Source organism: Macrotis lagotis, chromosome 2, assembly GCF_037893015.1.
Source record: "Macrotis lagotis isolate mMagLag1 chromosome 2, bilby.v1.9.chrom.fasta, whole genome shotgun sequence".
Lineage (NCBI taxonomy): Eukaryota > Metazoa > Chordata > Mammalia > Peramelemorphia > Peramelidae > Macrotis > Macrotis lagotis.
Genome location: NC_133659.1, coordinates 330,062,774 through 330,188,236, shown reverse-complemented (window position 1 = coordinate 330,188,236; position 125,463 = coordinate 330,062,774). Strand labels below are relative to the sequence as shown.

General features: G+C 44.0%; 2 protein-coding genes across 3 annotated transcripts; both read left to right on the top strand.

Annotated features, from left to right (window-relative positions):
- The first annotated feature begins 26,903 nt into the window (after positions 1-26,903).
- Positions 26,904-78,817, top strand: CARD10 (caspase recruitment domain family member 10). 2 transcript variants are annotated; one of them, XM_074226873.1, is made up of 21 exons: positions 26,904-27,004; positions 29,121-29,351; positions 30,091-30,228; positions 31,869-32,194; positions 39,273-39,467; positions 41,394-41,531; positions 44,619-44,744; positions 52,634-52,825; positions 55,276-55,410; positions 56,046-56,161; positions 56,387-56,415; positions 57,064-57,187; positions 64,578-64,734; positions 66,034-66,115; positions 71,136-71,382; positions 71,532-71,601; positions 72,004-72,103; positions 72,917-73,075; positions 73,157-73,272; positions 74,933-75,048; positions 75,969-78,816. In XM_074226873.1, the coding sequence occupies exons 1-21, from the start codon at positions 26,998-27,000 to the stop codon at positions 76,174-76,176; spliced, it is 3,012 nt and encodes a 1,003-aa protein (XP_074082974.1). In that variant the 5' UTR covers positions 26,904-26,997; the 3' UTR covers positions 76,177-78,816. The 2 variants fall into 2 exon arrangements, with proteins under 2 accessions (XP_074082974.1, XP_074082973.1); XM_074226872.1 differs by lacking the exon at positions 26,904-27,004 and having other exon boundaries at positions 27,426-29,351; positions 75,969-78,817.
- A 7,885-nt stretch (positions 78,818-86,702) lies between these two features.
- Positions 86,703-111,525, top strand: MFNG (MFNG O-fucosylpeptide 3-beta-N-acetylglucosaminyltransferase). Its single transcript, XM_074226871.1, has 9 exons — positions 86,703-86,739; positions 86,927-87,308; positions 94,889-94,937; positions 96,622-96,724; positions 100,618-100,771; positions 106,102-106,187; positions 107,121-107,286; positions 108,644-108,729; positions 109,586-111,525. The coding sequence occupies exons 2-9, from the start codon at positions 87,069-87,071 to the stop codon at positions 109,650-109,652; spliced, it is 951 nt and encodes a 316-aa protein (XP_074082972.1). The 5' UTR covers positions 86,703-86,739; positions 86,927-87,068; the 3' UTR covers positions 109,653-111,525.
- Positions 111,526-125,463: the final 13,938 nt, after the last annotated feature.

Here is a 125,463-nt window from a genome sequence, read left to right as displayed (position 1 = left end):
GAAAGAGATGGATTTGGAGTCTGGAGATCTGATAAATATAACTTGAGCTCAACTTCCTCCTTTTTTCCATCTATTCCTTTGTTTTTTCCTTCTTTTCCATCCTTCCTTTATTTCCCTCTAATTTCTTCCTTCTAGCTATTTTTGTTCCTTCCATTCCTTTGTTCTTTCCTTCTTTTCCGTGCTTCTTTCCATCATTTCCTTCCAGCTATTTCTTTGATCCTTTTTTCTTCTTTTCTTCCTTCACTTCCTCCCTATCATCCTTTCCTTCCTTTTCCCAGTCATAAGGGATTGTTATGGTGAAAAGGATGCCGAAGACACAAACCCGGAAAAGAATGACTTAAAAACATCCACATACCAAAGTATCCAACATAACCTGGGCACCAATTCATTTAGAATTTCTACAGGAAGTGTTCAGAAGTTTAAAAAATGATTTTACAAATGAAAGGAGAGCACTAGAAGAAATAAGTGGAGTCAAAATGAGAATTATAGAGGGAAGATTTGGAAAGAGGATGAATAGCTTAGCACAAGAGTTATAAAACCACACCCAAGCAACAGAATGAACCAAAGGAGACAAGAAGTGGTAAAACATGACTAATAAAAAAGAAGAAATTCAGTTTGTAATAACAGATGAAAAGATCATTCAAGAATTACTGAATTACCTGAAACTTGTGACAAAAATCGAGGTGAGTAGAAATATTTTAAGATATCATTAAAGAAAACTGTCCCATCTCTTGGTACCAGAGGGTAAAGTGAAAGAACTGACCATCTATTGAAAGAAACCTCCAAATGAAAACTCTAAGGATCATTGTAGACAAAATTCAGTACTTTGGCCATAGTAATTACTTAATAAATGCTCATTCATTCATTTCTGTGGTCTGAGTGGTCCCTTTGTCATCTACCTGCCTGCAGACAGTAGTAGTGCTGGGTGAGTTAAAAGGAGACTATATGAGGTCTCTGCTCTCTTGGCTGAAACTCTATTGTGGGGGAGAAAGAATGGATCTCTCTCTCCCCAAACCACTTTTAAGAGTAGAGTAGTACATAGATTGGGGAAGGGAGACAGGAGGCAGAGAGACTAATTAGGAGATTGCTGCAATAGTCCAGAAGAAAAGAGATAAGGGCCTGGATGACAGTAACAGTCATATTGGGGTAGAGAAGTTGACAGATTCAAGAAGCTGAGGACCTATTCTTGGCAATGGATTAGATATGGTGGAGAGATGAGAAAAGTTTGTCTTTAAGCTTTTGCATTTGGATACCTGGAAGGGTGGAAGAAATGGAAGATGGGACAGACATCATGGCTTAGGACTTTGTTGGATATGTTGAGTGAAGACAATGGAAATGGACTAAACAGACGATGAGGGTCCTTAGAAGCCATCTATAAGTAACTGATAACTTACAATTACAAAGGACAAAAGACAAATTAGACTGTCTGGTGACTCCCTGGTGATGCTACCATATGTTGACCTAGCACAACAATAGTAAGTGATTCTATCACCCTGGGGTGTGACCAAGAACCACCTAATTCTAGTTAAACCAGATGACCTCTATTTGCTCTTGGTGATTCATGAAATGAAAAAATGACACCACTAGCAGGAATCTAGGAAACATCGAGAGGGGTTATATAGTTTTGGTAAGAAATAGAACCCTTAAAGGGCACAGCATTTGTCCGATATTACTGAATAAAGAACTGAGACTTCAGAAGAGAAAGGCAGATTTGGGAAGCTAACAGCTTCCCAATGGCATCAATTTAGAACTTGGAAAGATTTCGAGATCATATCCAGTAGAAGAAAATGAGATCCAGAGAAGGGAGAGGGCATGTGGAGGAGAGTAAGCAGCAGAGTCATGGATGGAATTCACATCTTCCAGTTCCAAATCCAGGCTTCTTTTCATGATAGCATGGCACGCATCTGCTGCTAAGTGCTTTGGTAGATCTCCATGATCCACTTTCAAAGTCACCTTGATCATTGTTCCAGGTGAATAGATCTTCTGGTTGCTCCAAAAGTTTTTGTGCAATTTTAAATTGTTAAATTTAATGATAGCTTAATAATAGTTTAAAAAGCTTTTGGGGACATAAACACACACACACATGCTCGTCCATCACTGATCACTTCTAGATCTTATTCTGAAGTCCATAAATGCAAATTTTGTCCTCCACCACAAGCCTTAAACTGCACAAAGACTTTTGGGACAAGCTGAAAAATCTATTTATTGGTACATACACAAATTTTACCTAGAGCCATGATCAAGATGACTTTGAAAACTGTTCATGGAGATCCTTCAAAGCATTTAGCAGCAGATGGGCACCATGCTAACATGAAAAGAATTCTGGATTTGGAACTGGAAGATGTGGATTCCAACCATGACTCTGCTGCTTACTCTCTTACACAAACCCCTTCCCTTCTCTGGATCTTATTTTCTCCTATGAAGAATGAAGGGCTTAGGGGATATGATCTCTAAAATCCTTCCAAGCTCTAAATTGATGCCATTTTGACCTTTCAGAAATCACATAGGAAGAACACCTTTGACCACCATATCACAACTCCCTATGGGAAGACATAATTCCTTAGAGATAATATCTCTAAGATATTCCAAGATATCCAAGAGAGGGCACAGATATCTATACCCAAATGCACAAATGATTAGTGGTCTAAAAGGTAAACCTGAGAACAAAATGCAGGGAGGGAAAATCACCTGGGTAGGCACCGCAGTGGTTTAGTGGAAGGTGACTCATGGCTAGAATATGGCTGGAACACACTTGATAAAAAGGGCAATAAATTTCAGTGTGTCTATCCTTTCAGCTTACCAGTCTGGTTTTTTCCCTTCTTAAATTGCACCGGAAAATACAGATGCATGCACATTTCTGCATAGTGTATGTGTGTGCTTGTGATGAGTGGACATTCACTATTCCCATCACAAACAAGAAATTCTTTGTCAAAGTTTAAGTTGTGGACTTTTGACCCAATGAGTAAATAAATGTTTCCTAATGTTTTACAGGTTTCAGGCAAAGGCACAATGTTAATAGATATAACAAGATTGGCTATGAAAGAACATATCTATTGAAAACAGCTAGGTGACATAGCTCATAGAGGGCTGGATTTGAGGATCTGAAGATCTGAATTACAATCTTGCTGCAGACACTGTGAGACCCTGGGAAAGTCACTTAGCCTCTCTCAGTCCAAGTTTCTTCATATGTAAAATGGGGATTATAAGGACACCACCTTGTGAGGTTGTCACAATGATCTAACCACATAAATCTCTAAGACTGGACTATAGCCAAATTATAGATATGTATTTATGGAGAGAGTTTTCGCCTCTCTAGTTCCTTGCACTGGACTGAACTAAAACAAAGCAAAAACCCTATATCAGACTGCATAAACAGAAGGGGAAAAGCACAGCAAAAGAGAATTAGGTGAGAAAGAAAAATTGCTTCAGACACTGCCATGATTTAGCAGTCACAGCACACAGCCTATTCACTTGGAAACAGAATAGTTAAATTGAAGCTTCCCCTGGTAGAGAATTAACTCTGAAAGCAGATCATAAGATTGGGTTTAGGTCTTGCTCCTCCATCATTTCTCCTGATTCTAAGCTTGGGTTGAGACGCTCAACCAGAGGGAAGAAATGGTTGATTGTTAGGAAGTAGATTGGGCACCTGGCAAGAAAGCAAATTAGAACAATGAAGGGAAACTTCCAATGCCTGAACATCTGCTAGCTTTGCCTCTATTTATTTTATTTTTTTTAAGGCAATGGTGTTAAGTGACGTGTCCAAAGTCACACAGCTAGGAAATTATTAAGTGTCTGAGACAGGATTTGAACTCAGGTCCTCCTGATTCCAGGTCTGCTGCTCCAAAGAGGGAGAATGATACAAAGAGACAGATTTTTGAAAAAAGCCAGGATCATAGAGATGGCAGAATGAAAAGATCATAGATTGAGAGCCGGGAGGGGCTTCTGAAGCCATTTAGTCCAAGCCCTTCATTTTACGGAAGTGGAAACTGAGACCCAGTGAGATAAAGTTTGCCTAGAGCATCTATTCCCAAGGTCACACCATTAGTAAGCGTGAAGGCAGAATCATCCATTCATAGATCTAGCACCGGAAAGGAGCTCAGAAGTCATCTAGTCCAATCCTCTCTTTTTTTTCAGATCAGGAAACAGGTGTAGAGATATTAAGTGATCGGGTTTTACAAAGTGAGAAGAGACTGTGTTCTTCAACCTATGAGTCTGATGAGCTTAATTTCGATTCTTGGCCAAATCCAACAATTCACTCGTGTTTGTGAGCAGTTAGAAAGGGAAGTGGTGACCTCTAAGAACCAGTCATACCAGACCGACTTCATTTCCTTTTCTGGTAGGATTACTGGATGGGTGGATCAGAGGAAAGCCACAGATAGCATTTACCTTGAATTCAACCTCTCACATCAGGTGGGATAAATGTGGGAGTAAAGAAAATGAGAAGCTGACTTAGAAATCAGCTTGTCCAATTTCCTCAGGTTAGGCATCCAGGGAGCACTGTACCCTCTTGATTTGGAGGCAGTGAGGCTGGAGTCAGGAAGACCAAAGTTTGAAATCTGTTTTTACTTGGTCTCATCTCAACCTTAGTTTCCTCAACTGAAAAATGGGGATAATAAAAATTCTGCCTCTCAGGATTATTGTAAAGATAATAGAAATTAGCATATCTAAAGTATTTATTTTAAAACATTATAATGTTATAAGAAAAATGTTATGAAATATATAGAAGTACAATGTTCTGATATAATATATCATAATTATAAATAGCTATAACTTAATAATATGAAAGAATAACTACAATTATAATGTAATTATATATTATTATTATTATTATTATAACTGAGGCCAGAGAGGCAACGGGAGTAGTCATAGAATAAAGTCATAGAAGAAGGGGAACATCAGAGGTGTTCTTGAGGCGAGATGAACCCAAGTCTCAAAGTCAGTTGGGAGAAGTGTAAATTTAGAGAATCCACTCCAAAGGATCACCTGGATTATTTGTGTCCTACCTGTGATAGAACATTCCGAGCTCATATTGGACTGATCGGCCACAGTCAGACCCCCTGTAACCTGGTTCTAACGTATGTTATTTTGGTCCTCTTTTATTACAAAGGGCAACAACCACCAACCAAACGATAGCCTTGATCTCAAGGTCACTTAGCAGTTGAACTGGGGATTGAAGTCTTCTGACTCCACCCTCCCATGCACAGTTTTCGAATCAAACTTGTTTTTAAACTTGGAGTCATTTAAAAAAAACCAACACCTGGGAGTCATCTTGGAGAACCCCATCAAAAGACAAAGAGGTTGAGGGACTTGCCCAAGGTTACATAGCACCTTGATGGCTGAGATAGCAGCTTTCTGGACTTTTCTCCTTCTCCCAGCTCTCTAAATGAAGCATGGGAGCATTCTGTCTATCCTTTAGACTTCTTTTTGTAGCCCGGGGCAGGACAGTCATCACTACTCATTACACAAATATTTATAGCTTATAAAGGGAGGTATGGAAAAACAACCTAATTTGCCTGGTGTTTTACCTCTGGTCTCTCAGTTGACCTCACTTCTGAGCTCAAGACTCTTATCTCCAACCTTCTGCAGGACATGCACACCTGCCTGGGCCCAAGGCTTCAAACTCAACATGTTCAAAACTATATTGATTCTTTTTTCTCCTACATATGTTCTCCTTCTTGACTTCCCTCCTTCCTCCTCTCCTCTTCAAAACGCTAAGGCTATTTTGCCTATTCGCCTTTCCTCTCTTCTCCCATCTACGTTGTTCTCAATTTTTGTCCTATCTTTGTTTTTTTTTTTTGTTTTTGTTTTTGCAAGGCAATGGGGTTAGGTGGCTTGCTCAAGGCCACACAGTGTCTGAGGCTGGATTTGAACTCAGGCCCTCCTGACTCCAGGGTTGGTGCTCTATCCACTGTGCCATCTAGATGCCCCTTAATCCTATCTTTGTGTCCATTTCTCTATCCATCCTCTCCTCTCCCACTGTTTGCCACCTCCAGTTAGTCTCTCCTTACCAGTTACCTGACCTATTGCTACAGCCATTCCTGGTTTCTCATGTCTATCCATCCCTTCATCCTTAGATCTGAATCCACACATTTACATGTCTCCTCTCCTCAGAAATGTTCAGTGGTTCTCAGTTGTGGACTGAACAAAATTCAAATTCCCCTAACTGGATTTCAATGCCCTCCAAAATCTGGCAGCAACCTACCTTTCCAACCTTACCCAATTTTTCTTTTTTATTCCAGACCTGTAAAATCCCCCCTACCAAAGCAGCCTGTCTGAAGTGGATTATCTTGGAAAATTGCTATGTGCTCCAAGAATATGTGACAAGGGTCGTTCAGCTAGAAAATAGAATCATAACTTTAGAGCAGAGGGGAATGAATATAGAGCCATTTAATTTAACCCACTCATTTTACAGATTAAAAAAATACCACTGTGTGTTCTGAAAATCCCTTTGAATGTTCTCATTACAAATCCCTCCCAGCTCTCCCATTCTAAGACCCAGGCCCTGCTCTTGGCCTAGGAGAGAGAGTAAGAGACACAAAGTGGTTCTATCCCAAGGCAGAGTCTGCTGAATGAGAGAGGGAAGTATGAAAGCTCCAACACCAGAGGGCTGAGAATTCAGAGGAATGACTCAGAGCAGAGATTAATCCTCCCCTTTGTTTCCTAGTCCTTTACTATACAGCTCCAATTGCCTAGACAGACTCCCCTCCCCTTCCTCCCTGCTTGGCTGACTCAGCTTGGTAATGGAAGGCAGGGCACTACCTAGGGCTTCCTGTCCCCCCTCCTCCCTCTCCCCTTTTTTGTCCCCCTCACCCAGTTTTCTTTGTCTTACTCTGTTTCACAAAGTACCTTTCTCCTTCATATGTCTGCCCCAGATTCTCTTCCATGTACTCTGTATGTATCTTATATGTTGTTCATCTTTTGTTCTTAAAGAGGACCATGACATCGGGAAGGTGATGCCATGACTTGCAAGTGAATTGGATTTGAGTGAGGGGGAGCTATGCAAAGTCACCAAAGTCCTGTTTAAGCTAAGGTCTTTCCCAGGTCTTAGTTTATTTGAGACAAAACCATTCAGTCATTAAGGCTAGGTAAAAAATGAAGCAAAGAATGGTCTCTTTTACCCAGTCCAAAAAAATTTCATTTTCAAATAAACTTCTCTTCTCACTCCAGAGAGTGAAATCATTTAAAGAGAAAGGGGGACAAAAATCAGCCTGTGAAAGCTTAACCGCACATCAGCTGATGATATCCCCTTTTCTTTGTGTTCCACATCTACCTTTGCAAGGAAGGAAGGGAGAGGACTCAGGAAGTTTCACTCCTTCAGCAAATTTATTATTTATGAAGTTCTTGTACTGGGAAAGAACAGAACCTAGATGACAGACTAAAATAACCATTGCTCCTGAGACCTGGGTTCAAATCCCAGAGATGTTGGCTGATTGTGTCACCTTGGCTGGGCCCTTTAAACTCTCTGGACTTCATCTATGAGGATATGTGCTGAGCCCCCTCATAGAGCTCCTCATCTAATATGGGAATAGTAAGGCAGAGGGACCAGACCTGTGATTTAATTGATGTAGAGAACTCCTGGAGGAGGAAATACTTTCCCCCTATGCAGATCAACACTTCATCTTATAATTTAGATAGTTATCCTTCCCACATCATTGTGGGGTTAGGGGTGCAGTGCTCCCCGGAGCTGGAAAATCCTCATAAAACTTTTGGCCCTCAGAGAAGAAACCTAAATTATTATGGTATTATAGGGCAGCTAGGTGATGCAGTGGATAGAGTACTGGGCCTGGAGTCAGGAGGACCTGAGTTCAAATTTAGTCTCAGACACAGAATAATTACCTAGCTGTGTGACCCTGGGCAAGTCACTTTAGCCCACTGCCTTGTGAAAAAAAATTATTATGGTATTAAAAGATAAAATGGTCTGATATTATACTATCCATATATTTTATGCATTTCTGAGTTTCTAAACTTGTTTTGTGTGACAACAGTAGCTTATCCAAAAGTCCCCCCCAAAGTATCATTTCTTATCCTATGTTGAAGCCATCATGGGGAAAACTGAGGTGTAGTAGGAATAATTGTAGACTTAGAGAAGTGTTCAGGGTTCTCAGGGGTTAAATGATTTGCCCAGCCTCTCCAGGCCAGTAAAGCTGGGCTGGCTGGTATCTCTCTGAATCTTGAACTCTGGTGTTCCTGTCTCATCTCTCTATCTGTTCTGCCATATTACCTCTTGGGGGAATAGCAGGCATATCAACTATTTAACAGATTTTATCTCATTTGACTCTCATGATATGTGTTAATGAGGCAATGTGGGATGGTGGATTGGGTGATGAACTCGGAATCAGAGAGGCCTGATTTCAAATCCCACCTCAGGCCTTTGACCACTCAGATGAGTGATCCTAGGCAAATCACTAACCTCGCAGAGTTCCTAGTTTCCTTAGCTGTCAAATAAAGAGGCCAGTGGACTCAAGTATGTCTAAGGTCCATCCCAGCTGTAAATCTATAAACCTTTGAGCAGCCCTATGAGAGGCTGTTAAAAAAAGAGAAGAGACTTTCTAACGTCACACACCGGGTATCACCTACCGAGTTAGATGTGAAACCCAAGGACACCTGCCTCCAGATCTAGAACTCCATCCACTGGGCACAAACACAGACCACATTACAAGGTGGAGGAGGCAAAACAAAGTGTTATGTCAGTCTAAAGGGCAAGGGCATTTTCTAAAGGAAGATTTATGGAGGTGGCAGCATTTGACTTATTTGCTCTCGGAAGTAGGGCAAGGAATTAAATAGGTGATGAGGAGGAAGGGAAACTTTCCCCTAATTTTCTCCTTCTCTTTACATTTGTATGTAAAATTTCTTTTTAAGGAATAACACCTGGAAAGACATGGATGCAGGAGAGACCAGAGTAGGAGGAGGTAGACGGAGGGACCAGTCCAGACTGACTGGAGCATCCTGCTACTGCAGGGGGAAAAACCATCAGATAAGGGCCCAAAGGTAGATGGTGTCAGACTGTAGGAGACCTTGAATGTCAGACAGAGTTGGAAACTGGGATGGTACAGAGCGAGTGGTGAATATTAAACCTAAAAAATGGTGGCAGGATTCAAATGTCTTTTGGCATCTATGTGATGGCTGAAATGCAGCTTAAAGGGATGCGGCAAGAAGACCTGGAAGACCAGGAGGCCAAGGTTGGAAGTGATCTTCAAAGGGAAGGGAGGAAGCTGAGTATGGTAAATGTTACACAATCCTCTCATTTGATCCTCACAGCAACAACATTATCTTCATTTTCCGTTCTTTCAGTCTTGATTAATTCTACTTTTCTTGGCAAGGATACTGGAGTAATTGCCATTTTCTTCTCCAGCTCATTTTACAGATGAGGAAACTGAGGCCAAGAGGAAAAAGTACCTTGCCTGGGTCACATAGCTGGTCTTTCTGACTCTGGAGGTCCACCTATCACTGGCTGAAGAGTATCACACTTGGAGAGGTCACTATCTCTAAGGAAGCGCCTTCCCATGTGAGCCAGCTTTTAATCGCAAGTAAGTTTCCTTATTCAGCCCAAATGGACCTTCCTCTAATTTCTACCTACTCAAGCCTTCTCTTCTCTAGCCATCCCAAGTGTCCATCTGGAGGAGGGAGGATGCCCAGTTTCTTCCTCATTGTTATCCTTCCTTCTAGCTTCTCACTGTCCTTTGGTACTAGTTGGCACCCCAGACTAATGGGACTCCGTCCTTCCAGTGTGCTCTCCCAAATGCTTCTGTATACTTCATTTCTATTGCTACAAGTAAGTCTGATGGCTTGCCTGGTTTCCTCCAACTCTGGTCCAGGGCCAAGTGGGGGTGGGGGCTGCACTTTCCTAACTGGGGCCTTCCAGAAGGTCCTGATCTCATAGGCAAGCCATTTGCCTCAAGCCTTGTGGGAGGCCAAGAATCTGGGCTTTCCTCAGGAGCCTGGGGTGGAGGGGCCTTTCACTCTAGGCTGCTTGTTTCTGTTGGTGAACCAGGGACCAGAGCCAGAGTCTGGGAGATTTAATCACCCCCAGATCGGGAAGACAACTCACACGAAGCTGCTGTCTAGGCCTGGGGCCACCCCTCCCTTTCTGCTCCAGCAGCTCCAGAGGCTGTCTACCAGCCCCAACAGGGCCAAGCAGGGAGGGAAGCTGGGGAATTTAGGAGCTCAAAGTACCTTATTTAGGTCACTGTGCTGGGAGACCACACCTACCTCACCTTTCTTGGGAGTCACCCACATGCAAACTGGGCCTGACTCTACCCAAATCCAATAGCCCCTAGAGTCAGTCCACATGAACAATTCTGAAATTGTTTAGTTCTTAGAGGGGTGGAGACTTGGCTCCTACTTCTCATTTTCCCAAAAGCTTGCAGTAAAGCCATTGGGTTCATCTGAAACCCTCCATTTTTTTTTCATAACTATAGAATCGGTATAATAAACCAGGTTTTGCCTCATCTGTTAAGACAGAGGTGAGTCAGTAAAGTCTGGAGTGGGGGTGGGGAGACAAATCTGAAAAGAACTTTGAACTCAGTCTAAAGATCTCAGCTCATGACTAGCAGCAAAAGAAATGCTACCTGGGCAGCCTAGAGCAAGTCTTTTCTATCCAGTGAGCCTCAATTTTGCCCCGTTTTGACCTGATCTGTCATTGCATTAGTAGGAGGACTTGGTAAGAAAATGTCCAACAACAATGAGAATGGCAACTTCTAGCCTTAGAGTTTTCTGGCCCGTGAGTGCCAGAGCGTAACGTGATTTGAATCAGGAGTTTGAGGCCAGCCTCAGACACTTGCCCCTTACTAGCTGTGTGACCTTGGGCAAGTCATTTAACCCTGATTGCCTCACATCCAAGGCATCTCCGGTTGTCCTGACTCCTATCTGGCCACTGGACCCAGATGGTTCTGGAGGAGAAACTGAGGTTGTGCTGGACAGAGCACAACCCTCCCTCACTCCAATCCATTTTGTGTGCTTGTCATGATGTCATGGTCTTCTTCCAGAATGATGAATGAAGGTCAAACATCATGATTTGAATCCAAGATTTCCTGGTTTCAGATTTCTAACCACTTATGCCCTGCTATCTCTCATGGGACATTCTTATTTCTTCTAATGAAAAATGGCATTTATATAGAATTTTAGAGTTTGCGAAGTATTCTCATACATAATTTCATTTGAGCCCTCAAACAACTCATGAGATAAATATTATTATTCTCATTTTGCAGATGAGGAAACTGAGAGGTGAATTAGTGTAGGCATTGCCGTATGGCTAGAAAGGATTTTATCTTCAGAAACAGGTAAGGGGACTAAGGGGAACCCTAGACAAAGAGTTTGGTATGAATAAGAGATGGAAGAGGATAGGGCAAGGACAAGGATGTGAACAATCCAGTTTGCTTGATAACGCAGAATACATGAAGTGAGATGTGAGCTTGGTGAGACAGGTTAGAGCTGTGAATGCCAGTATTAGAAGGACCTTGAAGGCCAGAACTAGGAGATGATGCCTGTGATTCCATAAGTAATGTGCAGCCAGTGAAAAACTTTCGACAGAGAAGTGATATGATCAGACCCGGGCATTAAGAAGCTTAGTCAGCAGTGGGAAGGAAAGACTGGAGAGAGGAGAAGCTAATCTCTGGGAGACTAGTTAGGAGACAGCAATTCAACATAAATTTTAAGCATCTATATGAACAAGGTTCTCCTTATAGTTCTGTTCAGTTATCGAGACTAAGATAATCAATTATAATAATCATTATTACTAGTAATCATTAATAGCAGTCATTGTTACTTCATTGTTAATAGGATCATTAATATTCTCATTAAGCATAATCATTATTAGTAATGATTGTTAATGATAATAAATTTAACATTAAATATGCTGCTACCCAGAAATCTTAAAATGATGTTGGCCAAGGGAATGTCTTAGCAGACTTGGCTGCAAAGATTGGGGTCCTCTTATTACCCCAATTGAACAGTGAGCATTTAGAAAGATATCTGCAACCCCAGGATCAAAGCCTCATTAGTATGCAACTTTCTCCTAATAAGTGAGGTCAATGGAGAGATGGAGAGAGTACCACACCTCTGAAACTTGGGGACTGGGATGACATATCTTTTATAAGGACTTCATAATATGCAATTACCTTCCTTGATTCTCACAATAGGAGGATGATATATATATAGATATATATATTAGGATTTTGCAAGGCAAATGGGGTTAAGTGGCTTGCCCAAGGCCACACAGCCAGGTAATTATTAAGTGTCTGAGACCGGATTTGAACCCAGGTACTTATGACTCCAAGGCCGGTGCTTTATCCACTGTGTTACCTAGCCACCCCAAGATAAATATTATTAACATCATTTTACAGTTGAGGAAACTGAGGCTAGTGAGATCAAATATTTTGACCAAGATCATTCATCTATAGAGTCAAGGGTCAGAGGCAATACTTGAATGCAAGTGTTCCTGACTCCAAGGCTAGCAGTCTATCCACTGAGTCACCTAGCTAGGAACTGGGGAGATATTGAAAGTCTTACACACACACACACACACACACACACACACACACACACACACACACACACACACACACTGATCTATCATTCAATCAATGAGTATTATGTAACTAACTGCCTTCTATGTGTCAATAGGCACCTGTTAGATGAGTGCTGGGTGCAAAGACAAAAATTAAATTGTCTCTACCCTTAGATTCTCATTTTTTCCAGTAACTATTACAATAACCTTATTTTTCTTCCTTCCTTAGTCTCTCAAGGCAATGAAGATTCACCAACACTTTCACTTCCTCATCACTCTGAGTCTTAAAGGGGTGGGAAGATGACAGACTAGAGTTCTTAAAATAACTGAAGTTTGTGTTGAAACTGGACTTTTAACCGTCAGGTGCTAACTGGATGGGGGTAGACAAGGACTTGGAAGTGGGAAGATCTGGATTCAGATCCCACCCTCAGATACAAGATGCCTTGAAAACAAAAACTGCCTCAGTTCCCTCATCTGTAAAAAAAGAGTTGGATTCAGAAACTTCCATCTGAGCTTCTTCCACTGCAAATCTAGGATCTCATGCTCCCAAATTGAAAAAAAAATATGGACTTAGCCACTCAACAGACTTTTATTTATGATTCTCTCTGTGGCAGGCATGACTCTTTGGGGTTACGGAGAACTTGCCTTGTGTTCGAGGAGCCTTCTTTGTAATGAGGAAGACAACATGTAGAATAGCTAGGTACATGCAAGATACTATAGGATGTATGCATACTATAAACTACAAGCATGAATATTATGAATACATCTTATAGACTAGACTTATTACTATATTCTGTCTGTGTAGTCTTAGACAAGTCACTTAACCCCGATTGTTTCACATCGGGGCCATCTTGAGTCATCCACTGGACCCAGATGGCTCTGGAGGAAAAAGTGAGGTTGGTGACTTAGCACAGCACCCCCTCACTCAAATCCCACTTACCCACATGTCATTGAATCACCTCCCTGATCTCATGCTTTTCTTTGAAAATGAAAGACCAGCAGCATTATCATCAATACCATCATCATCATCATCATTGTCATCCTCATTCTCTTCACTATATACTATATATTATTCCACATACATAGTTGAAAGTAATGTTTAGGAAAGCAGTAGATGCCAGAGACACTGAGAAAGGCCTCCTGGAAAAAGGAGACTAGCTGAGTTTTAAAGAACACCCAGAAAACCAGGGGACAGAGAGCAGAAGAGAAAACATTGCTAGCATGGAGTATAATGAATAGAAAATCGATAGAGGACAAAGGCCCTGTTTATCCATCCAAGGAAGGAAAAAAACAGGGTCTGTTAACTATCTACTGTTTTCATATATATATATTAAAATTAATATATTTACATGTCATATAGGTACTAGATTAATATTATATATCATCCTGCACTTTGCACTTATTATCTCATTTGAAATCCTCACAAGAAGCTTAGGAATGAATGCTATTGTCATTTCCATTTTACAGTTAAGAAAACTGAGGAAGGCAGACATTATGTTGCTCAGGGTCACCTGGAGGCAGATTTGAACTCAGGTCTTCTGACTTTAGGTCCAACCTAATTTACTGAGTTACCCAAATAAAGCTCCTGAATTTCCAAGCAGATGGTAGAGCATTTGATGATTGTCCCTGGGAATAGCCAAGCCAAATTTTCCTCATGTCAACATCTTGTATCTTGGATTACGCTTCTTACTTCTAGAAGATAGTAGTTCTGTTGGGGGCCCCATCGACCTTTGTCCAGACTGAAAGACTTACACTGAAAGACCAGGAATAGGAAGATTTCTGCCCTAATTCCTGGATCCTGAAATGGAGGTGAATTGTTGTGTTTTGTGGTAACACACAAGCTATCCTTGGAACATCTGCTCTGACAGAGGAGATCACAAATCAATCAGAGTTATACCAACAGTATTTCAGGCCAGAAGGCCATCATATCAGAATCATGAAATTAATCTAAAAGGGACCTTAGAAGTCATCTGAGTCCATCTCTCTATTTTACAGGTGAGCAAACTGAGGCAAGGATGTGATGAGACCATCAATTTAGAGGTAAAAGGGACCTGATGGACCATCCAGTCCAACCCTGGTGTCTTACATAGAAGAAAGCTGAGGTCCAGAGAAGGGTAGGAACTTGTCCAGAAAGGGTCACACAGGTAAGATGTGTCAGAGGTCACATTCAAACCCATTTCCTGTGACTTCAGAACCAAGATGGAAAAGACTCAAATATCTCTAAGTTCTGGGTGTGGTTCATCCCTTAGAGCGGAGTGTCTCTACGCTACCTACACTTGGAACTCTTCTAGATTTCTGTGTGGTGGCTAAAAACAGGAATTGAAAATTGACTACGGATGTGATCACATGTATAAATTCCTCTGAATGGGAGGATTGAAATGCCAATGACTGACATTATGGAGAATCATTATATATAGGCACCATCAAAGTGTCCCTGACATATTTGTCCATATAGACCATATTCTTTTGTGGAATGCTCAAAAAAGTTTGGTCCCAGGGAACCTGAGAGTCTGTAATTATACTCTAATGTCCTCAATTCATTATTTTCATAAATTTGACTCATATAAAAGGCTCATTTGCAACCAATATCTCTCTGATCCTCAAAAGTACCTAGGATATTTGTTATAGGCAGCTCAATCAAAGGATAGAGACCTGGGTCTGGAGTCAGAAAGGTCTGCTTTGGACACTTAAGAACTGTGAGACTTCTTGTTTCAGTTTTCTCAAATGCAAAAAGGGGGATAATAATAGTGAAACAACCAGGGGGTGCCATAGTGGATACTGGATCTGAAGTCAGAAAAACTCATCTTCTTGAGTTCAAATCTAACTTTAGACACTTATTAACTGTGTGACCCTGGACAAGTCACTTCACCTTGTTTGATTCAGTTTTATCATCTGGAATATGAACTGGAGAAGGAAATGGCAAACCATTGTGGTATTTTTGCCAAGAAAACCCCCAAATGGGGTCATGAAGGGTTGGACATGGCTGAATGACTCAACCACAGCAACAACAACAAACCTAGGGTTATTGTGAAGATAAACTTGAGATAATATTTGTAAAGTGCTTGGCATACATAGTAAGTGCCTAATAAGTGCATGTTGTCTTTTTTCATTCCTCCCTCGCTCCCTCCTTCCTTCCTTCTTTCCTTCCTTCCTCCCTCCCTCCCTCCTTCCCTCCTTCCTTCCTTCCTTCCTTCCTTCCTTCCTTCCTTCCTTCCTTCCTTCCTTCTCAAAGGAACAAGCTTTTCATTGTGTTTCAAATGAGTTCTACTTTTTTTGCCATTATTTCATGTACCTGGAGAGATTTTCAGACCAACCCAGGGTCCCCATACATGTCACAGAACTCTATCAAACCTGCCTATGTTGCTTTCACATGCATGATCTGTGGGTAATGGTTCTTCATGGCTGTTGGGCTAATTGATGATGAAGGTCTGAATGCATTTATTGGAAAGAGAGGATACCCTTTATCTCTGACACATTTGAAAATATTTATGATATGGAAGACTTTAGAAGGAAGCCAGGGAACAAACTTCAGGAAAATAACCAGTGGAGGGGACAGTTAGGTGGCACAGTGGATAGAGCACTGACTCTGGACTCAGGAGGACCTGAGTTCAAATCCAGCCTCAGACATTTACTACTTAGCTTTGTGACCTTGGGTAAGTCACTTAGCCCCATCGACTTGAAAAAAACAAAAACAAGAACAACAAGCCAGTGAGTTTGGGTGTCTTGGTTTGTTTCTATTTTGGGGGTTCTTGGTATTTGTTCTACCAGTTATTCATACCAATTGCTTAATTCATATTATGAAATAGGTATCAGAATGAAGGAAAGGCGTGTATAGTGAATATTCTGAAATTGCTGAGCGGGAGAAATGCAGAGAGAAAAAAATAAGAATGGAGGTCTTGATTGAATCGGATTAAATTTTAAGGCCATGGAGGGGTAAGTAGGATTATAGAATCAGTTGAAATAGGTTCTCAGACTGAAGTAAAGCTATATTGTCAGCAGACAGAAAAGACTGGAGTCAGAAAAATAAACCTAAACTTGGCTCTGAAAAGGTCGTAACAAGAATTAATAGGATGCTTAGAAATTGGCGGAAGAATATTGATATATCTTAATAGTAGATAACTTTTATATATCTTCTCTGTCTGTACCAAGTACCTTACAGTTATTATCAGTGTTAAATGACTTGCTCAGGGTTACACAACTGGTAAGTTGGCGAGGCCAGATTTGAAATCATGTCCTCCCGACTTCAGGGTCAGCACTCGACCCACTGCACCGTCTAGCTACTGGTTGCTGATTCTGTCACCTCCAGGACTGTCTCCTATCATCCTGATTCAGATCTGGCCACTGAATCCAGATGACTCTGGAAGAGAAAGTGAGACTGATGACTTTGCACAGCTCCTCACCCCCCTCACTCAAATCCAATTCATGACATCACCTCTCCTAAGTCATGGTCTTCTTTAAGTATTGAAGGACAAGGGGCAGCTAGGTGGTGCAGTGGTTAGAGCACTGGCCCTGGAGTCAGGAGTACCTGGGTTCAAATCCAGCCTCAGACACTTCATAATGACCTAGCTGTGTGGCCTTGGGCAAGCCACTTAACCCCATTGCCTTGCAAAAAACCTAAAAAAAACCACAAAAGAATGAAGAACAAACATCATCAACAATTGTTATCTCATTTGATCTTTATAACACCTCTAGGAGAGAGGTACTATTATGATTCTCATTTTACAGATGAAGAAACTGAGGAAGACAGTAGCTAAGTGACTTACCCAGGGTCACATAGCTAATAAATATCTGGGGTCAGATCTGAATTCAGGTCTTCCTGGTTCCAAGTCCACCAGGTCACCTAGCTGCTCTGTCTTGTTAATACAAAAATAGAGTTATCAATTCAATCTTGTTTTGGAATAGATGGAGAGGTTAAACCAGAACTATCTATCTAGATCATATGTCTAAAAGCTATGTGGGTCAGATCTGTTACTCAGAGTTCTGTGAAATATATGGGGACATTGAACTATTCTGAAAATTTCTCTTTCCAGGTACATGTAATCATAGCAATAGGAATAGTGCTTATTCTAAACACAATGAGAAGTTTGTTCCTTTGCTGATATGATTATAAATTTTAGACTTGAGAGAGGATATAATGAGTAAACTGGGGTTTGGAGAAATTAAGTTACTTGCCTAAGATCATACAGGCAAGTAACAAAAATGGAATTTGAACCCAGATCCCCTACTTTTCAATCCATCATTCCTTTCATTAAACTATACCAGGGCAAGACCCTTTCCTGTAAAAGAATGAGACACATGTCTCATGACCCCTCCGGGAGAGAGTTTTGAGAAACTCCAAAATTGGCTATGATTCACTGGCTTCGGGAAAACTTCCCAGAATCCCAGAGTGAAAGGAGACCTTGACAGTCCTGGCCAAGCAGTTATCGCTTCCTTCTGGGGGAGCTCTTTGATAAGAGTTGCAAGATTGGTTCCTCTCCCTCCTGTTAGGGCTGTCTGATTTCTAAGTAAGTAGAGGCAGAATAATGTAATGGAAAACACTCTAGACCCTGGAGCTCATAGCCCTAAGTTTAAATCTTGATGAAATACAAATTTGATAATTCCCATTCTCTTTCTGAAATTCAAGGGGATTTTAACCAGGATATTAGCTGATCAATAGAAACCTAGGATGGTCAGTCACTCATGTGAGAAAAGAAGACATAGGGCAGCAAGAGAGAACTATGGTTCTGGGAGTGCCTCATGCATCTCCACTGGCAATCTTTATGAACCTCACTCCTCCTACTAATGTTTTAGAGAGTGTGCCAGGTTTTGGGGGAGGAGTATGTTATCTTTTCTTCTGTGCATGTCTTTGCTTTGTGGTATGTCCTCTGACTGACCAGAGAGATAAGGAAGCACACGAGTGGGGGCTCGTGACACTTTTAGCAGACCTACAGAACATGCTGAACCTAGAATACTTTTCCTCCAGGGGACCTACCTGAAAGTGAAATTTTCAGGGTACAGTCCAGAGGGGTGCCACTGGAGATGAAAAACTACTCCATGGAGAAAAGTCTTTACGTCTGATAGCTTGGTTCAAAACTTGATATGCGATCCATATAAAAAACTAAGTACCATTTTCCAAAAGGAAACTAGGTAAAGGATGTGCACAGTTTTCAAACAGGAGATGTAAAATGATCAACAACCAAGGGAAAAATGATCAGCAACCAAATCCCGAATGAGAAGAGAAATGTAGACAGATCATAACAATTCTGAGGTTCTATTTCCCTCCCAAGATGATGAGCCCTAGAAATAATGTTGGGAGGTTATGGAAAATCAGACACTCTCCGTGGAAGCCTGTTCTGGAGAATGATTTGGAGTTATTTACATTATTTAAGAAAAGTCACTAAATTGATCATGCATTTTCACTCTTGCTTGGTCATGTATCCCAAGGAAGCCAAAGACGGAAAGAAAGGCCCTATAACTGGAAACCAAGTGGGCACCCTTCCAAGAATGGTTTCATAGACGTAGTTTACCATCCTCGTGGAGTGTTAGCATCATAGAGGAGTGAGACTATAGGATAAGGAACATGATTAGATAGAAAGCGGGTCTCAGAGTCAAGAAGGGTTCAAGTCTTCCCTCCAGCCCACACTGGTTGGGCATGGTGGTAAATCATGCAAAGCCTTTCAGTGCCCCAAGGAAATTCCCAAAGACTCTAAATGGAAGAGAAGGTCCTCATTTGCATTCATAGAAGAAATTCCTCCCTAGGATCTTCCTAAACTGATGGAACTAATTAAAAATTCATTTTTAATGAATATGAAAAATTCAGAGAAACATAAGAAGACAGGGCAAGAATTGATATAGAATGGGATCAGCCAAACTGCTCTAAATAGAAGAGGGAATTGGGAGAGGGGTGGACCTGTGATTTCATGTCAGATGGGGAACCTCCTTCTCCCAAGGGTGGGGGGGGGGGAAGATCAGCACTTTCCCTGCTATTTAGGATCTCTGAGAACTGCTTAGAAGTTAAATAGAAATGGGGGTGGCCAAATCATAAATAAGGATCCCCAGAGGAGCATATTAATTTAGGAAAACCCAACATCACATGATCTATGTGGTACTGTAGTTTTATTTACTTGTGAAACATTTCCCAATCAAATTTAATCTGGTCCAGGTCATCTTCTGGGCTCTGGGTCTTTTGTGGGTCCTGAGTTTGATACCTCTGGTTTAGAGCACTAGAGAGTTGAGTGTCTTGTCTTCATGTATATTTGAATTAAGATCTTGGGTCTATGATCAGCTCTTCATTCATTATGTCAAACATGAAATGGCTGAAATGAAAAGGAGTACTGCTTGATTTTAGATGGACAAATATGAGTTCTAGGAAATAGATGAGGAGATATATTTCCTTCCTTTCCATTGAGGACATCAATCAAATAGCTACTATGGGCCAGACACTTTACTTAGGGCTGGAGGTACAAAAAAGGTCCAAAGACATTTTCTGCCCCTAAGGAACTTACAATCCAATGGGGAGACAAGGGGAACATCATGCAAAGAATTATGTCCAAACACTATATATGTATGAATATATTTATAATGAATATATGCATGTATGTGTGCATGTATATTTTTTATTTTTTATTTATTTTTTATGGCAAGGCAATGGGGTTAAGTGACTTGCCCAAGGCCACACAACTAGGTAAATATTAAATGTTTGAAGTCGGATTTGAACTCAGGTACTTCCGACTCAAGGGCTGGTGCTCTATCGCCAATTAGCCACCCCTATGTCTATACATAGATGATAAATTCGAATTAATCAGCACAGGCAAGGCACTAACAGTAAGGGGAGATGGGAAAAGCACCTCCATTTTACAGGAGGTGATTGAGTTGAGGTTTTCAGGAAGCCAGGGAAACCAGGCTGGAGGGGTTTGTGGATATTTGGGAAGGTCAGTGGGAAATGGAGCACTGTAATTAAAGACCAGCAAGGAGGGTAATGTCACTGAATTTCAAAGTATATGGAAGGGGGAAGTGTAAGGTGTAAAAAGACTGGAAAGGGACTAGGGTATACAGTACTTTAAAAGTCAAAGGATTTTATATTTGATCATGGAGGAAACAGAAAGTGCCTAGTGTTGACGGAATGAACGGTTGACATGGTTAGAATTATTTGTCCTTCCTTGGGAAGAGGACCAGTGATGTCACTGGGTGATGTCTTGACTCATGTGTGAATTGGATTTAATGAGGTAGAGTTTCATTAATGGTCAACTTTACTCTCTCTTTTTTGAGGTGTCAGAATCCATTGGCAAGACAAAAGTCAACATGACTGGTGATGGCCTGCAATGCAGCGGATGACAGACATCTCTGACTTCTGACCAAGCTCTAAGTGCTCCACAGTGCCAGTTTCAACTGACTTCATGTTGGCCATTGGAACAAAACGTTATCATTTCCCCATTTTTCTGGGTGAAGACTTCACATGCTTGAGGTTTGTTGGTTGCCTTTAAACTGGTTTAGATCTGCTGAGATGAATTCCTGGGGTTTGGCTGCTGGGCATGCTATATAGAATCCCAGGTGAGAACTGAGTGAAAGATGGACTCCAAAAATGAATAGGCAGCCCTGAAAAGGAGCTGGCAGCCTTCATTCCAGAGGTGCCCATTATTCTGATGACCCCAAACACTGATACAGTCAGATAATTGCAAATTTCCCAAATGCTTTATAAGCTAACATAGGGAAATTCTTTGTTGGTTGGATTTACCTATTTTTATGTTTTCTATAGGAGGGTTCTATGAGATTGAGGAAGTATATCTGGAGTCAACTGTAGTATATAAACAGAAACATCATTAAACAAAATAAATGAGATACAGTGGAAATATGAGCCTTTCTAATGGTGATATCTATGTATGTCCCCTTTCCTACCTTATGCTGAATATATTTGTATTTATGAGGAAAGTAGATGTCTCACCAAGACATTCTGGGAAATGCCTTTATTTTGACCTAAATGTTTCCTAGGACTGGGTAATCAAAAATAAATTCATCAGTGGGGGCTCATACTTTACTAGTATGGCTCCACCAAGTATTTTAAATATAGGGATCTGGGGGGGGGGGGACTTTTCCTGAGGGCTAGAGATGGTTCTCTCTCCTCCATACATCACACTGGGAAAAAAAGAAGGGAAAGTGGCTGATCATTTATCAAAAACAGAGTAAGAGATAGTAATAAAAGAGAACCACCAGTTCTTACAAAATATAAAACAAAAAAAAAGTTGGGTAGATTCTCTGGGAAAGATTTATGGAAAAGTGTGACCATAAGTGACAGAGCATTAAAAGATGTATATGTTACCCACATCAGATTCATTGAATCATTGGAGGAAATAGTAGCTTGGAATCTTAGAATCAAATTATTACAGAGAATTATATCCCTAGAATTCTGGATCGACAGCTAAGTGTTGAAGTGGGTGGAGCCTCAGACCTGTAAGGAAGAAGGTTCATCTTCCGAAGTTCAAATTCCATCTCAGATACTTATTAGTGTGATCCCGGGCAAGTCATTTAACCCTGTTTGCCTCAGTTTCCTCATTTGCAAGATGAGTTAAAGAAGGAAATGGCAAACTGCACCAGTATCTTTGCCAAGAAAACTCCAAAATTGGGTCACAAAGAGTCAGACATGACTGAAAGATGACTGAACGACAAAGAATCATGGAATTATAGAATTCTGAGTTGTGAGGGACCCTCTAGAGATCAGTTAATAAAGGTGGAGGAGCTTGAAAAGTCCAGTTCCCTACTGCCGATAGTTGTAGAAGACTGTCTTGTATGCTTGCTTCTTTCTTCAGTATTGTCCACTTTGATTTCCCACTCTATGTGAGCATTCCCTCTAGTACAGCTGATAGAATGTAATCTAGGATTGTCTTGAAATACTCCAGGGACGGAGAGGTCACTATCTCACAAGATGGCAGCTAGGTGGAGCAGTGCCTTGGGTATTTCCAGGAAGGTTTGTCAATACTGTATCCTCTGCTCCATAGCTTAGCTTTTAATTAGGTGGCTCAGTGAATAAAGAACCAGGCTTGGAGGCAGGAGGACCTCAGACACTTTGCATTTACTAGCTAGTGAAAACTTGGGCAAGTCATTTAACTCTGATGACTCCCATCCATGACTATCTCCATTCATCCTGATCCTTATCTGGCCATTGGACCCATATGACCTAGAGAAGAAAGTGAGGTTGACAGCACAGCCACCCCCTCAATCAAATTCAATTCCCTTACTTTTCATGTCATCACCTCGAATGAAGGGCAAGTATCATCACTACCTCACAAGATAATGTATTCTATTTTTTGGCATAATTTCACTTGACAAGAGTCCTAGCTTCCTTTAAGTTCCAACTAAAATCCTTTCTTTTGTTGGAAACTTTCTCTAACCCCTCTTAATTCTATGCCTTCTTTTTGTTAGAGCACTGGCCCTGGGCAAGGAGGACCTGAGTACAAATCCAACCTCAAACACTTACTAGTTGTGTGACCTTGGGCAAGTCATTTAACCCTGACTGCCTCCCATCTAGGACCATTTCCAGTCGACCTGATCCATATCTGGCCACTGGACCCAGATGGCTCTGGAAGAGAAAGTGAGGCTGATGATTTAGCACAGGCCCCCTCATTCCAATCCAATTCATGCACTTGTCATGGCATCACCTCCCTGATGTTGTGGTCTTCTTCGAGAATGACTGACAAGTATCATCATCATTGTTTATACAGCGGGCTGTGTTTATATTTATTTATACATCATCTTTCTCATGAGATTATGAACTCCTTGAGGACTGGGATTATCTTTGTATCCTGTGCCTAATACATAGTAGGTACTTTCTAAAGTTTATTGATAGAGATCTTCCTCAGTTTCCCAAACTATCCTATCCCTTTCCTATCCAGATTGTCCTTCTTTATGATAAATTCAGAAATGAGGGGGCCCTAAGATACCATTAAAACAGTGCCCTAAAAGTACCCTTCCTTTGTTTGTGGTAAACAGTACCAACTTTTTTGATGGATCTTATTCACTTTGGTAAGAGGTCTTAAGTAACCAGCCCTTGCAATTCCGGGACAGGGGAGAGCAGGGGATGTGGGAGGTGTGTGGCTTTGCTTCTGGACAGAAGGGTTACTTGGGCTGATCAGGGTTACAAAGGAACAGTACTCTGCCAGGGAGAACTCCACTCCTCCACTTCCCCTCTCTGTCTCCTGGCTCCTTAGTCTTTATCTGACTGTACAACCCTTGTCAGACTTCTGAAGGACAAAGACTTAATGAAAGACAATCTTCTGATTGACTCAGTGGGGTGGGGGTGGGGATGTCTCCCAGACAATTGACCTCACTTCTCCAGAGCTCAGTTTCCTCATTTGCAAAATAGGGATGATGACCTTTGTCCTGACCACCTTGGAGGGTCCTTGAAAACATCAAAGCATAGAAGACCATCGCTTAGAGAAGCCTTAGAACAGGGGATGTCAAGGCTAGGAGGGGTCTTGGAACAGGTTGGAATGTTAGGTCTTGGGGTCTTGGAATGTCAGGGCTGGGAGAGCCCTTTAAAACATGCCATTTGATGTGGCTTTGCCATTAGAGAACAGAACTTGAGGGAGACCAGTTCAAATTCTGATGCAGACACCTACCTCGGTGTGAGAATCTGCTCATCACCTCACCTATCAACCTCAGTTCCCTCATTTGGAAAATGGAAAGAACCCACGAACAGGGTTGTTGTGATGATTAAATGAAACCGGCAGCTACAGTGCTTTGCAAAACCACAATGAATATCAGATATCTTTAGCTTATAAGGTCAGATCTTGAAGACTTTAGCCCAGCATTTGGCTTAATGTTTTTTTGAATTGAATTGTAAGACCTTAGAACCCAGAGTAAGAACCAGGAGGACTTTAGAACAAAGAACATTACATTTATTTATTTCCCCAATTGTACTTAGAGATAATTTCCAACATTCGGTTTTGCAAAGTTTTCTCTTTCCCAGTCTTTCCTCCCCACATCCTGGGATTGCAACTCATCTGATATGATGATTTTTGTCCTTTGCTTTCGAAGAAAATAATGACATCAGGGAGGTGAGACATGAAAAACACTTGTATTGGATTTGAGGAGATGCTGTGCTAAGTCATCAGCCTCATTTTCTCCTCCGGAGTCATCTGGGTCCAGTGACCAGACATGAATCAGGATGATTGGAGATGCCCTGGATGTGAAGCAATCGGGGTCAAATGACTCGCCCAGGGTCAAACAGCTGAGGCTGGATTCAAACTCCCATCCTCCCGACTCCAAGGTCAGTACTCTATCCACTGGGCCATCTAGCTGCCCTTGCTAGGTGGTGCAGTGGATAGAACACTGACCCTGAAGCCACAAGGACCCGAGTTCAAATCCAATCTGACACTTGCCACTTACTAACTGTGGGAACCTGGGCAAGTCACTTAACCCTGCCTGCCTCTCGTCCTGGGTCATCTGAATCATTCTGATTCATTTCTGGCCACTGGACTCAGATGGCTCTGGAGGAGAAAATGAGACTGGTGACTTGGCATAACACCCCACTCACTCAAATCCAATTTATGTGCTTGTCATGTCATCACCATCCTGATGTCATGGTCTTCTTCAGAAATGAAGGACAAACCATGACAGCTACAATTGTGTTATATTTACATTTTAGCCATTCTATGAAAGAAGAATCAGGACAAGAAAAGGAAAAGCCATGAGAAAGGGAAAGTAAAAAAACCAAAATTAAAAAGGTGAAAATAGCATTCTTAGGTCTGCATTCAGATTCCCTCGTTCTTTCTCTGAGTGCGGATGCCGTCTTCCATCACACGTCTTTTTGGATTGTCTTTGATCAATAGTAATGCTGAGAGTTAATTCCATCACAGTTGATCATTATGAAATGTTGTGGTTCTGCTCGATTCAGCCAGCATCAGTTCCTGTAAGTCTTCACAGACTTTTCCTAAAAATTGCCTGGCCCTTGTTTCTTTTCCTTTCTTTTTGCAAGGCAGTGGGGTTAAGTGACTTACCCAAGGCCACCCAGCTAGGTCATTATGAAGTGTCTGAGGCTGGATTTGAACTCAGGCCCTCCTGACTCCAGGGCTGGTGCTCTATCCACTGCACCACCTAGCCGGCCCCCTGACCCATGTTTCTTACAGAGCCATGATATTCCATGATATTCATAGGGCACAATTCGTTCAGCCCTTCTCCAATGGATAGCTGTTCCCTTAATTTCCGATTCTTGAACAAAGAAGGTCATGACCATGAGGGTCAGTTCGATGGAACATGGCAGGGCCATGCTGAGAAGTACCCGAGGCAGCAGATAGATACCTCGGAGATCAATGAATTCCAAAGTTTACCTGTTTTGTGTCCGGGATACCTGTGGCAACTGCTCTGGTGGAATTTATGGACCCCTGCTTCCAGCTCTGCTTTTAAACTCCCAAAACTACATAGGGTGAAGAAGGAAATAAAAGGCTGGCCCTTTATAAATGCATAGACAGCTCTATAAATGTATAAAGGGCCATGCGATGGCTGAAGGCAAGATGCTCAGTAGCTGTGTGACCTTAGACAAGTCACTCAACCCTGGGTGGTCCTGATGACTCCGGAGGAGAAAGGGAACCTGGTGCTTTGGTGAGGTTCCCCCTTCCCCTCTTCCTTCCCTTCCCACCTCCCCCCCCCCCAATCCAACTCATCTACACGGCATGGCTTCACCCCGCTGATCCAGCATAGCCTTGGAGAATAAGGACCAGCCGCCCCCGCCTCCTCCTGGGCTATGCCAGTCTGGGGGCAGGTTCCGAGCCCTGGGGCCGCCGGCCTCCTGCGGGCGCGAGGGGAGCCCGGGGGCTCGGACCCCGCAGCTCCGAGGACTCGCGGACTGGCCGGCGCGGGCCCCCGAGGGACGCGCGCCTCGGTCCCGGAGCCCCACGGGAGCCCCACGGGAGCCCCACGGGAGCCCCACGGGAGCCCCACGGGAGCCCCACGGGGGAGCCGGAGTCGCCGTCCGCGCCCCGAGCTTTCAGACAGATGGGGACACTGAGGCCCGCCGGGGAGGGGTTTGCCGGAGACCCCACGGCTGCGTTCAGGGATCTTCGTGGGGGGGATTGGGGGTCCCCCAGGAGGGAGGGCACCCCGGTGAAGGGGCTGAGTCGCCCCGGATCTGGGGCCCAGAGAGGGGCGAGTGGGGCGGGGCGGGGCGCGAGGAGGGGGCGGGGGCCGCGGGAGCCGGGGCCGGGGTCACGCATTCGGGGAGACGCCCCGGCCCCCCGGGAGACGCCCCGGGCCGGGCAGGTGTGGGTGGGGAGAAGGGAGGGTGGCAGGAAGCCGGGGGAGGAGGCGGCCCCGGGGCGGGGGGCGGGAGGGGTGGGCGGGGCCGGGCCGGGGCGGGAGGGTGGGCGGGGCCGGGCTCCGCGCCACGCCCCTGGCCGCTGGCCCGCCCCGCCCCGCCCCGCCCCGCCCCCCGGCCCGGCCGCGGGGCTCCAGTCGCCGCCGCCTCCGCCCCAGCCGCGGACCCCGGAGCCCGGGCCTGGCAGCGGCGCCCACCGGCCGCCAGCATGCGGGGTAAGGGCAGGCGGGACGGACACGCGGGCCCCGCCCGGAGCCGGGGGGCCGAGCCGGGGAGCGCGCGGGGCTCCCGGGGCGCGGGGTGGCCCGGCGGCGCCCCCTCCCCCGGCCCCGGCAGGATGCTGCCCCGGGGAGCGCTTCTGGGGGGCCGGGAAGGAGAGTGGGAGAGGCTCCTGGGATCGGGGGCCCCGGCTTGGCGGCTCCCTGCGCCCCCAAACCGCGCACTGCTAGGAAGGAGGGGGCCGACTGCTCGGGGCCGCCCCCAGGCCACGGGGAGACCAGAAGCCGGACCCCCGGGAGGCCGCCCCGGCATCGAGACCCGCGGGTTCCGCCCCGTGGGGCGCGGGGCGCGGCGGACACGCTCTGCCCCCTCCGGCCCCCGGGGCCCCCGGGGTTCCTGCGCACCTGGAACACGCCGCAGCCGTCCTGAGGCGGCGCTGGCAGAGTCCGAGACGAGCGGGCATGACCGGGCTCGGGCAGGTTGTCAGAGGGTCCCCGTTCCATGGCATCTGGCCGCAGACTGGCATCTCTGCCCCAAGGGCCCCGCCGTCTTTGGCAGATGCCTCCCAGACCTGACCTTCCCCACTCTGTGCTGGACCATTCTAGTCTCTTCCCACTCGGACAAGCCTAGATCAAGCTTCTTCCCAGTCCTGAGGTTCTGGGTTCTAGCTTCTTCTAGAGCTGATGTTCTCAGATCTCTTCCACCTGTGTTCTAAGGGCTTCCCAACTCTGACTTTGGGTGTGTTACAGTTTCTCTTCCATCAGACATTCTTTGACTTCTCCTATGTGTAACATTCTCTCATTTTAAGTCTTCCAATTGTGGGAGTTTACATTGTAAGTTCTTTCCATTTCTGATGTTCTGTGTTCTGCGGTTCCTTCTCAATCTGACATTCATTGATTTCCTCAGCTTGAAACATTCTCTAATTTTAAGTCTCTTCCAGTTCTGACAGTCTGTTTGATAAGGTTCTTCCCAGTGCTGATGTTCTGTGTTCTAAGGTCTTCCCAACTCTAACTTTTGGTTTACATTTGCTTAGATAGGACGTTCTTTGCTCCTGTGTGTAACATTCTATAACTTGAAGTCTCTTCCAGTCCTGAAAGTCTTAGTGTTGTAAGGTTATCCCCAGTTCTGATATTCTGTGTTCTAAGGTTCCTCCTAGATCGGATCTTTTCAGCTTTCTTCCACCTGTAACATTCCATGTTCTAAGGGCTTCCCAACTCTGACTTTCAGTGTTTTGTAATTTCTCCTACTTCGAATGTTCTTTGATTTCTTCTATAATCTTAATTCTCTTCCAGTCCTGACAGTCTGTGTTGAAAGTTCATTACAGTTCTGATGTTCTGTGTTCTAAGGTTCCTCCGAGATGAGATATTCCTTGATCTCTTCAGCTTATAACATTTTCTAATCTTAAACTCTGACAGTCTGTGTTATAACACGCTTCCCAGTTCTGTCTGATATTGTGTTCTAAAGTTACTCCTAGACCCGGTGTTCTTGGATCTCTTCAACTTGTAATGTTCTATTATCTACATCTTTCCCAGTTCTGACAGTCTGTAAGGTTCTTCCCAATTCTGATGTTCTGTGTTCGAAGGTTCCTTCTAGATCTCTTCAGCTTGTAACATTCTCTAATCTTAAATCTCCCAATTCTGATAGTTGGTGTTGTGAGGTTCTTTCCAGTTCTAAGATTCCTCCTAAATCTAATATTCTTTGATCCCTTCTACCTGTAATATTGTATAATCTTGTCTTTTCCAATTCTGATGTTCTAAGGTCCTTGCTTTTCTCCCATTCTTTGTTCTCAGTCTCCTATTCTCACATTTTGTGTTTTCAATTAACTTTCTGACTCTCATATTCTAGAATTTTTGTGATATAGCTCATCCCCTTCATGTAACTCTTGCTTTTTTACTCTTTAAAATAATTATTTATTTAATATTTTTCCCTGGTTACATGTAAAAGTAATTTTTAATATCCATTCTAAAACACTGAGTTTCAAATTCTCCCCCCGCCCCGCCATATTGGGAAAGCAATCTTTTTGACTACATGGAGTGACTTAGCCATCTAGTGCCACGTCTTTTCCGAGTCCCCAACCTGGGCACCTTGTATGTTCCTCCCACATGTCTGTAGACTCGGAGGATGCAGCCACAAGACCCCCATTGGCAGCTGAAGTGGAGGAGGAGGTAGGGTCTGAGGAAGAAGAGCTGTGGGAGAAGATCGAAGGCATCCGCCACAAGCTGACACGGGCCCTCAACCCAGCCAAGCTCACGCCGTATCTGCGCCAGTGTCGGGTGATTGATGAGCAGGATGAAGAGGAGGTGTTGAACACTTATGGTTTCCATTGCAGGGTCAACCGAACTGGTGAGGAGCTACAAGTTCTCCGGGTGGACATTGTCATTCAGTGGAAACCTGGGAGTACAGCTACTTGGATTAGAAATGCCAGGTCCACTGTGCACTTTGGGGATTTCCTTTCTCTGGACCTCTGTTTCCCCATATTAAAATGAGGAATGTGGGTCACCGAGATGTAATAATAATAATAATAATGATAATAAGTAGGATTTAACATTTGCAAAATCCTTTCCATATATTAACTCATTCACTCCTTATAACCACCCTAAGAAGTAGCTGCAACAATTGTCTGTATATTACAGATGAGGAAAACTAAGGCAGGCAGATTAAATAGCCTTCTCAACTGAATTCAGGTCTTCCTGACTCTAGGCCCAGGGCTATCTAGCTAATATATAAGATCTCTGACCTCTGTTATAAAATGAAATTAAAAGATAATAAAATTTAGAACAATTTTCACCATGCCAAAAGACCTTAAATTATGGTCTCTTCTAGTTATGAATTTCTGTAAGATTTTGTAATGCTGTGAGGGTCACTGGTGGGCTTAAGTGTGAATATTTGTGACATAATACCTAACTCTGTTACTTACTGTGTGACCTTAGGCATGTCCATTTCTCTCTCTTGGCCTCAGTTTTCCCATCTGTAAAATAAAGGGGTTGGGAACATGGATCTCTTAAGATCTCTTATTTCTTGAAGTCTTAGTGCTTCATCCCTTCTTAGCTACAGCCTTTTATTTTATTCATCCCCATTTTAGGACGATTGATGGATATCCTGAGATGTCGAGGCAGGAGAGGCTATGAGGCTTTTCTGGAGTCCCTGGAATTCTACTATCCAGAACACTTCACCTTACTGACGGGGAGGGAGCCTGCTCAGCGCTGTTCCATGATCCTGGGTAAGTAGGCCTTCTTTTTTCCTTTTCTGCAGGAGAGAATCCTTGGTAACAACTGCTTTGAGTTTCAGAGAAGAGGTATAAGGGAACTCAGTTGAGGCCAGGAGGACCTTTGTATCTAGGGATTCTCTAGCCTGTTTCTTCTTTTGTATCATGTAGATGATAACAAGGCTTGGTGACATGGAAAGAACATTGGATTTGGGCCCTAGGTTTGAATCTAGACTGCTGTTTATAAATTGTGTCCTTGAGGCCACCTTCCAAAATTCCTCCAGGCTGCAGTTTCCTCAGCTGTGAGATAGGCATGATAATACTTGTATTATTTGCCTCACTGGGTGATATGGAGGAAAGCCCTTTGCAGAACTTGTAAATGATCATTATTGCTTTTTGGAAGAGTATTCCAAACCTGAGGTCAGCAACAGGAAGAATGTAAGATAGAAAGGAGAAAGGACTTCCAGAGTTGAAGCCGTGTGTGTGTTTGTGTGTGTGTGTGTGTGTGTGTTGTAGACTCAACACTGGAATAGGGGAGTACTTAATCTTTCCATCTTTTGAGCAATATTATATTAATATATGTAAGTGTTATTTTTATCTATATCATTCATTTCCAAGTATGCCTCCTTTTTGCCTCTCTGGAGAGTCTCCATTATAGCAAAGAATGACAGAAGGGGAAGAAAAAAATATTTTCTCATCAAAAGTAACCCATATATCTGACAGTGAATATAATCCTTCATACCCATAGTCCCCCTTCGAAGAAGGGAATATGGTTCATTTTTCCCTGAAAAGATTTAAAAACAGATTTGGTAAGTGTTCAGATGCTATCTTGTTAGATAGAGAAGACTGACTCAGATGATAAGAAGTAGAGATAGGGACTGGATCTGTGATTTCATTGACCACAAGGAACTCTGGGATGAGGAAATACTTTGTACCAATGCAGGTCAGCACTTGCTCTGCAACTCAGTTTTAGAGAGCATGGAGAGGTTAAATGACTAAGGTCACATAGCCACTGTATGTCAGAGATGGGACTTGAACCTAGAATGTCCTAACTCTGAGGTCAGTTGTCTGTTTTCTGCAGAAGACTCCAAATAATCCTATCTATCTACAACTACATTGCTAGACAGATAGAGCAACTAGGTGAAGAAAGTGCATGGAGCGTCAGACTTGGAGTCAGAAAGACTCATTTTCTGGAGTTCAAATCTGGCCTCATTCACTTCTTAGCTGTGTGACTGGGCAAGTCACTTTACACTGTTTGCCTCGGTTTCTTCATCTGTAGAGTGAACTGGGGAAGAACATGGCAACACTTAGTAGTTGTGTGACCTTGGACAAATCACTTAACTGTGTCTGCCTCAGTTTCTTCCTTTGTAGAGTGATCTGGAGAAGGAAATGTTAAACCTCTCCAGGATCTTTGCCAAGAAAACCCCAGATGGGGTCACGGAACATTGGACATGACTGAAACAACTGAACAAGACAGATAGGTAGAGACTTCCAGCTTCAGAAATACTGATCTTGATAGGCTTTTATTTCTCATTTAATGGAAGTGATTTGTCCAACTGTATAAATGGCCACGTCAGGTTTGGGACCTGGGTAGAACTTTGAGTGGGAGCTGAGCAAGGTTTGGGAAGCTCACTTGTCACTTGCTCCCCTTGTAGATGAGGAGGGTCCCGAAGGCCTGACCCAATTCCTCATGACCGAGGTGAGGCGGCTTCGAGAGCAGCGCAAGGCCCAGCTCCAGAAGGAACAACAGTTGCAGGCCCAGACCCGGGCTCTGGAGGAGGAGCGGACTGTGTTGGAACGCAAGCTAGCGGAGCAGCAGCAGGCCCAGGAAAGGTGTCAGCGACTACGGGAAGATTGGGAGTCGGGCAGCCTGGAGCTGCTGAGGCTCAAGGAGGAGAACTACATGATAGCCATGCGCCTGGCTCAGTTGAGCGAAGAAAAGAACACGGCCGTCTTACGCAGCCGAGACCTGCAGCTAGTGGTATGGACCGGGGGTCCCTGGGAGTCAGCAGAGCTTAGGGGTGATCCTGTGCATGCTAAGGACCCCCCTTCAAATTTCCTTCTGCGACATTCAGCCTACTTTGGTAGAGTGAGCATTAGCTTTGGTATTAAATGATCTGACTATGAAGTCCAACTGCCATTTATAAGCTGAGTGACCTTGGGCTTGACCCTGTACTGTTCTGGGCTTCAGTTTGTTCATCTAAAAATGGGAAGAATTTTACTGGCAGCAGCTCTTTCCCCAGATTATTGTATGGATCAAATGTGACAATGTTTATAAAACTTTTTTTTTAAATTGAATAAACTTTAATATAGATAGATTATATATATATACACACACACACACACACACACACACACATATATATATATATATATATATATATGTATGTATGTATGTATTAGATGGTTAGATAGACCTATCATTACCACATCAATGATTATAGTCTATGGGCAATAGAAACATTGAAGTGGTTCAGCGCATAGTGATGGGCCTGGGGTCATGAAGTCCTTAATGCCTCAGATCTCTGTGACCCTGGTTAATCCTTGGATGCTTCAGTCTCTCTGTGTGTAAAATGGGAATAATAGCAGCTCCCTTCTAGTACTGTTAAAAGGATCAAAGCAGGTCATCTGTAAAGCGCTTTGCAAACCTTAAAGTTCTATATTATTATTAATGGCGGTTGACACGCTTCTACTGATTTAAGGTTTGCATGGGGCTTTACAGAAATTATCTCATTTGAGCTTCAGAGCAGCCCAGTTGAAGGAGGCTGGCACATCAGGGAAAATCATTAGGATGGCATAAATTCACATGATGTTGTAGGGTTAGTGACCAGTGCTGGCTTGGAACCCGGAACACCTGAGTTCCAGTTCCCCCTCTTGATATGACCTTGGACAAGTCACTTAACCCACCAGTTTCCTCATCTGTAAAATGCAGATAGCACTGGGACCAGTGTCTAGGGTGGTTGTGAAGCTCAAATGAAGTGGCAGTAAGGTGATTCACTGAATATAGCACTGGCCCTGGAGTCAGGAGGACCTGAGTTCAAATCTGCCCTCAGACGCTTAATGTGTCTAACTGTGTGACCTTAAGCAAGTCACTTAACCCCATTAACCTTGCCAAAAAAAGGTCAAATGAGATCATATATGTAAAGTACTTTGAAAACCTACTGAAATGTGTATTATAATTGTATATATATATATATAATTATAATTTTTAAATTATTTTTGATTCAGAACCATGATTTAATTGGCTTAGGGAACTTAAAGGGTAACCTTGGGCATTGATAGGTTGTGACTTGCTCTCTGTTAGCATCTCTGTCATTATAAATCAAAAAGAATGTAAAAATCTAGATCTCAATCTAGATGGGACCTCAGATGCCACTGAGTCTCACTCTTTCCCCTCATTCTACTGGTGAGGTGACTGAGGCCCAGAGAGGTAGTTAGTGTCAGAGGAAGGATTTGAACCCAGATCTTTCTGACTCCAAGGCAGCCCTCTGTTTATGTTATGTTATTCTGCCTCTCCATTACTATTATACATATTATAATAATTATTATTATTTCCACCATTATTATTGTGTCCCTATAGCTGATTCCTTTGGCCAGAGCAATATACAAGTCAGGGCAGAATCTTGGGACTCGTCTCACCATGGATCACTTTTCTTTTCTTTGTTTTTTTTTTAAACTAACCTTTATTGAGGCTTAGGTGGGCATCTGCTTCTGTGTGTGCTGAACACATGTGTTCTGAGACAAGCCTGCCTCATGTATTCCAGTGGTGTACAGAGCTGGAAAGAAGGGACCACCATGCACCAGAGATCCATTACACAGATCAGTTGATGAGACAGTAGTCCTTTATATGTTTAGCTTTGCACTCAGGAGGGTGCCACCCCTCTTCCTGGGGGGCTTGCCTGCGATTCACAAGAGTTGCTCCAGAGGAAAGACAACAGTCTCTTGAATTTTCGACTTAAAAGCTCACACGTATGGAATAACAATAATAGAAGATGCCATACTATGAAAAACGATGTAATGATTACACTCTCATCCCAGGAAACCTAGAAGTCATGCAGGGCCCTGGGATGAGGTGACTCTAAATACCACAGAATTCCTTAAAAGGGGGAACTCCCAAGCTCCCAGGATTCCACAGCAGATTCTGAGCTGAAGTCAGAGTCTGAAGGGAGATTTGGTTGCTCTATGTATGTACCTAAAACACAAAGTGGAATGCCCAGGGGAGTTGGGGAAGAAACACATTTCACTATCCACAGCATATCTCTAAAGTAGCAGAAATCTTCCTGCCCTCCTTTCCCTGTCCTCTAATCTTTGCCTTTTTTTTATATTTTTATCACAAAGTCTTGACATGAGTCATGTGGCAGATGGGGCAAGAGATTGTAGTTGGCTTAGATCAAACCTCTCTTCTGGAGGTGGAGTCGGGTGTGCTTTCTTTGACTTGGTGCCATCAGTCGCAGACACAGGGCTTCCAGGGCCTGCCTGCTGTGTAGTTTGGACCCAAGGTTGGGCTGTGTTGGTTGGGCCTCCCCTAGGAGCTTGCTGTCTGCTGACTGTGAGTGGCTCTAGGCAGCTAGCATGAAGTTTGGTTTGTGTGTCTGTGCTGTCGATTGTACAAGAGAATAGGTTAGTTGGGATCATCCCAAGTAAAGTAGAGGCAATTCTTCAACAGCTTCTTCATAGATTCTGGGACCTTGGAGCTGGAGAGAGTCAGAATCAAAAAATGAATCAAAAACTAGTGATTAAGCATGATTCCATTGTTGTGGGCACTGGAGATGCAGGGACAAAGGAAATTAGTGTCTGCCCTGCCTTCTTTGAGAACTCTGCTCTTAACCCCACCCCAGCTCCTCTTCTTCCCCCCAACCTTGGGTCTTGCTCTGAGAATCTATGATTCTGTGATCTCTGCTTATCAGCGTGTGGCTACCATGGGGTGTATTGGGGTTGGACTTTAGGTTAGGAGGGAGGCTGCCTGGAGTGTGTGAGTGTGTACTATGTGTGAGTTGTGTGTGATGTGTGTAACATGTGAGAGTGTGTATTTATGTATGTGTGAATGGACATCAGATACAAACAGGCTGTCTTTCCTATTTCCTGAGCTGGAAGTAAGAATACTTTCTTTTTTAGTTTTCCTTTTTAGTTTTTTTTTGCAAGGCAATGGGCTTAAATGCCTTGCCCCAGGATCATACAGTTAGGTAATTATTAAGTATTTGAGACTGGATTTGAACTCAGGTCCTCCTGATTCCAGGGCTGGTGCTCTATCCTCTGCGCCACTGATCTGCTCTGCTGGAAGTAAAAGTGAAGGTTTCTTTCTGGACCTCATATGGGGAGGGAGCTGGCTCTTGGTCCCATGGTCTTTGAGTTGTCTGGAATCTGGAGAAGGGTACTAGTCTGGGAACCGGGAGACCTGAAATTTAGGGTTGCCTTTGTCTCTAGCTCTCTTTTTCATCTTGGGCGAGTCCTTCCTCCTCAACTGTAAAAATATTAATAATAACTAACATTTCTATAGCACCTTAAAGCTTATAGAGAACTTTAGAATTGGGATTGCATTTGATTTGCTCCTTAGAGCTCTCCAAGAAGGTCGGCACTATTATCTTCCTTTTCTAAAGAAGGAAAGAAGGGGATCAAATGACTTGCCTGGGATCATATAGTAAGTCACAGGATCATAGAACTGTAAATTTGGAGCTGGAAGGAACATTCTAGACCATCTAGTCCCAATTCCCTCATTTTGTGGATTAAGAGACTGAGGGGCAGTTAGGTGGACAGAACATGAACCCTGGAGTCAGGAGGACCTGAGTTCAAGTCAGGCCTCAGAAACGTAATAATTAACTAGCTGACCTTGGGCAAGTCACTTAACCTCACTGCCTTGCAAAACCAAAAAAAAAAAAAGAAAAAAGAAAGAAACTGAAGTAGAGACAAGTTACGTGACTTACTCAGGATGGCATAGCTAGTGGGTCTCTGAGGCATGATTCAAACTCTGCTCTTCTAAACATAATATCCAACCCTAAGGGTCCTTTGGGGTCTGAAAGAATGAGCTGACTGTTTGATATTTTGTGTGTGTGTGTGTGTGTGTGTGTGTGTGTGTGTGTGTGTGTTTGTACACACTGGCATGTCCTCCTTGGAGAGGTTCAGGACCTGCTCCATGGGGCGTGTTCTTTTCCAAGGTGATTTCTCCACCCCGGGCAGCCTCAGGGCACCACACTCTGGCACAAACCAAAGGGATGCTGGGTAAGGACAGGCATGTGGGTGGGAGGGCAACACCATGCCATGAGTTCATGGAGACCTTTGGCCAACAATGGCTGCATTCTTCTGTCTGCCCCTTTTGGTGACCTGACATTTTTCTACAACTTCTTGGTTATGCTCCTTTGGTTCGCACCATTCATAGAAGGTTCAGCCAATTCTGGCGAGGGGATGGAATTCTGGGAAGTCTTTTCAACATGCAGTTTTCTGACTTTCAAGGTCATGCTGGAACTCTACCTAACCATTAACTGAGGTTTTGATATCTAGGCTTTGCTGGGAATTCCTCCAGTCACTGATAAAGTTCAATTGAGTTTCCATTTGACAAGGTTTTATTGACTGTGAGAGTGGAATCAGGGAGCAGAGATGGTCACAATTGGAAGGAACCTTAGAATATAGAATGTTAGAACATAGATTCGCACAATGAAAGGAACTTAGCCTGCAGAAGATATATGACCTGGGAGGAAGCCTATAAAGTTGAAAGATTTCAGAGCTGGGAGAGGTCTTAGAACATAGATAGAATGGCCAAGCTTGGGGGTGGGGTTTAAAAATCATTGATTGTACCCCTTCCTTTTACAACTGGAAGGCTGAATGGTTATAAATATAGATCTTATTTCAAATTGCTCTCTGTCAGGGGGGGGGGGGAGGGAAGGAAGGGAGGGAGAAAAATGGTAAACTTTTCAAAAGAAAAAAAGATTGGTTAAAAACTACCATAGTATTTAATTGGGAAAAACAAATGGAATATTTATATAATTAAAAAATAAAAAAAATACATAAAAACAAAACAAAACAAAAAAAGGAAGAATGAGACCCAGATGAGGAAGTGATGCTCATGATTACACAGGGGATTAACATTAGAAGGAACAAATTAATTCATAAAAATAGAATTTACTCTGAAACAATATGTTGATATATTATATACCAATATATTAACATATAATATTGATTTATTAATATACTAACACATTAGTAAAACATATATATTAATATATTTTGTATGTCATATTAATTTACCAACATATTTACAGTCTATGATATTACATTTTATCGTACTTTTATTTTATAAATTATATTAATGTAATTTCATTAATGTTATAGATACTTTATTGCTGACATATTTATAGAATTTTATTAGTATATTAATACAATGGGATGCATTGATATAATTTTACTTTGAAATTTCACTCTACTGTCTCTGATTTGTCTGAGGGATAAAAAAGTGCACAGCATTAAGAATATTTCCTTTGAGGTTTTCTTAAATTCTGATCCTTCTAGTGTTCATGGATGTGTCGTGGCTCACACAGATCATAACAGCTAAAATAAATAGTGGGTGTTCACGGAGAGGGCACTTTTAGATTTGCTGAGCTCTTCACAGATATGACCTCATCTAATCTACACAACAACCCTGGGAGGGAGATGTTTTTATGATGAACCATTTACAGATGAGAAAAGTGAGGCGGACAGTAAAGCAGTGACTTGGCCAGGCCCACTTGACTTGTTACATGTCTGAGTTGGGCTCTTGAGCCCTCTTGACTCTACTTGGGCCTTTTTGACTCCTCTTAGGTCTCTTGATTCCACATCTGACACTTAAGGGCTCTTCAGGACCTCAAAGAATTGTCCCACTCTGGACTGTGACTATGTGATCTATTTTTGTCTGTTTTTTGCAAGGTGATGGGGTTAAGTGATTAGCCCAAGGTCACACAGTTAAGTAATTATTAAATGTCTGAGGTCATGTTTAAATTTAGGTCCTCCTGACTTCAGGGCCAGGGCTCTATCCATCGTACCACCTAGCTGCCCCGTGACCATACGATCATAGAACTGTTCAATGGCTGTTCCTTTCGCTCCTTATGCTAGACAGAGGGGTTCACCCATGTGAAAGCCTCAGTTTCTGTAAATGAGAATAACAATCCCTGGATCACCTACTTCCCACAGTTCTTGGGAAGGAAAGTGTTTTGTAGATCTAAGGCTTATTGATTTAGCATTAGAAGGGTCCAAACCTTCCATTTTACACAGATTAGGAGACTAAAGCTTAGCTAAGTATAGTGATTAGCCCAAGGTCACCTAGTAAATATATTTGAAGTGAGACTTAAATCCAAGTTTTCCTGAACTCTGAGATCATTCATACAGTGATATTCACAATGATTTAATTTTGAAATTGGCCACTGGAGAAATGTGTTATAATTAATTGTGTTCACTTGGCATATATTTTGTTTTTTTTTATTAACTATGAATGTGTGGTTTCCTTATATAGTATGTAAACTCCTTGAAGGCAGGATCAGTTTCTCATCTATGTCTTTGGGTCCATAGTTTCTGACACATAAGAAATGTTTATTGATTAATGGATTAGTTCTGGAAAGGACTTGCTGATTGGCTGCTAACCAGGAGTAGCTAACCAGCTCCCAAGCTCCTTTTCCTGGCTACCGTTTCCCTTTGTGTCTTGTCTCCTCTATTAGAATGTAATCTATTTGGTGGTAGGAATCATTTCCTTTCATCTTAGATTCTCTTGTGTCTGGCATAGAGTAGTTGCTGACAATGTTTATTGATGGATTGATTGTTATTAAAAGGTAAAGGGATAGGGGCAGCTAGGTGGCGCAGTGGACAGAGCAGTGGCCCTGGAGTCAGGAGAACCTGAGTTCAAATGCGACCTCAGACACTTAATAATGGCCTAGCTGTGTGGCCTTGGGCAAGCCACTTAACCCCATTGCCTTGCAAAAGAACAAAAAACCAAACAAAACCAAAAAAAAGGTAAAGGGGATGGGTAGGAATCACACCTGTTGGTGCTTCATGACTGAGGGCCCAAGCTGACTATCTCTCCCTCCCTGTTCTCCTCCCAGGTAGACCAGCTTCGGTGCAAGGTGAGCCGGCTGGAGGAAGAATGCACTATGCTCCGGAGAGCTAGGAGTCCAGCCCCCTCTGCCCTGGACATAGAAGAGAAGGATCCTGAGGCACCTGACCTCATCTCTGAGCTGCAGGCTGAGAACCAGAGACTGACCACTTCCCTTCGAGAGCTTCAGGAAGGCCTAAAGCAGGTCTAGAGTCTGGAGGGTTGGGTGGGCCAAGTCCTCCTTCCAAGCCTCCTTTTCTGACCTGAAATTTCATGATAGTGGAGAGTTGAGTTCAGGGACAGGGACCACATTCTGGTCTGTTTTCTCCTTTCCTCCCTTCTCCTCTCCTCGTCTTCCCAAAAGGAAGGGAAAGGGCATTGGACACTGAATAGACTCTTGGGCTTGGAATCCATTTATCTGTGCGACATTGGTATCTTACCTTGCCTTTAGGTCTCAGTTTCCTTACCTGTAAATGAGGATAATTATAATATTTATCATCTTTCCCCCCCAGCAACTGTAAGGAAAACTTTGAAATTCAACAGTGAAGGCAGATGGATGTTTCCCAATCTTAGACATGGGACTGCCGCACTCATTAGAGAGTATCTTTAGTTCTGTGGCTCATAGAGTTACTAGGAATGGCTTAATTCTTTTTATGGAAGAGGAGACTGAGGCCCTTAGGATCCTAGGAGAGCAGATTTAGAGCTGGAAGGGACCTCAGAGGTCCTTCAGTCCAACTCCCTTATTTTATAGGTAAGAAAACTGAGGCACAAGGAAATGAAGGGATTTGGAATCATAACAGAGCTGGAGAGAACCTTAGAAATCACCTGGTCCAATCCTCTTTTTTTCTTTTAGATGAGGAAACTGAAACCCAGTTTCCTTCCCTCCTTCCCTCCCTTCCTCTTTTCCTTCCTTTCCTTTGTCTTTTCTTCCTTCCTTCCCTCCTTCCTTCCTTGTCCTTTCTATAGAGAGCAAGGTGCCATAGTGAATAGAGCACTGGCCTTGGAGTCAGGAGAATGGGAGTTTGAATCCAGCTTCAGACACTTGACTCTTACTAGCTTTGTGACCCTGGGCAAGTCATTTCACCCTGATTGCCTCTAGGGCCATCTCCAGTCTTCCTGATTCCTATCTGGCCACTGGACCCAGGTGTCTCTGGAGAAGAAAGTGAGGCTGGTGACTTAGCACAGCATCCCCTCCTTCCAATCCATTTCATGTGCTTATCATGACATCACCTCCTTGATGTCATGGTCTTTTTGAGAATGAAGGATCAGCATCATCATCATTTCTTGTTCTTCCTTCCTTCCTTCCTTCCTTCCTTCCTTCCTTCCTTCCTTCCTTCCTTCCTTCCTTCCTTCCTTCCCTCCTTCCCTCCTTCCCTCCTTCCCTCCTTCCTTCCTTCCTTCCTTCCTTCCTTCCTTCCTTCCTTCCTTCCTTCCTTCCTTCCTTCCTTCCTTCCTTCCTTCCTTCCTTCCTGTCTTCCTTTCTCTTTTTCCATCCTACTTTATTTTATTATCACTTGCAAATTACTTCCCTTCCCCACGCATTGAGAAGGCAAGCACTACAATGCCTGTTCCACATATGAAGTCATGCAAAACAAATTTCCACTTTTCGCCATGTGTTCTCTCCAGGACGTTTACTCTGCTTGCTTTACTTTTTCAATTAACAAGCATTTATTTCTCTCCCTCCCACTTCTGTCCCAATTAAAACAAAACAAAACAAAACAGAAAACCCTTGTAACAAATAAGTAAAACAAATTCCTATATTGGCAGTATCCAAAATATGTGTCTTATTCTGCTTCCTGAGTCCAAACTGGATTATAGGCCACAGAGTTCATCCTTGGTCCTCCACATTCATGGTTGGTCATTGCATACATTGGAGATTTTAAGGCTTTCAAGGCTGTGGATCTGTTCAGTGTGGTTCTCGTATAGAAGTTGATCTCTTGGTTCTGCTCACTTCCCTCTCGATTGGTCTGTCCCAGTTTTCCCAGGTGGTTCTGTTCCTTCTACTTTGAGTGGCTTGGCATTGCTTAGGGATGGTGGTGGGGTAGACAATTCCTGACCCCCATGCCTTGTGGGCCCTTTTCCTGCTGTGCAATGGGAGTTCACGTTGTGTCTGTGCTTTGTGGTTCCCCAGGATCCTGGCTCAGAGCAGATCCTCTTGGACATCTTAGAACATGACTGGAAGGAAGCTCAGGATGATCGCCAGGAGCTCTGTCAGAAGCTCCATGATGTCCAGGGAGAGCTCCAGTTTGCGGAACAGCTTCGGGACAAGGTAACCTTCCACCTACCCCCCTTCCCAACCTTGCATCTACCTGCCAGTGATCAGAGAGCTCTCAGTAGGATGGATAGGGGAGGTAGGATGCCTCCAAGGCTGCTCAGCATCAGTAGACCCAGATGCAATCTGGGGCTGCACCATGTCCTAAGAGGCTGTAACAGCTTTGAATCTGAGGGTGGGGAATCAGAGTTCAAATTCCAGCTTTTATACTTACAGCTTTGTGACCCTGAAAAAATGACTTCCCTTCTCTGATCCACCCCCAATTTCCTCATCTGTGAAGTGGGAGCAACAGTGGCTATATTTCCTACCACATGAAGTTGTGTCCAGAAGAAGGCTTTGCAAACTTTAAAAAAATGCCCGTAGAAATGGGAGCTATGATAGAATGGAGAGAGCCCAGGCTCTGGAGTCCAAGGCCTTGTGTTCAGATCTCACCTGTTTGTCATTTGTGACCTTTCTGATCTTAGACAAGTCACTGGGCCTCAGTTTCCTCAAATGAAAATGAAGTGGTTGGACTTAACTGCCTTTCAGGGTCTTTTTTTTTTTTTTGGTTTTTGCAAGGCAGTGGGGTTAAGTGACTTGTCCAAGGTCACACAGCTAGGTCATTATTACATGTCTGAGACTGGATTTGAACTCAGGTCCTCCTGACTTCAGGGGCTGGTGCTCTATCCATTGTGCCACCTAGCTGCCCCATTCAGCAGGGTCTTTTCCAACTCCAGAGCTGTAAGCCTAAGTTCTTGCTCCTCTTTGGGCCTCAGTTTCCTCCTCTGTAATTTAGAGGAGTGGTCTCTTCCAGCCCTGCCTTGGACCCTCCTATTTTCATATCCATCCTTTCCCTCCCCTCTCCTCTGCTCCCTTTCTCAGTGGTCTTCAGAGGAGGACTAATGTGGCAGCAGAAGGGGGGAGTCCCATCAGGGATCCTCAGGTATACCCTAACAATGCTTCCTATTTCCATAGATTTATCTTTCACTGCAGTGTTACTGTCAACAGTCCTGGGTTTTTCTGAGCATGGTTGTGCTCATTCTACAGATGAGAATACTGAGGAATGGAGTTGGCCAGGGCAGCTGACAAGTGACCAGGACCCCTGGCCTCTGGGCCTCTGGGCCCTGCTACCTTTCTTCTCTTTCACATTGTGATGGAGATTCCTCTTTGGGGCCATTCCTGGGTTTCCTCAGGGTCCCATCTGTTCTCTGAAAAACAATTCTCCCCGTGGCCTTTTGTTTCTCTGGAACAGTCATTTCCTGCTCCCTGTCCCCTCCCATCAAATCCTTTCTTGTCAGCCAGAACAGCTAATAGACCCTGACTGCATCTGCCTCGTTCCGACCTGCCTGCCCTTGTTCCCAGGCCTCTCCAGGGAGATGTGGGAAGGATGAGGGAAGGGCGTGGCATTGACTTCTCACCTGAACCAATATTGGTCTTTGCCTTGTGGCCCAGTTCATCTGCCTTTCAGCCTTGTTTGTTCCCCTACTTCTGTTTTCTTTTTACATCTGTCTGCCATTCAGCAGACACTTATTAAAAACAAGGCATTGTCCAAAGAATTGGGGATTCACAGAAAGGCATATTGGAGGATCTTGGATTTAGAGTTGAGAGGGATCTCAGCCATCTCCCAGTTTTACAGATGTGGAGACTGAGGCTTAGTGTTACACTAACTCGTAACAGTAGAAGCAGGATCCGAACCCTGGCCTTAAGACTCCAAGTCCAAAGTTCTGCTCACTAAGAAACCTTGCCTCCTGTCTTTGTCTTCAGTTAGTTCTTTGAATTTCTCATATTTGTTTATCAGGGGCTCAGTAATTTTCCTAAACCATAACTGGTTTGGTCATTTCTCTAGAGGGGCCTGTTCTTGGCTGACCCAGCCTATTGAATCATGGCTCTAACTGGGCCAAGGTCATGGAGTCCACTCCCATTGGATTCATCGACCGCATGTCATTCCATTGTTAGGAATAAAAGTTTATTCAATAAGTATCTACTCTGTGCAATGCAAAACTAAAGCCTCTGCCCTGAGGAATATATGTTCCTTCTGTGTTAGGATGTACCTGAAGGTTCCTGATGGGATCCACTTCCTCTGAAGATGACAGAGGAGGGTAGCGGAGGAGGGGGAGAGAGAGCGTGTGGTTGATGAGGGCCACACATGTCCTGGTTCACTGAGGCCCAGGGAGGGAAAGGGACTTAGGCTCACAGTTCTGGAGCTAGAAGAGATCCTGGAGGGCCATTCATCCAATTACTTCATTTTCAGATCAGGAAACTGAGGTCCAGTGACTTGTAGTGTGAGGAACCAAAAGCCCTTGAATGTGGCTGCACAAGGCTTGGGTGCGAGTCTCGATAGCATCCTTGGAAGTCACTGCCTCTCTAGGAGTCAATCAGTGAGTATCTCTTCTGGCTAAGGCACTGTGCCAAGCTGTGGAGGGTACAGAAAGAGGTAAAAGATAGTCCTTACTCTTGAGAAGTTTACATGCTAATGGGGGGTGGCAATAGATAGTCAATCAATAAACATTGATTAAGCTTCTCCTTTCTACCAAACTGGAGGATAAAAAAGAAGCAAAAGCTAATCTCTGCCCTCAAGAAGCTTATAATCTAATGGAAGAGAACCTTAGTATCCTCAAGGGGGGAAAAATAGGGAATTGGACTAGATGACCTCAAAGAGCCTTGCTAGCTCCAACCCCAAATCTGTGATCTTCAAAATAGGGACAACCAGACTTTCCTATTAATAAATCGTCCCTAATATTTAATAATAACAACAGCCAGCATTTACGTATCACTTTTAAAAAAAAGCACTTTGTATGTTATTTTATTTGATCCTTACAAAACCCTGTAAGGGAGGTTCTTTTATCGCCCCCCATTTTGTAGATGAGAAAACTGAGGTTGACTGACGTGACCAGGGCCTCACAGCTGATAGGCATCTAAGGCAGGACTTGAACTCTCTGTCTTCTCGAGTCCCCATTCTAACCATAAGGTGGCTTCCTAGTTTCCATAGCAGTTATCATAGCAGCTGCAAGGGCTGCAATACAGGAAAGCCCTTTGCAAACTGTAAAGTGCCAGGGGAATGTGAGTGCCACCTGCAAATATGGTTTCCTGATGCTTCCTTCATAGTACCTACGGGAGATGGAAGACCTACAGCTCAAGCATCGGACACTGCAGAAAGACTGTGGCCTCTATAAGCATCGAATGGCAACCGTCCTGGTGCAACTGGAGGAGATAGAGAAGGAGAGGGACCAGGTAAGTCACCCTTCTGCCCAAATTGTGCTTGAATGAGAGCTCCTAGCTGGTTCCCTATTCGCCAAGGTGGGAGGTTCCCTTTCTGTGGGCAGCGGAGTGGGAGGGATCTTGATGATGTGGCAGCCTGTCGTAATTGATGCCCACTGCCCTTCATCCTAATCTTGTCTCTATATGACTTCTGTCAGGCTACTTCCCCTTTCACTAGGTGCCAGTTACATCATCTGTAAAATGAGAGAATTATATTCTATGGGTTCTAGAGTCTCTTCTACCTCTGATCCTATAAGAAGATGGAAAAGTGAGGACTAGTGATTAGAGATTCAGCCTCAGTGTCAGGAAGACCTGGGTTCAAGTCCTGTTCTCTGGGAAATCACCTATCCTCTTCAGTGGCATTCTAAGTATTGAAATTACTGCTAAGAGTAGAAATTATTACTGCTAAGAATAGAAATTATTCTTAGGAGCAAAAATGACTACTAAAGAATAGAAATCATTGCTACTAAGAGTAGAAATTATAGCTGAGTAGAAATTACTGCTGGGAGCAAAAATGACTACTAAGAGTAGAAATTATTACTAAGAATAGAAATTATTCCTTCTAAGAGTAAAGATTAATAACAGTAGAAATTATTACTAATAAGAAAAGTAATTATTACTGCTAAGAGCAAAAATTGCTACTAAGAGTAGAAATTATTATTGCTAAGAGTAGAAATTATTATTGCTAAGAGTAAAAATTACTGCCCTAAAGTAGAAATGGTTACAACTAAGAATAGGAATTATTACTACTAAGAGTAGAAATTACTGTTAAGAACAAAAATTACTATTAAGAGTAGAAATTGCTATGAAGAGTAGAATTTATTACTGCTAAAAGTAGAAATTATTACAAAGAGTAGAAATTATTACTCCTAAGAATAAAAATCACTGAGTAGAAATTATTGCTAAGAGTAGCAATTATTAATGTCAATAGTAGAAATTATTACTACTAAGAGTAGAAATTATTACTACTAAGAGTGAAATTATTACTACTGAGAAGAAAATTTATTGCTATGAGTAAAAATTACTAAGAGAAGAAATTATTACAGAGTGGAAATTATTACTGCTAAGAGTAGAAATTATTACTAATAAGAGTAGAAATTTTACTGCTATGAGTAAAGATTACTAACAGAAAAAATTATTACTAAGAGTAGAAATTATATTATTTCTAAGAGTAGAAATTATTACTATTAAGATTAGAAATTTCTGCTAAAAATAGAAATTATTGCTAAGAATAGAAATTACTACAAAATGGTAATTATTGCTAATAGTAGAAATTACCTCTAAGAGTAGAAATTTTATTGCTCTGGGTAGAAATTGTTACTGTTAAGAGTAGAAATTACTGTTAAAAATAGAAATTATTGCCGAGTAGAAATTATTGCTAAGAGTAGAAATGATTACTGCTAAGAGTTGAAATGACCTAACCAAAACTGCACTGCAGTACTGGGATTTCCTCATAGGGAAATTCCTTGTCACCATGAAATACAGGTCCAGCCCCAATCCTCCTCCTCTAATTGTTAGAGGATTTTAGTCGATGGGTAGATTAACAAGATTTTCCCCACTTCAGCTTCATCAGTTCAAGTGGTATCTTCTGAGGTTTCTCTGAATTCTTCAGTTAGTTAAAAAAATTCTGTATCAATGACATTGCATGTTCAGTTTTTTCAATGCTTGGATGCCCTGCAAGTTGCTCTGTGCCCCAGACTGAGGGTCTTGTGATCCTTGTTGGCTTCTCCCCATCATACACACCCATCAGCGACTCTCAGCAATGTGTTTCCACATTCAGTAACCCAGGCCTGGCTGCACCTCTTCTCTACAGTCAAGGGTCAGTGAAGGCCTCCACAGAAGACTTCCCTTCTCTCCTAGTCTCTTAAACACCCTAGTACAAATAAGTGCTGGCTTAATCCACCAGCTTCCAGTTCCTGGAAGTGATTATTATGACTTTATTATTATTACTTTTATGCTATTTTTATAAGATTATTTTTCATCTCTTCCTCAAAGGAGGAAGAGATGGAGTGAGAGCACTCTGGCGATCATTTCCCCCTCCCCCCCAGTATTCTTTTAGAAAGATTTTTTTATCTGAGTTTTACAATTTTCCCCTATTCTTGCTTCCTTCCACCCCCCCCCCCCCCCCACCAGTGTATTCTTGATAGGGAGCTCAAAGAGGCCAGAGAGATTCCACGGTCAAAGGAACTGGTTCTTGGTGAGATCAGACTGAGGATGTGCAGGGCCGTCTGGCGGGAGGAGGTTGGCTGTGTGGTCACATTGGGTCCAGATATGAGGGAGATGGGAATTAGTCCAGGAAGCTGTTGTTGGCTTTAGTGGCCAGATTAGGACTATCTTAAGATAAATTTCCTGGAATCTACAACTCAACACTTTGGGATGCTCTGATTTTCTTGCTTTTTCCTATGTTTCCTTTGTTGCTGGAGAAAAAAGCCCAACTTTGGTGGTCTTGAATTACTGAAGGGAAGGAAGAGGGGGGCAGGCCCTTGAGGCCAGGAGAGCAGGGGGAGGGATTAAAGTGGGGCTGGTGGCATTGGCAGGGTGATAGAGAAAACCCAACCAGGAAATGTCATATACAGAATAGCAGTAGAAAGAGCCTGGACCTAAAGTCACTAATCTCACAATCCCATTTTCCATATGAAAACTGAGGCTCAGGGCAGTGAGGTGGTGTAGTGCATAGAGCACCAGCCCTGGATCAGGAGGACCTGAGTTCAAATTCAGCCTCAGATACTTAATAATGACCTAGCTGTGTGTCCTTGGGCAAGCCACTTAACCCCATTGCCTTACAAAAACCTTAAAAAAAAAAAAAAGAAACCAAGGCTCAGAGAAGCAGAGCGAATTGCCCAAGGCAGAGGGAGCCTAAATCTTGGGCTGAAAGGGCCTTTCCAAATCAAGCCCTTCTGTCTCTCAGGCCCTAGGATCCAGTTTAGCCAACACTGATTAATTAGCAAATGTTAAGTCCTCTCTGTGGATAATGCCCAGTTTTGGATATGGGAGAATCAGAGATGAAAAGTGACACAATCCCTGCCCTCAGGGAGCTTACTTCAAACCTCTGCCTAGAGAAGTCCATCCCTTCTTGTTTGGACTGTGGAGACAGCCTCCTCCTTTGTCTCCCCACCTCACATCCCTTCTCACTCCATCTCAGCCTCTCCAGGGATTTGCCTAAAGCATGGATCTGACCATTTTACTCCACTGTCCAATGACTTCTGTTGGCTCTCTTGCATGCTGGTATCAGATTTAAAGCCTCTGTCTGGCATCTAAACTTCATGTCCCACTCCTTCCTACCTTTCCAGCCTTATCACACACTTGGAGATCTGGCCAAACTGACTTTCTTGGTAGTCTTCTCCCTTCCCCTTTCCCCAAGAAATGTTTATTTATCTCATTCAATATTTTTCAACTACATAAAAAACTTTAACATTCATTTTTTAAAATTTTGAATTCTGAATTCTTCCCTCTTCCCTCTTTGAGAAGGCAAGTAATCTGATATTATATAAACGAAGTCGTGCAAAACTTATTTCCATATTAGCCATGTTGTAAGAGAAAATGTGGACTCATCCTTCCCCCCTACCCCCCCAAACAAGCTCACTTGATATTCTTCTTATGCTAAATTTTATTTCCCATATATTTGCCTTTGCCCCGGCAATGCTCCCTTGGTTCACTTCTTTGAGTTCCCAGCAGCACTTCTTTCTACGTGGGAGGCCTTTCTGTCCATCCTCGTTGCCTTATATTTATCCTTTATATGACTTCCATATTTCCCATGTCCAGACTGTAAGCCTCCTTGAGTTGGTATCTCTGTTGCTGATTCTGATATGTAGTGGGTGGGACACATGAAGATCTCAGCTGTAGACTTGGAAAGGACCAAGTTCAACTCCCTTATTTGTTTTTGTTTTTAAAATTAATTAATTATTTTTCCCATTCAAATGTACATGTATATTTTTAAGGTACAAAATTTCTTTCCACCCTCCCCTTCCCCCGCCCAGTGGCCAACAGTCAGGTTAGCATTGTACATACATATTTTAGATAAACAAGTCTACAGATGAGTCACTTTTGATCAGAGGAATTAGGATATAGAGATAATTTTTATCAAGTGTTCATCAGATTCTGAAGAGTTGGTTTTTTTGGTTTTGCTTTGTTTTGTTTTTCTTCCACCAGATGAGGATAACTTTGTCCATTGCCAGTCTAATAGGGTTGTCCTAGCTCTCTGAACTATTGAGGTTGATCGTCTCACAAGGTTGTAGTTAATGAGGGCAATGTTCTCTTGGTTCTGCTCCCTTCACTCAGCAGCAGGTCCTGTAACTCATTCCATGCTTTTCTAGAGTCCGACATTGATGGTTTCTAATAGAACAATGGTATTCCATAGTATTCATGTACCATAACTTGTTTAGCCATTCTCCAACTGATGGGCATCCCCTCAATTTCCAATTTTTTTGCCACTGCCAAAAAGAGCTGCTGTGAATATTTTGGAACATGTAGGACTTTTCTCATTTTTTTATAATTTCTTCTGGATATAGGCCTAGAATTGGAATTGCTGGGTCAAAGGGTATGATCAGTTTTATTGCTCTTTGGGCAGAGTTCCATAGTGCTCTCCAGAATGGTCCAACTCCCTTATTTTAAAGATGATGAAACTGAGGCCAGGGAGGATGAAGTCACATCCCAGGTCATACACTTAAATAAATGCTAAGTAAAAGTTGATTGCTTAATGCTACAAGATCAAATATGATAAAAAGGGACAAAAATATCTAGCCAATCTAGCCAATCTTTGAGAAATTTTTTGGGGGGGCAGAAACCTCATAGTGGGGCTTAGGGCCAAGACTTCCTCCTCTCCTGCCTGGGGTCGTTCCTTTCCAAGTCCCAATTTCTTGTCCTGGCGAGCCCTGGCCTCAAGACAGATTGAGACATGACTTTGCTAATAGGGGAGTCTTTGTTTGCTTTTCACCTTGTCCCTGTGGGTAGAGGAATGTGAGGAAGTTCAGTTGAAGCCCTCCCCAAGTTGGGAGCTACTTCTTAACAAATCAACATTTTCTTCTGAATTGGATGGATTAGTCAGGAAGGTGGTGGGCTCCTCTTCATTGAGTAGCCATTTGTTGGGGGATTTTACTGAGGGCCGTCTTGTTTAGCTGCCACCAGAAATGCCAACCCTGTTCCTGGAATTTTTCCTTCTTATCCTCAGTTCTCAGAATTCCAGTTTCCTTTAAGACTCCTGCAGGAAGCCTCTTCCTCTTCTAAAGTTATCTGCCTTTTGCTCTGTATGTATTTTTTTTTCTAAGACAGATTTTATTTATTTTGAGTTTTACAATTTTCCTCCTGATCTTGCTTCCCTCCCCCGGCCCCCACAGAAGGCGGTCTGTCAGTCTTTACGTTGTTTCCATGGTGAACAGTGATCCAAATTGAGTGTGATGAGAGAGAAACCAGATCCTTAAGGAAGAAAAAGTATAAGAGCAAAATTACATAATAGGATAATGGTTTTCCCCCCCTAAATTTTTTTAAGGTTTTTGCAAGGCAATGGGGTTAAGTGACTTGCCCAAGGCCGCACAGCTAGGTAATTATTAAGTGTCTGAAGCTGGATTTGAACTCAGGTCCTCCTGACTCCAGGGCCAGTGCTCTATCCACTGTGCTACATAGCTGCCCTTCCCCCCCTAAATTAAAGGTCATAGTCCTTGGACTTTGCTCAAACTCCACAGTTCTTTCTCTGGATACAGATGGTATTCTGCATCGCAGACAGCCCCAAATTGTCCCTGACTGTTGCACTGATGCAATGAGCAAGTCCGTCAAGGTTGATCCTCACCCCATGTTGCTGTGAGGGCGGACAGTGTTTTTCTGGTTCTGCTCATCTCGCTCAGCATCAGCTTATCTGCATGAATTTTTGGATGAACCAATCTCTATACCTCTTGTCTCCTCCCTTAGAATACTATTTAATTTAATTTTTTAATGAATAAAAATCAATTTTCTCTTTTCTTTCTCATTGGGTAAAAACCAAAGCAAAACTCTTATAAGAAATAGTGCTCATTTGGCTTTTTCTCTGTATCCCCAGGGCTTGGTACTTAGTTGGTTCTTAAATAAATGTGATTGATTGAGGAAGCTGGACTTGAGGCAGGAAAGGAGCCAGGCCTCCCCACTCCAACCCAACCCTACTGAGCCAGCCAGGTTTTTTCCCCTTCTTATCTCTCCTTTGCCGGTTCTTTCCTGGCCGTCTCCCAGCTGGCGGGGGGGGGGGGGGGTGGCCTTCTCTGGCTCTTTCCTCCCCCAGAATCAGGGGACCTAGGCTTCCATCCCTGTCCGGCTTAATCCATTAGGGGAGACTGGGATGCTCCCTTCTTCCCTCGAGGTCACCCAAAGCTTGTTCTAGGGAATGAATAAGAGGACAGAGAAGCCTGTGGATGGAGCAGTCTTGTGGAGGATGACTGGCCCAGCTCCCGTCTCCCTTCAGTGTGGGCCTGGCCGGGCCACTTGCATCACCCTGGGAGGAGCCTCCCTGAGCATTCTTTGACTTGGGTGAGCAGAAGGTGGATTCTGCCTCCTTAAGAGTGGGAGGCAGGACAGCCCCAAAGGACCTCTGAATGCTCTCTGCCTCCAGATAGAGGGATGATGGATGCAGAGGGAAGATGTTTTTTCCCCCATCTTTATTTTTCTTGCTTTTCCCCCTCCAGAACATGGCTAATGGGGAAATACACTTTACATGACTGTAGATGCAAAATGGATGTTGTATTTTTTAAAAATGTTTTTGCAAGGCAATGGGGTTCTGACTGGCCCAAGGCCACAGAGCTAGGTCATTATAAGTGTCTGAGGCTGGATTTGAATTCAGGTCCTCCTGACTCCAGGGCCAGTGCTCTATCCACTGCACCACCTAGCCGCCCTGGGTGTTGTATTTTTTGCTTTTTCAGTTGGTGGGAGAGGGAGAGAATGGACAATTGAAATAGAAATAAAATAAAAACAAAAACAAAAAAAGTTTTTTAAAAGGCTGCATAGTCAGGACAGTCCTACATTTAGAATCCTAAGACTTGAGTTAATACCCTGCCTCTGCCTCTGTGTGACCTTGGGAAGGCATTTAACCCTTTCTGTGAAATGGGGCTGTAGATTCTTTGGCTTTCAGACCTTCTTGGAGACTCATAACCCTCTGTTCCTACCTACTTCACAAAGAGGGACAGCTATGGGGACTAGACCTGGGACTAAGTTGATATGGGGGTCCCCCCTTTCCCATGCAAGTCAGTTGGCTGGGGAGAGAGCGGGTCCTCAGAAGATATCCCCCAGCTTTGACTGGATGGCTCCTTGTCAGGGATGTTCAGGAGGGGACTTCTAGGCACGGGGTTGGCATAGATGAGAATACCCTAGTGGGGGAGCAGGTAGTAGAGTGGATGGAGCACTGACCCTGAAAGCAGGAGGACCTGAGTTCAAATCAGCTTTAGACACTTACAGAAAATTCAGACAGTCTGTATTCTCAAGGAGCTCACATTTGTGTGTGTTTGTTTGTATGTATTTGTGTGTGGGTGTCTGTGGGGATGTAACCCAAATTATCTCTAAATGGAAGAAAGGAGGGAGAGAAAAGAAGAAAGAGAATAAATATATAGTTCCAGGTTCCTTTCCCATTAAGAGCTAGTGTCTCTCAAGAACTCCTTTCTATCAGTCTCTTTAGCCCAAGATTTCAGATGCCAGTGGGTAATGGGCATGCAGGGTGGTGGAAGGAGTCTTGGATTTAGATGAAGAAGAAGTGAGTTCAAATCTTGATTTGACCCCATGGAACCCTCCTGTGGATCTCAGTTTCCTTCTCTGTAAAATGACCTAAGTCTTCTAGAGCTGTGATTCCCTCCTTAAATATGGGATTCAGAATGGGACTCAGTCTTCCTGACATGGTCTGACCTTCCCTGCAGGCCATCCAGAGCCGGGACCATATTCAGCTCCAATATTCTAAGAGTCTGATTGAGAAGGACCAGTACCGGAAGCAGGTGCGAACCTTGGAGGCCGAGAGGGATGAGCTGCTGACCACGGTCACCCAACTGGAGGGAGCCAAGGACCTACTGGAAGCCCAGCTCCAGAGGGCCCAAGGTGCTGCCGGCATGAAGGTGAGGCAAATGACCCAAATGGGATGGATGGGACCAGGTTGGGAAGTGGCTAGGATGCTGACTCAGCACATTTGATCCTCACAGATATGGGCTTAAATCTGGTTTGTTTTACACATTAGGAGATGGTTGCATAAAGGAATGAATGAATGAATGAAGAAATGAAAAATATTTATTAATTTATGTGTCAAATACTATGAATACAAATAGAAAATCCAGACAGTCCATACTCTGAAGGAGCTCACATTCGTGTGTCTATATGTGTGTATGTATGCAAAGATATGTATAGAGACACAACTATGTCTATATTTGTGTGTGGGAGGTGTAGTATAATATGCATAGGATGGTTTAGCTGTGGGGCAGATGGCAAGGGCCTGGTTTCTCTAGAGGATACAGAAGCAGGGCAGATGGAAAGCCCAGAGTGTCACTATATTACTTATTTTTTTGTAGGCAATATAAGATCATTTTATTTTATTTTTATTTATTTTTTTAGAAAGATTTTATTTAGTTTGAGTTTTATAGTTTTTCCCCCATTCTTGCTTCCCTCCCCCCAGCCCCCCACAGAAGGCAGCCTGTTAGCCTTTACATTGGTTCCATGGTATACACTGATCTAAGTTGAATGTGATGAGACAGAAATCATATCGTTAAGGAAGAAACAGAAAGCATAAGAGATAGCAAAATTATGTAATAAGATAATGGGTTTTTTTTCCCAAGTTAAGTCTTTGTTCCAACTCCACAATTCTTTCTCCAGATACAGATGGTATTCTCCATTGCAGACAGCCCCAAATTGTCCCTGATTGTTGCACTGATGGAATGAGCGAGTCCTTCAAGGTTGATCATCACCCCCATGTTGCTGATAGGGTATACAGTGTTTCTCTGGTTCTGCTCGTCTCGCTCAGCATCAGTTCATGCAAATCCCTCCAGGCTTCCCTGAATTCCCATACCTCCTGGTTTCTAATAGAACCATAGTGTTCCATGACATACATAGACCACAGTTTGCTAAGCCATTCCCCAAATGAAGGACATTTACTTAAATTCCAATTCTTTGCCACCACAAACAGGGCTGCTATGAATATTTTTGGACAAGTGATGTTTTTACCCATTTTCATCATCTCTTCAGGGTAAAGACCCAGTAGGCTTCACTATATTATAAGATGGATTATAATTGTGAATCTTTACTCATCAAAGCAGTGTGAATTGGCCTTGTCTGCCCTGAAGCTAGAGGGGGTAAAGGGACCCAGGCCTTTGATCTTTGGGAAAGACAAAGGGGGACAAGAAAATCCTTCAGGCCTCTGAGATTGAAGATGATTTATGGATGTCATCCAGTCAAAAGAGGAAAATATGAAAGAAAGGGGGTGGATAAAACAATGATTTGGGTTCCAAAAGCCTCCCTCTGGTTATAAATGGGGCATACCCTCTTTTTTTGGGGGGGGGGAGAAGCAGCATCCTTTGTGGATGGGGGTTGGGGCTGGCTTATAGACTCAGGAAGACCTGGGTTGAAGTCCTACTTCTGACACACCCCCTAACTAGGTCACCCAACTTTACCTCAGTACCCTAGGTGATTCTCCAAGATGATAAATTGCAGGTTTGCTTCAGTAGTGATGGAGTGCTGCAGATGGAGACAGGAGACCTGGGTTCAAATCTTGCCTCTACTTCTGACTGTGTGACCTTGGGCAAGTCCCTTTACTTCTTGGTCCCAGTAAGGACTTGGAGTCAGTGACCTCTAAGGTTAGGAACTGATTGTATAAAGGAAGGAAGGAAATGAGTAAAAAAAATTATTAATTTATATGTCAAATGCCAGGGCTACAGACAGAAAATCCAGATAGTCCTTACCCTCAAGGACTCACATTCATGGGTGAGCCCTAAATCTATAATCAGAATGACCCCCACCCCAGTTTCTCTCACCCCATTGTGAAGAAAATCTGATCTAACCCTTTTCCACATAACAAAATATCTTTCATATATATATATGTGTGTGTATATATATATATACACACACATATATATATATATATATATATATATATATATATATATATGTATATGAAGACAGCTGTCTTGTTCCCCTCCGAGTCTCTTCTCTGGATTTGGTGCCCCCAGATCCATCAACCGAGGCCTCTGGGGCTCCTGCCATCTTGGCACCCTTAGTGCTAGAATGTGCTGCAGCATTTGAGATTTGCCCAAAGTGAGGCAGGAATCTTGAAGGTTGGGAAGACTGGGCTGAGGATGGCTGGCCATTCCCTGGGTCTTTTGTTTCTGGAGCCTTTTGCTGAGGTCTCTATTACTTTAGATCGAGTTTATCCTTGACTGTGACCATTTTGGAATCTCTATAAAGCGCAAGGTCCTTGAGGGCAGAGCTGGTGGTTCATGTCCTGTCACGATCATGTACATAGTGTTCAATAATGCCTTTGGATTAGTGGACCCATCATTGACCTTCCCTCCCTTCTCCACAGGCCTGCAACTCTTCCCACTCCCTCTGCTCCAATCTCAGCAGCACTTGGAGTCTGAGTGAGTGCCCCTCTCTTCTGGGAAGTCCAGACGTGGCTGGGGACACCCCTACTTCTGGGGGATCTGAGCCCCATACACTGGTAAGAGGCAAAACTCTGAGGAATCAGGGATGGTCATGGGGTAAGGGAAGTGGGTACTGCCCTGAACTTGGGAAATAGGAAACCTGGGTTATTGTCTTGGCTTTGATGTTTTCCAACTGTTTCACCTAGGATACATCACATTTCCTCCCTGGAGTCTCAGTTTCCCCATCAGAAAAAGCAAAGCAATCTAAAATTGGTTCTTTTACTCCCTAGCTCACAGAGAATTGTTGGAGAGGGAATTCCTTTCTAAACTTCAGGGTCCTTTAGAAAAGGGAGCTATTTTTATGGATCTGGATTTCTTGATTCCTCGTCTCTGAAAGATATGGGAAGCCATGCAAGCTAGCCTGCTCTGGCTCAGAGACTGGCCAATTTGGGCACCCCAGTTTTGCTCCCAACTAGTCTGGGGTGTGATCTCCTGACCTGTGAATGACAGAATAGCTAAGGGATTATAAAATTTAAGCCTGAATGAGGTTGTCCAACTATCTTCATTTTATGAATGAAGACATAAAGGGCCACGGGTTAAGTGACCCGCTCAAGGTCACACAGCCAGTACAGACTTAAATCTGGTGCTCTTTGGAGGGGGGAGGGGTTTGAAAGAATAGCCCCAGGCTCCTTGTTGAATTTTCTCTTCTCAGGAGGAAATGGTGGATAGTGAGAAGGAGATCAATCGCCTCTCCATCCTCCCCTTCCCCCCCAGCGCTGGCTCTATCCTCCGGCGGCAGCGAGAAGAGGACCCCGCACCCCCAAAGAGGTATAATATATGATGGGACCCAGGCATGGCAAGGCCTTTTGCTTTGGGCCAGGGGGCTGGTGGGCTCTATGAGTGATCATGCCCTGCCCTCCCCATCCTGTCCCCTTCCTCCTCTTCATGGATGGCTTGGAGGGGAGGAGATGGAAAGTCTTGTTGTCTCTTGGCCTGGATTCTCTGCTTCCTTTGTCCCCATCCTCCTCATCCTCTTTCTTTCTCCCTTTACAGGTCCTCCAGCAGCACATCCGACATACCAGGTAGTGAAGGCCATGGGCTGTGGGAGGGCAGGGCTGCTCATGGGTCAGTGGCAGAGATGGGTCAGCCTAGCCAAGGTCTCAGTGGACTTAGGAATAGGAGGAAGGGGAAGAGGGAGTGCTTTGGGCTCCTTGGGAAACCTCAATCCCTCTTTCCAGGGGACAGTTTCCTGTATTCCTGGGGATGGCGGAGGATGGGAACCTTCCTTCAGTCCTTTTTCTGTCTTCTCTTCACTGATGAAGCTCAGCATAGGCCCCTCCTGGGAAATCCTGAGTTGGATCCTCATGGGAACAGGAGTGGGATTCTCAGGGATCCCAACTCTAGAGGAGTGGGCTGAGTCACATTTAATCTAGTCTTGGTTTTTAAAACCTCCCCTTAGGCCAAGCCTTTGGGATCTTGTTAGAACTAGGTTTGATCCCAAAGGTGTTAGGGAGATCAGATCATCACTGAAGGGTTCGGGGGCCCTTGAGGATATCTGGGAGAAACAAGCTTTGGGACCCACAAAATAGGGACCTCTGGGCTCTGACATGTGGGAGGTGAAGGGCCAGGCCCAGTCCATGGGGCTACTCTTCCTGCCCATCTATTCTGGCCTTCTGGCCCCAGGCTAAGGGCCAGCACTGACCTAGATGCCTGTTCTTTCCCTCCTCAAGGGAGTGTCACCCTCAAACCGTGGTCTCCTGGGCTCTCCTCATCCTCATCCTCGGATGTCCTGTGGCCCACAGGGAAGTCCGACACCATTATTGCCCGTGGCTGTGCCTCGGAGATGTTGAATAGGTACTGTAGCCAACCGGCTTTCCTCTAAGCATGGGGGTGCTAACTGTGGGTGGTGATGTCTTCACATTGCTTCCATGGTTTTGGAATTGATCCAGGTTGAATGTGAGCCTTCATCATTTTCTATCCTGGAAGTAAAGGGACTTGTCCAAGGTCACACAGATCATTAGGGGCCTAGTTTAGATCTGAACTTAGGCTTCTGCCTCCACATCTAGGTCTCTTTAAATTGAACTTTCAGAGATATTTTACCTCCATTTGTTTGAGCACCCAGGTAGGTTTGGCCCCTTTTGGAGACACTCTGACTGTGGCTGTGTCTATGGCAAGGCTAGTGTGAATATATGAGCAAGGATCCCTAGCACGCGCGCGCACACACACACACACACACACACACACACACACACACACACTCCGAAGTCTCTGGATTGTTTTGTTCTTGCAGTGTTCTGGGGAAGGGGTAGAAGGAACCACCCTTCCCTCTCTTTCCTGCTGCTTTCCGGCCCCCCTCCTGGGCCCCCCACCGGCCCCTTCCTCTGGGAGCTGGAGCCCGGCTCTGCCGTGGGGGCTGTGGCTTCTGTCCAGCCCGGCTCAGGAATGTGGGCCTAGCCGAGCAGTTCATCCACAGGCTCTTCCTGCCCCCGCCTGGAGGCCGGAGGAGGGGGAGCTGCCTCAGCAGCCAGGCCCTTGGTGCTGGTGGGGGGACGGGAATTGTGGGAAGGGGGTTGACAGTCAGATAGGGAGTTGGGGGCAGGAGGAAGATTTACTCGGGAGGCTTAGGAAAGTCACTTAACGTTGCCGAGCCTCAGTTTCCCCAACTCTGAAGTCCCTACTGGTTCCAGGATCACATATAAACTCGATTTGGTGTATAAAACCCTTTATAGCCACTTTCTATGGTTCCAGTTTGCTGACACATCTCCAGTCTACCTCTATGGGCCTATTTACTGCCCTTTGCACCCGACCCTCCATTTCTCATCTCCACACCTTGGCGGCTGCCCATCCCCTCGGCCTGGAAGTTTCTCCTCCCTCACCTCTACTTCCAGCTTTCCTACTCAAAACCTTCCCCTCCAGACTACCTTTCATCAACTCTATACCTAGGAAATGGTATGTTGGAAGCTTGGATGATCTCTCTCTCTCTCTCTCTCTCTCTCTCTCTCTCTCTCTCTGTCTGTTTTTCTGTCTTTGTCTCTCTTAACACACACACACACACACACACACACACACACACACACACACACACACACATACACACTCATGCCCCAGGAGGGAGAGATCACTTGCAATGGGGAATTGGGGAGTGGGGGATCCCAGGAAGCTTCCTCAAGGAGAGGTGGCATCTGTGGGACTCTCAAAGGCCCATTCTGCAAGGCATAGGTGCAGAGGGACAACAGGCCCAGTTGGGCATGCCTTCCCTGACTGCACAAAGCTCAGAAAGGGTGGGAAAAACAGCATGGTTGCCCAGCTTGCGGGTGAGAAAGGAGCCCCCAATTGGGACAGGTTCTGGGTTTAGATGGGTCATCTAACCTTCCTTCCTCCTTTCTTCCCTCCCTCCATTCCTTTCTTCCTTCTTTTTCCCCTTCTTTTTTCATTCCTTCCTTCCTGCTTCCCTCCCTCTTTTCTGTTTCCTTCAGTTGTTCCTCCCTTTCCTTTTTCCTTTCTTCCCTCCCTCTTTTCCATTTTCCTTTCCCTTTCTCTCTCTCCCTTCCTTTCTTCTTTCATTCCTTCCTCCTTCCCTCTTTGCTTTCTTCCTTCCCTTCTTTCCTCTTTTCCTTCCCTTTTTCTACCTCTTTCCTTTTTTCCTTCATTCTTTCCTCCCTCCCACGTTCCTTTCTTCCCTCCCTCCCTTCCATCTACTCTGTACCAAGAACCATATCCTCGTTGGGGATAAAAAGAAAGACAAAAGACAGTTTATTCAAGATTTCCTTAGTATCCGGTGTGATGCAAGTTTGGTCTTAGGATCAGGAAGGTGTGGACAAATCTTGCAAACTTAAATCTGTAAAACATCGGAATTGCCAAAGAGTTTTTAAAACTAACAGGAGAGATGCAGCGCAGATGATGGAGAGTGAGTTGGGGTTCTCGGGATTAATGAAGGCTTCCTCCCCCTGGTGGCAGACTGCTGTTACTACAGCTCTGAGTTTAGTCCCTGGACCAGAGGTGGGCCAGGTGGGACCTCCCCGATCATACTTACTGTCATAGCCTCCAGCCCCCTCCAGGCTTGGCTTAGATCCCGACGGAGAGCTTTGCTGAAGATATAATAATAATGACAGTGATTATGGTTATTATGATTATAATGATCACCGTTCTCCTCTTAGTCTAAATGATGCTCATAGGACAGAGAGGCAGCGTGTTGCAATGGATTGGAATCCATGAGTTACCGGCTGACAACACTGACTTGTGACCTTGGACAAGGCAGCCTCTTGGCTCTCTAGACATCTCTCTGAGACTATAAATTGCAGGGCAGGGACTGTGCCTTGATGGAGGGAGTTTCCTCACTGGGATTCACTCTACTAGTGAAATCACAGGTCAGGATTCTCCCTGTTGCCTAGTTAAATTAATAATGCACGAGTGCGAGACAACATGGTAGAGTGAATAGAGATCTGGTCCTGACATCAGATAGTCCTGTGTTCAAGTCTTGCTGATACTCAACCTTTCAGAGTCCCAGGGCATTCTGAAAGGCAAAAACAACAAAAATAATAATTCAAATTTCTATAATGCCTTAAAGTTTTCCAAGCACTTTACAAATATTACCTCATTTGATCCTCAGGAGGCTTAATTATATCCCTATTTTATAGATATTTTGCAGAGAAGTTGAAGCAAGGAGGATTAAGTGACTTGCCCAGGGTCACTCAGTTAAGTAAGTGTCTGAGGCTGAATTCTCTGAACCTTTCAAGTTCAACACACTGTCCATTAGGACTCCTACTGTAGACCATTAGACTGTGAGTTCTTTGAGAGCAGACACTGTTTTCTGCCTTTCTATACACAGTTTGTCACAAAGAAGGTGATTAATAAATGTTTCCTATTTCTACAGTACTAGAGGGAATTCTAAACCAATGATATCATAGGTCTGGTTCAAATGTTAAGGATAATAATAAAAATAATGAAAATTATAATAATAAATAAAATTGTGCAGAGGATGTGGCTTCATGGGTGTGCACCCTCTGTCCACTGAGGAAGGTTCCTTTCTTTTTGTTAGTTTAACTGGTTCTGGGTTTCTGAGTTTCTGTGGTTAAGAAAATCCCACCCTGTTGATGAGGCTTTGGAGATCTTGTCCTCTTTGTGTGACAGATGCCCAGCCTTTCACCAGCACAGCCATTTTTCAATGGAGAGAATGCTGCCTTTAGGGTCTAAACCTCCAGATTGAGAAGGATCCTTAAATGCCATCTCATTTTATGGAGAAAGAAACTGAGGCCCAGAGGAAGTTTTAAATGACTCACGCAGGGTAGCACAGCTAGTACATGTCTAAGGCAGGATTTGAATTCAGGTCTCCCTGATCCCAGGTCCACCCCTCCCTCCACCTTGCCTCCTTGCTCCTTAAGGTGGGAGAGTTACTATGTGTGAATTCCAACTCAGCTATTTACTACTTGTGTGATCTGGAACAAGGAAGTTCACCTCTTGGGTCTCGGTTTCTTCATTTGTAAAAATGAGTAAGTTGGACTTGATGACTGATGAGATACCTTCCAACTTAAAATTTGTGTTCTTAGGACCAGCTCTGTCCCTAGAGCCATCTTTAGGGAAGGCTTAGACCTGCCAGAGTGTGTAATTTCTTGGCAAAGAGTTTGGGAGCCCAGGTCAGCCCCAGGACATGACAAGCATAGGAGGAGTGCTTTGATGGAGAGGAATGTAATTACAGCTGAAGCTTGGATGACTTTGCCCTGGCAACAATTGGAGAGCAGGAAAAATTGACTTTAGAGTCAGAGGAGCAGGGTTCACATCTGTCCCTGATAGTCACTACCTATAGGATGTTAGGAGGTTGCTTGAACTCGATGGGTTCAAGTTTCCTATAAAATGTAAAAAATCCATAAATAGCAGGCTTTGGATATTCTTCTAGCTTTAGAACCAAGATCCTAAGATCCTTGGGAATTCAGAGAAGGAATTGGTTAGTGGTCCTGACTTCCTTCACTGCTGTGTGCCTCACCCCTTCCTTCCCTCCCCACTGTCCCTGAGAGCTAGAGATACCTGGGGATCTCAGGTACCAAGATGGTCCAGATATACCTAGGGCAGAGACCCTGGGTCTCTAACATTCTGTTGTATGGACAGAAAACTCCCAGAGAGCAGTCTTACAAGAAAAGCTTTCCTTACATTGGACAACAGGAAACAATTAGCCCAAAGTCTACAAAGAAAAGCCTTCTAGGAGCTCATGAAGGAGACAATGTGCAGATAACCCTAGATGCCAAAATATAGTCAGGATAAATTGAAGATGATCACCCCCAGGGTGAGTATTTCTTAGTAACTGAGGGTTTAGAAGAAGTGACCTATGGGGTGGCTAGGTGGCGCAGTGGATAAAGCACTGGCCTTGGAGTCAGGAGTACCTGGGTTTGAATCTGGTCTCAGACACTTAATAATGACCTAGTGTGGCCTTGGGCAAGCTACTTAACCCCATTTGCCTTGCAAAAACCTAAAAACAAAACAATAAAAAAAGAAGTGACCTGGAACTTGGAAGTGGGGCCTTGGGATTTTTTTTTTTTTTGCTATTTTTCTGGGATTTGCTGCCCTCTGCTCTTGTCACTTCTTGCCTCAGTTTCTATACCTTTGTTGTCACAGAACAAGATCTTATTACAAACTTGGGACAGGGAGAGGGAATAAATGGATGTTCCCTTCCAGTCAGGTAAAGTGAGATAAGTCCACTTCAACTCAGAGTACCAGGCTAAGGAAGGGTTGGTCGCCTAGAGCGTCCTTGGAAGAAGGGGCTTTTGGCCCGGATAGTATGGGGGGAAGGAGCCTGGGTTCTGGAGCCAGTTTCCTCAATTGTACGGCTGACCACTGGAGTTTCTTTAGGCTTAGTCCCTTCAACAAATAGCATGGTGGAGGGGTTGCTGGACATCCCGTGGCATATACAGTAGGTACTGCCTGTCTTCACCATGTTTATTCCCTCCCGCTAGTTTTGTCATTTCATGTTTGGATGCCCGATCCATGTCAATCCATCATAAACGTTTTTATTTAAAATACCTGCTGGGATCCAGATTCAAATCCAAACTCCACAATATATTGTATGACCTTGACCGAGTCACTCTCCTCTGTGAAAATGAGATGAACTGCTAGGTGATTCAGTGGAGAGAGTAAAGGATCTGGAATCAGGAAGACCAAAAGTTCAAATTCAGATTCAGATATTTACTATATCTCACACTACCCACTTAATCCCTGTCTGCCTCAGTTTCCTCAACTGTAAGATGGGGATAATAGTAGCACCTACCTCTCAGGGATGTGGTGAGGATCAAATAAGAGCATCATTGTAAAGGGCTCAGCAGCCTGGCATACAGTAAGTGCCATATAAATGGCAATTACTATTATTATTATTATTTAGTCATACTATGACCTCTGGTACCCTGTGCCGCTCTGAATCTGTGATGCCGTGATCCAATGGGCTTTTTATGTAAGTTCCACAATGAAACCAGCCCTACTTGTCAAGAGCTTATGTTTTATTGGTTGATTATATGACTGCTGTATGCAGAACCTTGGGCTGAATGTGGGGGAAATAACAAAGTTTAAATAAGATTTGGTTCAGGTGCCATCAGGGACTAAGACCTCCCCCCATCTTGGGGTACAGGCTAGTACTATTGCTACTCATCCTTCAGTATGGAAGAAGACCACGTCAACCATCTAAATGATTGATGCTGTGAGTTGTGCAATTACAGAATCGTGGGCTGAGGGCAGTTTTCTTTGAGCAGGTGACATTTGCATTATTGCACTTTAAAACATAGGAAGGAATTCAAAGGGGAGCCAGGGCATTCATTCCTCAGTATGCTCATACTTAGGAGCAAAGACAAGAAACTGGGGCAGGGCAGAGGATGTTGGGTAAAGGGTTGTTGGGTAGAGCGTTGTTCCATTTCCTTAGGGCATTGAATCTATGAAAGAGGTCACAAGACTGAAGGAGAGGACAGTAGCAGCCCCCCCATCCTCTTAGCATCAGGAGTTAGGAAAATGAGTTCAGATGCTGGGTTGACTTTGACCACGATCAGACAGGAGATGGTGTCCAACACCAGAGCTATATTAACCAGACAGTCTGGAGGAGTGATACCAGAGGCCCGCCTTTGTCGGACCTGATATTTATCAAGCAACTCATCACCTGACTTGTCCATCCCTGCCTCTTTTTCTTTATTCATTCCCACAATGGCTGTGCCCACCCTTCTCTGAATAACCTACATCCTCCAGAGCCCAGCTCTCTTCTCTCCTTCTCTGTCCACTTCCAATCTTGGTGACAAGCACTGGCTTAGCCATCGTGCTAAACAGTTTTACTTTTGCATGTTGGCTTGCTTTTTTTGGGGGGGAAGGGAGAAAGTCTCCCTATCTCCTCCTCTCATGGACCCAATCCAAATCCTCATCACTGTGGGAGTTTTAACCTGCCTGGTTTCTCTAACAAGGGATAGTTTGCCCACGGATTAGGTTTGAACAATCTAGGTGGGCTGAAAATCTCAGATTCTGAATCATTGAACAGAACCTGTGGGTAATGGCCAGCACAGAGGTGGGCCTAAATGACTGTCAATGTCACTGATGCTCCATTGACTCTGTCCATGGGAGGCAGCTTGGTGACCTTCCAGGGGTAATTCCGAGGGATTACCATCTCTGTAGGGCCACCCTATGTCAATTCAGAACTTCTGAGCTCACGTGATCCACCAAGCGCAGCCTCCCCCATCTACCAACCGCAGCCTCCCCCATACCGGGGACTGCAGGCAAGCTTCACCATCCTTCCAGCATACCCTTGTTTTGTCATCTTTTGATGGCCAAATTTCTAGTTACACAGGAACGATAATAATACTTCTTATTGATATATCAATTCAAGGTTTGCAAAGTATATATAGATATAAGATACAGAATATCTTAAAAATTAAGGTTTGAAAAGCTTATATATTATTAAATGAGATCATGCACATACTTAGCACTTTGCAGACCTTAAAATATTATATAGGAATGCTAAATTATGATTATTATTATCATCAGCATCCTCATCTTCATTTTAGCAACTGACATCTCTTTGGCTGGGAGCTTTCCAAAACCCTTTTCTTCCATGAACTCATTGGAGCCTCACAGCTAGCTCATGTGGTAGATTGGGAGGGTGGTGTTCCTCTAATCCCCATTTTATTGGTGTAGTTGAAGCTTAAGATTCTCCAAGAGTACTTACAAATGGAATGTTTGGAATCAGATTCTCAGGCCCTAACATCCCTCTTTCCTCCTTTCCCTTTAGGTCCCTAGCTACACGGAGGTCATCTAGGCAGAGTCCTCCGGGTGGTCCAGAGTCCCACGAGAAGGGATCAGAGAGCACATCTTTCCTTGCAAACAGCCACCCTGGGGTGGTGCTACGCCGAGCTCTGTCAGGTCCAGGGACAGAGTCCACAGTGGAGGTGCGGGATGGCCACCAGTTCTTTGAAGTTAGATCCATGGCTGAGTGATCCCTGCACCTGGATAACCTGAATTGGGTTTAATAATTTCGAGGGGTCAAAAATATTAGTTTCTGAATCATTGAGCAGAGCCTCTGGGAATGGGCCTGAGTCAGTGGCAGCTTCAGTGATTACTTTAATTTCAGGGAAGGGACTTTAGATCCAAAAGCTGGAGAGGGACAGGACCTGAGAAAATGGGATGCTAAAATGAGAGAACCTTTAGAGCATGGGATTTCTAAGCTGGGTGGGGCCTTAGTTCATGTAATGTCAGAGCTAATCTTAAAACACAGAATGCTATCACAGAAAGGCATAGATCTGAGCAAATATTCTTTGTCTTTTAGGAGTGTCCAATTTTATTGTTTTTCAGTCATTTTTCATTTGGGTCCCCCTGGAGGCTTTCTTGGCAAAGACAATGCAATTGGTTTGCCCTTTCCAGTTCATTTTATAGATGAGGAAACTGAGGCAAACAGAGTTAAGTTCCTTGCCCAAGGTCACCTAGCTAGGATGTGGGTGAGGCCTGATTTGCATTCAGTAATGTGAGTCTTCCTGATGCCTGATTCCAGTGTTCTATCCACTATGGTGCCACCTAGCTGCCCATCGAATTTACAGAATGCTTATGGTCTTCACAGAGAGACAAAGCAACACAGATAGGGACAGCAAAGGTGTTGGAGGGAGGTTGGCTTAGAGAATGCAGACTGGGTGGTGTCAGAGAACTGTCTGGTATTTGGCTTGGAGATGAGTGTCTCTCAAATTTAAATTCAAATTGGACTAGAAGGGGAATGAAGCAAAAGTTTTTTGCGTCCTGGACTCCTTGGGAGCTGCTGGAGCCTGTGGACCCTTCTTCAGAATCATGTTTTTAAATGCATCAAATCAAACGCAGAGGATTTCAAAGGAAACAAAACACACAGCAATACAATTGCTGATATTTTTTTAAACCAAGTTCATAGGTCCCAGTTTAAGAGCCAAAAGGATTACAGTCAGATCCACACTCCAGACTGGTATGAAGGATAAAAGGCTTTCACTGTATTACATTCCCTCAGTCCCCAGAGACCATAAGAGGAGTGAGGTGTCTGGGATTGGGAGTGAATCCAGCCTGGAAAGAGGCACAGGATAGGATGCCAGACACTGGGAGGAGGTTTCATGCATCCCTAAAATCCATCATTGAGTGTTCCTCAAGTTGCCCTTCCTCCCTCCTAGCCCCATCCAAACCCAGAAGTCCCAATATCCTGGGGTAATATTTCTTCCTTTTCTCTACCTTACCAGCTAAGAAGAGACACTACAAGCCGAGAGGATGCCCAGGGCCAGCTGAACACCCTGCCCTGGACCTTCTTCCAGGACATGAAAGGTGAGGACCATAATCATTCCTGGAGCTCAATCCTGGTCTGCAGAGGGAGTCCTTTAATGAAAGAAGTGGGAGAAAAGGGACCTCCCAGCCAGACTCTCTGTGCCAATGTAGCCCCTACCAGGTGGGAGACCATGATCCTTTCTCTGCCCTTCTCTCATTGGTCTGGTCTTCCTAGTCTCTTTCTTCATTTTCCTTCCATTTGGATTAGAACAGAAATTGAGAATCTGGAGACTTCTGATCATAGGAATCAAACTCATGAGCTGTTAGATATCACGTTTGTAAACATCCTCATTTCACAGCAGGGGATGGAAGGCTTCTACTGAAGGTCACACCAAGAGTGAGGTGTGGAGCTGTGGGTAAACCCTAACCCAGAGCTCCATGCCTGACCTGGGTATGCCTCCCCATTCCGATTTCTGGATTGCCAAGGGCCTGCCTTCCATACATACCTAGTTGCTATTGGGATATGGTGGCTAGAGAATTTGGCCTAGATTAGGAAATCCTACCTCAGACTTATTGTGTGATCCTGGATGAGTGACTTAACCTGTTTGTTTCAGTTTTCCTGTCAATCAAATGAGGGGAAGTAATAGCACTGATCTCCCAGGGCTGTTGTGAAGATCAAAATGAAATAATTATTGTCAAACATAGCAGATAAACTAACGTAACAGTAAGTGTTAGATAAACATCAACCATTATTATTATCATTATCATTATTTTGACCTTGATCCAATGCCGATAAGCACACACGTTGTATAATCATGAATCTATTACATTATACTTTTTTTACATTTTTTTAAAGATTTTTCAAGGCAATGGGGTTAAGTGGCTTGTCCAAGGCCATACGGCTAGGTAATTATTAAGTGTCTGAGGTCGGATTTGAATCCAGGTACTCCTGATTCCAAGGCCGGTGCTCTATTCACTGCACCACCTAGCTGCCCCTATACTTTTTATTTTTAAAAATTAATTTTTTTTTAAAGAATTTTGAGTTTTGAATTCTCTCTCCTTTCTGCCCTACCTCACCCTTTAAAAAGGCAAGAAAGGTGCTATCAGTTATACATGGAAAATTGTTGTGAAAATTATTTCCAGATTAGTCATGTTGCAAAAAAAAGGTAAGAAAAATGATACAACCTTTGTGCTATAAGAAATGAGGAGAGGTGGTTTCAGAAAAATTGGAGAAGACTCCATTGAATTAACGAAAAGTGAAGGGAAACACATTGTACACAGTAACGACAACATTGTAATGATGACCAACTGTGAAAGCAGCTCTAAACAACGATGCAATGGGGCAGCTAGCGCAGTGGATAGCGCACCGGCCCTAGAGTCAGGAGCACCTGAGTTCAAATATGAGCTGACACTTACTAATTCCGTGAGACCTTGGGCAAGTCACTTAACCCTATTGCCTGAAATAAATAAAATTAAAAAAAAAAACAATGATCCAAGACAATTCCAAAGGATACATGATGACATATGCTATTCACATCCAGAGAAAGCACTGAGTGGAAAGTGAAACATAATTTTCACTTGTATCATTTTTCTTACCTTTTTTTTGCAACATGACTAATCTGGAAATAATTTTCACAACAATTTTCCTGTACATGACGGTCATGTGCCACAACTCGTTCAACCATTCCCCAATGGATGGACATTCCCTCAGTGTCTTATTTCTTTGCCACCTCAAAAAGACATCATTTTTATAAAGGGCATGAAACAAATTGGATATAATTATTCTCTCTCTCTTTCTCTCTCTGAACATCTCTTCTTTCCTGTACATTTAAAAAAGTGGTTCATTTTGACATTCTTGACTTTCTTTTTTTCCTTCTTTTTTCCATCATGATATTCTTTTCCCTAAGAGGGCAGCCCTTGGGTTTGACTTGTTGCTTCTCCCAAGTGGCTTCTTAATATACTCACCTTTTTCCTTGTCTTGTCTAGAAGGGGATACAGGTTTTCAGTCTCGTTCCATCTCTGTTTACTGACCATGGTTAACATACTCACTTAAGGCTTTTTATTTTCGCTCAAAATTCATCGGTTCTTTCGCTCAAGGCAGATAGCATCTTTTATCTTGAGTGAAGGACTCACTGTTCATCACCCTAGGTGCTTAAATCATAAACAAAAGGAAATCTTTTAAAATCATAGTCCTAGTGGAGGGATCCAATGCTCTCCTGTCCTGTTCTCTATCTGACCTCCACCTGAATTCAGGCTTCCCAACATTCTTGGCCTTGTGTTGGCTCCATTCCCTGCTAAACTTAATCTTATTTTAGTTCCTTAATCGATTGGTTCTGTTCCCATGACTTTCTTTCCCATCCCATCTCATATTTGAATTTGCCATCACCTACAGATGCCATGTTACCCCCAAAACTTTGGAATTCCTTTATTTGAACATAATTTATTATTATCCCATCTTTCCCTCTATCTCAAATCCCTAGGCCTATCTTTCACCCTCCACAGTGACCCCCAGTTCCTTTTCACTCTCCTTCCTTCTCTCTCTCTCTCACTTTTTTTTTTAGTTTTTGCAAAGCATTGGGGTTAAGTGACTTGCCCAAGGCCACACAGCTAGGTCATTATGAAGTGTCTGAGGCTGAATTTGAACTCAGGGACTCCTGACTCCAGGGCCAGTGCTCTATCCACTGTGCCACCTAGCCGCCCCTCCAACCCTTCTCAATCCTGATCCCTTGGTGAGCCAGTTTAGCTTTATACTGTCCCTCTTCAAGTCTCTTGCCTCCTTGTCTTGTCATCAGTCATGTCTTGCCAAGCTCCAACCCCTGCTTACTTTCACCATTCAACTTCTTTGTTCCTGTTCTGATGTTTCTGAATGGTGCTGATGGAAATCATGAGACTGGTGACTACTACAAACTGCCTCCAACATTCTCGTGTTTCCTAATTGATTTGCTCTCCCAAGTCTCCACAGTGGCTGCTTCAGATCTCAGTTTTCCTCAAGCCTCTTATCTTCCTTCATTCTTCCTCAAAGGTCACCACTCCCCTGCCCTTTCTCAACAGAAGACCTCACTTCATTCTTGAGAAAAATTGAAACCATTTTCTAAGAGCTCCCGCTTTCCCCCTTCTCCTTTATAGACATCCCCCACTATCTCTTTCTTCATTCCTGTCTGAGAGAAAGAGATGAACCTTCTTCTTGCCCAGGCAACCTCTACCTGCAAAAATGATCCTGCTCTACCCTCTCTGTGACCTTCACTCTTATCACTTCTGTTCAGACTCTTTCCCTCTCTCCTGCATACAAATACATCCATGTTTCCTCCAGTCTCCAAAAATAGTCCATTTGATCCTTTGATCCAAGCATTGTTTCTGTATCATCCTGTAAATCCTCTTCCCCTTCTCGGCTAAATTTGAGATAACTCTATAGTAATTATTATGATGTGTGACATCTGAAGTAATGGATGGAGCAAAGGTTTGAGTGTCTGGCCCTCAACTTATTTCCTCTTGTTCTGTTGCAAAACCTCTACTTTATGGCTCCTGACCTCATCAGTTCTTTCGCTCGAGGCAGATAGCATCTTTTATCATGATGGGGGGACCTCACTGTTAATCATCCTGGGGCAATAGGTATTTACAAATTATAAACAAAAGAAAATCTTTTAAAATTCAACTGAAACCACTTTCACCAGTGCCACCAGTGGTTTCTTAGTGACTGGGTCTTTTCTCAATCCTTAATCTTCTGGACTTCTTTGCCACCTTGAACACTGTCATCATCTCCTGGATGTTCTCTCTTCCCTTCATTTTCATGACACTGCCCTCCTGATTTTCCTCCTATCTCTGACCGTTGCCCTTCAATCTCCTTGGCTGGTTCTTCCACCAGATCATGCCCCATTGTGATAGATTTCCCCCAAAGTTCTGTCCTGGGTCCTCTTTTCCCTCTTCACTATTTCACTTGATGATCTCATCTGCTCCTATAAATTCATTTATCACCTCTATGCTAAAGCTTCCCAGAGTCAAATATTCCTAGTCATTTACCCAAGTTAAAGTCATGTGTCTTCAGGTGTCCCTTAGAGATCTCTGACTGGTTGTCCTATAAATGCCTTTCATCCAATACATCCAAAACAGGACTCATTATCTTTCCCCCCAAACACCCTCCTCTTTCCAATGTACTCCATCATTCCATTTCTCTCACCTCCACTCCTGGCTTCCCTGGGTTCCTTCAGACTCTTTTCCAATCTTTCCTTCTGCTTTGCTCAATGTCCCTTACTACTCAAGCTTCCCATCTATTCTGTATAATCCCACTATGGATAACTTGTCTCTTCCATTGGAATGGAAGCTCCTTGAGGGCAGGGACCCTGTTTTTGCCTTTCTTATTCTCAGTACTTCATTCAATGACTGGCACTTATTAAATAGTCCAACTAACTGACTATTCTCTTAGGTAAAGGTGAAACAGATTGTCCAGGAATTTGTTCTGGCTGTTTCTGCCCATCAGCTGAGGCTATGTGGTTCTTTCTATTCCATGATTCTCTCCTATTACCACCTTCCCTGGTGGTTGTTTGGGGTTGGATCCCCAAATACCTGAGTAGAGAGTACTGGATTTGGAGCTGGAAAAGATTTGGATTCAAATCCCTACTTTGATCTTGGGCATATCACCTAATAGCTCTAAACCTCAGTTTCCTCATTTATAAAATAGAATATGAGAACACTTTCATTCAAAGGGTTGTGATGACTGTGCTTATCTATAGTCCTAGAGAAATGTGTTGTGATTAGCATTTCTTCCCCTTGTTGAACCTGGAGTCTAAAGACTCAAGTTCAAATTTTGACTCTATTATTTATCGATTCTGTGACTCTAGGCAAGTCTCTATCTCTTTGGAGGCTCAGTTTTCTATCTATAGAATGTTAATCATAACTGCAGAGTGGAAGCTGGATGACCCCTTGCTCTGGATATTGGATTCCAGACCTGAGATTCTGAAATTTCTTGTCCCTCCCTGCCTTACTAGGCTGTGAGGGATGAATGGAATTGTGCCTAAGTAGCATACAAGGGAAGGTGTACAAGAGGCCCTGGAATTTTATGAACATGTCTTCTTTTGGGGCCCAGTTTGCCCCTCCCCCAGAGATGACTCTGACACCAGCAAGAAGGGATCGTCGGAGGCCAATTCTTTCTATGTGCGAGTCAACCATTCCTTGCCCGAGCAGGCCGACCCCCGGGCTCTGTGTGTGAAAGGCCAAGAGATCCTGCGTGTGGTAGATCTAGCCTACAAGGGTCGGCCTGAGTGGTACTGTGCCCGAGTCGACCCCCTCACCCTTCGAGATCTGGACAAGGGAACGGTACCCAACTTCCGAAGGTAACCGAAGGCTGATGGATACATGGGGATGGGGTGGTCTGCCCTGGTAAGGTGTGGGAGGAATGCCTTGGGTACGGATAGGGGGTATTATGCTCTTGCTGACAACTGCCCTCCCCAACTTTCCCTGATGAGATGCTACTCCTTTATAGAGCCCAGCAACTCCTGGAAGCCCAGGACAAATGTCCGCACTATGGTCGCTCCAGGAATCACCGGATTAATGTGAGTGGAGGCTGGGGCTGGGAGGGGGTAGGCAGGGGCTCCTTTCTTTTCCCTGTCTTTCCCTTTGGGTGTGGTGGAGCTACAGAGGAAGGCAGGAAAGCTTTGGCACAATATTCTTGGCCCTGTTTGCCCTCCTTCATTGGATGGGGCCCTAGTTATCACTCTCACCCTATATCCCAGCTGACCTGTCTCCCTATTAGAATATAAGTATGATAGAGACTCATGCTTGTGGTATTCTCACAGGCTCTGATATATAGTAGGTACTTAATAAATGCTCTATTGGTCTGACTTTCTACCTGTCTTATCTGTCTATCTGTCTGAAAGTCTGCCTTTCTGTCTGTTTTGGGTGGCAAGGTCAGGTCTATGACCTGTTCTCATCTTTTCCTCCCTCTGCCCATCCAGCTAAAGAAACGTGCCTTAGACCAGCTCCGTCTGGTGAAGCCCAGACTCTCAGGGGGGCCAGGCGATCCTCAGGAACAGTTGTTGCTAGACCCTTGCCCAGGTGAGCCACTGCCCCTCAACCCTGGAGTGTCCTGAGCTTGGAGACATGGAGATATCTATAATGTAGGAGGAGGTCATCCTGGGTTTGGAGTAATTCCAGCCCCATTATTTAGGGGAAATGTGGGAGCTTTCTTTTCTCTTTGAGACTTGACTTCCTCATCTGTCACATGAGAGAATTGGATTTCCAAAGTTCTTTCCAGCTCTAGATCTGATGATCCTGTGATCTGAGTTCCAATCCAGTCATTTATGACCTGTGCAACCTTGGACAATGCAACTCTCTCTGGGTCTCATGTTTTTCATCTTTAAGAAATGGGAATGAGAGGGGAGGCTAGGTGGTGTAGTGGATAAAGCACCGGCCTTGGAGTCAGGAGTACCTGGGTTCAAATCCGGTCTCAGACACATAATAATTACCTAGCTGTGTGGCCTTGGGCAAGCCATTTAACCCTGTTTGCCTTGCAAAAACCTAAAAAACCCCAAAACAAAACAAAAGAAATGGGAATGAGATTGGATAATCCCTGAGGTTCCTTCCTGTGGTTCTACTAAAGTCAATTCAATCTCTGTGTCTCAGTTTCCTCATTTGTAAAATGAAGGGGTTGGATTAGATGGCCCTTGGAGTCCCTCGCAGGTGTTGATCTGGGGTCCTGAGAGGAAAGCCCAGAAAAGGAAACTGAGCCACCCAAGGTCACACAAGGGAGTAGTTTGGAATGAGGGTGTACTCCTTTAGTTTGTAGAGATGGGAAGAATTTGAAACTTCTGGAAGAGGGCTAGCCAAGGTCTCTCTTGCCCCAGCACTTATCCCATCTGTCTCTCCCAGAGCCTGACCGGAGCACCAAGCCATATAGCCCGGTCCGGCCTCTGCTGGTGTCCTCGCTCCGTCCTGTGGTGCTGTCCCCTGAATGTCTGGCCCCCCGCTTAATCCGAAACCTATTGGACCTGCCTACATCACGCCTGGATTTCCATGTATGTCCGGCAGGTAAGCATGGGGCCTGGGAAGGGAGAAGGGTGGGGGAGAGACAGAGGCAGACAAAATGATGAACTCTATCTCTCGCCTCAGAGAGCCTCACCGGAGATGAACCACTGGTCCCCGCAGCCCCAGGTGCCCCCTCAGCTCAGCCTGTTCCTCAGGGCCTCGGTCTGAGGGTCCGGACCATCCAGGAATCTATTGGAAAGGTATGGAAGGAGGAGGAGGGAGGGATGGCTGGGATGGAAGGAGGAGGAGGGAGGGACGGCTGGGATGGAAGGAGGAGGAGGGAGGGACGGCTGGGGTGGAAGGAGGAGGAGGGAGGGACGGCTGGGGTGGAAGGAGGAGGAGGGAGGGACGGCTGGGATGGAAGGAGGAGGAGGGAGGGACGGCTGGGATGGGAGGAGGAGGAGGGAGGGGCGGCTGGGGTGGGAGGAGGAGGAGGGAGGGATGGCTGGGATGGAAGGAGGAGGAGGGAGGGATGGCTGGGATGGAAGGAGGAGGAGGGAGGGGCGGCTGGGGTGGGAGGAGGAGGAGGGAGGGATGGCTGGGATGGAAGGAGGAGGAGGGAGGGATGGCTGGGATGGAAGGAGGAGGAGGGAGGGAGGGATGGCTGGGATGGAAGGAGGAGGAGGGAGGGAGGGATGGCTGGGATGGAAGGAGGAGGAGGGAGGGATGGCTGGGATGGGAGGAGGAGGAGGGAGGGGCGGCTGGGGTGGGAGGAGGAGGAGGGAGGGATGGCTGGGGTGGGAGGAGGAGGAGGGAGGGGCGGCTGGGATGGAAGGAGGAGGAGGGAGGGACGGCTGGGGTGGGCGGCGGTTGTGAGAATCACATGGAAAAACACTCGTAAAACCACATCGAAATGTGATCTTTTTTAGTTATTATTCTTGCTATAGTTGTGCACAGGCTTTTTTTTTTTTTGTATTTCAAGAAACGTAGTTTGCTAGAAGATTTATTTCTTGGTATTTGGACATCATTGAATCACAGGATCTTGGGCCTGGAGTGGCGACAGAATAAAGTCCTGGAGATAGACTCTAGGGCTTGCTGTAGACACTTAATCATTTTGGGCCTTGGGCAAGTTACTTTCTCTCAGTTTCCTCATCCTAAAAAGGGGAATAAGAATTGTATTACTACCTGGAGCTCTTTGGAGGATCTAATGAGATAAGACATGTAAAACTCTCTGTATTAGTCCATATTAGCCGTATTCTTATGACAAATGAGAAAACATATCAAGGAAACAAAGGAGCAAACCTAGGAGGGTAGGTAAGTTGCCCAAGGGTGCCCAACTAGTATCCAGACCCAGGACTTCAGGGTTTCTTTTCCTCTTCAGTGTCTTGCTGTAACCTCTTTCTATGCACCTACCTCTTGATTGGGCCTCAGTTTCCTTCTCTGTGAAATTCGAAGTGTGGGCCAGATTTTCTCCAATGTCCCACTCAGATCTATTATTATATGACTCCAATCTTGGACAGGTCAGGGCTTATTTGTGCCCATTTATCAGATGAGGAAACTGAGAAGAAGAAATGACTTGACAGAGGTAACATAAGAAAGCCCCCAGGCCTCTCCGGGCCTCAGTTGTTTCATTTATAACCTGGAATAATTGGGGACCTCTGAGACCCCTTCAATCTCTAAATCTTGGACCCTGTATTCCTATGGACTCAGGTCTCCTGGTGTTTGGGCCAGGGATTTTTTTCTCTGCTAAATTATCTCATGAATAATTTCCCCCAGGTGAAGGGGAGGTGGAGAACCCGTGTTCTTCTTGTGCCTGGCTACATCTGGGACCCTGATGGGCTGGGGAGGCAACACGAGGGCCTGGAGCCTGAGGATAGAACATGAGCTCCAAAGGACTCTTTTCCTTGCTCCCCAATTTAGAACAAACACTGCTTACTAGAGCTGAGCCCCCAGAGTGTGAGAGAACTGGTGCGGAGTGAGATCTATCCTATCGTCATCCATGTGAATGTGACAGAGAAGAATGTTCGGGAAATCAGGTGAGACCGTGCCCATGGGGTTCAGGATGTGGGGGTCAGGGGTGGTCAGTGAGGAAAGTGAGAGTAGGCCCAAGGGGTTCTGGGAGAGATGGGAGCAGGATTGCTGGGAGTAGAAGAATGGGGACACTTGGGGGGGCAATGGCAGAGGAAACCTTGAAGGACAGAGAACTTGAGGTTCAGTCTCTGAATCAGGTAGTAAGTAGCTACTTACTACCTGAGGTCTGCATTGGAGTTCAAATCCTGTGGACACTTATTTGCACAGTAGGGCCCTGGGAAAGTCACTTTTTTCCTTCACCGACCCTCGCTTCTCCATCTGACAAATGGGATCCTTAAGTGATACAGCCTTCCTCCCATCATGGTTATGAGGACAGAACTAGGGAAATGGGAACAGATGATTAGTTATTAATTTTTTAAACTTCTTTAAGGTTGTTAGCCCTAGGGGCAAAGGGAATATGTCCCATATTAATTTTGTATTTCTTCAGATCTCAGCACGTCATGATGTGTTTAATCACTGCTGGGTTTTGACACGGACAAATAGTTTATAGATTATAGCCTATGGGGGAAGAGGATCCCAGGTCTGGAGCTAAGAGGGGCTTCAGAGGAGGTTTGTTCCCCTCATTTTACAAAGGAAGATAGTGAGGAGGTCATGGACCTTCCTAGGGTCACACAGCTACTTAGGATCGGAGATGAAATTCAGACAGAAGTCTTCCTGACTCTCCTATGTGACAAAGGGGGAAACTAAGCCTCAGAGAAGAGATATGACTTGTTCAGAGGGCAGGAATCAGTACTAGCTGCCTGCAGAGGTGGTCCTTGAGCTGGGAGGGCTGAGCTCCGTGACCTTGGATGCTAAGCTCAGGGTCACATTCCAGGGTCTGCTCCAGGTTAGCCTCCAGCTCACATCCCCATGTTCCCTTTGGCAGGAGTTTGCTGGGGCGGCCAGGCTGGCGAGACTCGGAGCTCCTGAGGCAGTGCCGCAGTGTGGAACATTTGCTTTCAGACCTGCCATGTTCCTGGGCACGGGTGGACACTCAGGCCTGGGCCCATGCAGAAGAACTGGCCAAGGTGGTTCGGGGTCGTATTCTGCAGGAGCAGGCCCGGACAGTGTGGGTGGAATGTGGGGAGATCTGACAACCCCATGCTGGGAGAACCGTGAACCCAGCTGGTCTGGGCCTCCTGCTTTGGGGCAGGCAGACTACCTCCCCCTTCCCAAGGTCTGCCTCTTCTTCCCCTTCCTTCTCCAAGCACTTTGAAGGTGGTGCAGACCTCCCTCGTCCAGGAAGGTGTTTCCTAGCTGCCCATCTTGGAAGACGGACCGACGTCTGGCAGTAGTGGCTGTTGGGAGGTGGGCAGGATGGCTGGGATCGGATTGGAGGAATTGGGGGTATGGATGCTTCATTTCCATGGCCTCCCCTTTCTCCTGAGTAGCCTTTCAACTTCAGGCTCCCATCCTATGACCAGGAGGACAGAGGAAAGCCTGGCCCCGAACTGATAAGCAATATCTCTAAAGCAGACATTCTCAATCTGCAGTCCACAACCCTCCAACCACACATGAGAACACTAGATGACATGCACAGAGTCTATGGAGAGATTGCAGGGGGGTGGTGAACTTGGATGGGAGAAAATGGCATTTTTCCTTTCAGTCTTCCTATCTAAACTTAGTATTCCCATAAATTATGAATGTAGTCAACAAAACATGATGCTGAAAAAGGGCCATTGGTATCCCCAGCCTGAGGGGCCTTGGACGTAAACCAAATGGAGAACCTCTGACCTACAGGGTGCGGACCTGGCTGCTTCTCCTTGGTCTGCCCCTTGGTCTGTTCTTCTATTTCTTGGTCGGGTCTCATGCACATGCCAACCTGCTTTTCTGGTGCCTATGGACTTTCTCCCCCTCATTCATGTAGGATTCTTGCCTGTGTTCACATGTACACAGGGCTATAGGCCCATCTTGTGATCACAGACAAAAATGGACACATGCCCTCAATGCCCTTGTTCTGAGGGTTTCCCTGCACATATTCTCACCCACGTGTGACAAGACAATCTCACAGCCATAGAGCTGGATTCCCCTCAAGCCCGGGGAAGGGCTGTAACTTTGTGAAGGTCACCCAAGTGAGAAATTCCAAAGACAGATTTGAACCCAGATTCTTGGGGTCCAAGCTCAGATTTCTTTCTCCTGTACCACATTATTACCATGTTATATGTGTGTCCACATGGATGTCACACACATTTAAATGTGAACCCACATGTTCTCATTGCTGCTCTGCATCCATTCTTGCAACATTTCCCTGTCCACATCTATGCACGCCTTCTCCCACAGACACTCCTTGTGGCCACTTCTCTTGCTCAGCCTTGTGTAAGTGGTATTACCTGTATTTGGAGGGTTTCTCCATGTTCACATGCTTCTCTTACTATCCCATGTGATAGCATGGTCTCACATGCAATCTCACCTCAACTTTTGCACACACATTCATCTGCACATACCTCGGTTTCCTTGTGAGACCCTGAACAGAAGCTGTGTTAACTTCAGGGGTTGGCTCAAACTGGAGACTTTAATGTGTATAAGTTATTAAGATCCTTTTTTTATTAGGAATCTGGTGTACAAAGAAGAAAATTAAAAGCCATTTGTAACAGAAACCAGGTTGTGGCTGCTGCTTCCCATCTCTCCCAGAGGGGCTTGGCCGGCCAGGCTTTTGGCTCCCCATTGCAGGGGGCTCCTGCTGTTTCAACCTTTCAATGCCTTCCCAGCCCCTCCTCCCCCCCAGCAGCTCGGGTTTCTCTCCTGGCTTTTGAGTCGCCATCTGCCAGCTGGGTCCCTGTCTTTGGGAGAACAAAGGGCCAGTCTGGGGCCAGATCACCTTACCTGACCCTGCGGGACCTTTGTCCTCTTTGCTCCTGCCCAGATGGACCACAGTAGCTGGAGACCTGACCTCTCTTCTTCAACTGGTGTAGGGCAAGTCCTCATCATGGTTGAGTCTCCTTTCCCTCATCTGTCCAATAAAGGACAAGAATGCTCTCTGCCTGATAAGTTGCCCAGGTGTATGGAAGTTCAGATGAGATGTCACCTGGAGCAAAGGAAGCGTCCCAGGAGGACCCCAGGATTTAAAAGCTGGAAGGATTTCATTAGTTCTGGTTCAACCCTTCACTTTCCAGATTAAAGATGGGATCCAGAAAATGTATAAAGTGGGAAGTTAGGAATTTAGGCTTAAAATAAAATGACAGAAATATAAATTAGACATGAAGTTTATTTGCTAAGATTTACCAAGAAACTCATAGGTAGGTAGTAGCCATCTATCCAAGATGACTACTCTGGAGAGAGAGAGAGAGAGAGAGAGAGAGAGAGAGAGAGAGAGAGAGAGAGAGAGAGAGACAGAGAGAGAGACAGAGAGAGAGAGACAGAGACAGAGACAGAGAGAGACACACACACACACACACACACAGAGAGAGAGAGAGAGAGAGAGAGAGAGAGAGTGAGACAAGGGAGTGTTTATACATAACCCAGGATAAGAAAATCATTAAACCTCCTTGGAGGCCTGTCTTTTTGGTTGCCCAACATTAGATTGCTCAATTGCTTGTCAAAGAATATTATCCTTATACAATATTATCTGGTCCAAAGGATGATCCATCCCTGGATTAAAGCAGGCAGGACAAGTTTTCCAATTTTTCTAATCATTTGAGTTTGTAATGAACATACTGGGAGATAATATCCCATTTCTTGTAACAGAAATTAGCCTTTTCCCCCCTAGGAATATAGATTTGAAATATTTATTAAACTTTTTCAAAAAATCATGTGGACAGCTAGGGTGGTACAGTGAATAGCACTGGCTCTGGAGTCAGGAGGACCTGAGTTCAAATCCTGTTTCAGATACTTAATAATGACCTAGCTGTGTGACCTTGGGCAAGTCACTTAACCCCATTGCCTTGCAAAACCAAAAACCAAAAAAAAAAAAAGTGATGTAGATAGGCTGGAAGAGACTCCAGAGAGCAGCTGCTCCATACATTTTCCAGCTGAGGAATCAGGCCCAGAGCTTCTGTGATTTGTGGAGAGCACACACAGCTAGCTAGTGTCACACTCAGGAATGAAGCCCCAGCCTTCTGACTCTTTACAAAGCTACCAAGTTCACATTGAGCCAAGGAGCGGGCCCTCTATCTGGTACCCACTAGTTTATTGGGGCATGGGAGATGAGGGTAGTGGGTGAAGGGATATATTTTTTAGAGATAAATGAGAAAGTAGAGAAGGTGAGAACGAAAGTTCTTGGCAGTATATTCCCCATAGGAACAATGGACCATTGGTGAAGACTGGAGTGTGTTTGACAAGGAAGGCAGCAAGGTGCTGCTGTGGATTGAGCACTGGTCCTGGAGGCAGGAGGACCTGATCTGGCCTCAGATGCTTGATACTAGCTGTGTGACCTTGGGCAAGTCACTTAATTAACCCTGATTGCCTCACATCCAGGGCCATTTGCAATCATCCTGTTCTATATCTGGCCACTGGACCCAGATGTCTCCAGAGGGGAAAGTGAGACTGGTGACTTAGCATAGCCCTCTGCCTCCCTCAAATCCGATCCACTTGCTTTTCATTGCATCACATGCCCTGATGCCATGGTCTTCTTCCAGAATGAAGGACAAACAACATTTGACAAGGATTGGCCTGGGCTTATAAATCTATTTAAATCTTATATATAAATCTCTTTATTGGCAAATCTAATTAAAGAATCTTCAGACTAATAAAACCAAGGGAGGAGACAACTTATTTGATTATTACCTATCTATTAAACTCCTCTTGTGAGTGAGGTTTTGGGTGATAATGAAAGATCCTGCCATCAAGGAATTGACATTTTATCAGGGGAGACAAAATCAATGAACAAACATTAAGCTTCTGCCATGTCTGAGAACTGTGTGGAAATCTAGGGATATACAGAGAAGATTGAAATGTTCTCTGCCCTCCAGAAGCTTTCATTCTAGGCCCAGCTAGGTGGCTCAGTGAATAGAACACGGCCCTGGAGTGAGTCAGACCTGAGTTCAATTCCAGCCTCAGACATTTGACACTAGTTATGTTAAGTTATTGAATCCCAATTACTTCACTAAAAACAAAACTAAATAAAACACCAAACCAACCATACAAGAAACAACAGCAAAAGAGAAGTTTATATTCCAGTCAAAGAGATGATGTCCCAACCAGCATTAACTATTACATGCCAGATGCTGAGTTAGCTACTGGTAAAAGGAAATAGTCCTTACATTTTACCCAAGGAGACAAGAGAGGTCCCCAAATGGACCTGTACAAAAGAGATACAAGGGAGCTCCCATGTATGAAGTGTAGCCACAGAAGACTAGGAACAAAAAGCCCAAGGGTTCAGAGATGTTGATACAAAAATATCCAATATGTGAATAAACTTTCTAAAGTTTCAGGGACCATTACTGTCTAGCAAATTCAATTGAAATTATTGCTGAAACTTGGTGAAGCTAGAATACAGCTAGCAAAGACTTGACATTCAAGAGGTAAAAGTGGGTTGGAGGTGGAGATTGTGCAAGAGCGAGAGGAGATCTCACATGAGGAGATCCGAGAGCCCAAGTGGGCATGCGTAATGGAGAGTACATCAATAAAGATCATCAGAAGCAAAAATGTTTGCCACGGGTCACCTGGTCAGAAAGAATGGCAAAAATGGCTTTAAAAAATCCCCTATCTTGGTGAATAGGAGATTCAACTAAGTCATAAGATCCTTCTTTGGGTGTATGGGATGATGATAACTGATGCTGGAGAGAACCTATCAACAGAAAACTTCTGTTTTCTCTGCCAAGAAGAACAGTGTTTGGACCGCACAGGATGGACAAAAGGCTAATAAGGAGTAAAACAAGATAATTAGGGAAATAGTAAGAGAATACCTAGGTGCTTTCAATCCATTCGATTCACCAGACTCAGACAAACTGTATCACAGGGTACTGAAAAAAACTGGTCAATGTAATTGCCAGGTTGTTTCAAAGATCATAGGGCATGGAAAAGGGAAGGTTATTTGCCCCTAATTTTTCCCTAAAAGGAGATTGGAGACTGGAAACTAGGCAGAGAAGGGTCAAATAGCAACATTTAGGTCTTATGTGATCTGCAAGTGCGGTCTGATCCAGGGTAAAATGTAATTAGGGATAATAATTACATTTTAAAAGTAAGTTACTATAAAGCTGCAGGGACCCTTTTGTGTGGATTGGTGGCACCCATTTCCATTTGAGTTACACTACCACTTCTCTAGGCTGTTTGAACTTAATTTTGCTTCCAGACAAAATTCTAGGATGTTCTATTAATAGAAGGATAGAATTTAAGAATACCTCAAGGGTCCAAGCTGCGTCAAAGTAAAAAATTTTTAAATCCCTAAGGCAAAGAAAATAGAGATAATGGGATGAAAATCTTGAACTCAGAGTAAAATTCTAGCATCTAATTGAGATTATATTTAAAATGCACTTGTATGGATAGATAGTACAGAAATTATAGTAAAATCATTTATTTAAATTTCTGCATCAATTGGCAGGCTTGGCCCTTTTAGTGTATTACTGAATCTAAGAAAAAGGAAACCGGGGACATGGAGCCCTTGTGACTTCATAAACACACCACATCAGATGAACTTAATTTCTTTTGACAAGGTTCCAGGATGGGTAGATCATGGGATGGCGAAGGTAGAGTTGACCCAGCTTTTGGCAAAGCATTTGACAAAGTTTGTAAGGCTGCTTTTGGGCCCAAGATGGAGAAATCCATAGTGGAGAGATATCAGTGCTATTAACAGCCTTCAAAATGAAGTGAGTGACAAGATCCAGAGCAATCCTTCCTGGATCAAGGTCTGCAGGGAGTGCATCCCTGCAATGCCCCAGTAAGCTGTCCTTGGACTGGCCTGCTGAACATTCATCATCAATGTCTGGATAAGCTTATCAAGTCTCTACGTGACGTGAAGCAGTCAGGGACAGCTGACTTAGATAAGATCAAAAACATCTTGTCAGTGTGGAATGATGGGATTGACCTAATATGAAATTAGGATTATGGCACAATTATTTAGTTACACACAGCTTTCAGGCTGCAAAATGTTTTGTACACATTATCTCATTGGAGATTCACAACAAACCTTTGAGGTAGGCTGTATCAGAATTATTGTCCCATCCTATAGAAAAGGAGACTGAGGATCAGGGAGGTTTAAGGGACTCATTGATGGTGGTGTCATGGATAGCATGTGGACCTGAAACCAGGGAGACCTGAGTTCATATCTTTGCTCAATCACTAGCTATGTGACCTTGGGCAAGTTAAATAAAGCTGCTGTGTTTCAGTTTTCTCAATTGTAAAATGGGGTTAATAATAGCACCTGCTTCATATGTGATCACTTAGTTCATAGTAAGAATTTAATAAATATTAATTTCCTTCTCCTCCCCCTCCCATATTGAATGGTGTCACAAGAAGTATTGGGGGGGGGTCAGAATTTAGATTTTAGTTTTCTGATTCCAAATTTAACACTTGATCCTTTAGGTAAAAGTCATATATGGATTTAAAAGAGACTGCTCAGGTACGGCATACTCGATTAAATGAAGAAAGATCCGGGGGTCTTAGTGGACTCAGCAGTATTATGACTCAACAGTGCAATATGATAGTCAAAGAGCAAAACTGAATGGGGTTTCAGGTCTTAGTAATAATAAAAGCAGAGGACCAAGAATGAGAGAGGCGATTGTCCCAATATGCTCTTCCGCACGCATTAGACGGTTGTAGTACTTTGTTCAGTTTAGGCTGAGTCATTTTAGGAAAGCTATGGCTATTGGGAGAGAATGCCCAGATGGATAAATGGCCTTAATGAAAGATGATGGATTGGAGGACTTGGTATGTTTAGCCTGTGTAAAAAAGATTGATGACGGTTGAGGTTGTGTTGGAATGGACCTGATTGCCACCTTCAAGCATTTCGAGGCTTGTCATGTGACAGAGGGATATATCCTTCTTGGTCCTTGAGGAATGGGTGCAAGGTGCAGACTTTGGCAGGATAGAAAGAGCAACTTATTAAGATTTAGAGCAGTTTGATAGTGGAAAGGAAAGGTCTGCGGCAGGAGTTAATGAGTTAGAGGTGGCTTCTAAGGGATCTAATCCAACTTCCTCAATCAACAGAGGGCTAAGATCTGGAAGGGCTCCAGTTGCCCTCTAGTCCTGTCCCACTCATCATTTTAATTTTGAAAGCACTGAGGCTGAGAAGGGCAATGACTTACCTTAGATGATACAGCAGATAGATAGATAGATAGATAGATAGATAGATAGATAGATGATAGATAGATAGATAGATGTAGATATAGATAGATAGAAGGGTTAGGATTTTAACATCATGATTGGTCTTTGGAGCTCAAATCCATTGTGCTTCTCACTTTACAAAGATGTACTGTATTTCTATTTTACAGTTGGGGAAATTGAGGCATGAGCAGATGGGACTTGAGCAAAGTCACATGGTAGGTTGCAGAGTTAATACTCCATCCTAGGTCACTGGAGTGCCAGTCCAGGGATTCTGTCCTGGGGACAGGGAAGAGGCTTGTTCATTGCCTCTCATGTTCCTTGAGCCAGGGCCTTTCTGTTTCAGTCAACAAAGGTGGAAATGTAGTACATTCAGTGATTATGATGATGATGATATCGATCCTCTGTTCTTGAAGAAGACCTTGACATCAGGGAGATGATGTCATGACTGAGAGAGAGGGTGCAATGCTGGATCACCAGCTTCACCTTCTCCTTCAGGGCCACCTGGGTCCCAGTGGCCAGATAGGAATCAGGACAACTGGAGATGACCCTGGGTGGGAGACAGAGTGAAGTGACTTGCCCAGGGTCATACAGCTAGTGTCAATTGGCTGAGGCCGAATTCAAAGAGCTGAGTGATTGTTGTTTGATACATTGATTGGTTTTGGAGTCGGAAGCCTTGGGTTTGAATCTTAGCCCTGCCATTACCTGGGAAAAAAATATGGACCTCAGTTTCCTCATCTGTCAAATTAAGCTGCAAGCTTATTCTTATGACTAGCAGCAGACCTGCCCCAGGGTTTGTGGTAGAGCTCTGTCTAAGCTTTGCTTGCTCCTATGTCCTGCCCCTGTATCCCCAGTAAACATTAACTAAGGAATGTTCCTTGCCTGAGGGCTTGGGGTTCAGTGGGAGGACTCTGGCACGCGCAATGCCTGGACCACCTCCAGTCCCCCTTGTCTCCAGGGGAGAAGGGCAGGAGCGAAGGACACGGATGGGGGATCAAGTGGAATGTGGTAGGCCTCAGGGGGTGGCAATTACCCAGGTTAACACGTGTTGAGACATTTCGAGGTAATAATGTCTCTGCTCGAAGGCCCCTCCCAACTCTGACATTCTCTGTCCTAAGTTCTCTCTCAATTCTAACATTCCACTTTCTAAGGTCCCTCCCAGTTCTAAATCCTATGATAGCAATAAGCACTAATGTCCCAACCAAGACTGAGCTGTCCAAGAGCAGAAGGGGAGACCCAAGGAGATCAGGAGCTCCCCATCTCTGGAGGATAAACAACCACATAGCTGACCCTTATGAAATGCTTGTTGGAAGAAATACCATTTCCATTCTGAGAAGGATTGGCCTAGATCCCTCTGCTCTGCTCTATAGTTGTGTGAGCCTAGGGGTTTGTGTTAGGCTGCTGGGGGGAGGCCAGGTGGGCAGGTGATGACCATCAGTCTGGACATCATAAGGAATCCATGGCTCTGGGAGGAGAGGAGTGTTTGAGGAACACGAGCTCATTCTTAGACCCTAGGGTACCCTCAATCTTTCATTTATCCAGTTTCTTGTAATAACTTACTTTTATATAGTCCATTAAACTTTATAAAGCATTTTCTCACAATGAGGTCTGAAGTATAAGGTTTATATCCCTTTTTTTCCAAGAGAAAGTGCAGGGGGAAGGACATTAGACTTGCTCAAGGTCATACAGCTGATGATCATCAACCTGGGGATGAGAATAAAAAGGATCAGAAAACCAGAGTTCAGAGCAGGGAAAGAAGGCTTTTGGAAAGCTTCTAGGAGGAAGGGGCATTTTAGATGGTCCTGTAAGTAGAGAGGGTGATATTATAGCTGGTAAAAGGGGTGAAGTGAGGAGAGCAGAGTTTCTCCAGGCAAATGATGGAAATGGGGATTAGATAAGAGTGGAGTGTAGGATTAGTAGCAAGAAGTAATGCTGGAAAGGGAGTTTGGGGAAAAATCATGGAGGGTATTAAAAGCTAGCTGGAGGAGTCAGAATTCCATCTTGTAGACAGTTAGGGAACTTCTGAAGTGTCTTGAGCTGGGTTGGGATGTAGGGAAGGGTGTCATGAGGTGAATTTGCCTCGAGGGTGATTACTCCAAAATCACGAACAGAACTGAATGCTCAGGGAACACAAACTGCCTCTATCTTCAGGCAGCTCAGGAGAAAAGAGGATCCTCTCAGTCCTGCTGGTAAGAAATAAACCTTAAAGGAAGCGAGAGGATAGAGGATTAGGACTGGGAGAAGTCTCTTAGGAGATGGGCGACTCGCCTGAACTATCTGCCTTAGTTTCCCCCTTTGTCAAATGGGGATAAGAATAGCAACAACTTTTCAGGGTTGTTCTGAGATTCAAGTAAGATAATACTTGTAATGTTCTTGGCACACCATTCTCTTTCTCCTAAAGCTGACCTTCTTAGCCCAAAGGGAACAGGGTTCAGCAAAGTTAGGGGGTGGTCTGGTGAGGGGAGCCCCATATTGTCTTGGAGGGTAGAGTGATATACACGATCTGGGTGAGGGTTCTGGCCAACCTCAGGAGAAGCAGTGGTTGGGCTCTGGAAGCCTTTGGTTATGGGGGACAGAGCTTCACAGGATTCAATCTCATGGTGGCTGGAGGTAGGTCTAAAATGGAAATCGAGTGGAATTTCTTCAGAGAACTGGTCTGCTGGGAAATGCTGTGAAGGTCTCGCCTCCTCCCTCCCCCAATATCCTCCAGACCCAACATGGGATATTCATCTAAATATTTTTTTTTCCTCTCCCTTGTCTCATTTGCTTCCTGAGGGTTTCTTCCTCCTTTAGGGTAGGGAACTTTGATCTCTCTGGGTATGGTGGACAGGCAATTGGTAGATCTGGGTTCTGCCTCTGAAGTTCCCTTTCAGTGGGGCCTTAAGTAAATCTCCCACTCTCTCTGAATCTCAATCTCTAAGCAGATGAAATGATGCTCAGGAATAATTTCTAAAACACCCCTAGCTCTGGCATGCCATGCTCTAAGGGCCCTTGTAGCTTTGACACACCAGACTGATATGGTTCCAGGTTCTTTTCCCAGTCTGCCTTCTCTGCTGTCATGTCGCCTCCCAGGACAGACAGCCCATGTTCCAACACTGTGCATTCCAAGGGCTCTTCCCTGGACCAGCATTTTGTGAATCTAGCCTTTTGTTGCAGGACTGAGTGTGCTCTGGGTTTGATGAAGACTTATTCAATCGGACAGAGTTGAATTGGGAGCTCTCCACTGCTCAGGAAGCCTGGAGAGCTCCCTGCTGTCTCTTGGCTTCCCATCCGCCCTCTTCCCACTACATCCCCCTCCCCCTGCCCAAGGGCAGCAGCTGCCAGGGCTCCCTGGAAGGCTGAGGAACCCCGCCCCAGGACATAAAAGGAATGGGCGGGGCTCAGCCTGGCCTTGGCAGCATCGGCCGCCCGGCCGGCCCAAGGCCCGCAGATTGGGGCAGGTGGAGGCCAGGAGCCGCTGGGTGGGTGGCGGAGAGGGAACCGCAGTCCTCCCCTCTCTTCTCCTCTCCTTTCCACTCCTTTCTTGTCTTCTCCTCTCCTCTCTTCTTTGAGGCTAATTTGGGTTCGGGGCATTCAGGGCTCCCCCATCTGTTTCTCCTTGTCTTCCTCTCTTACCCCTGAGTTTTTTCTTTCCTTTTCTGGTTCCAGATCATGTCTGCATCAGGCCCTTGGCCCTCACACCTGCTGACTTGGTGATTCATCCTTGTTCCTTTGGGAAGAGGGGATCATTTTGGGACCTTGGGGTGCACAGAGACAGAGGGGCTCCCCCCATCTGTCCACCTAGCATCCGATGCGGCCTCGCCTCCTGCACGGACTCTCTGGAGTCTCGGTCACTCTCTTCTGCGTGGCACTCCTCTCGGCGAGACACCGGACTCCTGGGCTCGGGGGGACGGGTCCTGGGGGGAATAGCAGCGGGCCAGGGAGCCTGGCACTCACAGAGGTCTACATTGCTGTCAAGACGACCCAGAGCTTCCACAGGTCCCGACTGCAGTTGCTTCTGGACACCTGGATCTCAAAGACAAGGAAGCAGGTGACTTGAGGGGTTGAAGTGACTGGGGTAGCCGTGCCAGGGTCTCGGATGAGATGAATTTCTGAGGGGCAGCCTAATGAGGCTGAGGAACGGTTCTGCTGCACAGCTTGGCACTGTGACCCGCAGGTTGGGGGGATGAACTGTGGCCCTGGAGAGGTTATCAGTAGAATGAGGAGGGGTTGATCCCAGAAAGCCAGAGCCAGAAGGGGCCTGGGGAGGGGACCTGTGGTCCACCACACCTGAGCAAGGATCCTCTCCACAGTATCCCTGACAAGAGCCCCTGCAGTCTCTGTTCTGAGACTCCAGAGAAGACTTGCCCGCTCCTGAATGGCCATGATTGTCTTGACCAATCCATGACAGGAATCTACAGGATTCTGAAACCCAGTCCTTTGGGCCGATGACTCAGGGTAGGTAGGGAGACAGCCAGCAACAAATCCATATCCAGATATCTGGAATGGCATTAATTGAGGCAAAAGTTCCAGAAACAAGAAACAGAGCTGCTCTGCTCTGAAGGTTGTCATGTCTCCCTCCTTCCCTCCCTCCAACCATGTCTCTGTCTGTCTCTCCTTGCCCATCTCTCTCTCTCTCTCTCTCTCTCTCTCTCTCTCTCTGTCTATAGATGAAAAGGATCTCAGAGACCCAAGCCCTTCATTTTACAGAGGGGGAAATTGAGGCACAGTGAGTTGAAGTTATTTCAACTCAGGTCACACATGAAGAATCATAGACATAAGACTCTGGAGCAGAAAGGGGACTTAATGCTATCTGGTCTAATACTTTCTAATATTTAAGTATAGGAAAACTGAGGAACAGTAGTTCCTCCTCTTCTGAAGAGGGCAACCAGAATGATAAGGGGGTTGAGTTTAGCTCTTCTGAGGATCAGTCAAAAGATTGTGTCCTTTAACCTGAAGGCAACCCAATGCTAGGCAAAGGTCACTCACTGGCTTTGACCTCAGAAATCCTGAGTTCAAATCTGGTCTCTGACACTTAGCAACTGTATGACCTTGGGCAAATCACTTTTCCTCCAGTCCTCCTGCCTGAGGCAGTTTATTAGAGAGTCTGGAAGCTTCCTTTTAGTCTTAATCTCTAATCCAATGAAGGAGGTCCCCTAGTGCCAATTGCATCATGAGCAAAAATAAAAATAATAGTTAATATTTATATAGCATATATGTATCACAGATGAGAAAATTAAGACTGAATTAGTTTGACATGATAATAATTCTAACTAGCCTCTGTCTAACACTTTAAGGATTACAAAGGGTTTTACAAAAACGACCTCACTTAACTCTTACAACCACCTTGGGAGGTAGGTTGCTATTTTTACCCACATTTTACCATTGAGACGAACTGAGGTTAAGTGACTTGCCCAGGGTCACACAGCTAGGAAGTATCTGAGTCAGAATTTGAATTCCAGTGTTCTTGACTACAAGCCTAGTACGCTCTCCACTAAAGAGAAAAGTTTGACCTTTGAGACTCCTCCTGGGACGGGATCCTTTTTCTCTTTAAGTCTCTCTTGGTCTCTGGCCTGAGGTCAGCTGTTCAGAGCCCTGGGATGCAGCGCAGTGGTTTCAGACTTCTCTCGGGCTTGGAGCTATTTCTAAGTGTCTGCCCCCGAGGGTGGCTCTTCTCCCTCTCCTTGTAGGCTCCACCCTGATCCTCTTTGTCCGCCTTTTTCCACCAACCTCTGACTTTCATTTGCTCTGGGTTTTTTTCCTACCTCTTTGGTTCTTGGTACTTCTCTTTGCCTCTGGTTAGGTTTCTTTCTTCTCTCTTTGTCTCTGTCTCTTTGTGTCTGTGTCTGTCTCTCTGTCTCCCTCATTCCCTCCCTCCAACCATGTCTCTATCTTTGTCTCCTTGCCTCTCTCTCTCTCTCTCTCTCTCTCTCTCTCTCTCTCTCTCTCTCTCTCGACTTGTCTCTTATTCTGGAACCACAACTGCCTCCTCTTATGTGTCAGGCCCCATAGCACAATAATCCTATGAATAATTTAACTGCGCTTTCCAATACCAGTAATAATCAACCTTCCCTTGGCTGTTTTGTAGATTAAGAGGGAATTGAACAGAGGGGAAGAGGACAGGAATTGGAATCAGGAGAATGGGCTCAAACGCTGTTTCAGTAATTTACTGTGCGAATGTGAGCCTCACACCTAATCTCCGCCTGCCTCAGTTTCTTTTTCTTCCTCCCTGGAGATAGTACCTGTGATGTCCCTTGACTCTGGACATCTCTTCCCGCAGAACTTTACTCCGTATGATCTCATCAGTTCTGTTTCGGTGGCTGCTTGCCCCCTGCATCTACTATTCTCTGCGGCTCTCTGTCTCCAATCCCATCCCTGGTCCTCCCTTACTCTCAAGCAGTCCTAACTTCCTCCCAGGCCCTGGGTGGTTCTGTCTCAATTTCCCTCTGGCCCATATTGTATTTCTTTGCCTTTCCTGTTGGTGCCTGCTCTCAGGGGCTGGGGTTCCCATCATTTCACTTCAGCTTGGCAAGGTTCAACTTCCTTCCCGTTCTTTAGGACCCTAGTGCTTTTAGAGGCCCAGGACGGGCCAGGCTTCCCCAACCCCCATCCCTGACCTTCCATCCCTGCATCCCCCCCTTGCCTGCTCAACGGAACTCAAGGCCTTAGGCAACTTCCTGTAGGGACAGGGTTGGGGGCTGGTTTCCAGGTAGGGGAGATGGTAAGACTGGCTCACAGCTGGAGTGAAGCAGGAGGGATCCAGGGGTTCTTCCCAAGTCCCTGGCCATCCTGCTTCCCTGGGACCCCAATTCCTTCTTTCCCATCAAAACTCCTCTTCCCCTTCTCTGCTCTTTATAAATGCTGGAGGAGAAAACTCTGGAGGAGAATGGGCCTTGAAGGGAGGCACCCCTCCCCCATTCCTTCCCCCTGCCCCTCCTGGCATTTCCGGATAGTGACCCAGGGTGGACCGGAGGGAGGTGTGCTGTCACCTCCTGTGGGAGTTTCCTGCGGGGGCTGTTTCCACAGGGAAACCGTAGGGTAGACATTCTGTCTTACTGGAAGGGGTGGATTAGGAGGTATCTGACCTCCTAGGCTGACCTCTATTTGTGTGGAGAATGGCCAAGGGACAGTGAAAAGGCCCCCTCGATTGGAATCCAGAGGAGCTGGGGCCAAATGTGGCCTCTGATAGGACCTGGATGACTTAGGGTTGCTTGATCTCCCAGGGCTTCAGTTTTCTCCTCTGTAAAAAAGGGATTTGGACTTGAACATGATGACCTTTGAGGTGTGTCCTCTGTCAAGCCTTTGATTCTAAGTCTGTGGGTCAAAGGGGACTGAGGACCGGGCTTACTGAGGAAGGAGCTGGAAAGATAATGGAATGATAACAGGATTAGAAAGTCTGAGGTGGAGGAAGCTTTAGAGCTCAGTCAATCCTCTTCACTCATTTTACAGATGAGGAAACTGAGGTTCAAGGATGGCAAAGAGCTTTTCCAAGTCACTCAGATCATAGAATTGGAGACTCCTCCAAGGGCATCAAGTTCACCCTCTCATTTTTTTTTTTTTAGGTTTTTGTAAGGCAGTGGGGTTAAGTGGCTTGCCCAAGGCCACACAGCTAGGTCATTATTAAGTGTCTGAGGTCGGATTTGAACCCAGGTCCTCTTGACTCCAGGGCCGGTGCTCTATCCACTGCACCACCTGGCTGCCCCTCACCCCCTCATTTTACAAAGGAGGTCACAGAGGGAGCCTGAGAGGTAAGCTTTGATCTTTTAGCTCCAGGGCCAGGACTTCTTCCACTTCATCAGTCACTGAGATAATGCGCATGAAATGTTCTGCAAAGTCGGAAATGCCATAGAAAACCAGCTGTTATGACAAGGCACTTCACCCTGTTTGCCTCAGTTTCCCCATCTGTAACATGAGGATAATAAAAGCAGTTTATTGTTGAAGATCCAATGAGTTGTTATTTAACTCCTTTGAGAACCATGAAGCATTACGCAAGTGCTGTTATTACATATATCTGCATCTTTATGTGTGAATCTAAATAAAATATAAATAAATAAAATATGAAATGTACATAGACAGATATATATTTATATAAATATTTATGTATGACTTGTTGTCTGCTAGGCTCCGTGATCTTTATGCATTAATCAATCCTGTGGTCTCTTGGATTAGGAGGAGTGGTCCCTAGGGCAGCCTTCTGCCTCTGGGCTGTGGGAGCATCTGGCCCTTTCCCTCCCTGGCAGGGCTGGGGGAGGGGGAGGAGGAGCAGTGGGGGCCTCTGTGGTTAACTCCTCTAAGCGGGTCCTCCCCTACTCTAGTCTTGTGTGTTAAGTGGGCAGAGCGGCAGGTGGGGCCATTGTGTGGCAGCTTGCTTTGTGGGCCTCTCCATTGTGGCTGGGGGGCAGGGGGCTGGCGCCCTTCCCTGTTTATTTGCCCTGCTGATCCCACCCCCCTCCCTCTCCCATGCAGTAGCGGATGGAGTTGGGCAGGGGCCCACCCAGTGGGTGGGGAGTCCCACACTCCCTTTCTTTGGAGCAGCTGTGCCTCTTTTCAATCTGTTGAACCCCGGATGGCAGCTTTCCTGGCTGTTCCGGGAGCCCGTGGGCATTTCTACAAAGTTGGGGCTGGCCCAGCCCCTCCTCACCAGGAGACAAGGAGAGCTCATCAAGATCACAGAGGGGACCTGAGGTAAAGTCTGCTCCCTTATCTCCGAGATCAGGAATTCAAGACTCAGGATAAATGATGTGCCAGTGGTCACCCAGAATTCTCTGTTTCCTGCTCCTGGGTAAAGATTAAGAGCAGGGGGTCCCTTTTCTCTTTTACAAATGGAGAAACTGAGGCCCAGAGAGACAAAGTGACTTGCTCCTGTTCCCAGAACCCTGAAATGGCAGAGCCAGGACTCCAACTTCTCCTACTCCATAGCCTTTTCCTATCCGTTTACAGGAGCCTTGGTGTGTATGTGTGTGTGTGTGTGTGGGGGGGGGGGGGATGAGAGTTCCATGTAGTCTTTATTTTACAAATCTTTCTATCCAGAAGGGCTGAAGGATTTGCTGCCCATGGTCACAATAAGCATCAGAAATAGGACTGGAACCCAGATTCAGTGGTTGTCATCCCAAACTTCTCTTCCTGACTCAGTCTCCCTCAGAGGTAAAAGCTGGCAGGGCTGCCCTGGTACCCCCATCTGAGCATTAGCCAGGTTACAGAGGTTTAGGATCATGGGAGCTGGATCTGGAGGGGGAAAAAAGGCTAATCCCATTTCCCCAAGACAGACCTTCACATTCTTCAACACCGTTTTCTACCTTTCCATGGAATGAGATAAGGGATGTAAAGGGCTGTCATCAGTGGCAGCTATTCTGTTCAAGTCGATGATTCTCTGATCCCTGTGCTCCAGGGGAAAATGAGGCACAGCAAGGATGCCCTGCTGTGCTAAGATTACAGGGACCCTCCAGAAAGATAGAACAAAGGACCAAGGCATGGGCGAGGTGGCTCTTTGTGTGCTAGTGGGGAGGGGGGTTGGGGAAGAGTGGCGTGTGTCTGTGTGTGTGTCTGTGTGTGTGTTAGGGAGGGAGGCGGGGCAGGGGTGTTGCTGTGTGTATGGAACTGGAGCCAAATCCATTTCCCTGGGGTCGACACTTAGAAAAAAATGAATTAACCAGGAAATCAGCAGGGAGGATGAGAAATGGGGTGGGGGGTCCATTGTAAAGCTGCAGAGGAGAAGAAAGAGAAAGGAGGCGACCCTGCTGCAAAGCTGCTTGCTGAGCATCGCCCCCCCACCCCAGCCATAGTCCCCCAGTCCAGGCAGGTGGCCCTGAAGGATGTGGAAGCTGGGTTTAGTGTGTGTGTGTGTGTGTGTGTGTGAGACAGAGAGAGAGAGAGAGAGAGAGAGAGAGAGAGAAGACACACACATACTGAGAGAGACAGAAAGATAGAGGGACAGAGGATTGGGGGGGGAGGGAGAGAGATAAAGACACAGAAAGCCAGAAAGATAGAGAGATAAAGGAAGGGAGAGTGGAGAGGGGATAGGAGAGAGAGAGATACAGAGACACAAAGAGAGAAGACAGAAAAATGGAGAGGGGGAGAGAGAGGAGAGAGGGGAAAAGGAGGGAGAGAGACATACACAGAGAAAGGGAGGGAAAGAGAGAGAAAACAAGGGGGAGAGAGAGAAAAGAAGGGAAAGGGAAGAATATCAAGTAATAAACACACAGAGACATCCAGAGAGAAATAGAGAGACAGAGAGAGAGAGAGAGAGAGAGAGAGAGAGAGAGAGAGTAAAGGGAGAGAGGGATTTCTGAGGCTTCACCTCTCTGTAAGGGTAGTAGGGTGCTATAATTGATAGAGATTCGATCCCTGTTCTGACCCATATGACACATAGGTAATATGTCATACCATTGTAAGTAGTCTCTAATGTACATTTAAAAATATGTATATCTTTATAAGAGCACTTACATAATGCTTCAAGGTTTTCAAAATACTTCCTAAGTAACAACAATGAGCTACTATTATTATTTCTCAGTTGGGGAAACTGAGGCAAACTGGGCGCAGTGATTTGTCCAGGATTACACAGCTAGTAAGTGTCTGAGGCAGGATTTGATCTTGGATCTTCCTGGCTTCACATCCATCACTCTATTCACCTGTACTGCTGACTTTGTAACTCTGGGCCAAGGTACAGCCTTGTCCGGTCTGTTCTACATGACTCTCTGAATCTATCATTTGTAGCTGAGGTGCTTGCCCTCATTGGCAGAGGGTGTTCACTCACCTGGGAGTTCCCTACACCAAGAAAATCACAGGTCCAGAGCCTATTTTTCTGTAAGGTGTGTGTGTGTGTGTGTGTGTGTGTGTGTGTGTGTGTGTGTGTGTGTGCATAAATAACAGCTGTCTGAGGTAATTAGGTAGTGTAGAAAATAGGGTGCTGGACCTGGAGTCAGGAAGACCTGAATTCAAATCCAGTTTCAAATGCTATGTGACTCTGGCCAAGTCACTTACTTGTTTTCTGCCTCAGTTTCCTCAACTGAAAAAATGGGAATTATACAGTTCCAAGAATTTAGAATGAAAAACGCTTTCTACCTCTAGAGCAAGAACTGATAAAATCTGAATGCAGATTGAAGCTATTTTCACTTTGATTTTTTTTCACTTTTTTCCCCTTCTGGTCTGTTTCTTTCACAACATGACTAATATGGAAATGTTTTATATGATTGCACACACACACACACACACACACACACACACACATATATATGATATCAAATTGCTCATTGTCTTAGGGAGGAGGAGGTGAGGGAAGGAGAAAGAAAATTTGGAACTCAAAAGAAATGAATTAAAATTTGTCTTTATATGTAATAAGGAAAAATACTATTTAAAAAAAGAAAACGAGATTTATAGCAGCTCCTGCCTCCCAGAACCATCGAGAGAATCATGAGATATTATCTATTTAGCTCTTAGAGCAGCACTTTGTATACAGAAGGTAGATAAATACTTTGCCCCTTTCCTTCCTCCATGTAAAAGGACATAGATGCATCAGGCTGGGGAGGTCACAATTTTTCTGTAATGGTCATTCTAATGCTGGCCCCTCACCCGGGGAACAGTTTGTGACCAGCCTCCATTAACCCTTTGTTCCTTTCTGGTTTTCCCCTGCAGACTTACATCTTCACCGATGGAGAGGACCTGGCTCTCCAGCAAAGACTAGGTAACAAGCCCCCTTTTCTTCCCAGGTTTGGGATCCCCAGGTACCCTTACTCCCAGACCAAGAGCCTCAATGGGACTGTAGAGTTTATCTCATCCAATGATGAGGGTAACCTCCAGGACTGAAATGACCTTGTCTATCTTATGGGGGTAATAAGAGGGTTGGGATTTGAATGCAGATCCTCTGACTGCTTTTTCCTCTAGGCTCTGCTGCCTCCTGATCTGGGGGTCCCTAAGCTGGATACATGGGAATCCTTGATGTGATCTGGGACACACAAGTTGGGAAAGAGCAGGCTGGGATGGGACTGTCTCCATTACTCCCTTTCTTCCATTTCCTCAACTGTAAAATGGGGATCATAACACTTACTTCCTTGAGTTTGTAAGGATTAAATGAGATAATATTTGTAGACCCAGAGAATAGAGCCTGTTCTACATGACTCTCTGAATCTATCATTTGTTAATGATATGTTAATGATAATATTTGTACTTCACCTCGAAGAAGATCATGACATCAGGCAAGTCATGCCATGCCATGAATATGAATTAATTAGTGTGAGGTGGGGCTGGTTAAGTCACCAGACTCATTTTTCTCCTCTGAGCCATCTGGGTCAGATATGAATCAGGATGACTGGAGACGGTCCTGAATATGAGGCAGTGAAGTGACTAACCCAAGGTCACACAACTGGTACGTGTCAAGTGTCTGAGGCTGATTTGAACTCGTCTTTCTGACTCCAAGGCTGGTGCTCTACCCACTGCAGTGCCCCCTAGCTTCCCTAAATGCTATGCACATACTGATCTTTTCCCCCTTTCTCCTATCTTTGTGTAAAAATACACAGATTTATCTAGAAATGAGGCTAGATGTGTCTTTAATGGTCATACCAATGACTAAGTGAGGAAATGTCCCTGGGGAAATCTTATTTTCTCCCCAAAGTTAGACTCATTAGCTTCTGCCCTGGGACTATTTTGAGGGGTGAACATTCCCTGAGGGAAAGAAAATGATTTTCCTTTGTTATCTGAATTTCCCTTCAGCACAGGAGGGGACTGACCTCTCAGTTGTGTGTGTGGGGGAAATGATGCCCTAGGGAGCAGAGGGAAAGTGGGGGGTAGTAAAAGACAAAAAGATCAGTCAGAAAACCTGCAAATGAGTCTCAAGTCTGTTAACTAATAAAATAAAGGATCTTGGGAAAATCACTTTCTAAACCTCAATCCTGCTGATGTGTGAAAGGAGAGAATCACCCTAGATAATTTCTTAAACTCCCAGCTCTGGCATTCCCTGCTCCCTCCCAACTCTAACATTGCCTCTTCTAACCTCCCTCCCATCTCTGCCATTCCCTGTGCTAAAGTCCTCTTAGAGGATTGGCCTTGGAGCCAGGTAGACCTAGTTCAAGTTCTTCTGCCATAAACTAACTGTCTGGCCAGAGACAATTCACTTTATCTCTTATCTCAGAACTTTTCCCACTGAGAGTTCTCTGTGTTGATGAATTCATGGATCCCCAGATCAAGCTTCCTCCACATTCTGCTTTTTTTTATGAGATAGAATATTATCAGGGAAATGAATCCCATTCTCTTGGTACCTGAGCCCTAATTCTGAGAGAGACTAGACTGTTAAAATTCAGACCTGGCAAGGGGAGAATGGGACAAAGGGATGGAGAGTCCCCATTTCAATCCTTCTCCTGTCTTCTCTTCAGGGCCTCACCTTGTGGTCACAAACTGCTCTGCTGAGCACAGCCACCCAGCCTTGTCCTGCAAGATGGCAGCAGAGTTTGATGCCTTCCTGGCCAGTGGGTTGAGGTAAGTGGGTTTGGGTGGTGTCTGGCAGGGTCCTGCACCAACTGAGATGGGTATGGTCATGGACCCAAGAGAAGGACCCAGTGGGGATTCTTAGAAGATTGTAGGGTTTTTTTTTTTAAGGATTTTGCTAGGCAATGGGGTTAAGTGACTTGCCCAAGTTCACCCAGCTAGGTAATTATTAGGTGTCTGAGGCTGGATTTGAACTCAGGTACTCCTGACTCCAGTCAGGTGCTCTATCCACTGTGCCACCTAGCCGCCCCCATACAGAGCTTTTTGAGGGGGAGAGTGAAGGTATTAGCTGTTGAGAGGATCAAGAAGGAGAAGTTTTGAGGGACCCAAAAGATAATCAATCAACTTTGAAAGACTTAGCACCTCTGATCAACACAGTGACCAACCATCACTCCAAAAGACTCATGATGAAACACGGTATCCACCTCCACAAGGATAGACTCAGAGTGCAGACTGAAGCAAATATTCTTTTCTGCCTCCCTTTCTTTCCTTTTTTCTCTCTCTCTCTTTCTTTTTCTCCTTCCTTCCTTCTGTCTCTCTCTGTCTCTCTGTCTGTCTGTCTCTGTCTGTCTCTGTCTGTGTCTCTGTCTCTGTCTCTCTGTCTCTCTGTCTCTCTGTCTCTCTCTTTCTCTCTCTCTCTCTCTCTCTCTCTCTCTCTCTCTCTCTCTCTCTCTCTCTCTCTCCTGTCTTATTTGAAATGGGTTTGTTTTTCTTCCCTTCTCAATGCATGGAAAAGGAGAAAGGTAAAGGGAGATAATTTGAAATTAAAAAATAAAATAAAACAAAATGGAATTTTTGAAAATGGAGTTACAACCCTCTCATTTTATACATGAGGAAATTGAGACTGATGACTGTTGTTCTTCATAATCTAAGAAGTCCATGACATCCTATGGATGATGACATGATGTGCCCATTATGTTGATTGTAGTGAAGGGAGTGTTGTGGAAAGACATCCTTCTCACTGTCTCTTCCAAAACCATCTTCACCCATGGCCTGTTCTAACAGAAAACAGAACTTTGGGTGATGACCGTGTGGGAGACCTTGGCCTTTTGGATGAGGTCTTTTCCATGTTCCTGAGAAACCACACTATTTCCATAATGTTGGGTAAAGCATGTCCTTTGTCATTGAAGAAGACCATGATCTCACGTGAATGATGACCTGGCTTACACAGAGTTGTCAAATGATTTGTCCAGAGCCACACAACTAATAACCACCTGTGACAGAATTTGAACTCAGGTCTTTCTGACTCTAAATTTTACATTCTATGCACTAATTAGAAGCTTCTAGATCTCTGTACAGGTTTGATGAATGAAAGAGAGATTTAGGAACCTATGTCCTTGGATTGTGACTTGCTGGGGAAGTTAGTGCTGGGCCTAGAGTCAGGAAGTTCTGAGTTTAAATTCTGCCTCAACTACTTCCTAGCTGTTGGACAAGTCACTTAACCACGATCTGTCTCAGTTTTCTCAAATGTAAAATAGTGATAATAACAGCAACTCTCCACCAGTGTTGCTGCGAGGTTCAAATGTGGTGACAGTTAAAAAAATCACTTGGCGCATTACGATTGCTAGATACCTGTTTGTTACTAAGGCAAATTACCTCCTCTCTGAGCCACGCTTCCCTTTTCTAAAACCTGTTGGGCTTAGTTGAGGTTGACTGGCTGGTTCCTTTCAGCTGGGACATGGTAGCATTCCGTGCTTCTGGTCTGCGAAGCAACACGGACCATATAGGCGTCAGCAATCTTTAGAGAGAGGGAGCTCGAGTGGATTGGAGGTGGGTGGGTCAGGGAAGGCTTCTCAGGGGAGGGGGCCTCCCAAGCTGGGGGTCCAGAAGGATGACTAGAATGTCTTTTAAAATGAAGCTGATCCTGAGGAGAGAAGATTCCTTCTGTTTCTAATTTCTGGCTGCTATTGATTATTCACAGCTCAGTGTGAATTTGTCTAATTAGGTGGCTTTCCTCTTGACTCTTGGCTGGGAGCCTCCACACAGGAGGGATGAATGGGATGGAAGCTGAACTGGGGTGGAAAAGCATTTCTTAACCTCACTCTTTGTGCTAAGTCCTCTGTTAAATGACAGGGCTATAAGAAAGAGACACAGCCCCTGTTCTCAGAGAGCTTACACTCTAATTAGGAGAGATAGTACACTTGAGAAAGGGAAATTTGGGGAAAAGAGTATTTCTAATTCTTTTAAAAATAATATTCCCAGGGGCAGCTAAGTGGGGCAGTGGATAGAACACCGGTCCTGGAGTCAGGGGGACCTGAGTTCAAATCCAGCCTCAGACACTTAATAATTCCCTAGCTGTGTGGCCTTGGGCAAGTCACTTAACCACATTACCTTGCAAAAACCTAAAATAATAATAATAATAATGATAATAATAATAATAATAATATTTCAGGGCTGTTTCAAGGGAATATGATGATGATGATGATGATGATGATGATGATGATGTGCTAGTCTACTGGGGATATAATTAGTTAAAAGAAAGTTAATTTCTGCCATGAAGGAACTTACAACATAATATTTGGAAGAAGAAGATGGTGTTTGTCTTTCTTTCTTGAAGAAGACCATGACATCAGAAGGTGACACCTAACATAATGTGAACTGCATTTGAGTGGGGTGAGGGGGGGACGGTGCTGTGCTAAGTCACATCTCACTTTCTCTTCCTGAGCCAACTGGGTCCAGTGGTCAGATAGATAGGGATCAAGATGACTGGAGATGGTCTGGATGTGAGGCAATCAGGGTTAAGTGACTTGTCCAAGGTCACACAGCTAGTAAATGTCTGAGACTAGACTTGAACCTCCTAACTTTAGGACTAGTGCTCTACCTACTGTACCATCTAGCTGCCCCTGTTTTTTAGAAGAAAACACACAAAGGGAAGTAGGAAAACTGAGAGAAGGAGAAGTTAGAGGGTACCCAGCATGAGAACATCTTGTTGAAACCAGACAGAGCAGCAGATGAAGTGGCAATACTACACTACTTCCTCTTTAAAGGAAGGTATTGGGAGAAATTGGATACTCCACCCTCAGAGTCCTCAGGGGGGAGAGGTCTGAGTTAGCTGTCTGATGATGAGATTAGAGGTGGGCAGTTTAACCTGGGAGAAATCTCTGGTTTCTGGTAGAGTGGAAACCAATGCAGAGAGGAGAGGCTTCTCCAGAAAGTCAGGGGAGGGGATGCTCACTCAGGAATCTCAGAATCCAGAACTGAAGGGAAACTCAGATACCAGCTGGTGTAGCCTTCATCTGACAAGAAAGTCCCTCTAAGATGTCACCTAACCTCTTCTTAAAGACAAAGATCACCACATCAGAAGGCTATTGTACTCCACCAATGCCCTCTTAGGGAGTCCAGGTCTTCCTAGCTCACGATGAGACTGAACACTCTTCTATGTGTGGTCTTTCCCAATTAGAATGTGAACTCCTTGAAAGCTGGGAGTGTCTCATTGTACACAGTCAATGCTAAAGAGCAATCTTTTTATCCATTTGTGAAGCCCTTCACAGAACGTGAACTGACCATTATACTCTATTGTACTCTAGATGTACCTTGGCTGGGGCAAAGACTGGCAGGATTGGCACCTTTCTAGTCCTTCACATAAAACCTTACTTAGGGGCAGAGGCATATCAATTTAGCTTTTTTTTTTTTTTACTACCATGTCACTCTGTTGACTCATATGAAGCTTATGGTCCATCAAGATCCTCAGCTCTTTTTCAGACAAATGGCTATCTAGCCAGTTAGCCCCTTTCCTCAATTCTCATTTATCATCTCATGAAAGTATTCTATTACTACCTCAGGGGCTTTTCCTGTTGGGTTATGTGAGCCTAGAGGGACTTGGGATCCCAGATTCTGCCCCAGGGGACTTCCTGAGAGATTATTATATCCGTCTCTTCCCCTAGTTGGTTCTGCCATTTGGATGATGACAATTACCTGAACCCAGAAGCCCTGCTGACTCTGCTGTCCTCCTTCTCACCCACCTTGGATATATACGTTGGGAAACCAAGCCTGAATAGGCCCATCAAGGCTTCAGAGCCAATGCCCAACAACAAGACGGTTAGTGTTACCCTGTACTCACTATGTTGTCTGGAAGTTATCAGGGGAAGAAAAGGGAGGAGGGGGAGACAAAAGTGGCAGGCTCAAACAGTGTACAATGGAATGAGCATCATCTCTGAAATCAGAAGACCCGAGTTTGAATGTAACTTCTGGGCCATGTTGCATTGTGACTTTGGACAAGTCACTTAATTCCACAGATTTCTGTTCCTTATCTATAAACTGAAGAGATTGATTAGATGTCCTCTGAGATAAATTCTAGTTCTTGAACTCTCATCCCTAATTTGACACATCAGGAAAAAGAGGCCCAGAGAGAAGAAATGACGGAACAATGAATAGAGTGATAGGTTTGAAGTCTAAGAAACTTGGGTTTAAATCTTGCCTTAGATATTTACTAGTTTCATGATCCTGGGGAGGTCTCTTTTTGGGGCAGCTAGTACCCAATGGATAGAACATTGGGCCTGGAGTCAAGAAGTCCTGTGTTCAAATCTGAATTCAGATACTTACTAGTTGTGTGACCCTGGACAAGTCACTAAAAAAAAATCTCCATTTGACTTAGTTTCCTCTGTTGTAAAATGGGGATAATAAAAGTACCTCCCTCAGGTTGTGAGGATTAAATGAAATATTTGCAAATTGCTTCACACAGTGTCTAGCACATGGTAGGTACTAATGCTTTGTTGATTAGTTATGTCCAACTCTTTGTGAGCCCATTTAGGATTTTCTTTTTCTCCCCCTTTCATTTGGGATTTTTTTTGGCTGGAGTGGTTTTTCAATTCCTTCTCCAGTTCATTCAATAGATAAGGAAACTGAAGCAAACAGGGTGAAATGACTTGCCCAGGGTCACACAATTAGAAAATGTATAAATGCTTATTCCCTTCCCTTCCTTTAACTAAACCTTCCATCTCTGAACCTCAGTTTCCTCATCTATAAAAGATGAACACTACATCACATGGTTATTGAGAGAATTAAATGAGGCAGTATATGTGTGTATATGTATAAAAGGTTTTGTAAACATTAAAAAAACCACTCCTATTATTATCATCTCATTATCATTTTTAAAAATGAAATAAAATAATTTTATTTTAAATTTATTTATTTTAATTTTATTTAAATAAATTCATTTTAAATAAAATAAAATAATTAATAAAAATAAAAATTGTCCTGGAACAAGTTGATACCTTGCTTTGTTTAATGTTTAATATAGCCCAGTTGAGAAGCCAGGAAGACCTAGGTTCTAGTTTCACCTCTGATTCACACTGGTTCTAGAATGATGTTTATCCTTCATTCTCTAAGACGGCCATGGGAAGTAATGCCATGACAATTACATAAATTGGATTGCAATGAGGTTGGGGGCACTGTGCTAAGTCAGCAGCCTCACTTTCTGGGTCCATCTGGGTGGAGTGGCCAGATAGGAATCAGGATGACTGGAGATGGCCCTGGATATGGGACAATTAGGGTTAAGTAACTTACCCAAGGTCACACAGTTAGTAAATGTCTGAAGCTGAATTCAAACTCCCATCCTTCTGAGTCCGAGGTCAGTGCTCTACCTACTGTGTCATCTAGTTGTCCAAATGCATTGCCTGCACTGGTAGAGGGATTTTCCTCACTGGGAGTTCCCTAAAGGAATGAAATAACAGGTCCAGTTTCTATTCCTATTGAATGCTCTGTGGCTCTGGTGGTGGATAAAATGGTTCGTTATTATAAATAGATTAAAGTGTTGGGATGTAAACTCATCCTTTGTAGGCTTTATGGAGCATCATTGACTCAGCTTTGTAACAGATAAGACAAAGTAATTTCATTCTGCTCTCACTTGTTTAAGATTTCTTCCACTAGATCTCTATAGTTTGAAAGCTTTTCATCCCATGTAGACTGGAAATTGTGAGTCTTTTGCACGTGATGTATTAGAATTATTGTCCTTAAATTTTTATGGATTGATGTCATATCAGGCAACTAGGGTCAACAGTTCTGTATGACATTGATGCTTTGGGTTTAATGTAGTTTATGACTTGAATTCTCAAGGATAGTTGGGGGAAGTTCAGAGTATATTAGCTATTATTATTATTACCCAAATTCTTATTCGTTTTGTTTTTACAAGGCAATGGGGGGATTTAATGACTTGCCCAAGGTTACACATCTAGGTAATTATTAAGTCTCTTAGGTTGGATCTGAACTCAGGTCCTCCTGACTCCAGAGCTGATGCTCTATCTACTGTGTCACCTAACTGCCCATATCAAGTTCTTTTTTAAAAAAATATTTTATTTGTTTTCTAATTATATACAATAGTAGTTTCTACCTATCATTTTTGTAAGGTTTTGAATTTTACAATTTCCCCCCACTTCCCCCCCCACAGAAGATAATCTGATAATCTTTACATTGTTTCCATGCTATTCATTGATCAAAATTGAATGTGTTGAGAGAGAAATCATATCCATGAGGAGAAAATAAAATATGAGAGATAGCAAAATTATGTAGTACATAGGACATTTTTTTAAAAAAATGAAGGTAATAGACTTTGGTCTTTGTTTAAACTTCATAGTTCTTTCTCTGGATACAGATGATATTCTCTGTTGCAGGTACTCTAAAATTGTCCCTGATTATTGCACTGATGGAATGAGCAAGTCCATCAAGGTTGATCATCATGGCCATGTTGCTGTTAGGGTGCACAATATTCTTCTGGCTCTGCTCCTTTTGCCCAACATCAGTTCATGCAGGTCTTTTCAGGCTTCTCTGAATTCCCATCTTTCTTGGTTTTTAATAGAACAATAGTGTTCCATAACATATATGTGTTTATATATATATATATATGTATGTATATGTGTGTGTGTGTGTGTGTGTGTACATGCATATATATATATATGTATATATAAAATATACCATAATTTGTTCAGCCATTCCCCAATTGATGGACATTCACTTGATTTCCAATTCTTTGCCATCATAAACAGGGCTGCTATAAATATTTTTGCACAAGTGATGTTTTTACCCTTTTTCATCATCTCTTCCGGGATAGACCTAATAGTCCCTACTCATCTTCTTCTAACAAATTAGAACCAAAGTGGCAAGCCTAAAAAGACATAGAAGATGGAATCAGAAGAAAAGTTTTGCAAATGCAATGTCAAGAAACCAAGACAGGAGATGACATCAAAACCAAGAGTATCAGATGCCTTAGACAAGTCATTTGATGTCAAGACAGATGAAAAGGCTAATTAGAGTTGTCAGTAAGAAAGTCATTAATGATTTAGGAGAGAGCAATTGCGGTTGATTGGGGAAATGGAAGCCAGATTGTGAAGGTTTGAGGAATGAGTGGGTGGTGAGGAAGTCAATGGAAACAGCGTGCATTGATGGCTCTTTCTAGGATTTTTGGCTAGGAAGGGGGAGAAGAGAATGAAGGAATGACAAATCATTTATTAAGCAGATGGTCAAGGTCAAGGAAGCTTAAATATGTTTTCTTTTCTTTTCTTTTCTTTTTTTTTTTTGTTTGGGGAAGCCCTGGATGTATTTGTAGGTTTTGAGGAAAGAAGCTAAGAAGAAGGAAATTTTTTTTTTAGGTTTTTGTAAGGCAAATGGGGTTAAGTGGCTTGCCCAAGGCCACACAGGTAGGTAATGATTAAGTGTCTGAGACCGAATTTGAACCGGGGTACTCCTGACTCCAGGGCCGGTGCTTTATCCACTATGCCACCTAGCTGCCCCAAGAAGAAGGAAAAATTAAGGATGCTTGAGAAGCAGGGATGGTTGATGGAGCAAGGGCAAGGGGGAGAATTGGAGCACATGACTAGAGTGTCAGAATTGCTAGAAGTTTGTTTTTAATTATTTATTTATTTTTCCAAATATATGCAAAGAAAATCTTCAACATTCATTTTTCTGTAAGGTCTTGAGTTGCACATTTTCCCTCCCTTTCCTTCCCCCTCCCCCTGAAAGTGAATAATCTGATAATATTATACATGTATAACTATGTTAAATTTGCTTTCAGATTAGCCATGTTGTGAAAGAAGAATCAGAGCAAAAGGGGAAAAACTATGAGAGGGGAAAAAATATAAAGAGTAAAAGAAATTTTAAAAATTGAAAATACTATTTTTGTTCAGCATTCTGATTCCATAATTCTTTCTCTGGATGTGGAGGGTATTTTCTACCACAAGTCCTTTAGAATAGTCTTTGATACTGTACAGTTGAGAAAAGCTAAGACCATCATAGTCGTTTATCACATAATATTACTGTTAATGTGTAAACAATGTTCTTCTGGTTCTGTTCACTTCACACTCAGCATCAGTTCATGCAAGTCTTTCTAGATTTTTCTGATGGACTTTAGAAGTCTTCTCGGCTAACTCTTTCATTTTACAGACTAGGAACTGAGATCCATAGATGCTGAGTAACCACAGAGGTAGTAAGTGCCAGAACCAGGATCTGAGATGGTAGGATGGAGAGTACAAGTGCAATCATTAGCTCTAGCAAAAAGGATGGCCACCTCATCTTAAAACTTGTGAGAATGAGGAGAAAGGATGAATGAGAATACCAAGGGTTTTAGAGACAATGAGTGGAGAGTTAAATCAGTTTCCCACCAGATGTTCACAGTTTTCTCAGCAAAATGGTAGGTGAGGTCATCATCCATTCAGGAATGGAATCTGTGTATAATGAGAACTTTTTAGCATTGGGCAATAGAAGTTTGAGAAGAATTATTGTGGAAAGTGTCATCAGGAATCAATAAGAAACGTCTAAAAGGAAGGCAATATAGCCTTGACATAGCGATGTCAGCCAAGTAGAGGTGAGCATACAAGGCTTGATAGTGTCCCTCCTTATTTGGCTTATCTGGAGTAGGCAGGGAGGATCATAGACAGTAGAAGTTACCATCTGATGGGAGTTGCCTGAGTAGAAAAACATAGGAAGTTCAAAGAGGCAAATGATTTAGGGGTGAAGGAGAGGGTATCTAAACACAGTGGTTGGGTAGGAAAGCTGAAGGTGTCAGGAAAAGCTTGATAGAGGAGAAGGAACTTCATAGTAGCTGAGTTCACAGGACTGGAAGTGACCTTCACAGGCTTATGGATTGTCTGAATTAGAAGGAACCTTTGAGATCATCTACTTGTCATGTACAAGTGAGGAAACTGAGCCCTAGAGAGGAGGAGTGATTTGCCTAATTTCACATAGCTAGTATCAGAGGTGAGATTTGAACCCAAGGCGTCTGATACAGATCCAATATTTTTTTCCTGTACCATCCTTCTGTTTTGGGTTAGTCTGGGAGATGAGGACATTGAGATACTTCATCATGTTCCTTTGGGTGGTCTTTGAAGGTACCAGTCAAGTATGCAACCAACCTCAATCTTTGCTTTTCTCTCCCTCAGAGGCCAGTACAATTCTGGTTTGCCACAGGTGGAGCTGGCTTCTGTATCAATCGAAAATTGGCAAGGAAGATGGTGCCATGGGCCAGGTGAGCAAGATTTCTAGGAGGTGGCTGGTGGACTGATCTAAGAGTGCCCAGTTAAGGGGCAGCTAGGTGGCTCAGTGGAGAGAGCACTGGCCTGGAATCAGGAGGACCGGAATTCAAATCCAGCCTCAGACACTTAATAATTACCTAGCTGTATGGCCTTGGGCAAGCCACTTAACCCCATTGCCTTGCAAAAAATCTATAAATAAATAAAAATAAAAAAGATAAATGAGTGCCCAGTTAAGTTGTATCTTTGGGAGGTTGTGAGGGAGGTTCTTCCATAACAGGAGGTGTTTGAGAAGGAACTCTCAGAGGATCTGAGTTCAAATTTCACTTCTAACACATATAGCTGTGTGACTCTGGGAAAGTAATTTTCTTATTCTAGTTTCCTCATTTGTAAAATGGAGCTATTGAACTGACTAGATGACCTCTAGATTACTTCCAGCTCTAGGTCCATGAGTCTACCTCTATATGACCCTGTATGTCTTCTCTCTATGTTCATCTCACAATGGAGCAGAGCAATAAGTTTTTAAACTGTTTTGTAACACTATTGTTTAACACATGGCCTGACATATCAAAAGCACTTGATAAATGCTCATTGGCTTGCCTGTGATGATAAGACTTCCTACCAATGAACGTCGGGGACTGTAGAATTGACCCATGGAAGGAAAGGTAGGATAGTTCGATGGAGAGTCCTGAACTTAGAATCAGGAAACTTCATACCTTATAGCTGAGTGTCCTTAGACAAGCCACAACCTTTCTGGATCTCATTCTATTGCTGTTGTAAATGAGATAAAGGGTGCTTGATGAGAAGGAGGGGAGATGACCAGGGAAGCTTTCAAGAAGGCCTTTGAAGGATAGTCATGAACCAAGGTAAGCTAAGCCTGTTCTGGCTCTTGGCCCAGTGACTCAGCAAGAGGGTTCTTCTTTTCCCAGTGGCTCCAATTTCTTGAGCACCTCCACAAGGATTCGACTACCTGACGACTGCACCATGGGTTACATCATTGAGTGTAAGCTGGGACGCCACCTGCTCCCCAGTCCTCTGTTCCATTCTCACCTGGAGAATCTTCAGGTTCTTGGGGCTGCTCAGCTCCCAAATCAGGTAAGTTTGGAGAGGGGGAAGAATAAAAAAGAGGTTGGCAGTTGGTTGGAATGACAGGTGAACCAAGCGCTATCCCAGAGGAAAGATATCAAATCTACTTATTCTTCTGTCCCCTTTGAATGCCTTTTCTATTAATTCATTGTGTTACCTTGAGTAAGTCACTTCTCCTCCCTCAGTCTCAGTTTCCAATCCTATTAAAAGAGAGTTTTGAAATGAAGGACTCTAAGATTCCTCCAACTTTAATAGTCTCTGTTCTGAGGTTTTAGAATCTTAGAAGTAGAATTGAAAGGGACCTCAGAGATCATTTAGTTCAATCCTTTATTTTGCAAAGAAGGAAACTGAGTCACTGAGTCACATGAATCAGTCTTTCACAGCTCTGTTACTCCATGTACTACAATGTTTCCTCATTTGTATGGATGTGGATGGATTGAAGCTGCCATCTTACTGTTTGTCATATTCACTGAGACCAGCAAGTCCATCATACATTTCTTCCACAGTCTTTAGAAAGTTACAATGGGCATTACGTGGCCCTATTCCCTCTCTAATCACGTTGCTCTTTGGGTCACTTGTCTTTGTGATTTTCCAAAGATCATCTTCATGGTTTTTGTCCCAAGATCCCATTTTGTAGAATGAACAATCTTATGTGTCCTATGCTTGAATCTCATCATGAAATGAGTGAATGAAAAAGTATTTCCTAAGGATTTACTTGGTGTCAGACTCTGCTAAATGCTTGGGATACAAGAAAAGCAAGACCATGGCTACTCTCATGGAGGGAAACAACATAGATGGTAGGTTCCTGTTGCAAGTTAGGTAGAAAGAGCCCAGGATCCTTAGGGCGCATCTGCAAAACAGAGTGAAATGCATCCTCTTTAGTACCATTTTTTTTAGGTTTTTTGCAAGGCAAATGGGGTTAAGTGGCTTGCCCAAGGCCACACAGCTAGGTAATTATTAAGTGTCTGAGAATAGATTTGAACCCAGGTATTCCTAACTCCAGGGCTGGTGCTTTATCCACTATGCCACCTAGCCGCCCTGTTTAGTACCATTTCTATGTGGGGGGGAAATCATATAAGTTTCTAGTATTGAACCATTTGACAGCCCTAAGGTTCAGTATCTATTGCTATATGATCAAAGATCTAAAACTGGAAGGGACTTTCTTAGTCATCTCATCAAATCCTCTCACTTTGCAGATGAGGAAACTGAAGCCTGGAGAGACTAAGGTTATACAGGTTATAATTAAAATAATCAATATTTGAACCCATGTCCTTTGAATGCAACCATTGTTCTTTCCACTTATCTCGGATCCTAGTCTCATGACCCTCCCCTCTTCAAACTCTTCTCTTGGCTTCTGTCCACCTAGGTCACTCTCAGTTATGGGGTCTTTGAGAAGAAACTCAACACCATTGATCTGGAGGGCCCTTTCTCTCCAGAAGAAGACCCTTCCAGGTGTGTCCTTCTCTGATGAATCCAGAGTGGATGAGATTGTGGTTATGGGAAGCTGAGAAGGCTAGAGAAGAAGGAACTGTGTATGGGTTGGACTGGGATTGTTTTACCCTCAGTGGATTCTGCTCCACTGCCTAGCCGCCAAGGTGTTAAAGGGGGTGGGGATTGCATTGTTTTAGAGAACAGGAATGATCAGGAAAAGATATTTAATCCAGAGATCGGCTCCAAATGGACAGATTACAATAGAGATAACCTAGAGTAGGAACTAGAGCTGGCATAACGGGAACCTCAGGATCAAAGAGTTGAGAGGAACCTTTGAGGTTATCCTGGGCAACTCTTAGAATAGCAATGTCCTGCCTCAATATATCCTACATAAAAATGGACATCTCCCTGTTCAAACACCTCCCGGTGTTTGAGTGGATAGAGAATTTACTGTTTGTTAAGGTAGCCCACTTGATTGTTGGACAATTCTCATGATTAGAACATTTGCTATATTGAAACCTCATACGCAGTGGTCCTTATTCTTCCCCTTAAGGTGATCAAAACCTTAAGGAAGATGATAGAGAGGAAATTTACTTGGGGGTGTGTGTATGTTGGTTTTGGTGCCTATAAAATTATACTCCCACCTCTTTCAAGGACAGATAGGTGCACCATTCTTCCCTCCTTCCTCCCCCCAGTTTCAATAGGAGCTGTCAGTCCCTCAGATTGACACCTCTGACTTAAATCATCCCTGCTTCCTCAGTCCAGGAGGGTGCCTCAGGTATTCTCCTGGGCTTCAGACAGTTGGACAATGACCCAGGAAAGAAATTGAAGAGGGAAGGGAGTCTCAGTCTTTTCTTTTATTGGTTTCTCTTGGCAGGTTCCGATCTCTCCACTGTCTCTTTTATCCTGATACCTCCTGGTGCCCGCAGCAGGCTACTCAATGACCCATGATACTTCCTTCTTGGGACAAAGGCCAAAGGGGGCCTTTGGTTGCTATGTCACTTGTAGAGGATCTGAAGGTCACCTCCAGCTCCATCTTTCCTTCTGCATAAGGCTCTCTGATCCTCAGGGAAGAGCAAGAGTATTATCACTGGTAGAATGTCTTGATTTCCTGATCTCCTTCAGGATGTGAGCTGGATTTGGACAGATCATCTAAGGCATGTACTGATTTCCTATTCATGGAAAACCATCTCTCCCAGGTGACTTAATGAAGTGTTGGGTAGCTAAGGAAAATGAGAAGACTGAATTGGGAAGTGGAAAGGACTGAACTCCATGCAGTTCTATGAATGATGAGTCAAAAATGAGAGTTAAGGTTAGGGTTAGGGACAGTCGTTTGGGAAAAAGGAGCCAAGAAGTTTCTCTATTTTTCTTACCATGTGCTTTGCCCTTATTACAAAGGCAAAGGAAAACTCCCAGCTTGGGAGGCAGGGTTGTCCTTCAATGGACCTCAATTTCCTTATTTGAAAAATGAGAGTCCAAATGGATGGTTTCTAAGATTCTGTCATGCAATGTTCTAAGAGCCTTGAGAGCGGACTGTATTTTCAGATCCCTCCTACTTTCTGGGTTCTGAGGTCCCTCCCATTGCTGAGGGGAGCATTCCATGTCTCTCCTAGCTTTAACATGCTGTAACTCCCTCTCTACTGACATAGCCTCTTGTGGCCCTGTCCCTCTGAGGCTGGCTGCAAATACCTATGACCTGGGCACATCCCCCAGTAGAATAAACTGAGACATTAGGGCTCAGTCGCAGATTGGACTCTATGCTAAGGCTTACCTAGCCCATCTTGGGACACTTGGACTGATCCCCCAAGAATAACACCGAAGTTTTCTCATTTCCTTAAACCAATGAAATCACAACTTCCCCCTCCCCCACCTCTGCCCAAAGCACTTTGCCACAGGGCCAAAGAGCAGGAGAACCCATTGAATAGCAGAGGTCTCCTCCCTGCTTCTTTAGCCTTCCTACTTTCCCTGGAAATCCTTCTCCAGTCATCAGTCCTAGGATTTAGAGCAGGGAAGGGACCTTAGTGATGATATGACTTAAGTTTCCTATTTTGCAGAGGAGAAAACTGAAGCTATAGAGGGAAATTAATTTGTCCACATCACACAGGTAATACGTGCTAGCTAAGCTTAAAATCCTCATCTTCTGACTACAAATCCAAAGCCCTTTCCACCACTGGATTTTGGGTCCCCTTGTACCTGTGGCATGTAGTGATGATTGTAAGAAAGTATGTACCCTTGTTGCAAGAGGCACCTTGGATTCAAAAAAATGGGAATGGGTTTGAATTGGGATGTGAGAAAAAAGGATTCTGTATGGTTAAAGTTGAGCTAAGTAATCATATGGAATAATAAGAGAGGACTCTGAGGATAATGGATTCAGGGTCTGACACATAATAGGTGTTTGAAAAGTTGATGAATTGATTGATGGATGTCTGGGGAAATGATAAACGAGTTGATGGTGACATTAAAATATTCTTATTTTATTGATGGTGTGTTTTCTTTTACATTGCTGACATTTCCCAATGTACCTTCTCCTCCCCCACCATGAAATTCTGTAGCATCCTCTCCAATCCAAAAAAAGGACAGCTAAGCAAAGCAGATCAATACATTGTCCTTGTCTGATGACATATGTTTAATTTTCACCTGTAGTTCCTGACTTCTGAAGCAAAACAAACCAATATATTGATGGTACCTCATTGCTAGCCTGTAGCTCTATTTCTCAGATTTTTTCCCTGTTAACATTTATTTTTTTTCTGTCTCTATTCCACCCCCCTTGTAATTTGAAAGAAAAAAAGGCAGAACAAGTAAAACCATCGTAACAAATCTGCCTAGACAAGTAAACAAATCCCCATATTCTTCGTCTTCAAAAATGTATGTCTCATTGTACATCTTGATCCCATCACTTCTCTGGCAGAAGAAGAGCAGCTGGTTTCATTGGTAGTTCTCTGCAATGGTAGTGGTTGTGGGCTCATTGTATATATCGGTGTTCCTATTTCAAAATTTTTCATATTTACAATGTTATTGCATAAATTACTTTCCTGCTCTGATCATTTCACTCTGCATCTGTTCATACAAATCTTCTCAGATTTCTTCAAAACCACCTCCTTCATAATGTCTGTTTACAGCAAAATAGTATTCCATACTATTAATCTATTATAACTTGCTCAACCATTCTCCAATGGTTGCTACAACCCCTTTACATAACAAACCATTACTTTGTCAAATGACTGACTATATATATCTCTAGCTTCTTTTAAGATGGGGGAAATAAGTCTAGCTCCAATTGCAGCTAAGTAAACCTTAAAACACCATATGAATTATTCCTATTACTTATCACCTGTGTGATCTGGAGTTGAATGACCACCTGTCAGGTGGTTTGTTGAGGAGAGTCTTCTTCAGGAACAGATTGGACGAAGCAATTCCTTCCACGACTGAGATTCTGCGATTCTGAGTGACCTTGTCCAAGTCATTTCCCTTTTATTGTTTCTTTGTGTATAAAATGACAAAAACTAGACTAGATCTATTTTAGTTCTATATAATAATCATCATCATCATCATATTGAAACTTTGGCCCCTCAGTCACCTCTAACATTTTGAGGGGGGAGGGTACAAGACTTTAAGGCTAATATTCATGCACTGGAAGCAACCATTGAATAGGTGCTCAGTAGGAAGATATGAAGATCAAGTCAAGTCGTAATTTTCTTTTCTGTGACTTTCTTTCCAAGCTCTTATGAGTTTGTTGTGAAGACGGAGCTTAGGTATTTTGGGTGAAGGCAAAAGATATGATCTAAACTTCAGAAGTTTTGACCCACAACAAGTTTCTCAAGGATATTGTAAAGATTCAGAAGATTCTTGATCAGATAGGAATTTGCTGAGGTGACCTCTGAACCCCTTTCTAGCTTGGAGATTTCATCAGATTCGGTGGCTATTGTTCAGTCTGCCAGTTTCTACACTAGAAGTTTCATGTGGATAGAGATTTTCTACTTCCCAAATTGCTGAGTAAAGTGCTCTATGCACAATAGGTTGATGGGAACAGGAGCCAAACAAGATCTTGGTCAGATTAGAAAAAGTGAGCTAAAACAAAAAAAAAAGATGAAATTAAATATAGATATATGCCAAGTTTTGTAACTGGGCTAAAATAATGGATTCAATACAAAATGGAGGCAGTATGAAAATCAGACAGCATGAAAAAGGTTTAAAGGACATATCGGCTTTCAAAATCAGTGTGGGACAATAAAGTGATGAGACCCGAAGTTGGATTAAGAGAGGCCTAGTGATCAGGGTGATGAGAATGTGACCATATTCTACTCAGAGTAAACCACTTTTGGAAAATTGTATTCCCCTCGGAGTGCCCATTTCAGGAAAGATATTGTTGCTCTAGAATGCTTCCAGAGAGGAATCTGGTGAAGAAAGTAGAGGTTAGGTCATAGGAGGATGGGTAGCAGGCACTAAACCTGGAGAGGAGAAGACTTGGGTGGAGGTGGGGGATACTGAAGCACTGAAAGGGAGGCTATGTGTAAGGGGGATTCAATTTACTCTCTTTGGTCTCAGAGGTAAGTAGGAAGAAATGGTGACCATCACAAAGAGAGAGATTAGGCTTGATGTCAGAAAATGAGCGTTGTCTGAAAAGGGAATGAGTTGCTCCAGGAGGTTTTAGTCTCTCCTCACTGGAAGTTTTTGGGAGGAGGCTGGAGGAACACTTGTTGGGGATCCCTATTAGGCATGGAGTGGATGAGATATTCTTTAAGCTTCCTTTCAGTCCTTGAATTTTCCAACCTTACAAACACCATGAATGCTAAGATTCTAAGATTCTGCAGATGTCACTCTTGTGTCTGTTTTTAGAAACATCAACAGATTTGATAGCCTCTGATAGTGGGTTGCTGAGTATCCAGAGGGATGGAGAAATTGAGAGTCCTGCCATCTGGCTCCATTGTCCAGGAATTGTAGAGGGGAAAAGGGAGACAGGGAGGACAAAGCAGGGGGATGGAAAAGGGAGGAAAAGGAAGAGGAGAAAACAACAGAAAGGCTTGAGATTTTCCACAAATCAGAGTATTTAGGTTCTAGACCTGGTTCTACTACTAACTTGTCAAATACCTTTGGAAAATCAGATTCTCCTCTCTGGGTCTCAGTTTCCTCATCTGTAAAATGAAGTGGTTGAACTTGATAATTTATGAGTTCCCTCTTAGCTTTGACATTTTGTGATAGTAAAGAAAAGGATTATTTCCCCCAAAGTGACCAGGCATCATTAAGGGTGTCGAACTGCCATTTGTTTTAAAATATTTGTATAGCCTCCCTCCTTTATTTTCAACTGCTTCCCTTTCCCTTCCCTTACCCCCTACAAATTCACAGACTCAAGAGACTGTTTCAACAAAGACACTTTCTCTTGCCTCTTTCCTCAATCAAAAGTCAGTCTTTTCCCACACAAACATGGAATGGAAGGGGGGAAGCAAGGGCAAAGATGGAAAAACCATATTAGATTACTTTTAGACCTCCATTCAATTTCTAATTTGCTTTATCTCTCCCATCAACTTCTTCCATGCTCTTGGGATCATTGGATGTTGTAAGTCGATTATTTGATTCCTTATTTTCTCCATAGTGGGAAGCACCTCTCCATGGAAGAGTGGAAAGAACACTGGTTCTACAGTGAGAAGACTTCAATGTGATTCCTTAAGTAAATCACATTACCTTTCTGAGGAGCCTCAATTGTCTCCTCTTCAAAATGGGGATGACACGACCTGACTCCTCATGCTAGAGAAATTGAATGATAGAAGGTCTACCTTGTAGACTCAACACTTGAGTGGTATTCAGCACCATGGACAAAGACATATCTCCATAGGCTTAATCTGGCAGAGTTGGAGGGAGTTGGGGGTCCTTGTACTATCTGGCTTAGAAGTGATACAACTGAAATCCAAATTTCCCCTTCTCCCATTAAGGGACATGAAAGTTGACTGGAGGAACTGGGGATATTTGAAGAGAAGCCTTAAAGGGTACAAGATAGCTGTGTACAAGTAAATGAAGGACTGGCACATGCAACTTAAATGGCACTTGCTTGGTTTGCTCCCCCAGGGCAGATCTAAGAGTTCTAATTTCAGAGAGGCAGATTTGGACTTAATAGAATGAAACCTTTGAAAATGAGAGCTTTCTCAAAGTATAATGAGCTGCCATTGAAGGTAGCAAGTTGCCCATTATTGGAGCTCTCTAGGCTGCATGACCTGAAGATATGTGGGAGAGGAGACACCATTCAGGTCTGGCTTGGGCCAGATGGCTTCTGAGGTCCTTCTGATGGGATAGGCTGTGATTCTGTGGCTCATGCTTTTTTTTGTCATGGCTACAGTGCCTTTAGTGTCTATTCGGAAGGATAAGATTAGCCTGGAGGAGCATGTAATTGATTCTATATGGAGGGAGTCGTATGATTAATATTCTCTCTAACTTTTAAAAAGTGGGATTAGCCAGTCATGCTCCAAGGGCCATGTATTTTGAAGCCTTGAATGCAGGTTAATGATTCAAGCCAACCAAGATTTATTGGGTATCTAAAATTGGGGCCTGGACCTAGGAATAGTGCGCTTTGAATTTAAAGTCAGGATACTAGGGTTGGATCCTTGACAGCCTTTCTGATTTATTTAATTTATAATCTATATGACCTTGAGTAAGTGAGTTCTGTGAGTAAGTAATCTTAGTTTCTTTAGCTCTACAATGGGTACAGTAGCAGCCGTTACCTTGTAGGTTTTGGAGGGTAACTAACTTGCTACATAAATACGAACTATTATTATTGTGCCAGTCATCTTTGTTGATCTCCAGAGTCACTCTTCTCTCTAAATTTCATTACCCAAGCTCCCTATTCAGGATTTAAGGAGATTTCAAAGAGAACTTAACAACATGGAAATTCAGCTTATTTACTGGGTCTGACAGGGTGTGATTTATATGTATCTTCCCCACCTCCTCCTCCCACAGTAAGTATTGGTATTTGAATAGAAGCAGCACACACTCAGTCTCTCTAACTATCCTTTGTGCATGCAGTTAACCTGCTTCGGTACAACACAAAGGAAGAAGGGCTGAGATAGAGTACAATTAATTTATAGCCAAAACAGTCATGACTGCAGGACCCAGTGAGGAGCAGAGGGGGAGATAAACATCTTTAGCAATAGGCAGAGTATGCAAAGTCAGACAGGAAGAGGAAGAAATCAATATACATGAGGTCAATGGACTGGGAAGGAATGAGAACTTAGGTTCCGAAAGGTTCCCCCACCTCTGTCACCTCACCAGGGGAGGGCATAGTTGATTGTTTTTACAGTGTGAATAAGGCAGGCTTGCCAACGACTTTTGACCTTGGCTACCTCAGGGCTGTGGTTGGAGGGGTTTGAGCAGAAAGGAGTCTGATAAATACTGGAGAGTCTCAGGTTGGCATTTGTTTTCTCAACTGGAAAATTGGGATCATAATCCATGCTCTCTCAGGACTGCTATGAGGATGAAATGAGAGAATGAGATTAGTAAACTACCTCTAGAGGTAGGCAAGAGCCCAGGATCAGTTTTAGAATTAGCAGGAAGCTTAGTCTAATGACCTTATTTTATAGAAGAGAATATGAGTCCAGAGAAGAAAGACTTACCCAATGTAACACAAGGTATCTTGGGATTATGCTTTAGGGTCTACAGGTCTAAAGGAATGGCTCTCTAATGGTGAAATTTGGGGCCAACATGACAGACAGTGAGGGAAGATATGTTTGAGTAGAAAAAGGGACTTTCTTGGCATCTGATATGTCAGGGCCCCCAGGCAGCTGCATACTCTGCCTATAACTAAGGCCAGCAGGCCTTATGCCCAGGGACAAGCTGGCCTTACTAAAGACTGGGAAGCTTCAGCTATTGTCCATTCCTGGCTCAGACTTGGGCTATGTTTGGCATGTTAGGTTGTTCTGATTGGAACTGGACACTGTTCCCCTGTACTCCATCCTCCCCCAGGATCCCCTTGGATTCTGTTCCCTGCCTGCCTCTTGTTTTCTATCCTGTTCTTTCTTTGTAGGCATCTCTAGCAGAGAGAGAGAGAGGCATGGGTTTGGAGTAATAAGATCCAGATATGAATCCGGGCTCTACATCTTATTTGACCCAAGGCATGCCATGTCAGGAAGAGTAATTCTCTAAACCTCAGTTTTCTTATCTGTAAAATGGGGATGATAAAACTTGCCTGACCTTGCTCATAAGAAGACCATAAGGGGTTCCTAATATTCCAGGGGAGTCTGAGCTCCTTCATGTGGACATTCTCTCCTATGAAGCATATTGCAGTCTAGCTTTCCCCTCTGTCCTTCATCCTGCACCGTTCTGATCCAGGGAATGAGCGGCAAACAAAAGAACCACAAGAAAGTGATTGGCATTATCCAGAAAGGTTGACCTTATGCACGGGCATATTAGGTGGCTGCCTTCAGAATGTAATTTGAGACGCTCTGGAAAGAACTCGCCACAAAAATGTCTCCTAGTCATGTCTAGATTTATCACAGTGTGTAGGATCATGGCCTATCATAGTACATCTATAGCGCAGAGAAATCTCAAAGGCATCGTCCCTGGGCACAGGATGTTCCCGTCTTAGTGATAGGCAGAGCATGCAGCTGCCTGAGGGCTCTGACTTGCTAGGTGCCAGGAAAGCCCCCTCCACTGCCCCAACATAGCTTCCCTCATTGTCCCTCATGTTGGTCTCTCGCCTTTAGAGATTTATTCCTTTAGCTCCCCCAGAGATCTGTAGGCATCTGCACTCAATGCACTAATTTTACAGATGCAGAGACAGAGATGTTAAACAGATTGGTCAATGCATTGATATTAGTAAGTGGCTGATGTGGGATTTAAATCTAGATTTTCTTGACTTTAGGACCCTAGACTCTATGGCATAGTGCGAAGTGTGCCGGATTTGAAGTCAGGAGACCTGGGTTCAAATCTTGGTTCTTTCCATTGATGCCTGTGCTACTCCAGGCAAAGCCCTTAACCCTAATCAGTGTTTCTTTCCTCTTCTATAAAAAGAGAAGGTTGAGATGGATATTATCTAGAATATACATAATGTATAAATATCACACGCAATACATATCATGTATTAAGCATAATAAATAAATATCACATCATCTATATCATGCATAACATAGACTATATCATACACTTTATATACTATAGAATATATTATACTTAATATAGACTATATATTATATAAAAACTATTATATATAATATATAATATACATATACATAATATAGACTATATTATACATTATACATATATCATGCATTATATAATATAAAATATATTATACATTATACATAATATATAATATATCATATATTATACCTAATATGAAATATATCATAGGGCAGCAAAGTGGTGAAGTGGATAGATTCCAGTTCTGGAATCAGGAAGATTCTTCTCCCTTAGTCCAAACCTAGTCTTATATACTTACTTGTGTGTGACCCTGGACAAGTCACTTAACCCTCTTTGCCTCAGGGCTGGAGAAAGAAATGGCAAACCACTGTAGGATGTTTGCCAAGAAAAACCTATATGGGGTTGCAAAAAGTTAGGTATAATTGAAACAATTGAACGACAATAACAAAATAATATATCATGTGTTACATCACAATAATATATCATATATTATGCACAACAGAATATAGCTTGCATTGTACATAATATCGAATATATCATATACACATCAAGACTATATCACACATTATACATACTATAGATGATAAACATAATATATTATACATAATATATGTTTTTTTTCTCTCTCTCTTCCCCAAGTCTCTAAGATTACTCCCACCCAGCCTTAACCATCTCCCCATGTAATCTTGTGCAGGTCATAGCTGGTAGAGAGAAGCACTGGAAGTTGTGGTTCATGTCTTGAATTTTAGTCAGTAAAACCGGGATTCATGTCTTATTTCCAACACTTTGAAACTCAGGTACCTTGGTCAGATGCTTTAACTCCACAGCCCTAGGGGAGTAGGGTAAAATGCCTTTTAAGATCCCTCTCAGCCCTGAATCTATTGATGATTCTATATACAGGATGCTCAAAAACTATCTAAATAGCATAAAGACTTTGGGGAAGATTCCATTCAACCCAAGTCTATGGAAGAAAATTCAATGTGTTACTAAAGGCAGCAATGGTGAAAGCCCTGAGCCTGGAGTCAGGAAAAACCTGAGTTCAAATCTAGCCTCTTATACTTGCTAGTTGTATGGCCCCGGGCAAGTTACTTAATCCTGTTTGCCTCAGTTTAATTCTCTGTGAAATGGGGATCATAATTGTTCCCACCTCCTAGGTTGTTATGAGGTCCAAGGGTAAATGTTTAGTGTAATATAAATGTTATATTAAAAAAAGAAGCCCTTATCAGCTAGGGTGCCTTGCTCAGAGGTGGTAGAACAAAAACAAAATAGAGCTCTCATGCCTGCCCTTATGGAGCTTCCATTCTATTGGGAGGAAGCTTGAAAATATAAGGTAAGTAGTGATGGAAGTAAGGGAAAGATAAGACAAAATGTTTTAAGAATGTCTGAAGAAAGAAGAAAACTCTAACCATCAGGGCAGTGAGGAGAAAGATTTGAAGTGGAGAATTCAAGCCTATTTTTCCTCCTCTCTATATTGTTTCCATCTGTCCTCCATGGTTCCTAGTCTTTCCCTACTCTGGTGTTTTCTCTGGTATAAAAAAATGAAAATAAATAAATAATTTATATAACAATAGCAACTAACAAAGTTGACCTCCTAATGAAATTGTTCATTGCTGGAAATGCAGTATATCGTGTTATAATATGGAACTGAGAGTTAGAGGATCTGAGTTCAAATTATGGCTTTGCTACGTAATATTGCATAACTCTGGATATTACTTTGGGCCTCAGTTTCCTCATTTGCTCCCTTCTTTTTTTTGTTTTTGTTTTGTTTTTGAGTTGTGACTTGCACAGGTTCAGAAAACTAGTAAATGTCTGAGGCTATATTTGAATTCAGGCCCTACTAACTCCAGGGCTGGTACTCTAGTCAGTGTACCACCTCATGGCATCCCCCTTAAGTCTTATCTCCGATCCACTATGGTTGAACACACTTCCCTCATTGGGTGATAGAATCAGATGGAAAGTGATGGACATCAAGAATGATGAGTTGGCCCCAAAGCTGGAGGAAGAGTGGGTTGGATTGAGTTTGAGGAATTACACAGTGTTTTGTTTTTTTTTTGGCACTCCTAAGTAGCAATATGACACAAATTCCCATCTATTTAATTTCAATATCTTCCTGGTGATGGTCTGGAGTTTCAAGTCTTGGAGTATCAGGATCTCTGAAGAAACAAAGCCATGTTCAGTCCTTACATAGGCAATCTATAGAAAGACTGGGGTTACCAAGACTACACCTAATTTTTGGTTCTTGTCCTTCATTAGAGAAGACCGACATGACATCGCTATGTTTAAGACAAATTACAGTGTGTCCGACAGTGGCTGATAAGCCCAATATGAACTTGGAATGCTCTTCCACAGATAGTTTTTAACCCCCTCAGCAAGGACCGGCCAAATAGATAGAATTTAGGAACTCTGAGATCAGGGTAGAAAGTGGACTAGTCATATAAAGACAACAAGGGATCTGCCAATGGAAGGTCCAATACAGAGCCCATACAAGGAATGAGACTTTGTGTACTGAACCCTTGGGGTGATAAGTCTGGCAAAGCCTACCTTCTCAGAATCATGTTTTTATATGCTTAAAAGAAAATTCACAAGAGGACAAAAGAAATAAATTCTGTTGAAATAAAGATGTCATTTTCTCCCATTTTAAATGATGGACACTATGACATCCATTCACAGAACCCTTGCCTCTCTTAACCATAGGCTTTATCTGTATATATTTTTTAATTTTTTTTAATGTTTTCCAATTACAGTAGTTTCTACCAATCATTTTTGCAAGGTTTTGAATTTTACAATTCCCCCCTCCCTCACTTCCCTCCCCACAACAGAAGGCAATCTGATATAGCCTTTACATTAGTTTCCATGACTGCATATATTTTTAAGATCTATAATATGGCAGAGAGGGTAGACTTTCTCTGCTTAGTCCAAGAGGGCAGATCAAAGGCCACTGGGTGCAAGATTCTGGGAGCTGGAGTTTGGCTTAATAAAAAAAAAATAGATCTGGGGCAGTTAGGTGGCACAGTGGATAGAGCATTGACCCTGGGGTCAGGAAGACTTGAGTTCAAATGTGACCTCAGACACTTAATAATCACCCAACTGTGTGAACTTGGACAAATCACTCAATCCCATTGCCTTGCAAAAGCAAAAAATTAAATTAAATTAAAAAAATAGAGCTGTCTCACATTAGAATGGATTTCCTTAGGAAGAATCAAATTCTTCTTCCCTGGAGGTCTCAGGCAGGAGCTGGCAGTCTGCTTTTCAGACAAGTCTCAGAAGCAATTGCTGCCCTTGTACCTCAGAGGCCCTTTCCAGTTCTGAGACTGGGTGATACTATAATCAGAAAATCATCGAGGCTGTAATCACAGAGGCATCAAGCTGAATCCCGTGTCTTTGGGTCACAGGATTTAGAGTGGAAAATGGCCGTTAGAGATCACCCAGTCCGACTTGCTCATTTGTGTGAGAGCCCTAGAGCTGGGACCTTAGGACTCCTGGTATCTGAGGAGTCCAGCTGCAGAACCTGGAGGCCCATTCCCTAAGACCTGGCCTTCCCCATCCTCTCCAGTTACTTTGGGATCTGGCATTACAATTGTTGACTTTCTCTTTGCTGCACTTTTGTTCCTTCCCCCAGGGGATGATGGTATGGGGCAGCCCTGTACAATGGGTGGGGGGTGGTCAGAGAAAAGGGGCTCTGCTGTCCAGGTGAATGGGAGGGTGGGGAGATGTTGCAAATCAACTTCTTGGTGTATCTCTGTTGCAGGGGGGATTGGCGATGGAGCGAGAGAGAGGAGAAAATATGGGAGGAGAGAGAGAAAGAGGAGGGAGAAGGGAAAAGGGAGAGGGTTTGAGAGGAAAGAGTAGAAAGTTGCTCAGGTATATGGGGAATAATTGTACACAAGTAACACCGGCAGAGGGCGATCTTGCCTCACACCTTGCCTTGATAGACTCCACAAAGTCAGAGCAGGGAGGGAGCTTAGAACAGGGAATGTCAGAGCTGGGATGGTTTCTAGAACAGGGGACGTCAGAGCTGGGGGGGGCGGCTTAATGATGAACTAAACCAATGCCTTCCTTTTTACAAAAGAGAAATATGAGGCCCAGAGAAGGGAGCCCCTTCTTTAAGGTCACACAGCAATTTAGTGTCAAGCCAGGAACTGAACCAAGAGCTGGGTATTAGAAGCTGAGAAGATGGAGATGTTGATTTAGGTCCTACAGGAGGTGGGGGCTGGTCTACACAGCCTGTCTACACAGCCTATCAATCACCTGTTGTAAAGTGGTATGAGCAATCTCATGAGGTAGTGAGCTCCCCATCTTTAGAGGGATTTCTTCAAGTGTTGGGATTCTTGATCACCTGAGTAGGTGTGTGTGTGTGTGTGGGGGGGGATGTATGTCTGTGGTCTGAGTTTCTCCTATGTATGATTGGACCACCCCAGAGATCTCCATCTTTCCTTTCTGTCCCCCACCAACATTCCCAGGGACTCTATGGATCCTTTTAACCATATCCTATGAAGATAAAGGTTGTCCTTACAGCCCCTTTGGGCCCCATTTCCTCACCTCTCAAACGGCAACAATGATACTCAAAGACAAGGATGGGCATGAATGGCATCATTATCATCAACAACTCACATTTCCGGAGTCATCCAAAGGACTGGTTTCACACCAACCCTGTCTGAGAGGGGACTCAAGGAGGACTAAGTCCCATTTCTTTGGGGTCTGGACGTGTGATTTCATCAGACTTGGAAACTTCCTGTATAGATTCTCCCTCCACCAACGCCAATTCACAACTAGTCTGCGCATGAACATCTTAGCTTCTTGAGAACACAAGATTCAAGTGACAACACGTATTAGAAACAGCACCCCAATTATCCTGAAAGGCAGTTATGAAAATATTGGGGGGGGAACCAAAATAAGTTCCAGACTTCAAATTGAGCACCTCAATTTTCCTTTCTGAGTGACCATCCCTTTATCCAGTAAACAAGGTTACTGCTCACTCACCCATTTCATAGAGGAGCAAACTGAGGCTCCGAGGACTGGGCCTTGGTCACACAGAGGTAGAATCAGGGCTTGGGCTCACATCTACTGATTCTGAAGTTTGAGTGCTCTTGGGAAGAGTATTGATGTTGGTGAATCTAAATGATCCTTTTTTCCCTCTTCTGGGTCCTTCATGGGAGTTGGGCTAATTTATAATCTGAAAAAGTCCCTGTATAATTGTGTCTTGATTAAGCTAGTATAATTAGGGGCTCCGGATTCCTCTCCCCTTTTCCCTCCGATTATTTCTGCCTAATTGCTTTAATCTGTGGTTCCAGCACCCGGGAGGAAATCAGAGGCGGCTGTCCCAAGGGAAGTCTGGCTGGTGAAAGCTCATTAAGGGAGACAGGAGCTGGCTGGGTGTCCTCCCCGTACCCAGAGCCCACGGCTAGTGGAGAACCAGGGGAGGGGGGAAGTGGGACGGAGAAAGCACCTGGAGCGGAAGTGGAAGGCCAATTCTGTTTCATTAGGGAAGGAGCCTAGAGGTCCCAGAAAGGACCAGGTAAAAGGGGGAGGGATGGAGTAAAAGCTCCCCTTCATGTAGGCTCTGGAGACCAAGGAGGTGGGGAGGGAAGAATGCTGGCCTATTTTTTCCTCAAGGACATTACACTGTGTTGAGGATGTGAAGACAAAGTCATTTCCCATTCTGGACCTCAGTTTTCTTATCTGTAAAACGATCAGTTTGAAATAAATGACTTCCAAGGTCCTTCAATTTTTTTTTTTTTTTGAGTGGGACACTGTCAACTGAGAGAATAAGAAAAGATACTGAAATGCTGGTGGTTCTGAAGCTGAACCCTGGGGAGAACTACCAGGTGGAGGTGAAGAGAGAACATCAGTCCAGGTAGGAGCCATACTGCATACAAAGACATGGAGGTGGGAGATGGCGCGTCAGTTATAGGGAACTTCAAGGAGGCCAGTTTGGTTGGACCATATTGTCCATATGTGCTTATTCTGCAAGGATAGGTTTCAGGTTTCAATGCCAGCCAGAGAGTTCTATTTCATCTTAGAAATGAGAGAACCATACAAGAAGGAGAATGACTCAGAATAGTTTCAATAACCAACTTTGGACCTGTAGAACAGGTGAGAAAAGTCTTTGGGCCTATGGGAAAGAGGTGAGGGAATTGCTGTGAAGAGCAAATGACATCACTTTTGTAAAGGACTCTGAAAGCCTTAAAGGTCTGTGGAATGATGATTTTTTTAATACTAAACTCCCTCCCAGGTCTGACATCCCCTGTTCTCAGACCCCTCCCAACTCTGACACTGTTGTGAGGCCCCTCTCAACTTTAACACTCCCTGTTCTAAGCCCCTACTAGCTCTGATTCTGTTCTAAGACTCTTCCCAGCTCTCTGATTTAAGGACCTTCTCAGGTTAGACATTCCCTGTTCTAAGGTCCCTCCCAACTAACACTCTGTTCTAAGATCCCTCCCAGCTTTCTGATTTAAAGACTCTCTGTGTTCTAAGACCCTTACCAGATTTCTAATTTAAGGGCCCTCTCTGTTCTAAGACCCCTCCCAGCTCTGACATTCCCTATTCTAAGACCCCCCTCCCAGCTCTCTGATTTAAGGACCCTCTCAGGTTAGACATACCTTGTTCTAAGATCCCTCCCAACTCTGACATTCCCTGTTCTCAGGCCCCTCCCAACTAACACTCTGTTCTAAGACCCTCCCCAGATTTCTGATTTAAGGGCCCTCTCCATTCTAAGGCCCCTTCTAGCTCTGACTTTCCCTGTTCTAAGACCCCTCCCAGCTTTCTGAGTTAAGGCGCTCTCTGTTCTAAGGCCCCTCCCAGCTCTGCCATCCTTTGGCTTTGAACCTGTGGCTGCTGTCAGATCAATTCCTTCCCGCTCACCTGCCTATATTGAACTGTTCTTCCCCTGGGGTGAGTGTGGGTGGCCTTTCCTCTGGGCAGCTGGGAGCAGCAGGCCAGACAGATGTGGACTCCAGTTACTTGGGGATCTGGCATCACGACTGTTGACTTTCTCTTTGCTTCACTTTTGTTCCATGAAACTAAAAACCCAGTCGGGATGGGATCACATTGTTGTGCTTTGAACAAAGCCTTTTTATTGATCCAGTTTGATGTAGAAAGATTTTGACTTCCTTTCTCCAGGCCTCAGTTTTCAGATCTAGAAAAATGAATAGATAGAGTAAGCTGTTGTTCCCAGCTCTGAGTCATATGGTTCTGGGTCAAATCTTATCCTGGGCCTTAAATCAGAAAAACTGAGTTTTCTCCTGACTCTGGAGCAAATCACTTTAGATCTCTGAGGCTTGAAGAGCTGGAAAATGAGGGATCTGCCTGTAAAATGAGGGATCCATCCAAAGACTTACTACAAACTGTCGAAAGGCAGGATCTTGTCTTGGGGTCTTGGGCAGATACAAAGTTGCAATAAGATGCCATTCCTGGGGGGCAGCGAGGCGGTGCAGTGGTTAGAGCACCAGCCCTGGAGTCAGGAGGACCTGAGTTCAAATCCGACCTCAGACACTTCATAATTACCTAGCTGTGTGACCTTGGGCAAGTCACTTAACCCATTGCCTTAAATAAATAAAATAAAAGATGTCATCCCTGCCCTCATGCAGCTTATTCTCCATTAACTTTTTGATCCATCACTTTGTCTGATTTCCC

Coding starts and splice junctions, on each gene's coding strand:
- MFNG (XM_074226871.1), top strand. CDS start 87,069: ATGCGGCCTCGCCTCCTGCACGGACTCTCTGGAGTCTCGGTCACTCTC. Junction 106,188..107,120: donor AAGATGGTGCCATGGGCCAG/GTGAGCAAGATT, acceptor TTCTTTTCCCAG/TGGCTCCAATTTCTTGAGCA. Junction 107,287..108,643: donor CTGCTCAGCTCCCAAATCAG/GTAAGTTTGGAG, acceptor CTGTCCACCTAG/GTCACTCTCAGTTATGGGGT.
- CARD10 (XM_074226872.1), top strand. CDS start 29,111: ATGTCTGTAGACTCGGAGGATGCAGCCACAAGACCCCCATTGGCAGCT. Junction 30,229..31,868: donor GCGCTGTTCCATGATCCTGG/GTAAGTAGGCCT, acceptor CTCCCCTTGTAG/ATGAGGAGGGTCCCGAAGGC. Junction 72,104..72,916: donor GTTGCTAGACCCTTGCCCAG/GTGAGCCACTGC, acceptor TGTCTCTCCCAG/AGCCTGACCGGAGCACCAAG.